Source organism: Anopheles cruzii, chromosome X, assembly GCF_943734635.1.
Source record: "Anopheles cruzii chromosome X, idAnoCruzAS_RS32_06, whole genome shotgun sequence".
Classification (NCBI taxonomy): Eukaryota; Metazoa; Arthropoda; class Insecta; order Diptera; family Culicidae; genus Anopheles; species Anopheles cruzii.
Window position 1 is genome coordinate 5,254,951 of NC_069143.1, and position 141,828 is coordinate 5,396,778.

At 41.9% G+C, this 141,828-nt stretch overlaps 12 protein-coding genes across 29 annotated transcripts in view; 5 read left to right on the forward strand and 7 right to left on the reverse strand.

The window, feature by feature from the left end:
• Positions 1-22,971: 22,971 nt before the first annotated feature.
• Positions 22,972-25,638, reverse strand: LOC128277952 (patj homolog). The gene is made up of 2 exons (XM_053016569.1): positions 24,094-25,638; positions 22,972-23,940 (listed from the first exon to the last, which is right to left on the reverse strand). Exons 1-2 carry the CDS (start codon positions 25,636-25,638, stop codon positions 22,972-22,974), a joined length of 2,514 nt encoding a protein of 837 aa, XP_052872529.1.
• A 20,254-nt stretch (positions 25,639-45,892) lies between these two features.
• LOC128270183 (doublesex- and mab-3-related transcription factor A2) lies at positions 45,893-60,456 on the reverse strand. The gene is made up of 7 exons (XM_053007592.1): positions 60,310-60,456; positions 59,461-59,562; positions 59,138-59,381; positions 58,979-59,053; positions 46,557-46,953; positions 46,350-46,469; positions 45,893-46,175 (listed from the first exon to the last, which is right to left on the reverse strand). Exons 1-7 carry the CDS (start codon positions 60,454-60,456, stop codon positions 45,893-45,895), a joined length of 1,368 nt encoding a protein of 455 aa, XP_052863552.1.
• Positions 60,457-69,895: 9,439 nt separating this feature from the next.
• Positions 69,896-79,500, reverse strand: LOC128267564 (phosphatidylglycerophosphatase and protein-tyrosine phosphatase 1). Of its 5 annotated transcripts, none has more exons than XM_053004466.1 (3): positions 79,492-79,500; positions 70,264-70,725; positions 69,896-70,179 (listed from the first exon to the last, which is right to left on the reverse strand). In XM_053004466.1, exons 1-3 carry the CDS (start codon positions 79,498-79,500, stop codon positions 70,033-70,035), a joined length of 618 nt encoding a protein of 205 aa, XP_052860426.1. In that variant the 3' UTR covers positions 69,896-70,032. The 5 variants fall into 5 exon arrangements, with proteins under 5 accessions (XP_052860426.1, XP_052860410.1, XP_052860401.1 ...); XM_053004450.1 differs by lacking the exon at positions 79,492-79,500 and adding an exon at positions 72,045-72,249; XM_053004441.1 differs by lacking the exon at positions 79,492-79,500 and adding an exon at positions 71,026-71,103.
• Positions 71,985-74,099, forward strand: LOC128267553 (26S proteasome regulatory subunit 6A-B). Its single transcript, XM_053004422.1, has one exon. The coding sequence runs from the start codon at positions 72,770-72,772 to the stop codon at positions 74,054-74,056; it is 1,287 nt and encodes a 428-aa protein (XP_052860382.1). The 5' UTR covers positions 71,985-72,769; the 3' UTR covers positions 74,057-74,099.
• LOC128267491 (protein sel-1 homolog 1) lies at positions 74,724-78,046 on the reverse strand. The gene is made up of 4 exons (XM_053004337.1): positions 76,388-78,046; positions 75,772-76,255; positions 75,469-75,673; positions 74,724-75,341 (listed from the first exon to the last, which is right to left on the reverse strand). The coding sequence occupies exons 1-4, from the start codon at positions 77,802-77,804 to the stop codon at positions 75,090-75,092; spliced, it is 2,358 nt and encodes a 785-aa protein (XP_052860297.1). The 5' UTR covers positions 77,805-78,046; the 3' UTR covers positions 74,724-75,089.
• A 21-nt stretch (positions 79,501-79,521) lies between the features above and the next one.
• LOC128267500 (activating signal cointegrator 1 complex subunit 2) lies at positions 79,522-83,332 on the forward strand. 2 transcript variants are annotated; one of them, XM_053004357.1, is made up of 6 exons: positions 79,522-79,705; positions 79,828-79,869; positions 79,948-80,025; positions 80,765-80,931; positions 81,292-81,676; positions 81,776-83,332. In XM_053004357.1, the coding sequence occupies exons 2-6, from the start codon at positions 79,855-79,857 to the stop codon at positions 83,198-83,200; spliced, it is 2,070 nt and encodes a 689-aa protein (XP_052860317.1). In that variant the 5' UTR covers positions 79,522-79,705; positions 79,828-79,854; the 3' UTR covers positions 83,201-83,332. The 2 variants fall into 2 exon arrangements, with proteins under 2 accessions (XP_052860317.1, XP_052860309.1); XM_053004349.1 differs by having other exon boundaries at positions 79,522-79,869.
• On the reverse strand, positions 83,332-85,989 carry LOC128267526 (5'-3' exonuclease PLD3-like). Its single transcript, XM_053004380.1, has 3 exons — positions 84,994-85,989; positions 84,787-84,926; positions 83,332-84,714 (listed from the first exon to the last, which is right to left on the reverse strand). The coding sequence occupies exons 1-3, from the start codon at positions 85,987-85,989 to the stop codon at positions 84,303-84,305; spliced, it is 1,548 nt and encodes a 515-aa protein (XP_052860340.1). The 3' UTR covers positions 83,332-84,302.
• A 1,851-nt stretch (positions 85,990-87,840) lies between these two features.
• On the reverse strand, positions 87,841-90,910 carry LOC128267515 (synaptotagmin-16). Its single transcript, XM_053004368.1, has 7 exons — positions 90,613-90,910; positions 90,194-90,355; positions 89,486-90,120; positions 88,905-89,408; positions 88,691-88,831; positions 88,461-88,625; positions 87,841-88,390 (listed from the first exon to the last, which is right to left on the reverse strand). Exons 1-7 carry the CDS (start codon positions 90,620-90,622, stop codon positions 88,187-88,189), a joined length of 1,821 nt encoding a protein of 606 aa, XP_052860328.1. The 5' UTR covers positions 90,623-90,910; the 3' UTR covers positions 87,841-88,186.
• A 1,985-nt stretch (positions 90,911-92,895) lies between these two features.
• On the reverse strand, positions 92,896-97,120 carry LOC128267534 (regulatory protein zeste-like). 3 transcript variants are annotated; one of them, XM_053004393.1, is made up of 6 exons: positions 96,895-97,120; positions 94,924-95,089; positions 94,630-94,827; positions 94,236-94,537; positions 94,131-94,171; positions 92,896-94,052 (listed from the first exon to the last, which is right to left on the reverse strand). In XM_053004393.1, exons 3-6 carry the CDS (start codon positions 94,713-94,715, stop codon positions 93,186-93,188), a joined length of 1,296 nt encoding a protein of 431 aa, XP_052860353.1. In that variant the 5' UTR covers positions 94,716-94,827; positions 94,924-95,089; positions 96,895-97,120; the 3' UTR covers positions 92,896-93,185. The 3 variants fall into 3 exon arrangements, with proteins under 3 accessions (XP_052860353.1, XP_052860361.1, XP_052860369.1); XM_053004401.1 differs by having other exon boundaries at positions 94,924-95,097; XM_053004409.1 differs by having other exon boundaries at positions 97,022-97,114.
• A 6,051-nt stretch (positions 97,121-103,171) lies between these two features.
• Positions 103,172-111,489, forward strand: LOC128268806 (ras-related protein Rab-10). 11 transcript variants are annotated; one of them, XM_053006047.1, is made up of 6 exons: positions 103,319-103,528; positions 103,630-103,713; positions 104,907-105,555; positions 107,352-107,551; positions 107,676-107,765; positions 108,891-111,489. In XM_053006047.1, exons 3-6 carry the CDS (start codon positions 105,429-105,431, stop codon positions 109,086-109,088), a joined length of 615 nt encoding a protein of 204 aa, XP_052862007.1. In that variant the 5' UTR covers positions 103,319-103,528; positions 103,630-103,713; positions 104,907-105,428; the 3' UTR covers positions 109,089-111,489. The 11 variants fall into 11 exon arrangements, with proteins under 11 accessions (XP_052862061.1, XP_052862041.1, XP_052862078.1 ...); XM_053006101.1 differs by lacking the exons at positions 103,319-103,528; positions 103,630-103,713 and adding an exon at positions 103,172-103,303 and having other exon boundaries at positions 105,243-105,555; XM_053006081.1 differs by lacking the exons at positions 103,319-103,528; positions 103,630-103,713 and adding an exon at positions 103,174-103,303 and having other exon boundaries at positions 105,132-105,555.
• Positions 111,490-122,028: 10,539 nt separating this feature from the next.
• LOC128277961 (phosphatidylinositol 4,5-bisphosphate 3-kinase catalytic subunit beta isoform) lies at positions 122,029-136,261 on the forward strand. Its single transcript, XM_053016581.1, has 4 exons — positions 122,029-122,346; positions 129,914-132,760; positions 132,844-132,963; positions 133,057-136,261. The coding sequence occupies exons 1-4, from the start codon at positions 122,029-122,031 to the stop codon at positions 133,183-133,185; spliced, it is 3,414 nt and encodes a 1,137-aa protein (XP_052872541.1). The 3' UTR covers positions 133,186-136,261.
• Positions 136,262-138,123: 1,862 nt separating this feature from the next.
• Positions 138,124-141,828, forward strand: part of LOC128271401 (protein tweety) — a 5,007-nt gene continuing 1,302 nt past the window's right edge. The window contains exons 1-4 of the mRNA XM_053008900.1: positions 138,124-138,331; positions 139,273-139,490; positions 141,214-141,699; positions 141,780-141,828. The exon at positions 141,780-141,828 is cut by the window's right edge and continues 334 nt beyond it. Of these exons, the coding sequence (XP_052864860.1) occupies positions 139,344-139,490; positions 141,214-141,699; positions 141,780-141,828 (682 nt within the window). The 5' untranslated portion in view covers positions 138,124-138,331; positions 139,273-139,343. The remainder of the gene's footprint in view (positions 138,332-139,272; positions 139,491-141,213; positions 141,700-141,779) is intronic.

Genomic DNA, 141,828 nt, shown 5'->3' on the forward strand with positions numbered 1-141,828 from the left:
TCAGCCCCGTTCTTGGGTCCGCTCAGGGGGAAAACTTTATGATACTATTCAATTCCTGCTCTCATTCTACGATCCTATTCTACCTTCTTCTTTTATTCTGAGCGATAATAGTTGAGTTGGCTTTGCCACTCACGTCCGAAAGTCGTCAACAGGTTGGAACACGATGTCTTAGGCTTCTTTTGGTATATTACGGCAAACATTTGCAATTGGGTATTTTAAGCTTTTGAACGATCCTAAGATACTAGCTGCTGCACGAAACTTTCTTCCACTACCACTGTATGTGTCAGCCCTTGCATAGTTGCTTAAACTTCCAAATCATAATTTCTACAACTATTCTACAATAGCACTATACTATATCGGTTTACTGTACTGTAGTGGACATTCCAGTCAACCTTTTGCTCGGCATGGCCATATGCGATATACAGATCCAATGTCGATTGTGTCTACTAGGAACATTTCTCACCCCTTCAGCGGAGCAAACAATCACACGGCCTGATGTATAAATTAGAATTAAATGGTGTTGGTTGGCAGGGCGAGGTATGGGGCCCGAAAAAGGAGCTGGTGAACACTCACGACTCACGCACAACTAAAACTGAAACTTTCGTCGTTCTGCAAAATCTTTTAATTTTGATCTTTGAAACAGAAATGATTGTTGCCTAAAGCTACGGCACTCCAAATCGTCGACACTTTCTAGCAAGCAAGTCCTGCTCCGGATTTCGGACTTCGTACCGATGACTGACTAGCTTATTTTTGCACCGAAACCTTTTTCCTTCGTTACGCACGTCTTTGTAGGGCTGGAACATCTCGCGTCGACGACGACGTGAGCCATCTCTTTCCATTTAGTATCGCGCTCGTGAGTGTTTTAGTGTCGACGATACGCGTGATACGATTGGTGGTGGTAGTGGTCACATTTTTGATCGAATGTCGGGACTCGGGATGTGCACCCTGTCGATAATCGCGCCTTACCATCGCCGTCGCGCTCCAAAATGAATTGAGCACCAACACACACAGAGACACACCCCACAAGCGGATTCGCGGATTCACACAACAGGGTACAGGGCAATCGCACCAACCGCTAGTACCTCCTCAAACCCCCCCCCCCCCCCCCTCCTCCTTACCAACAACCACACTGTTTACCAAAATAATTAAATTGCAAAGTAAGTTAATAGCTCGTTCGGGTTCGGGTGTGTCAATTGAAATTTCCTTATAATGTGCATGCTGCTCTCCCGCATGCTCTGGTCTCCTGGACGCTTTACTTCAGAGGAAACATGACAAGTGGCGCACAAGTGGGTTACTAGAAGAGTAAATTCACACATAATACACACGCACGCTCTCGGGTGTAGGGCAAGAATGTTAGGGGAAAGGGACAAAAAAACATGCCCAGCATAGTTGTAATGAGTGGTAGCAGGCAGCTGGTTGTGTTTAGCTGTGGTTTGTGGAACGGAATGGAAAGTCCAAATGCGAGCACGTGTTGTAGTTAACTAAAGAGCCCGGGAGACATTAAAACAACCTGGTGCCGGAGGTTCGGAATTACCCGGTATCCGAAGATGTGGCTCCTGGAGGTGGTGGTGTCCCGAATCAGAACGGTGCGAGGAGTATTCGACCAGCGGGAACAAGCGCGCGCAGAAGGATGCCACTGACAATAACGGATGACATGCAGAGCGCAGGCCCGCGAAAGGTCGACTGCTAGTCAATGCTCGGCCGAACCCGACCCAGTGTCGCTCGCACTCCCGCTCCCGCAAATCAGCGCGCAAGCGCGTAAGCGAACATGTGTGTTTGTGCATACGCACGCGATGTATGTTTTTCTGCTCAGATTTTGGCTTGTTTTGACCTGAGGTTCGTCAGTATCCTCTTGCTTCACTTCGTTCACTTCGAGCGCCGAGCATGCGCCGAGCATAGCGTTTGCTGTAACTAGCGGTCGGTGATATGGGCAGCCGGTAACGGGGTAAACGTTGTGGAACAAACACACACTTGTCTGCTGGCGTTATGCTCACGCCGACTGGTCCCGACGGTTGGGAGAACGCATCATGACGAAACTGGAATACGCAATCCGGTCCCTGGTAACCGCGATAAACGGTTTCCGTTTATCCCACTTGCAGCGCGGTGAAAACAGCGTACCGAAACTTTGCGCTACTTCCGCATTAACCCGTTTGGGAATTTGGCTTCGGCCACCGATAAACTTGTACGGCGAGGTGGCTCGGCCAAGTGTATTTCATGTTGATCACTAGCAGGACGACCGCACTGTGAAGAGAGGCTCATGCCACAGAACTCGGTTGTGCCTCTATTTTCTCTTCCAACTGGTTCGCTTTCGTCACCACGAGAGATAGGGCTACGGCCATCAAGTGTTCTTTTCGCGCTGTACACACGAATTCAGCCGATTCGTTCGGCACGACCATCTCTGACTCTCCGACAATTTCGTATTGCCGTGACGTTTGACACCTTTTTTTTACGCGATTCATTGGTCGTGCGTGTGCCCGGAAAAACCCGTCCGCCTGATTGCAACCGCTGTATTCCTAATGAATTCCACGTAAGAAAAAGTGTTACCTAAAATGCATGGTGTTGCGAGGGAGCGTAGTTCTACTCTCTTTTCACTCTATTTACAGCGCGAAACGACAACGCAGACCATGTTCGGCCATGCCCCGACTGGCGTGGGAGAAAAGGCGAGGATTTTCCGAGTGCAGGCTTTCTGCTACAGACGTTATTTCTTTGGGAATCCGTAGCAGAAGCAGAACAAATAAGTAAACAACCATCCAGTACTTTTAAAGTGTTTTAATTACTTTTAAAGTGTGGATCACCGGATCGATGAACACGAAAAATCATCGAAATGGCGTATGCTGATCTAACATTCATGTCCTGTCGAGGCGTATGGCGAAATAAAACGCGCATGCATGCTCGCCGTTAGGTGTGCAAGTGTGGAACCGGGAATTTCTAGCTGTCACCGATTGCTCTAGCTGTCAATTTAACCGTCATCGTAGTGCTTCATTGACAACACTGCCTTGTTTTGACAGTTAGCAAAGGATTTCAACTTAAAACGAAACAAGCATTAGTGTGCAGCTTTGATTGAGGAGGAGGATTGAACGTGTGAAAACTTTGAACACCTACAGTTTTCACAGTTTTCACAGTTGAACGATTGCTTTCAACATACAGCGCTACAATTTCAGCCCATTGTTTTGAAGTGAACTGATCCATAACTAAAATTACAGAGGCTGGCGTTTTAGAATCTGGCTGATTTTTCAAAATCGACTTAAAAATGGCGGAGTTATTTGACATGAGAATATGTCCTGTAACTATGGCGCACCCTGTATAAGTAAATACAGGGTGTTCCATTAACGATACATGATTTCATTTGGTTATAAAACAAAAACGGCTTAATATTTTTCGATGCTTGAACTTTTATTTGAAAGGTTAATTCTTCAATTTTTTTTATGAAAAACAATTTTGGTCAAATATCCACCACGATTGGTTTGGCAGTAGCCCCGTTCGGTCGTCCTATTTTTGAGTACATTTTCGATTGTATCTGGCCCTATTCCGGCAACAGCAACATGAATTTGGGTCTTGAGGTTGCCTATCGTTGCTGATTTGTTCGCATAACATAAGTATCGATTGTGGCTGTCACTGTATGGCTCGTAACGCCTTCCTGTTGAAACCAAATGCCGTCCAAGTTCTCGGCTTCAATTTCACCGAAGAACCAAACAGCCAACATCCGCACCAAACAGTCACTCGTTGTGGGTGCATTGGCTTCTCTTTCACGATTTGTGGGTTTTCCGAACCACAATATTGCTTATTAAAACAGCCACCAAGGTGGAAATGAGCTTCAATGAAATGTGGTTTTGACGAATGAGTTGACGACCTACCACTTAAAAAATAATTTTTTCATATTTCCCAATTTTCTGCAACCAAAATTATATTTTATACATAAATGTCATGAATTAACCTTTCAAATAAATGTACAACCATTAGAAAATATTCACCCGTTTTTTTGTTATATCCAAATGAAATCATGTATCGATAATGAAACACCCTGTACTAGGTTGTTCATTATATTCGCAGCCTCGATAACAAGTTACGCTGCTATGAGTCTTTTTGTTTTGTTATAGTGGTACACTCTTCAAATGAACGTATGTGAAGTTTAATTTCAATTGGCCACTTAATTTTTTATTTACAAGCCATTTACTATCAACATGTCACAGTATTTTTTGCAATGCACAAAATCAAGTATCGTGCAGTGGCTTTTTTTTAAGATTTAAAAGCAAAAGAAAATTATGAACGAATGATCTCACGGCTCACGGATCTCACGGCTGGTATCATTGTCCGCCGTTACCAGTGAGCCGAGGTAGACAAACTCGTCGAGTACCTCGAACTCATCGCCGTCGATCCCAATACTGCTGCCTAGGCGTTGTCGGTCGGCTTCGGTTCCGCCGGCTAGCATGTACTTAGTTTTGGCCGCATTTATCCTCAATCCAATCCTCGCTGCTTCCCGTTTCAGTCTGGTGAACTGTTCTGCCACCACCGCAGTTGTTCTGCCGACAATATCCATGTCATCGGCGAAGCAGACGAATTGGCTGGATTTGGTGAAAATCGTGCCCCGCGACTCATCTCATCTATTTTGTATGATTCGCAAACATCATCGATTACCAGAGTGTTGTTGCTTCTCTGATGGATCTGCCAGACAGCATCCGGACCCTCCACTTAACCGATAAATTATCTAGATTGGATAGATTGTAATGCAATGCGTGCGTAACAATAGGATTGTAAACCCGGCAATTGTGCGTGCGTTGCTGGGTATCGAAATTATTTTGTATTTTACAAATAAATAAATAATAAAAAAACATGTTACTGGTATTTTTGCTATAATAGTTTTGATTATTTCACATGAGCTCTAACTGTCAACAAAGCTTTATAGCAAATGCCATAAAATGAGCTTTCTGACAATTGTCCGTAGAACGAAAGACCGTCCGTGGGTACGGTACAACGGACGGGCGGCGAACGGTACGACGAACGGCAAAGCTAGAACGGTTCTTCGAGTGTACGGCGAACGGTTCGACGGACGGTAAAACGTACATAGTTGCTCCTTCGGTAAGGAGTGGTGGGATCCTGGTTCTTTGGCTCTGAAATTAGTTCGTGTCCAGAAGTCACCCAAAAAGGTGTTTTTGGAATGCGAATCAGCAGTTTTTGGAATGCGAATGGAATTTTGTTAGCGGATTACTTGCAAACTGGTAGAACAATAAATTTCGATTATTAACTTTTTACTACCTTTTATTAACGTAACTTTTTAGACCAGATGGAAGAGAAAATTAGTGATAGATGATAGTTCGGTACTGGAATTGAGTGCGAACGAACTGGATGTCACTGTCGGTCTTCTCGGTGGTAAAGTGCACGGTTCGTTGGCTCGTGCTGGAAAAGTTAAAGGCCAAACACCTAAAGTGGAGAAGAAGGAAAAGAAAAAAAAAGACAGGACGTGCCAAGCGACGCATCCAGTACAACCGTCGTTTCTCTTCAGTGGTGCAAACCTACGGCAGACGGCGTGGACCAAACGTCAATTCGGCATAAGAACCTTTCTACTCCTCCCTCCGATTTTTTGTTTTTTTCTGTAGAAATTTACTAAATCTGGCACACCTATCTTTATTTTTTTCTTTCTTTACTTCCTAAAAAGTTTTATACTATTTTTATTTTTTATTGGTATTTTACATTCGTTTGCATCAGCACAGAACAAGTCAAACAAGGGATCTATTGCCTTGACGATTTTGCAAAATAAATCAACAATAAAACAAACATAACAAAATCAAATTAGATTAGCAGCAGTGCCCTATGTTATTGAACGCGCTGGTACACGCCGCAAATGAACTCGAACTACACTGCTTTCCATAATGATAGCCTCACCCGTTTTTTCAGGCTAAGGCTACTGAGGCTAATATAAAATGCTGAACCTATTTCTCGTAATTAATTTACAATCAATTACATACAATGACTACTGGAAAACCAATAGAGGATATCAATGAACAAATACTGATAATGTTTATAGGGAGACCAACAGGTTTGCTTCATATTCGCCTGCGGATGAAATTTGAATTTCTTAGAAGGTGGTCCATCCTCAACGCGTGCTGCATACTCGCTTTTTTGCACTTATCTAACGCTTCCTCACGCATTATGTCGCATTCTGTTTCTTTTTCTTTCATTTATTCATCCTTTCATCTTCGAACACGTGTGTTGTGGGATAATTTATTGTGAGGATTCACACATTCCAAACTGTCGTTTTATTGTGCCATGTTTACTCGTAACATTATGACTACCGCTCCGCGGTTAATGGTCCTCTTTTCACGATAATATGCCCGTATTTTGGATAGTAACTATCAAAATATTGTGTCTAATGTTAATTTTTGTAATATGCTTAGCAATATTTTTACTAAAATTAAGTTCCTGCGATAGTGCAATAAACTTTGCTTCTTAACCTGAAGGTAGCAGCAGACTGCAGCTGAGTTTCAATTTCTGATATTTTCTCGTCGTCTTATTTTTCTATACTGTAATGCATGCAAATGCATTTTTCTATACCGTAATTTCTATACATGTAAGAAACTAGCTAACAGGAAGTGGTCTTTGTTTTGAAAAATTGGACTATATACATTAGAACATTTGTTTGTAATTTGTGAAAATAATGGAAATATGTTTTTAAGTAAGCTTTTTCTAGGTTATCAGAGTTTGTGATGTCTTTCTATGCCGTGGCGAATGTTTAGTATTTCTGGTGTTTAGTTGAGCTTCTTACTTGGTTGAGATCATTTGGATGGCTGGTTTATAATTCGCGGCAAGGTCCTTTGTTACCCATGTAAACAGGCAAAATACGAGAATGTCACAAGATCCACAAGGTAACATTATGAATAATTTTGTTCTTGAAAAAAAATATGGAAAGAGTAATGTCTGTCGTCGTCAGCCTCCATAATAGTAAATGGGCATAATATAGGAAACCGTTCGTCTTTAAAAATCACAGTTAAATAATTAGTGGAACAACGAACCAAAATCCAAAATCAGTTGGTAAGTTTCTGAAGTAGCTACGAGGGCAGGCTGATAAGTAATGGTTGGTTTTAGAAGACGAACAAAACCAAATCGGTGGATTTGGTGAAAAAGAAGCTGAAATACAAATCTTATCCTTCAATGTCAAGTTTTTATTTATCAACATAGTTACCGTGAACCACTACAATGTTCTCGCCACGTGTTACAAGTTTTTTTTCGTTCCGTCGCTGAACGATTGTTCCAAATTTTCTCGAACCCAGGACTACGCCTAGGGTCTCACTTGAGTAGAGGAAAAAACTTACAATTCACAAGTTTGGGTGAGAAAGCAGGGTATGGATTCGATTTTAATTTCAGGTTTCCCAGAGCGTCTTCAGTCGTGTGTGTGGATGAACGTTGTAGAGTTGCAAGATTATTTTTCAACAACGAAGCGTCCCAACACGATATTTGAATTTGGTTTGTGAAACGCTGTTTAGTACTTGGGCGGTCTTTTTTGAAACATTTATCGACAAGTTTGCGATGATTATCTTATTTGACTTTGACTGGGCTCTGATTGGACGCCCGCTTTGTGTTTTGTCAACAAATAAGGCTTTTCCAGGTCGGCAACCACAAAATGCCTATCTATTCAAAATAGACCTATGTTCACAGTTTAGTGTGTATTTGCAATATTGTGTGAGAGCAACGGCTTCAAACTTCACTGGCGTGTTGAGAATAAATAAAACTTATACCTCATACCACCAAGCATCTGAAGCTTACTTAGTTCGTCTTTTACAAGCTTTACTTGTCAGCCTTTCCTCGTATATAAAAGGTGGTCCATATAGCGTTTGTTTTTCAAACTACCGATAGCTTGATGTTTGAGACGTTAAACTTCATTCAGGAAATTTTGAGCATTCAGTATAAACTTAGAAAATTACGAAATGGAACGCTTTACGCTTGAAGAAAGTTGAAAAATATTGAAAAATTGTTTCAAAAATGGTGAGTCTTCAACTCAAACTGTACTAAATTTGAAAAGTTCATTTCACTTAAGCTCATTTCCACCTCGGTGGCTATGTTAATAAGCAAAATTGTCGTATTTGGGGCTCGGAAAATCCACACGTCGTGCAAGAGAAGCCAATGAACCTACAACGAGTGAATGGTGCAGATTTCGGTGGGGCGGCATCATCGGCCGCCGTATTAATGAATGAAGAAGCGATCATCGATGGCGTACTCTACCGAGCGATGTTGGCTGATTGGTGCTTCGGCGAAATTGAAGCTGAGAACTTAGTAGACATTTGGTTTCAACAGGACGGCGCTACATACCATACAACGGTTTTCTTATAAACAAATGAAAAAAATAACGCTAGAGTGCGCACCCTGTACTTGCTACGAGTGTTCTGGATGTTTTTGTGTGCTTTACTGCGATTATTAATCCATAAGTCCTCATGCGTAGCTTCTTCTAATTTCTTTTTTTGTGAATACCAGAAGCGCGGTCTTTTGAGTTTCTTTGTCTTATTTTATCTCATTTTTTAATTTTATTTCGTGTTTCAAGTCATGCATCAACGTTTATTATTATTATTGTTTATTAGCATTAAAACGGGTAGAGCCGTATTAAGCACCAACTTAATCTTTTGAACTCAATGGTGCACTGTAAGGCTTCGTCTGTCGCTTAGAAACCGATTTCTCGGTGCAGCGAGATGGATCATCTATGGAAAAGCCACGTGCATCACCGCTATCTGTCATAGTTTTTTATGCTTTTTTATAGTTACCGTTTTGTAGCTTTATTCCATTGCCCTGGCATGTTCCAATCGCTAGGCCATCCCTCAAAAGGGTATAAGAAAGCAAAACAGAACATTCGATCCTATAATGGCTTCCAGTTTACAGAATAAATATTTCCATTGTGAGCAATATTTCCAAAATAATTTTTTCCAGCGGGCAGATTGTTCCATTTCGTTGCGAGTACCTACACGTTTCAGGAACTGTTGATCAAACATCAAATACCGTATGTGTCTTAATGTTTGTACTTTCATAAAAGACTCTTGTACAAAACTTGAGATTGTCCTGTATAAATAATATACGCTTTTAGCGATATGTCTGTATGGCTCAACCCATATCACAATACACTGCCAACAAAGGAAAGAAAGGAAAGGAGTAGTATGAAGCTAGTATGACACAGAAGAAACAGGATGATAGTAGTCTTACAAAACTAAAGACAGTCAAAGACTCACATTCGAAACCTTTCCTATTATCAAAAACATGACTCATTTGCGGTGCTGCGGTATGGTAGTAAGAAACAAATCAAATGCAAGGTTAAGTCACAAAACACACATGATAATTAACCGCAACCTGGAGCAGCGAGTAGCAAATTCTTCCAAACGAAAAAAATCAGTATATTAGTGTGTTCCATAAGTTTGTTGCATTGATAACACAGGGCGCTGCTACGAGCCTAATTTTTTTTTTGTGGCCTTTTTCTTTTTTGAAAGGTTTAAAAGCAAAAGAAAATTATGAACGAATGTTGAAAGTGTATAAGGACTCTTCACCTTTAATTAGGCGGTTAAAAGGGGGGTTTCAAAAAACAGACACAACGCATGAAATCGTAAAAAAATACCGGATGTCGTATTGGAAAGTCGTCGAATCACTTAAAGAGATTTAGTATAAGGCCTACCCATCTCATTGAGCAGTATAACCAATATTTTAACTGAACTTTTGGATTCCTGAAAGCTGTTTGAAGCTGAGCCGCATTCGTTAAAAACGCATTCGAATGCATCTTTCTTGACAAAATTCAGCGCTTTTTCGATAGGATAAAGTGGATTTTGTGCGATGAATCATTGAGGCTTGAGCCTATCACTATGATCCTGAATCAAAACAAGAGGCTAAAGAGTGGTGTGATCCTTGTTCATTGCTGATAGATGATATTACATTCTAGACCTACTGAAAGTGAAAATTCGTTAAAAAAGGTCCGGTTTAAAGAAGAAAAAAGTCCTCTTTAATCAGGGCAATGGACCCTGTCACAAGAGCATTTTGAAAATGGCAAAAATGCATTAATTAAAGTTCGAATTGTTAGCGACTTCCATCTGTTTTCAAACCAAAGAAAATCATGCGTCGAAAGCGTTTTTCATCAAATCAAATAACAAATGCGGAAGCGTTTTTCGAAGCCCTTCCTGATTATCACTTCAGGGATGGAATTCATAAATTGGAGTCTCATTGAATCAAGTGCATTGATGTTCAAGGAGGCTATACTGAATAATAAAGTGAATTTCAACCCATAAAAATGTATGTTTCTTGGATCGTATCTTGAATCGAGGCCAATTACTTATTAAACAGCCTAGTATAACCGAGGATTCCGCGACGTTCAGTTAAAACTAGTGTACCGAACAGATCATTTTTCCAGTTAGGAACGTATGAAGCCCTCTGCTCAAAGTCTTTATAATGACATAACAACAACAACTTTTCCAGTTTTTAATGGCATAATGTTGGCTTTAAACGGTCACAAAATGGACCATTCGTTTCGATGGTAATGTAAGTTATCACCATTATCCGTGAGTTATAGTGCAGTGTGGACTAATTGTAATTTAACAAGACAGATCCCTAATCCTCACACTATGTTCCGTTCCATTGAAATGAATTAATTTGTGAATGAATGTGGTGCGACTTGGCCTTGGAATAGGCCTTGACCATCAAGGCCTATTCTGCTTGACACCCAAGTACAACAAGCCAAAGGCAAATACTGACAATTATTAGGGAGCAACTGGATGAGGACTTTACCTTCACTACCTTCAGTCAAATCCGGAAGGGTAGCGAAGTTTTATTCCATCCAAATAGAAATTCAATCAAACAAAAATTAAGCGTTATGAATTATATACTGCAAAAAAATAAAAGTTTGTACCGGAAAACCTCAGAGTTTTTATAGTAAATAATTAAGTGTTGAAAACGTTATCATGCATACGATAATTGTCTCCTTACCAGCCATTTGTTTTACATATTGAATTATTTTCTAGTGTCGACCATTGCCCTGTTGTTGAGTGATTTTGGTCACAATTTAGATCGACTATAGATAGCTGCAACTTTCAAGTTAATCGATGATTTCCTTCATTATTACCGTCTCTTTTTTTAATCATTTTACCTATTTAACCTATAATCTTAGATACCAGTGAGCTTACTTACCTTTACAGAAGTTTTATATTTTCCTACTTGATTGTGTAGTTCCTCACAGTACTCTTCGTAGATTACCGAGAACTAGGTTAGGTATGTTAGTATTTTCGGTACATTTGTTCAGTCCTCTAGACAGATTAGGCAACAAAGCTATATTCCTCAATTTTTATGTTAGAAAGTTTTTAGACTAAGCAATGTTCTTTCATTGGTTGATTAAAACTTTATCAATCTTCTTACTTACCCTTAACTAAAAATGCACCGATTTGTATGTAATCCTACATATATGATCCCAACGACATTTTTATGATAATTTAAGATCGGGTTTGTATACGATCTTTCCAGATACTAACACCTTTCCCACAAAGAGAAGAGGATAATTTAACGTTACTTTTCAGAAAATCAGAGATAAAGTGTGTACATTATCTAATCCTTACTTTATTTTTTTATTCTAAAATTACAGCCACAATTCTAGAATTCTATTCTATTCTAATATTTGCTTTTTCTAATCCGTTTTAACAAGGGTTCCTAACCCTCTCTAAATGAATTAATCAAATAATTCAAGTACATTATTAACATTCCTATAGGTGACGACGTACTAAAGGGTGTCTCTGTCCAAAATTGGTCAACTTCAAATTGACGCATATTTTTTCATAGTGCATCAAAAAATCCTGTACACCTCTTATTTTAAAGATGTTTTTGTGTAGAATCATACATATTACTCGATTTTGACATTTGCCCTTCATTTATGGAAATGGCGTCGAAACAAGAGGAGCATCGTCTCAAAATTTTGCACCGTCAGAGCGAAAATCCGACTACTCGCGCGCCAAGTTAGCGAAATTGTTGAATGTGGCCAAATCAACGGTCACCAATGTATTAAAAATATTCGAAGAACGTTTGACGACAGTCAGAAAGACTAGATCAGGTGGAAGTCGGAACCAGAAGTTGCATGATCAGTTGTTTCAAGCGGAATCCCAAACTCTCCGTCCGAGATGTCGCAAGCAAGCTGGCAGTATCGTCTACAACCGTGCATCAAGCTAAGTAACTAACTGGTGTAGCGTTCTACAAGAAAGTAGTGACTCCAAATCGTGACGACTAGCAAAACATGTCGGCCAGAAAACGATCGATGAATCTGTGCATAGAGATGTTCACGAAATTTTCTACCTAGTGCAGGATGATGAAACCTATAACAAGGCAAACTTTAAACAGCTTCCTGGACAGGAGTGCTATACGGCAACTGAAAGAGGAAAGGTAGGAGAGATTTGCAAAAACATAAAGCTGTCGAAATTCGCAAAGAAATATCTCGTATGGCAGGCTATCTGTTCCTATGTTTTAAAAAGGGGCATTTACATCGCGATCGGGACCATCAACCAGGAAATTTATTTTTAGGAAAGGCCATGGAGTGGTATGCCGCAAAGAACGTCCAGGTGGTGCCCAAAGACATGAACCCCCCGCAACACGTCAGAGCTTCGCCCAATCGAAAAATATTGGGCCATCGTCAACCGGAACCTGAAGAACACTCGACTCGGGCCGGTCAACAGTTGTCAGTGAGATGGAATTTAAAGAAAAACTGGCGTTCTGCAGCGAAGAAAGCGACCAAGAGAACGGTGCAAGAGTTGATGAAAGGAGTAAAACGAAAGCTCCGGCAATTCGCATTCCTCAAAACGGAGGATTGAATGATATTTTTTCACATATTCTGTATAAAATGAGCTTTCAAAAGAAACATCACTTGATTTTTTAATAAAATGTTTGGCAGAATTACAAGATTTTTTGTTTGACCAATTTTGGACAGAGACACCCTTTAGTAATCATCCAACTATGCTACTATAAACATATACTCACGAAACTCAATGATTTTCACACACAAATGAAATCACGTAAATTTTAGATATGGTGGTTGGAGGAAATGGGGAACCACAGCTGCTTTGATCTTTATTTCTTGCTTTTGTAAACATGAGTGGCAAATTTTTTAAGTACAAATACTGTTTTACATGGGATCAGGAGATGTTTTGTGTGTGCACTACAGTAAGCGCAAATCACGTAGTGTTTGTATTTATCAAGCCTGAATCTAAGTGCATTCGTTTTCTGTTTCCGACTACCTCATAAGCACGCTATCAATGTACGTTTTATTCTTGTCGGTTTTGGCTTCAACTTTCATCATCTAACTCCACGGGTTGAATCCGAGAAATCAACGCAGTGGATCAATCAACGGAGCGGAACAACGGATCAAATCAATTATCTTTTGAAACTGTTGATTTTCGTGGCTTTGGACTTTAGGGTTGAGATTATTGGTTTTTCAGAATATTTTGGGTAACCGAAAGATGCTAAAAAGATGAATCACACATATGCATGGAACAAGCTAGTGGACTGTAGACCGGCGCGATATTCAAACACAGGATCACGTATTTATTTAAAGAGACGAATGTTAGGCTATTACAGCTCAAAGTCTCTATAATACAAAAGAAAAAAAAACGTATTTATTTAGATACTAAGTGTAAGGCATTCTCGTACTTCAGGTGTACAACAATCGATAGATTAATTAAATGAAATTAACACTACAGTTACAATGAACTTCAAAATAAACCAATCAAGTTAGGGCAAGCTAATCAAGAAGCGGAGTAAGCTAATAAGGCCGCGCTTGAATAAGGCGCGCTGAAGGAAATGCCTCTTCGCGGACAGCTCCTTCGCCCCATCTCTTCCGCAGCACTTTCTTTGAGTTTATCTTTTTCGGCTAGAGAAAACTTTATAGGCTGGTTCGTTATCCGCTATTCTCATAACCTAATCAGCCCAAAGTAGCCTAGATAGTAATAGCCGGCAGCTCTCGGCAATCGAACCCAGGGCCAGCTGCGTGAAAACGACGAACGTTACCATTTGCTATCAACGGGGGCATCGAATGATGCCTACGATCAATCAGTACATGATCCATTTGACAGGAAGTAGCTCCGTCCGCGGACACCAGCGTGGCTTTGTGGATTTCGTGCAAATTTGATGATTCCAATCACCAGGATCGTTGTGGATGCAAAATTGATCAATCTGCAACCATTATCCTTACTCTTTTCGTGTGTACTGTGAAGGCCGGTTTATGGGCAATAAGTCAGCTCCCTACCGACGTTAGCGTAGAAGTCCGGCACAATGATTTTTAGGTTGTATTTGTGGCATCTGTCAAGCGCTTTCCGAAGGATGTCATACACTCTGTCAACTTTCTATAGCCGAACCCACGTTTTTAAAAGTATCTTCCAAAGCGTCTTTTCGATTAAACTTCTGGTTTTGGGACTTTTTTAATTAGGCAAAACCGTCGGGCCCATCCAAATTAAACATTGCAAACATGGCGAAGTGCGTAAAACTTGGGTTCTTTCTTCTTCAATTTCAAGAACTTAGTTCTTTCTTCATCAATTTTGTCTTCGGAAGGGACGCGAACGTTTCGTATACTAGTCTCATAGAATTTACGTGACTGACGTTAGGTGCATAGCCTTTCGTTTGATACCATAGCCAAACTAAAATTGTATGAGACCATGACTAGTTTCGGAATACTTGCCTTACTTACCAGACTTATTAGAATGACAATGACCAACGTTACGAACCAGCTGAAAGTAATAACTGCGGAGACTCGCGCTAGGGTTCTAACAACCAACAGTCGGAGAGAAAGATGCTCAGATTGATATTTGGTCCCGTATGTGTAGCTGTACGCACTGTGCGACGACCAGTGTCGCGTAGCGCGTACGCTTTGCCAAGCTGAGGTGGGCCGGTCATGTCATGAGAATGGCGAACAATGAACCAACCCTCAAAATCTCCTTAGACCTCCGAGATGGACAGAGCGGACGAGGGGACAGATAAAGACCGCTCGATAGTCATAGTTCCAGGATAAGTATCTAAGGCATAATAAGGTCTTGAAATTGATGAAGAAGTGGTAAGTGTTCTTACAAAACCCCAAAATTGTTTTCGAGGATCTGCCACATTGTTACGGTCTGATCATTAGCTGACTTTCCTCTTCGGAACCCTTCCTTAACGGAAAGTTAACAAATATCTAAATAAGATATGTGACAAGTCGTTTTTGTAAAACAAGGGCAAAGATTATGTAGGTGATATTCAACGCCGTTATACCGCCATAGTTACTTCCCCCATAGTTGATTGACACTTTTAAACCTTGATATGGAAACCTGAAATGGTGACCGTTTGGGCATAAGAAAAGTGAAGTGATGTTTTTGCATCACATTTTCGTGATCATCCACTTGAGAGATTTTCTCGGACATGGACAAAGATACTCGAACCAACGTTACGAAGGAGTATGAGAAGACGTTGCGAAAATGACAACTTTGCAACGCTGTCTTTTCCCTGAATTTTCTTTTGCTCACTTCTGGTTGGTAGAGTTTTAGTGTATACCCCTTTCTCGCCTTACGTGTGACGTAATTATTTGGCTTGACTAGTTCGGTTACGGGTGCACACTAGTGTGACGGCCTAGACACTCTGAATTGGTATGCTTTGCGTTAAGATACATTAGCAGCAGGTGCCGTCCTTTATGTTTGATTTTAATTTCTTCTTATTATGCGGCTACATCCCCCGAGCGGTTGTTAAAGAGATAATGTTAATCCTTGTTTCTTTCTGTAACGTTGTACTTTAACGGGTGAGGACATTGGTCCCGAACCAACCACCCTGTCACACCGGTCTCGCGAATCGAACCCATGGCCATCTGCGTGACAACCGGTCCCGGGATTTGAACTGTGTGAGCCAGCTGTGTGATAAGACGTGCGTTACCGACTACTCTATCACCAGGATCAAATTTTCACTTACTATGGATTTATTACTTACATGCGCGGGAGCGATGAACGCATCTTGTCTGGGGCAACTGATTGACTCTAAAACCCGGTGAAACGTTATGCTGCTTACGCTGCCGTATAGTGCTGTCTCAAACTTGTACTTATTTGACGCATCGTAAAACATAAATTTGCTGGTGGCTGGTTTTGTTATTCCCAGATCACTAGGAGGATCAAGGTATCTTAGCTAACGTAGAAGTTTATAGTGTTACTGAAACTACGTAACGGGGGCAAATTATGTTTCCTCCATGATAACGACGAGGACAGAATCATGTTCGAGACGTGCTAAAGTACGTACAAGTTTGCTTTATTCTTTAACTGTCCGTGTATTAAGTGGTTGAATAATTCTTTCGGTTTTACAATGAATGGTATTAGTACAGGGGGGTCAAAAAGCGTTCTCTTTTTCATTTGGTTATAAAACAAAAACGGCTTAATATTTTTCGATCCATGAACATTTATTTGAAAGGCGATTCACCATATTTATGTATAAAATACAATTTTGGTAGCTGAAAATTGGAAAATATGAAAACCTTATTTCCAAAGAGGTAGGTCTTTAACTCAAACGATACGATGAACTAATTTCCACCTCGGTGGCTATGTTAATAAACAGTTAATGCTGTTTTTGGTGTTCAGAAAACCCACACGTCGTGCAAGAGAAGCCAATGCACCCAAAACGAGTGACTGTTTGGGGCAGATTTTGGTCTGGCAGCATCATCGGGCGCCGTACGAATGAACAAAGAAGGAGTCCCCGGCACCGTCGAAGGCGTATGCTACTGAGCAACGTTGGCTGATTGGTTCTTTGGCAAAATTGAATCTGAGAACTTAGCCGACATTTGGTTTCAACAGGACGGTACTACGTGCCATACAGCGACAGCCACAATCAATATTTTGCTTCCCATCTTCGGAAATCAATCAATCAGCAGAAATGGTTTTGTGAATTGACCTCCAAGAAGCGGTGATTTGACACCATTTGATTATTATCTTTGGGCTGCGGTGAAACATAAATGTTATGCGAACGAACCAACAACTATTGACGACCTCAAGACCGAAATTCCAGTTTCCATTGCTGAGATAAGCCCACAGACAGTCAAGAATGTACTCAAAAATAGGTCAATCGTATGGACTACTGCTAAGCCAGCCGTGGTTGACATTTTACCAAAATTGTTTTTCATTAAAAAACTGAAGAATTAACCTTTCAAATAAATGTTCAAGCAAGGAAAAATATTGAGCCGTTTTTTAAAAACCATATGAAAAAAAAAATCCATAAGGACTACTCTGGACCACCCTGTAGTATCTCGAATTCCCATATCAGCGGATAAACCAATTGAATTTAAACGTTTGCACTTTCCAGTGAGACTCGCTTTTACGATGACAATAAACAAGGCGCAGTGACAATTGTTACAAGTATGAGTATAATGATAATGTTTGCGTAAGTATGTGGATTTAACCTAGATTCTCCACAGTCAATTATATAAGGCTGGCTAAAAAGTAATCCATTATTTTTGGGTGAGATTCAAAACATTATTTAAGATACTTCCGAAGGTCCGATTTACGTCAAATATGTACCGTTTTGTTGGAAAATTTGTTGTCTTTGCAAAGGTAGGCTGGTAATGCCTCTTTTGTAAAAGGCTTAGTCGTTATTGACAAAAAACTGGAGTAATCCATTTTCACAACCCTTTTTTGATCTCAGTTTTTCATCACTCAAGAAATTTTGTAATGCGGGAAAAATGTGTCATTCGTTTAGTGCAAAGTCCGGACTATACGGTGGATGCATTAAAACATCCCAAACAAAATCTCGGACTTTCTGGTGAATCCCTAAAGCCGTGCGTAACATTTCGTTGACCTGGTGGAACACAAAACAACTTCCGTTGACCGATTCTGGTCGTTTCTGGTCAATTGCTAGCTTCGAACGGTGCAGTAATTGACAGTAGAGATCTGAATTTGGTTTTTGACCACACGGAAGCCACTCACAATAAACGATTCCATTCAAGTCCCACCATATACCCAGTCGAACCTTCCTAGCCGTTATTTCTGGTTTGGCCACAGGTTAACTTGCTTCACCACGCTTAGACCACGACCGATTTTACACAATATTGTCGTAAGTGACCCATTTCCCATCCCCAGTACCCATCCGTTTAAGAAATGGTTCGATTTCATTCCGTTGGGCCAAAACTGTGCCGATGGCCATCATGTTTTTTTATGTAAATAGGGTAGCGCCCAAACATCGAGCTTCTTTGTGATTACAGCTTTGCGCAAATGACTTAAAACTCTTCGATGATTGATCTTTAGCTCCTGGCCGATGCTCTGATTACTATAATGCCGATCTACTTTGATTATTTCTGTGATTTTATCGACATTTTCAATGACGTGTCTGCCTAGGCTTTAACATCAAAATTGACTGAAACGAGTCAACGAAACCAAAATTTCACCCAGCTAGCTGTTAGAGTATCGGCACCATGAACACCATGCGAAATTTCAGTGGCCTAGCTTGTGTTTTCGCCTTTATCGGACAAAAAATGAAAAATGTACCGAATTTTTTCCGCGTTGACCTCCATTGTTAACACCCTGTAACTCACAAACGAATAGAACAAACAAAGAACAATGAAGCATTTTTTTAAGTGTAAAGTATCAGCTTTAAAACGAGCCTAAATTTGAAACTGTACGATAAATACTTCACAAGATATCGATCACTAAAGGCATCTACCGAAAAAATAATGGATTACTTTTTAGCCAACCTGATATGTGGGCTGCTCACGAGTTGTAAAACCGTCAGATACGTGTATGTATGCACCTGGAGGAAAAATTAAAAATATAATATACCCGGCAGTACTTCAATAAATACTTCAACGTATATATCTGTATGATTTGCTCAGTAAACTTCCATGTTGAATGGATCCAAAAGAAAATACTCACATTGGGCGAAACGCAATTCGCCGGGTCGGTTAATAGAAAATAAAATAACTCTTGTCTTGCCATATAAACAGCCACAGGTTTGGTTTGCTTCACCTCTCCCGAGGAACAAACATAACTCGCATCATGCATACTATGCTTCATATTAGTGCCATCCGATTTCTACCAATGAGTCGCACATAAGACGGTTCTAAAATATTAATAAATAATGATAAATTGGTCCCAAAAATTTGCTCAATGTCGACCATTGCGTGTGCGCGAAATTTAAGTCAAACGCTTTGCGCTAATGTGGCCGCAATAACCATATATTCCTTACATCTGTCTTTCCGAATCTTTTTCTTATTTCCTTGACTTATTGATATTATTTTCTTTTGTTTTTAATTGTTTCGATTGTCTTCTATCCAGTACTCAATTTGGTTTCCGCAAAGGCAAGAGTACTAATGACAACTTAGCGCTCTTTATTTCGGAGATTGAGTTAGCTTACAGTCTCAAAGAGATGATGGCCTCGGTCTTGTTGGACGTACGTACAGGGGGCTTTCGATTCAGTTTCTATCGATAAACTAGGTCAAAAGCGAGAAACGGTGTACCTCAGCTTAAAGATTAATGATTTTTTATTCAATTTGAATACTTTGAAAAACAGGTAATATATTTCAATCACGGTTCCCATGAACTACGAACCAGCTATTTCGGACTACCACAAGAATCCTGCTTGCGTCCTCTTTTGCACAATTTTTATGTGAAGGACATTAGGCAACTGACGACGGTGTTGTTTCAGTCACCAACAGCAACATCGCCGACATCCAACGTCCGTTGCAAACCACCCTCGATAATCTCGTAGAGTGCTCAAGGAACCTAGGTATCGAGTTTGCGCCAACATAAACTGAGACTGAGGTAATCTTCTCCTTTTCCAGCGATACACATAATAATCTATTGAAAGGATTATACAATCCCGAAATCGATCTATTCCTCTACAGGGTGAGAATCCAAATTACCGATTCTTGTAGGTACATAGGGGCTGATTCGGCAGACGGATTAACTGGAAACCCCGCTCGTGATGCAGAAATGCACCAGAAGAATCTACTTTCTCAGAACGGTGAGAGTATACGCTAATACGGTAGCTTTTGCTAGACAAACTAGAATGGTTACAGTATCGCTACCTGAGAATCGCATTGGGCAGTATGATATCAACGCATAAAATGTCCCTTGAAATGATGGTCACAGTGATGTCGCTAAAACTTCGTTTTGAGCAACTTACACCTCGCATCCGTTCCCTTTAGTGATCGATAACTTCGACGCCTTGACAAGGACACGATCTAAATCCAAAAACCTAAAAGTATATAAGGATTTTGTAACCCTTGAAGTTTACCCTAGTACTCTTTCTGCTACTATCATCAGCGTCCCTGAGTCCTACAGTTCATTTTTCAACACCGACACCTACTTCGACACGACTTCGCCAGACGGCGATTGCTGGCATGTTAACGAAAAAGTTAAAAAGCTTAGTAAAAAAACAGCAATTGAAACTTGTTCTAAACTGGAACAGTCTACTCAACTTACTTCACAGAGTTGGATGTTATTGTTCACGCGCTAGTGTTAATCAGCGTCGCCCCCGTTGATAGAGCAGTCGGTAACACTCGTTGTTGTCACGCAGCCGGCCTTGGTTTCGATTCCCGATATCGGCGTGGCAGGGGGGTTGGCACGTGACCAACAACCTTGCCCGTAAAAACAAACCGTTACAGAAAGCAACAGAGATTAACATTGTCTCTGGTGTAGGCTAAGACCGCTCAGCGGTTGTTGTCTAATAAGAAGAAGAAGAGAAGATCTTATAGAGATTTCTCACTATCCGCGAGATACAGAGCAGTGTTGGTCTGTATTCTAAGCTATTTGTCTCATGCACGACTTGGTTGCACATCGTTTGTCACGCTTGAAGAAACATGTTAGGTGTTACGCGCCAGAGGTTTGTGGTGTCCTGACGTAACAAAATGCTAGTTTACGAAAGAAAAAAACTATGAGAAGGGTATTAAGAGTACGCCTTAACTTTCACCAACTCCATGGCGGTAAGCTGACTGCTATTTGATACACTCATGGTAGGATTAAAAATAAGCGCTTACACCGAAACCCGAACGATGCTCTTTAAATTGTAATATAACCGTGAGCAAAGCAACGAGTCCCGATGGCTTGGTTGGTTCCGCTTGACGCATGTTTTTGGTAAGAACAGTGACTAAATATGTGAAAAAATATTTCCAAATCTGTACGAGATATGATGAGCTAACGGGGACACTTCGAATGATGGACGAAAACATCGTCTAGCAATCATGCACACCTAGTCCAAAGGTTCAACGCACCACCATACAAGTTAAGAGACGCAGTGGATTAAGTATACGTTCCAGATCGGTACCCCTCAGTAGCGGCAACCTGATAACCGAACCATTAGCTTGCCAGCTCACATTTCCTTCGGAAAACTCGTTGGCTACAAAGAACAGCGAATAAGTATTACAAGTAATGAACGTAACGAATGTATAATGGCGGATTAGAAACGCTAAAACGCTTGTGTCAGGTTTAAAATCAGATTGAATTTAAACGGAAGTGAGCTTTTTATGTTTGGAGCACTTGTTTTACTATCAGGTAACTTTCGGCAGAAACCACCTGTGTTAATACTATCTACCAGCTTCGAGTTTCGATTCTATCTACCAGCTGATAATCTTAAGGCTTGTCTTTAAACATCACTTGTATGGTAAAACGCGCAGAACTTGACGTGACAACGAACATGCGTGTACAATGGCTTAACTATGAATCCGCCGTGCATTTTGGTCAACAATTAATGGAAGTTGGATTTTTAAAATTTCTGTAATTTCACATCGTCTCCCAATGAATTAATTCAGAGCGATTTTTAAAATAGCATACAAAATTAATAAATGATTAGTGAGGGGGCTGTATAAGTAGAAAAAAACAAGCGGCGTCTATGCTATTAATTCTAACATCCTAAGTAAAACACCTGGTACCGACATTACTTACAAATCCATTTATATTGTAAACAATAAAGTAATAAAGTTTAAAATAATAAATAATAAAGAATAAATAATAAACTTTATATTGTGAAAATTATCCAACACAGTTGAATTGTCAAGATGTATGTTGTGTACGAAAATGCCCATGAATGAAACAGGGTTTGAGTAGCGTAATAACCTACAGGAAACAAATAAGGATGGCTCGAAAGATTCAATGTCCTACATAATTCTCTCATTCTTACTTAACTCGCACCGACTGTGTTTGCACTGTCTGTAGAATGTCCAAATTGTGAATATCAATCGCTTGAATCTCTCATTTATTTATTCTCTCCTGCGTGAACTCGACTGTTCTCTTTGTGTTACTTCTGTGAAGCAATAACTTGAGAGGACATCAGGCTAAGTGGAATGAAACTTTCGAAGCAATGGACTACGGTAGCTAGAACTGCATATTCACACGCTAGCAGCAATCGAAAGCACGAAATCTGTTGTGTTTTTACCTATGTCATTCCTTCATTACTACTTCGTCTTGGTACTTTCGATGCAGTGCAAGAATCTCTACACACATGTCACACATCTTTCGCCATGAAGGCGTACACCGTTTATAGAAAATCTTTTGTTTAGCTATGGCTAGGAGAGAGAGGCGGCATGGTAGATGGTAGGCACCGTCTGAGATGGCAAAATTACATCGACGTCGATGTGCAAGCGGCCGAAATAGTAATACATTAATGGACCAAAAGCGAGCGATCGCGAGCGTTGGAGGGATGCTCCACTGCACGGTCGTTTCGATGCCAGATAAGAAGTCGTTTAAGTCATTTAAGATAATGTCCTTTAAGCAAATCGGCTCAGCGTAAGATTTCGGGTGAGAGTGCTCCCAATGCTCACAATGCAGTAGCACAGTTTGATTTGTATCGGCACAACCGCTAGAATTTCAGTGTCTGTGAATGACCGAATCAGTACCTGCGACAGAACATCAAGCTAACATCTGATCGCAGCGTAAGTAACAGTAGCTCGAAATCAGTGGCAACTCGGACAGAGTGGAAACCGACTGTGAATGTTTAATTGACTACTCAGAACTTTTACCAGCAAACGAACACAGTGTCACGTCACACTGTTGGCAGCTAGGCGGTGGGCGTTTCTGGCGCAGAGGAAAGATTGTTGTCGGAAGTCGAGAGCGGCCGGGACAATCCAATACACGCTGTTCCGAGTGGTATACCCTTCAGAATACTTACCGCCTGGTCCAAGCTGGCGCTTTGCAGACTGTGCCCGTTGACGGATACGAGTCGATCGCCGGGAAAGATGAAGTTGGTTGCCTCGGCCGAACCACCCGGAATAAGGCCACGTACTACGATCACCGTGCCGTCAGTGTCGAGCGGGTCCTGGTAGTCGAGAATGGAGAACCCGAACCCACGCTCGGTTTTTTCGATGTCACAGTACAGTACGTCGCTAGTCCAAAGCGCCAGCCCGGACACCTGTTCCATCGACTTCGATCGCTGCTGGTCGGTAAGGGTTGCTGTGCTAGAGGTGTAGAGCGAGCTCTCGGACTGTGCCTTCGTGAGGATGCCCTGAATGTACTGGAGGCTCTGAAGCCCACCGGCCAACAGGCTCCGTGCCTCAAATGCCTCCGCGTTGCGCGACGTATTGATGACCGTCGGTGGTGAACTGCCGCGCGCGCAAATCACCCGAACCTGCGCCGGCAGCTCCTTCAAGATCTTGACCACCTCGATGTGCCGTAGACCCTGCAGCCGGTGCTCGTTCACCTGCAACAGTTCGTCGCCCGGCTTGAGTGAACCGTTGCGCCCGACCGGCCCATCCTCCAGTATCGAGCGGATGTAGTGATGGGGCCGCAGCTCCACGCCGCACTCCACCTCAACCGTTCCCTCAAGACTGATGCCGAGACCGGCCAGCTTACGAATGTCAGCCATCACGATCTGACTGTGTGGGATTTCACGAGTCCACCGCTCCAGCACCACCAGGTCGTCATCGGTGTCATCACCACTGGTCATCCTGCGGTTTGCCGCTCTCGTCGTCGTCGGCGTACCACAGCTACCGCTACTGTCCCCATTCGTTGGAGGTGGTTGGAGTGGAGACTGTGCGACAGGACCAACGTGCGTCAATGTACTCGATGGTGTCACTACCACCACACCATTTTGAAGCAGTGCCTCTCGCCCCCCCTCAGTGTCTGGGCTGGGATACTCCTCGCCGTTTAGCCGTGACTTACTGTCATTGCCGCCACCGTTAACGCCGCCGCTCCCGCCGAACGACAATTCACTACCGTTTTCGAGCACAAACACACTGGAGTCAAAGGTCGAGCCCGATTCCAGCTCGGGTTCGACGCCGCACTCCGTCACTACCGAGTCGGCGTCGGAGCGAGCGGGACAGATGGAGAGAGTCGTCACCGAAGGGGACTGCATGATCGAGCAGCGTAACGAGGTGCACTGTGACAGGTAATGCGAAAGTGAGTGCTGCGAATGGGACAGCTCCGTGATGTGGGCGACGGTGGACTCTGTGGCCTGGTCGTTACCACCGTCACCGTCGTCAGCGTCACCGCCGTTTAGTATGCAGCCGCGTTCGACCATCGGTTGACAGGATACCGGAGGCAGGATGATTTTGTTCCGCTCCGTGGCGAGACACGGTTTCGACGAGGGGTCGATAAGCGCCACTTGCAGATGCTCATACTTACGGCCGCGCAAAAACCGCTCCAGCATAAGCCGAACGATGATGCCAGTGTTACGCAGCAGCTCCACCGCCTGATGATTGGTGACCCCGGCCAACGAGCGTCCGTCTACCGCCACGATCCGGTCGTTAATTGCTATCCTCCCGCTCACTTCCGCAGCGCTACCCTCGATGATACTCTTCACGAAGATACCGGACAGGTCTTCCTCCTCGCATACGTACCCTGCCACCGTGATACCAAGCCCGTATACGTTCTTGTGCAGCTCCACCTCGTATGTCTCCGTTTCCGGTGACTCGGGGGACATTTTCGTTTCCCCTAGTCCTTCGTCGGTGCATTCGTGCTGTAATTCTTTATTGACACTGCCAGCCGACACTCCCGGCAAAGTCCCGGCTGCGCTGCCACCGCAACATTCCAACATTTCGGCCGCTGCGCTGCGCATCGACTGGCTCAAAACCGACTTCGACTCGCCACCTCCTCCAGCACCGTCATGGATGTTAGTCGAAGACTGATGATGTGCCACTACTCCGTTGCCTGCTGACACCAGCGATGCGGTTCTTCCGTTTCGCACTAACGCCACCGTCTCGAGGCAACTGGCGGCTTCGAACGCTCTGTGGTTAACTGCTACGACTTCAATGTGCGTTGGGCAGATAGCAGTAGTACGGTTGTCGAGGGCAAAGGCAGACCCAATGGAAGCGGAGGACTGCAGGAACACCCCGGGTGTGTAACCGGCCGTCTGAAGTAGTGTCCGGTCCAGCTCGTCGGGGTCGGTTAGCATCTTGGTCGGGATGATCGGCGCGTGGCTGGCGAGTGCCTTATAGTCCGGCGAGGTCGGCTCTACCGGCCGCGCCACGATCAGTCGCACTTGTTGGCCGGACTGGCGCAGCACGGTGGCCACCTGCTCCGAGTTAAAGCCCCGCAAATTGACTTCTCCGATCTGCAGCACATGGTCACCGCTCTGTAAACGGCCATCCCGCTCTGCCACCGAGCCCGGTATGAGAGCCTTGATCACTACGCCCGTGCTGCGGCCGCCGACCAGCATGAAACCAAGTCCGTTACCATCGTTGATCAAATCGATTATCTCAACCTGAGACCACTCAGTGCTTAGCACCATCGCTTAGCACAGAATGCAACTACGCTTAGTGACTCTTCGTTTCGGGGGCTGAGTGACTAGTCGATGGTTGGTCCAGTCTTACTATTCGATAGCTGGCTGCGTTTCAGATGAATTGTACTTTCAGCCTGCACCAGCTGCTGACACCATTCGAGGAACATCGTAGGAATGGTGATAATCGCAAACCTGGTCAGCAGACACCGTCACTGGTTAGTATATCTCAAACACACAGACACCGCATTATTCCGCAAATTATCCCTAATACAACACAGTCATCTCGATTGCGATCGTGAACGAGAATTGTACAGAACGGCGATGCTGCTGTTGGATAACCATGAATTTGCCACATTCGTTTACTATCTTGTTATCTATCTCGGTAAACCTCCAGCAATGAAAATATTTTCTTTACAATACTGCTGAAGTAGGTTGCATAATGCTATGATCCTCGGTATCATTTAACAAGCAGGAGAAGCAGTCTACTATGTACAGGGTCTTTGATTAATTCTGACTTATGTTAAAGTTGAATAAAAAAATACTGTGCAATACATAGTATGAAATGTCCCATTCGATCACCGTGTCCGACACGGACACGCACGAATCCGACTGATCCAATGGTCGTTCGCCTAATTTCAGTTGAATCTGAGTGACGGATAAAGGTTATGTTTGCCGGTTTATCGTCATAAAGCCGTTATTTCAAGAGGTGAATGGTGCAACCTATGATTTCAAGAGCGATAAATTCGTGCGACTTCAACGATAAATTTAAAAAAAATACAAACAAGGAGATAAATGTTGTAGACTTGCACCGATTGCTTAGTAGTACAACTAGCCATGATCGATGGTTTGGTAACTGTAAATAAACAATATATGTTGCCTACAGAGAGTCATTCTTTCAGTGCCAATGTGAAGCGATCCTAGACCAAACATAAGTAACATAATTGTTCGTCGTGGAATAGTGTCGAATTTTTGTTTGTTTGATCAAAAGTTTGAAAATAGCTCCTTCTTCGTTAACATTGTTGCATTGTTTCTAAGTTTATTTCAAAATTGAAAACAAAATTCAGCCTGCTACCACATCCTTAGCATCTTAACGTAATCACTACGCTTTTGCTTAGAGATGACACAACTAATATTTATAAAGTCTGGTTGTAAAAAATATTTGGACGGTACGCAACCAATCAGGACGTAAAACGACCGGATGTTCTGATTGAACGTGTAATAACTTTCAAAGCATATACCATGGCGCAACAGTTTGAAACGAATCTTCTACCTCCTACAATCCAAATCTGATCTCTAACGTCAAACGTATGCAATGAATGCCGGAAGGTAATGGCAATCTTACATGAATCCTACATTAGCAATATGATGAATTTTCCAACCGACTAACGGCATATTACCGTGGCTAGGCTATGGTACAAAATGGCCTGTATACCATAAAATTAGATTACAAGATACACAAATCGTCAGCGACTTTACTAAGCCAACAACCGAACAAAATCCAACAACTGTTGGACGGTCTGCCCATTTTCACGGACATCTTACAATTTATTGACAGCTATCAAGCCAACAAGTGTACCGCACAAATCTACGGTGTGCACATTTCTATAAATATTGCTTCCGTACGATCCTGCGTTCGTCGATCGCTATCAGAGAAGACGTGCTATAAAAATAAGCGAGCCCATGACATTTGTAGGTTTCCTTGACAGTTATTTAGTAGCAAACTATGTTTCCTACCTGCTTTGTTGAATGTTTGTGCCGCAATTGGTTTCTGGGAGTCGCCACTGGTTCACCTCTAGTAGAGCGACTATCAAATCTTCCTGTTTCCACGATACTTTAGGTATCGCGTAAACTGTTGTAGATTTTGCTGGTTCTCTTTTCGAGAAAGATGGTCGTCTGATGAAGGTGTAAATTGTGGTAAATTTCTAAATTCTGATATATTTGTTCCATTCTGTTACTTCCAGAACTTGTTTAACTCCCTTTTCAATTTATGATTATGAGTATTTATATGCGGCACTTTAAACACAACCATTACATGCTAACACTCTCACGCCCGTTCACTAGCACAATGCAGTTTTTTGTGACACTTCTACTCTCACGTCATTGATAGAGGGTCCGCATGCCGCCGACAGATCGAGCTTATTGAATTTGCTAAAACAGTTCTGTAATAAACGTGGACTCTTTATCGGCTTCGATAGTAGATGGTGGGCAATGATTCCGGCATCCAAACTAATAGATTCGTTCATAAAACTCCCTGGCTTAAAGTATACTTTCTCCACCTTCATCGACAAACGAACTATCAGGAAACTAGGAATCAATGCCACCCTCATTTTAACATTGTAAAACATTAAACGTATTCGAGTCCTGCTGATTGATGAAATCCTTTTTTATCATTCGTAGTTTGAGTTTTGATTGTGCGTTCAATTCAGTGTACCATTGAATTAAATTCAGTGCACCATTAAATGTACCATTCAGTCAAAAACACGTTTAGTTTGTCTCAGTTGATAGTCGCACCTAGAACAAATAGTTGATCAAAATAGACTACATAAAATACGTTCCACAATACCGAAACAAGGTTGAAACAGTAGTTCCGGAAAGAATCGGAAATGTTAAATCGAGTATTGTAACTTAGCTGGTGGGGTCTAAAAGGAAAACCCAACATAGTCTCCTATGATTTCCTCACCTTGTTATAAACAAATAAAAAACAAACATGCTACATACTGGATGGTACCAACACTTGCAAAACACGTTCCCATCAAGCAAGTAGCAGTAGCGGGCACGAATCAGTTCTTATTTATGTCTGGATGTTGCCATGCGCTGTACCATATTTTCTCCATTCATATGTCGAAGTTTTGTCGTTTACCGAAAGCTCGTAACACGGCACCGGACTGCTCGTACGGGTTATAAATATTATTCGATCGGAAAAGCTTAACGCTTTTCATATTATACCCCCGAGACAACGATTTTCCATATTTCGATTCACAAATAACCAAGTACAACTGTTCGTACGCATACCACTTTTTTGGCGGCTGGCATATTTGCCTTTTGTATAGCGTATATGCTTTTTATGTAAACACATTCAAAGAACGGTGTCCTTTTTGTTGCCGAGATACAATACTTGCGACTTCCCACTTAACCGTAGTATTTTGCATAACCATTCGCATCTACAAAGCAAACACTGCTAGTCACACACAGTCTTGTTTTGTAGTATTTTTTCTGACCATGCTTAGATAAGTTTATACGTATACACAATCGCGATGGATATTTTGACAGCTTTTATTTTACACAAACCCCAATTACCAGCTCCAACTGGATCTCAACTAGTCCAGCGAAAAAGGCACGTACGCCAGATTCCCCTAGAACCACTACTACTACCAGATGGACGTAACGCAAGCAATAGAACAGCACAGCTGAAAAGCTAGCTGTGATCTAACAGACAACTTTATGTTTTCTGCTGTACGCGTTGTATATAATATTTTCACCAATCGTAAGCCTTTGAAAGGCATCAGATTTTACTGTCTCGGGTGTGGTAGTATCAACCGGGTACCAGCAGGTGCCATAAACGATGTTCTAGAGGATGGTCATTCATGCTAAAGACCGTGGAACAAGGACTGGCAGTTTGAACCAAAATTGTTGTGTTCTTGTTCTTCTCATATTTATCTTCACGAACACAGCTGCATAATGACGGCAGAAGCTGCTGTCAAAACTTCTCCTTCTTATCCGGCAACTACAACCGCCGACCGGTGTTGGCCTGCAACAGAGACGGTTTTTATCGCTGTTGCTTATTGCAACTTTGTGTTTCTAGAGGCGGTGTTGTTGCCCCCTTGCCAAACCCCTGTCACGCCGATCTTTGAACGCAGGCTAGCTGCATAACAGCGACTACTCCGTCAAGGGGGAGCTGTCAAAACTTGTATCCTTCTTATTGAGCTTACGTGTTAAAACACTAAATATTCAGTCGAGAAAATCAAAACTATACTATAATTTTTGCTCTTTTACTATACTTTTTGTAACATACTAGTTTCATCTACTGAAAATACGAAATACATATACGATGGTAATTTTACCTGTCCATTCACCTAATTTTACCACCTCATCGGTTAACCTTAGCTAGCATACAGAATAACAAGTTGTAGTTGTATGATAATCTGAAACATTTATTCAATTAGTTTCAATCCTGTATTCGACAGTCCTGGTTCCTCTGTCTTTAATTCAGGCTATCCGTCAACGGCGATGAGTAGTCCGTGAAGCGCGAGCATGCGCGTGATAAGCCTTCATCCTTCCCTATAGTATTTTCAATCGGTTGTAGATACGTTCTTTCAAAGCGATTTCCTTCTACAAAACGATAAGAACAGTGCAGTACAGGACAAACGTTAGGCGATACCGAACACTCGGAACTACCAACGACAACCCTGTAGGAGACATGCTTTGTTTTGCGTGTCGAATAGAACAACGTGTATCATTCTAATTTTTTCATCTCATTGTTCGAATTAGATTTACGATACGAATTACGAGTTGTAAAACTGAGCTATGAATGAATACAACATTCAAATCATTGATAACTTTTTATCCAATAGAGAAATTTCGAAAGAAAACACGAAGCGCTGCGAAGCGAAACACATGCGCTGAAAAGTGTCGGACCTAAAACATAGATGGCGCTAGTCTTATTGCATTCAACGCTTTTTCAGTTGCTACTAACCTTCAAAAGAAAGCTGTTAAAATTTCATGATATTCTACTCATAAGTTTGCGAGTCATTGTGGTAAGAGTGATACCACTTTTTGAATTTTCGATACAACTTAATGTAAGTACATGTAATGTATTATCAAATGTATCAATATACTAATCAATAAATTCAACGTTTTTCAGATGTTCTTCGGTTTGCTGAAGAAGTCAACAACACTACGTCCTTTTCCCAGCCGGAAACAGAAACAAACGGAAAATGCGTATTGAACCCGTCGTTGCACTATCATTGCAAGGCGAACCCGTTATTGCAAACGTTGTCAATGCCAACGATGGAGAGGTGAAGCAATTGGTGCAATTGGTGGTGAAGGTGAAGGGTGAAAAAAGGTGAAGGAGAAGGTGAAGGTGCCATCGGACCATCGAAAGTATCTTAAATAATGTTTTGAATTTCACCCAAAAATAATGGATGACTTTTTCCCCAGCCTTATATATAAAAATGGATGTTTGTCTGTCTGTCTATGGGTACCGCATTTTCTCCAAAACTACTGAACCAATCCGCGAGGATCCGGATTGTGAATAGGAAAGTTTGACCCTCCCACACCTCCGGGGAGGGAGGGCTCCCATACAAACGTAACGTACCGTAACGTCCCATACGTAACGCCCATACGTAACGTCCCGTACGTAACGTCCCATACAAACGTTTTCGAGCAAATCGAACCAAATTCGGCAGATGGCAATTTTGGGGAACGGAAAATGTTCTGGTGAATGTTTGAAACCCCTCCCCTCTTTACAAAGGGGGGTTCCCATACAAAATCTGGGTTAATGCCAGCAAAGCTCGGATAATTTTCAAGCAATTTAAGTCAAACTCAAGCGGTGCGAGTTTTGACATGTATCCAAAGGGAAGCCGATCGGATACGTAACCGGGAAACGCAAGAGTAACGGGAGGCGGGAAGGGAAATTGAACGAATACGTCACCGGGAAGCCCGATCGTTCGAAAGGTAGGAGTAACGGGAAGCGAAAAGGGAAGCTGATCGGATACGCCACCAAAAAGTCCTCTGAAACGCCTCCCAATCGAGAAATAAGGATGAAACGAGGCGCTGCGACGCGCGCCGGTAACTGCTAGTCTTAAATAAAGTAAAGTAAGTTTTAAAGTACACGCAAAAATACTAGGTGTGTGCGTTGAGAAACGAACTTTTTTAACACACAATAAAATGTCTATAAAATTTTTATGCAAATTTCTATTTTATTCGAAGTATGTGCCATCGCTAGCTATACATTTCTCCTATCTCTCTGCTAAATCATGGATTCCAAGACGAAAGAATACTTCGACTTATTAAGTAAATTAATTAGTCATCCCTTTTCGACTTCCTCGTAGAAAAACGAAGGGCTGCTCAGCCAATACGTGTCCCATCGATGAAAATGAATGATATTCGGAAAGAACCAAGTCTGGTGAATAACGCGGGGAGGGATAGCAGCTCCCATCCAAGTGATTTGATAGTATCCTGAAACAGTTTTGTTTTTTGGGGCGCCTGGTGCTTGATTCCACGGTCCACCAGGCGCCCCCATTGGAACCCACTATAATTGCAATTTGGTCGTTTTTCGATCAATGCATGGTTCAAATTGACCATTTGTTGTCAGTAGCAATCGGAATTAACGTTTCCATCAGGTTTTAGGAGCTTGTAAAACACCACACCTTTCTGTCCCATCAGAAAGTCCGTTTTTTGGAGTCCTTCGACGCTTCTTTTTTGTAAAGTCAAAATCGCCATTATGGAATTTTTTAAACCACTTAAAGCACTGCGATCTTCCAAATACAAGTCTCGACAAGCATTTGGTGCGATTCCGAAGTAGTTTTCTTCAACAGGGGCAGAAAAATAATAATCCCCGCAGAACTTCATTTTCAGGCACAAAAGTTGACATAGTTTAATCCTTTCAAAGATGGGTTGCAAAACGAAATATTTTTTTTTCGACCTGAAATCCATTACATGATGTCAAAACAAGGTAATGATGAATGAACCGCTAAACTGGGAAGTCCCAATCGGCAGGTACAGCCATCTTTTTAAAAGTTCGTTTCTCAACGCACACACCTAGTAATGGATGACTTTTTAGACTAGCTTATATATGAAACAAAAATCTCACGTAGGAACTTACGCACAGCTCACCAGAGTTATTAAGTTAAAAGATCCTGTTTGAAGGATCTCACAGTACAATATTGCGGTATAACAGTGCCAAAAAATTCTTATATCACAAAACGGGCATAGTGAGATCGGGCGTCTCATAAGGCGAGATCTGCGGCTAAAGAAATGAAAAATTGAATGCTATTTGTGTGCGGGTAGGTTTACCCTCACGGTAGTGTGCGTGTGTCCGGTAGGGCCGTTCTCGCCAAGGATTCGGTTTGTTTACAAAAATAAATGTCAATCTGCCGTGGGCATCGTCCGCGTATCATCACTCGCAAAATATAGCAATTCAATGCAATAAAATATAACACACAAATGCCGGGAGAATTGGTAGAAAGCAATAGTAGCACAAGTTTGAACAGTCTTTGGCGCTCAACTACCTCTCTAGCGACATGGAATACGGTGAACTCCAGGTGCTCCAGGTGCGTGTACAACTTCGGATCCGTATCCGTAAGTTTGGTCGAACGATGCACATTTTGAGCAGGACTGTTTTCTCTATGTTTCAGTCAGAGGTCCGACTTTGTATGAAAAAAACCCCTACTACTTGGTGAAACTGGATGAAACTTAGGGTCTGGGCTTGCATAGGTGTGTGCAAAGGGTATGCAATAGAAAGGAATAGAGATGCCAATACGATGTGTACACGTGTACATCAGCTACAATGGGTGCGTAGACGCAGAAAAAGGACGAAAAAGCGCACGCACACACACGCACACCCTCCAGTAACAGAAGGAAGTGTGCGTGAGTTGGCCCGTTTTCGCCGCTAGGAGTCGCTCGGAAGGATTCGGTTTGTTTACAAAAATAAAGTGTCAAACTATGGTGAACATCGTTAGCGCATCATTTAAAATCGCAAAATGTTCCGATGTTTTCCTGCTTTCTGTCCGCACAAATGTCGGAAGAATTTGCAGAAAGCTTTATTCGACGAGTTTGGAAAGTTTTTGACCGTCGGCAATATCAGTGAGCAATCTTTCCCTAGCGACGTGAAATACGATTCAATCCAGGTTCCGGTTACTGGCGAAATTTTCGCATCCACATCTGTAAGTTTGTTGGAACGATGCAAATTTTGAGCCGGATTGTTTTCTGTATGTTTCAGCTTCAAAACATCTTACCACCTGTATTTGTCGCATAATCGTTGACAATGATAACCTGACGGTCGTGTTCGCAGCAAGCAGTTGGCAAGCCTAAGTGATGGCTCGTCTGACAACATCAATCACCGGGTTTATACGACGCACAAGGATTGCCGTAATGATCGTGATCAAGGATGATCAAAATGCTTGTGTTCAAGCTTGTCTTTGATTTGAAGGTTGCCTTTGAACCAGTGCTCAAGTTTCTGTGACGTGAGGATACGAGTAACCCGCACGCTGCGATCCGGCATTTGGTCCACTTTGTGGCCATCCACAACAGTAACAACATTTGGCCATCCAGTCAGTAGCAACCCCTTCCAACACATGCGCTTAGTCCAGGTTCGGTCATTTTATTAGCTGATGCTGTGATAATGCGAAGCGCATTGCGAATGTGCAATACAGGTAGCTATGCGTGCAACAATGCTAACATTTCACAGTGTTTACTAAGCAAGTGTTCTGCACCAAAGCATTGTGCATTGTATACACAAGCTTAAATTTTCGGAAAACATGATACCACACCGGAAGGCGTGGACAATATGTAGGAAGATTAGGAATAGGAAATCGTATAAGGTCTTTCAAGAAGTGTCAAAAAGCGGCTTGAATAACAAATTCCTTTTGCCGCAAACTAGTGTTCGAACCATAGACACTTGAGGAAATTGTGTGATATATAAATGTGAAATAACATATTTAAAGCATGTCAACTTCGGATTAATATTTGGTTGTCTGAATTTTGTTCCTTAAATAAACATACACAGTATATTCGATAACGATAACGAGCCGATTGATCACTGCCTCCATAACATCAATAAAACACACTAGATCTTGGCTCAACAACTGACGTTTGATAGATGGGGAGCTGTTTGTTTATCAGTTGGTGGTGAGTGGCAAGCAAGTTAGCAAGTTTCAACCGTTTTTCATCATAATTCATGACGTTCGGAAAGTGTTTTCCCATAGCGAAAGAGATAACATTATATCGCGCGGCTGAAACGGAGGAGCAACGGGAAGCGAGAAGAGAAGCCTATCGGATACGCCAGTGGGAAGCCCCATCCACTGAAACGGAGGAGCAACGGGAAACGTGAAGAGAATCCAAACGGATATGTCAGCGGGAAGCCCGATCGTCTGAAAAGTAGGAGTAACGGGAAATGCAAAGGGAAGCTGATCGGATACGTCACCAGGATATCCTTTGAAACGCCGGATAATCGAGAAATGAGGATGAAATGAGGCGTGGCGACGCACACCGGGAACAACTAGTTCACTATATATTCACTGAAGTGAATAGTTCACCGGAATGGAAAAACTATTCACTTGTTTTAATGTGATCTTTGATGTGATCTTGTGATCCTTAACATTCCAAACATATAATTTTTAAGTTGCCTTTCATACGTTGCCATACGAGGTGTGTTCAAAAAGTTCTAATAATTTTGTTTTTACGCGGGCCACGTATGTTCGATTTTCGATTTTTTATGGCGTTATGTTGCTACTCATATCACTCACTTCCGGTGACAAGTTCGGCTATTTTGAGTAGTCAGTCAATTTTGCGATAGCTCTTTTGCTTCTTCTTTTTTTTTTTTTGCCGCTACCACCGCTGAGCAGTCTTGGCCTGGCACCAGAGACAATGCTAATCTCTGATGCTCTTCTGTAACATTTAATTTTTACGGACGGGATTGTTAGCCCCGCTCCAACCCCCCTGTCACGCCGGTATCGGGAATCGAAACCATGGCCGGTTGAGTGACAACCGATCCCGGGATTCGAAACCCAGGCCAGCTGCGTGACAGCGAAGAGCACTACCGACTGCTCTATCAGCTCTTTTGCTTATACGTGTTTTAACTCATCGTCGATTTTTCTCTATTCCGAAAAAAAGGATGGTAAAGAATCTGTATCAAATTTTGTGTGAAAAACGAAATTAAAAGCGGGAACTCATTCGAAATGTTGACTGTGACTTATGGTGAAGCTATTATGACCCAAAACAGCCCTTATCGGTGGTGCAAACTTTTCTCACAGGGCCAAGAAGACGTGAACGATGAAGAGCCAAGTTCGGTCGAATGTGAAGGTTTTGCTTACAGTTTTCTTCGATTGAAGGGTCGTGGTGCATCATGAGTTGTTGCCAAAGGGTAGAATAAAGAATATTACCTAAATTGCCTTTTGCGCCACTGCTCAGACATCGTGGTTTCTGCGCGAATTTTTGAACACACCTCGTATATACAACCTGAGGACCTGAGTGAGTTGAGGCTGATATCGGCTAAAAACCCCGATAAACATATTTTATGAAAGTACACATTTATAAATAATGCAAACGCATTTTGAATACGATAAACGTGAGAAGTAACTTGCACACCTACCTTTAAAATGTATATTTATTGACGTAGATTACGTTGTCGTCGATTTGCAGTCCAACAACAATGTTTGGTCAGTTGATCCATGTTCATCGTACGTTATAAATAGTAAACATGTAAATTGTACTGGAAATTGTTTTGTTCATAAATTCAACTGCGACCCGAACTAAGTTTCGAGATTTGCTATGTTCGGAAAAAAGGGCTAATTGCGTCCAGCCGTTGACAAATTAATGTGATTTTGACAGTCACATCTTGGTACTGTATCAGATCTATAGATAACAGTTAATTACGGTCAAAGAACCCGTTCGTATACAACGATGCTCGTCAAATCATCTTACTAGCGGGACTGGGATGGGGGCTCTGTTTTAATGTTAGATAAAAGAATAACTGTTGCTTGTAATGAACGTTTACTTACACCTACAAAAATCTGCTTTTGGTAGAACGAAGTTTGGGTTATTTACATGACATGATATTACATTAGATTTTTATGATTTTTTGTTTTATAATTTTGATATATCTTAAACAGACAAAAAACATTGATGTGCCCATACACGCGTTTCGATAACACGAAACAAAATGGATTCAGTAGGTAGGTTCAGTAGAACGTTAAACAATTGCAATACAACAATGTGCCATCGAAAGCCGTAGGCGTGGCTATGTTTCCGCAGTATGTCGCGAATATGTTTTCTTGTTTACAGTATATATATTTGAAATTTGAAAGGAGTTAGTAAGTTTAAAAGAATTAAAAAAAGTATTTTGAATGTGAGAAGTTATATGGAGATACATGGTCGATAATGACACAACAACCAAAACTGTCGAGAAGTGAAGCGCAATGGTCACGATATTTAAGAGAAGACCCATCTGTGCGGAAACTTCCCTTTGCAGGCATTTAGCGGAGTATCTTGAATATCAATTGTTGCGATTGTAGCTATGTGAAAGATATTTTCTCATGAGAGCATATGAGTATATGATATTCATATTTTCTACGTATTCCCGCCATTTTTTACAGAAACGACACTAGCATTGAGAGGACAACCATTGATACAGACTGTAACCTGCGGTATTGTACTCCGTGTATATTTTATATGTTCCAGCCTGTTTTATGTGCGTCTCAATTGCTTACTAGTTTTGTTTGCAGCTGCTTACAGTTGCCTGTGCAATGAAGTGTTTCATGGATTTCTTCTTTTCCTTGTGTTCATACTAATCTTCGAGCGACATATTAAAAAAAATGGTACAGAAAACAGAACCCTAATATTGCTTTCAGCACAACTTCAGCAACTTAAAAACAATTTATTGAAGATAATCCATAAATAATATCTAACGAAAATGGTTGAAAAAAATATCCCTTGCAAAATAGTTGTCAATACTTGTTATGCATCATCCGCGTCTCAAAGAAGTTATCAACGCAATCATTTTCGCTGCATGAATGTTTTATAATGCATGTACTTATACAACATTAACCTCAGATTAAAAGTAAGCTGAAACTGGTACATTTCTCTGTGCAGCAGGGGCTTGAAAAGTGAAACTCCCTTCTTGGTGAAAACTCCCATCTTGGTCGTCTGGATTCCAGAACGGCGTAAACATTATCAACGCCACAAATAATTTAAGTATAATGACGAAAACAAACACTGTGAACCCGTTATCAATTATGTTAAACAATGAGGTAAACTCAAAAAGTCTATTCAACATTAAAACCAACTACTACTGCTACTAGTGAGCCTGGTCATCTGCAGTTAATGTGACAGCCCTGCCATGAGGCAGCCCGTCCCTCATAAACAAGCCCACTAAACATACAATATATACAACGATTCAATGGAATTAAGCACTGTGATTATAACATATGTGCTAAAAAGTCCCGAGCCTAACACATAAATGGTGCTAGTCTTATTACACTGTTTCAATTAGTGCTAACCCTAAAACAAAACTTTTAAAATTTCATGATATTCGATATTCATAAGTTTGCGAGTTATGGTGCTAAGAGTGGTGCTACTTTTGTTATTTTCAAAACAATGGATCAGACACAATTTTGTGTTCCAATTTTACACTGCTTCTTGATGCGAAAAATACCGTTTAAACAAAGCAATAGCTTGTAAAGTGTTATAAGGACTCCGCTCCATCAGAAACAACAATAAAAAATTTGGTTTGCTGACCTCAAACGTAAAGGCCGGTCCACACGTAACGATGCATCGTTTCAGATCCGCTATCGCTACGATGCACACATGTCCATCCACACGCACACGCATGTATGGAAATTGGTCCGAAATTAATGCTCGACGCATTAAATTTTTTTGATCTGAAACGATGCATCGTTACGTGTGGACCAGCCTTAAAGACACCGATGATGCAGGACACAGTACACGTCCACATGAGGTGGTAGTACCAGAAAACATTTCAAAAATCCCCAAAATCGTTTTGAATGATCGAAAAGTGAAGTTGCGTGCATTGCGTGCTGACATTGTAACGATATCATGTTGTTGGCTTTATGAGCATTTGACTATGAGAATGCTTCGTTAAAAGAGGATGCCGGATTGGCTCACTGTTGAGCAAATACAAGAACGTGTTGATGATTGTGATAAGGTGCGTTTGGCAATGATTAAACATAAACAAATCGGACCTTTGCCTCGATAGATGTGACAATAGATGAAACATCGAACCATCACTTAACTCCGGAATCAAAACGATCGTCATCTGAGTGGAGTGCAACTGGTGAACCTCGTCCAAAGCGCTCGAAAGCACAACAATCGACTGGAAAGGTTATGGCCTCGGTATTTTGGGATGTGCGTGGTGTAACACTCATTGAATATCTTGAGAAGCGAAGTACTATCAACAGTGAATATTAAATAACGTTATTGAAGCGTTAAGCGGGGGCTACACGAAGCGTAAAACGAGCGTAAAAGAAATAATTAATGCCAAATCGTTTGCGCTTCGTGTAGCAGGCTTAACATATAAAAAAGCTTTTGGTAACAGTGTTTACTCTCGGTTTTACGTCTCATTTACGTTTTTTTCTTTTAAAGAACGGACTGGGTCGTATTTATAACTACTAACTATTCGCGGATCTAAAAAAAATCTCATCGGTAATATATTTCGCTCGAATGAACAGGGTTATGGTTGAAACTGAGGTCTTTTTTGAGGTAACAGATAAATCGTTGAGGCAAAAGATAAATCGCCAAATCACAAAAGTGGTATTGAAATGTTAGAGCGGCGCTGTAATGATTGTATGGCTCTTGATGGAGATTGCGTTGATGAATAAAGCCAATTTTGAACATAAAAAAGTACAGCCGTTAATGCCTATAAAATACGTTTTGAAAATGGCACTAGGGCGAAGAGCTTACTCATTATTCGCGGAGCGAGAAAGAGACTGGTGTCTGATAATTGAACGTTGTTTAGTAAATATAAACTTATAACGCATGATACCTATCACCGCAAAAGACCCACAGGGCTCTTGTGGCAGCAGCGGCTTCGGTCTGCGGCGATAAAACATCTTTCGACACGTAGACTGGGACTGCCACGCTGCAGAGAGGCTGACAAGGCCTTCTCCCACCAGCAAGGCAGAAAAGCCGTTGATCCACAGTAATCAAACTTTTTCTGTTCAGCCATTGTTTCCTGACAAGGTTTTCTGTACATTTCTTGTTTTTCTTCGTTTTAGTTTTCGAAATCCGTTTTCGTTGGTTTCCTATTCTTTTTTTTCAGTTGAGGGCAATTCATTCGTTCGCGCAGAATGCACACAGAATGGCAAGGGCAGGGGCAAGATAGAAGTGAACATAGTAAAAAAAAACATTGAATAATAAAGTAATTATAAAGGAATAAACCTTCTTTTCAGTCAGCCACCACAAGCATGTCACACAAGCATGGAGCCAATAGTTTCGAGGGGCCGAGTCCCTTTTAGAGTGGCTCAAGCAAATGTTGTTTTTATTGTTCCTATACAACCCAAAAACGCACGGCCGCATGTCCTTTTTCAGGTCTTTCGGCACACAAACGTGCAATACAGAATACACAAAGATGATGAAATGCGATACCACATAATGGATATAATGGGAACAATCAAGAAAATAATTATAACGATTTCTTTCGGTTTTTAGTGCTGCTACCCCTTCGCAGAAGAAGCCGTGTGTACTTTATTTATGTCAACATCAATAACACTATTGTTTGAACGAGCATATGGTCGCGGAAGTAGTGATTCAAGTGGAAACTACTGTAATCGCAGTTTCATTGTTTAGTTTCAACGGTAGGACAACGTATTTAGCATCCATTGAACACACAATACCTGCTGGGTATAAATATACCAAACGAACCAACGAACCAAGCACAAACACACAAAACGAACTATCTTATTGTTGTTGTTTTTTATCTTATAGCAACGGATTTATAACTATCTGATGTGTCAAATTAAAAAAAAAGGATCTTCTAGTTCATAGTCCACGCAATATATTTTATATAAGCACATGCATTTGGCCGACATTTGGCAAACAACAAATCGAACCACATGTAACTTAACATGAACTGAATCAATAAATAAACAAAGTTTTACCCTTTTCAAATTAACGTTTATACAAAGGTTGCGCAAAGCGCATTGGAACACCGTAGGAGTTGTATAATCTAGGTTTACTCTAGCCTCTCAAATGGCATATTTTCTATGTTTGGTTTTTAGACTCGAAGCCATACTCGCGAATGTTTATTCTACCGAACAACGAAATGCGAATAGGTTGAAGTACGATGGTATATTATGAATGTAAGTTGTGTAAAATTTTAGCTAACAAAGTTGTCATGGAGTAGCTTAAAGTAGTCCGTACCGAAAATTTGATTGAAGCTTTGGTTTATAACTCGCATTCCATTCGAATTTCACTGTCATTTCAATCTTTTAGAATCGCAATTTAGATGAGAGAATCAGAGAATGTACCATAAGAAAGAACGAAACATTAAATACATTACTAATAAAATCTACGTAACTATAACATTACAGTAACAAACAATGCACTTCAACGTAAACAAAAATAACAATGCGCCCTGGATTCGAAATGTTTTTATTGTGTTTAGTTAATTCGCAGCACGCATGCTCTCAGCACGATTGACGGCTAGCCCATCGGCTAAGCATCGGATTGTCTTCACACATGCTTGCATATATGTGACTCACTGCGCATTGCATCTAAAGACATCACATAATCAAGATAATGTGCATGTGCATCGTTTATCTAGTAGATCGACTATGATGCGGGTACTGTGCGGGGGAAATGTTGTCCAAAGCGTGAACCATTTTTCTTGCTTAAGAATATCCGCTGGTTACGGATCGACATCTCGGAGATTGCAAAATGGTATCAAAATGCCCCCGGCACCTGGGTTTGCTTTCCTGGTGAGGTGGTACTCTGTTATTCACTTCAATTGTGAGGCTACTTAAGTTTGCTTTTTTCATTCAGTGTTTGAGCAAGGGAAGAGGAAAACTAATCTATACTCCGTCAATGATAGCCTGGACGTATGAACGGTGTAAATAAGCCATGAAAGGAAACAATAATTCTCCCAAAAAACTATCGATCATGAATGTCCTTCCACCAAATACAATAATCGATCTTTGAAGGTAATGCATAGATTCACGTGACTCGTTACCGTTGCCCGAACATTCGAGCACCGAAGAGTGAATCGAAAAGCGAACAATTAATGAATCAATTTTACTACTAAGATATTAGGTTGGCTAAACAGAAATCAATTATTTCCTCGGTAGATGGCTGTAGTGATCGATAACTCGTAAAGTATCCGATCATACAGTTTCAAGTTCATGATCATTTTCAAGCTGATATTTCACACATAAAAAAATGTTTTCACTGTTTTTTATTTATTTCATTCGTTTGTGAATTGTAAGGTCTGGAATAATGGAACTAAGAGAAAATTCGATACATTTTACAGTTTTTCTTTGATAAAGGCGAAAACTCAAGCTAGGCCGCTGAAATTGTGCATGGTGTTTATGGTGACGATACTGTAACGGTACTAGCTACAGATCCATCCACTTCATTGTGTTTATTGGTATGGCACCCAAACATCGAGCTTTTTTGTGAATCCAATCGCGCAAATGGCTTAAAACTGTTTGATGGGTAATCTTTAGCTCCTGGCCTACCAACGACCAACCATGTACCGAATTTATTCTCTTCCTTTTCCCTACATAGTCGACACCCTGTAGCTCACAAACGAATGGAACAACCAAAAAACAATGAACGCTTCTTTTTTAAGTGTAAATTATCACCTTTAAAACGAGCCTTGAGACTGTACGATCGATACTTCACGAGATATCGATGACTGAAAGCATCTATCGTGAAAAACGTCGATTTCTTTTCAGCAAACTCAATATAAAAATGAATGTTTGTCCTCGTGTATGTACAGCATTTTCTCCAAAACTACTGAACCAATCCGGCTGACGATTCATCAAGAATACTAACTATGAGGATCAAAATAAAAAAGGCAAGTTTTTTTTCCACACACCGATAGTACATCCTAGTATTTCTTTTTGATCAATCCGTCGAGTCGAGATTACCGCATTATGTTGTTTCCAAAGAAAATCCGCGAGGGACACGCCTTTGCGAACTGTTTGTTCACATTTACGAAATACGAGAAGCGACGCGATACTGCAGCGTGGTTCTACTAGCGCGAAATGTTAATTTAATTGCCGCCTGCTAGATGAACTCTGTCAAGTGCTAAGCAACAATGTGCGAATGTATGTGCTAGTTTGAGGGCATATAGATTATGCTAGGCAAGAAGAACACTTCGTGCTCCCTTTTAGGGAAATACTTATCACTCTCTGCATGACACGGTACCAATCAATGTGGGTGACGTTAAAAAAGTGTTCCAGCAGCCAGAAGGAAAAGAGGAAGCGGGCAGTATGTGCGGTGCAAGGAAACAAATACCCTCTTTTGTAATGATGGCACAGGGAGATTATGTAAGAGAAGTAAAAGGAAGACATGCATTTGAAGGCACGAATCACCCACACCGCTATTGCTTTAATCAACTACGCTTTGCGTATAATAAACGCCGAATTCAGGCAGCTTCCTCAGCGCCTCCTCACGCGTGTCTGCGTTTTTACGCTCCGAAAGGCTTGTCACACCCTTCACTCTCGCCCCTGCTTTCCTTTATCTTTCTATACGGGTGAATCGTTCAGTATTATTGGCTTATTGATTGTAGATTACCCATATTTTAACGCTAGATCATCTTTATTTGTCATCGTCCTTGCGTGGGCCTGTGCGTGGGCAGGGACGAAACGGGGTGGATAGGTTAGAGTGGCAAGGCTGAATAATTTTAGCGAGCACCCCTGCTCGGTTTCTGATATATGATTCTGTTCGTGTATTATTCACCATAACCGGAATGAAATTAATCTCATTCCATGGTAGGTTGACAATGGTAACGACAATTGTTTCCAAACTGATCAGGACAGAGGGTGCCCGTAACTCATAACTTCAGCGATCACGACCCCTGCTACCTGGGCCACTAAACGCAATCAGCCAAACGCCGTCCGCACGCGTTCCTGTCGAACTTTTGCAGGATATGGTCGCGGTAGCTGCCATGGCAATAACCACCCGCCAACCGTGGCGTGGCTTTTGTTCTAGGAAGAGTGAATCTCACAATCCCCAACCAGAAAAAATCCCTTTAGATGCAATGTTTCCACGCGGGTTGTAGGATAGAAGTTTATTTCCTGCGAGTGACAGTTGCAACACTCTTCTTTACTTCACGAAAGGGGTTGGGTGGTTCGAAGGACATCGCAAACAAGTTAAGAAAAACGATTCCAGGCGAATATAGAATGTAAAAAAAAACCAACCAGAGGGAAGACTTCAAACGTTTCGAAGAAGGTGATAAAATACATAATAACTGCTGCCAGCAGCTTGGTCCAGGCCATCCTTTCCATTAGCCCGTTCCAGAATGGTAGGGGAGAGATATCGGAGATGGGACTAGCACTGCTCAGAGAAGGCGAGAGGGAGAAAACGAATGTTTGTTTGTGGTTTTCTTGCCGATTGTAATCTGTAATCGGTAGCTTTGCGCCCATCCCAACAAGCAATTTTGACACGCATGGTCCAACAGCATGTCAACCACGGATGACGTTAGATTGCCTCCGCCACCATCGTGGGAAAATGAAGATATAAAGTTTTCTGTTCTTACTTTAATTCTTTTAGCAATCACAATTGTTTTGCCAAAACAGACATTAGCACTCTTTTGGGCAGAACTTTTCATGACGGCCTTTTCATACTTCAACTTTTCAACTTTTCATACACATCTTCATTACGGAAGAAATATTTTATAACTTACTTTAAACCCTCGCAGGTCATACAATGCTAGCCTATAACTGTTACATGTAACCTATCATCCGAAAAAAAAACTCATGAAAGCGACGATTTCGAGCTGCACATAAATATAAATTAAAATTACAAATACATGTACTATAATTATGCGTAATATGCGTAATAAACCAAATCTTCGCCAAGCGGAGGCTAGGTGTATGGCAGCCGTATGATTAAGTGCTGTTTTATAACAACATCGACAAGGAAATATAAGGTTATGTTTTAATAATAATTTCCCAACATAAAAATATACACAAATAAACTTGGAACTGTATACCCAGGGTAAGATAATGCATGGGCTAAAAAGTCTCGGTCTAAGTAAGAAAACGTGTTTTTTCGTTCAAATTGCCCCTATAGGATACTTTGAAGATTTACTTGATTGGATGCGACTTGCAAGTGTTTCATGGCATTCGAGTAACACATTACGAGTCCTGAGATCCAACGGAAGCCGACGGGGGTTTCTTTCGGAGGCGTGAGACAAACGTGAGACGTGGGTTCGGCTTTTCTTTATGTCATTTATTGAAATCATCGGCGTCAGTAATTTATACATTTTAATTAGTTACCATATTTTGTGCGCTTGGCCTACAACTCTCTGAGTGTTGCTGCGTGCCAGAGGCAGTTATTTATCAGATGAGTAATCGATATAGATAATGTGCGATGCGCCGGTGTCCGTGTTTGCTGGGTGCATAACTAATTTGCCCTACTATCCTTTTTTCCACTAATGCTTGGCAATTCGGGGCTTCTTCACTAATCATAATGAATTAATTTTCTTTTTGGATTCTTTACTACAGGGATTCGCAGCGATTTGCTCCTCACCGAACGATCGAAGGAAGTCGTAGGAAAGCAATATAAAAAGCTAATACTGAGTGTTCCGAATCTGTTTATGTTCCGAGGCAGGCCAATTTGTTAGGGATATTTTGCTTTTCAATTAGAGAATGTTGCTTCACCGTCCTCATTGCTGTCGGGTGCGAGTAACTGAACGCGCGTTAGAAATCAAAAACGCGTAACTGTACAAACTAGCGGAACCAACGCAGTCGCAATAGGGAATGTTAATTGTCAAGGATAATAATAATAATTTTGAAAAAAATCTAAATGGTCGTTTACTGTTTCCTAGAGATTCCTGGAGCGATTGAGAAATCTAATCTCGGGCGGATGGTATAGAACCGGATCTCCCGTACTCTCTCGTTTCCTTCTATTCCTCCTAATTTCTATTTTTGCGGCTGCCTTTACGTTTACATTTCTCTTCCTCTCTCGCTCCACGTCCTCTGCATTTCTCTCAGACTCACACGTACACTATTCTGCGGACAGCAGGACATTCCTAAGAAAACCGATGACTTTGTTTCGGTTACCGCATTCAACAAGGAGTTGGAGACAACGAACTTGTGATAAGAATGGGAGCAGGGTGTAGCAAAGCACAGGGTTTTTGGCTAGTTTGCGGAAGCAGCATTGTATGGTAGGTGCGCCGTATTACAATAGGCCAATGCTGTCCCAGGCGGTTAGGGCTCCACAACTGCCCGGATCAGCAAATTTTCACTCTACTGCGTACTCGCAAATGCTTTGAAATAGAGATTGGAGTTTCATCGTATACTATGTACACAACTACACCATCGTGACCCCACATCCAGCCGCCATTATGGTCAGAGGAGTCCACCTAGTCGGAGTTATCCAGGGGTCCAACTTCTGCCGATACAGTCGTCGGTTCTGGCTGTTGCTGTTGCTGCTGCTGTTGTGCGTGCTCCGGGTCCTGCAGTATGGTGGGAAGATAACCTGTACCAGAGTACGGTGCCGATAGAAACCGCTTAGTGTGCTGCGCCTGTTGCTGTTGGTGCTGCAGGAAAGAGTACCGTACCGTCGGACTAGTGAATGGTGTTCCGGAAGGCATCAGTGGTGAGAATGCTGACTTCACTGCAAAAGACGGTGAAGGTGTTGGAACACTTTTCACACGAAAGTGTATCGGAACGGTGCTGGTTAAGCGAGCTGTAGCAGTGAGTTGGTGTCATTCTTGATTGATATCAGAGGGTAGGCGGTTTGTCGCTTAGGACCTAACGGGACGTGCCGTATTTATGACTAATATGTTATTGAGAAGAGCAAATAGAACGATCAGTTACCTGATTGGCGTGTGCAGTGCATCCTCGCGGCATAGCATCGCCTCCATGGCCTGCACCACGTCACCCCGGAAACGTTGCAGCAGTAACTCCACCTCGTTCCGCCGTCGGTTGGGGAACACTCTGCAATGAAGACGATCAGATGGAGGATGGCAGATGTGAGGTGCGCTCTGCTCAACTTCAAGTTCAGAGCTGATCGATTACGCTTACCGCAGTAGCACGTCCACCGGCGAGCGTTGCGCAGACGTACCGCCGACGCCGAGGCTCGTCTGATACGGCGAGCAGGGCGACGATCGCTGGCTGTAAGGCAGAAAACCGGCGCCAGGGCTGTGACTGTGCCCATTCGACATCGTCACCAGGGAGGGTGGCTTCGTGTACACGCGCTCTTTCTTGAGGCTCAGATTTTCCGGCGCGACCGAGTCGTCGGGCGTGGAGTCTACGTCCAGGTCGGACTCCGGGGAACTCGGAGGGCCATTGGTGCGGTTCAGCGACTGGCGATCACCGGACAAACCGTCAAACAGCGACAGTCGGTGGCGTGGACTGCTTGGTGAAGATTCCGATTCCGTGTCGTGATCCGTTTCCGTTGATATACGCTGCCGTTTGGGACCTGCCGAATATTACGTCGCCAACGGAAGCGAACAATGGTAAACACTAAAGTGAGCGCCCGCTTAAGTATATGTTGTTGTTGTGTTATTACAGAGAGTTTGAGCTCGGGGCTTCTTTCGTCTCTTCCTCTTAAGTATAGTATCGGTACTAAAGCATGGTCCACAAAGAATCGGGAAAAGTTGTATGTTTTCTAGGAGCGCCTCTGGTGGTCGGATTTCAAATGTTTTGACAGCTATGTCTTTAGTAAACATTCGGCTTTCAGTGCTGAAAGTTTCATCTTGCTACGCGGCGTTTTTAGCAAGTTGTGCTTAATGGAACTGGAAAGAAGAAAAATAATTCTGCACACTCACGTCGAGAACCCCACGTGGTCTGCTTTAAACATCGCAAAAACACTAAAATTCGCAAAATCAACTGTATATGCTGTGCTCCACCGTTTTCGGGAACGCAATACCGTAGACCGAAAGATTCAGAGTAGTTATCGTAGTGGAACATACGACCGGCAGCTGAACAGAAACGATTTGAGATCAATCAAGGCAAATCCTGGACTTTCGTTTCGGGATATTGCAAAAAAAAAGGTGCCAGCAGAAGTACTGTCCGGAGGATCTGTCTACGAAGTGACTACTGTTCTTTCCTTGCATCTAAGCATCCAAACAGGACACTTAAGCAAAACCTAGTCGCTAAAACACGCGCTAGAAAGTTGTACGAGAAGGTGCTGACGAAGTACAAAGAATGCTTGCTTATGGACGACGAAACATACGTGAAAATGGATTTAGGACAGCTTCCTGGACGAAAATTTTATCTTGTCACGGCACGTGGGGATGTCCCCTCCAAGTTTAAATTTGCATTAGTCAATAAATTTGCACGGCAACTGATGATCTGGCAAGGAATTTGCACCTGTGGACGGAAAACCAAGGTTTTCATCACAAACACGACGATGAACTCAACGTTGTACGAGGAAGAATGCCTCAAATACACGCATTTTGAGGCACTCTTCCTTGTACAACGTTCCTTCGTTCCGTTTGTTAAGTCACACAAAGGTCCGGTTAAGTTTTGGCCTGATTTGGCAAGCTGCCACTACAGCAGGGAGGTAGTTCAGTGGTACCTTGACAATAAGGTGGATTTCATCGCAAAGGATATCAACCCACCAAATCGCCTGAATTCCGTCCAATCGAAAATTATTGGGCAAAAATTAAAAGGAAGTTGAAAAAGACTGGAAAGGTGATGCGTGATGCTGCAGAGATGGCGAGAAATTGGATTAAATTAGCCGCTGAGGTGGACCAGATGACTGTGCAGAAAATGATGGCGCGCATTCCAAAGAAAGTTCACGATTTCATCCGACGACCAACAAAATAAATTTATAAGATTTTTCTCTTCAAGTACAATAAAATACCTTCATTTTGACACCTTCACATGTTTCCTAAAACAAACCAACCCCGAGATAGAGCTAATTCAATGGTTCCCGATTCTTTGTGGACCATGCTTCATACAACAAGATAAAGTGTCTGCTGAACGCACCCACTCTCAGTGTGTTGTGCAATATGCAGAGCTACAGGCTTCACAACTATCAGGTGCTGATCAGAGACACTGACCCAAAAAATACCTCACAACAACTGCTCAACTGTTTCTAACATGCACGTGCGCTGCATTTCAGCCAAGAAAGTAAAACAACTAACGATTGCGTTTTTGTAGATTGTCACAAAATTACTGTTAACGGTGGAAGGTGAAGGCGTATAAAACTATTCCCGCAACGAAACTGACACCGTGATCCTGCCCATCACCCTCATCCACGCACCTGTAAACCTTGGCCAAAAAACAACAAAACTCCGTTGCTTCTGGTCGTTCAAAATTGATTTGCTTCTTTTTCTCTGTTTAGCTTTCGGTTTCGAATCACTGACGATCGCAACCGTAAACCTATCGGTCGCAGATCTCGAAACCTGTGTAGACGAAGAAAAATAAACAAAAAACTGTCTTTTTTAATGTTTAAACAAATATTAACATTATTCACTGAAGCCCAAGCCCAAGGGCCCAAAATTAAGTTTTTCCACGAAACAATGGAGTGTAGTATCAATATTTGACAGAGTAGGCTATTTGTGTGTTAAAATCGGATGTTCCTCACAGGCGGAGCAACCACACACCTGCTTCACCACCAACAGGGTCAGTCAACACATAGCAACTGTCGGTTTGTTGCAGATAGCCGCGTTAGGAATGGCCCATTTGAGCGATCGTCGAGCGAACCGTTAGGTCCTTAGGTGATAGCTGCAACAGTAAACACTCGAGTGAAGGAATGTAAGTGGACGTTTCCTGAAGCTAGAGCCTCAAGTGCCCGGTCAAAAATGACAGGGCGAATGGAAAAGAAAACATAATTAATGCGCTGCCACCGGATGCTGTCGTCTTCACCGAAAAGATTGATCTCTCTCTCTCTCCATCTTTCTCTCGTTTTCCATTCCGTCTCTTTCTTCCTCTATCGATCTCCATTTTTCTCTCTTTCACTCACAGCTTCACTCGTTGCACAGGATTTGGTGACGTTCTAGGGATGCATGCTTTACTAGACAGCTTCACTATCCGCTAAAGTAGGTTATCTGTATTTTGAAGTCATCTAACTCATGTACTGTAAACTATTTTGATTGACTTTTTAGCTAGCTAATCAATCAAATAGTTACTTATAAATCTAAGTATAAATCCGCTCATCAAACTAGTTATGTCATACAAACTAGTTATGGCCTTGTTCGATCCAACTGTGCTTGTAGCCATTTTGGAAAATTTCAAACAATACAGAAGAATTACCATTTCATGAGATTCCGTGGCATAAAACTTATTTATTCGTAAATGCGTACAAAAACCAACACCAGCAGACTATTATTTTCTCAGAACCGTAGTTCAAAACAGAACCGCAGATTCCTTCAAAATGAAAAGCTGGACGATGTTCTGAGCTCCCATAAATGTTCAAATTGTTCAATAAATACTCATGTTACTGTTATTAACATTAGGCATAGATATTATGTACACCGTGGACCATACGAAGAACGAGGACGAGGTGAAACTCTCTAATCTCTTCGCTACCACAAAGGGATTGCGCTAATAAGACTAATACGTAACCGAAGGTGTGAAGTCGTCTTGAGTTTAACCTATCGATGGTCAAAGTTTCGAGCCAGCAAAGACATAACAGTGGCGATCCGCAAAACCGTGCGATTTGCTTGAGCATGTCCAAACTTAAATCCATAAAAGGTGGCATTTTTCAATGGCATGTTTTAAACAGTTCAATTATCTCACCCCGTAGCAAATGATCGAGAGGATGTGGCATTGTATTGTAACCGTCCACACAAAAGACGTTACACATGATCTGTTTGAATGTTGATCCCATCCGACACATCCAGGGGGATGCTGTGCGTCAAACCGATAGCTAGCAGCTTTCGGCAGTGCCATCGGCGACTAATTTATTGAATCGCCTATTTATCGCTTCACGACCGAGGGTAACGGGTGACGTACTCACTGTGTAATTAGCCGGTGGTTGAAGCTATACATTTATTTGACATACTCTGTGTCGACGGGTACGTGGCATTGACATATAACCCGAACCGGATCGGAAGCCGGCGGCACCACACCACACCCTCCTCTTCAGAAGCCACAGCCCCTTTTGAGTGCGCGGTCTAAAGTGAAAAACACAAAGCATATTGCACGAATCATTTTAATTTAGTCGGTTGTTTCGGCTCTGCGTTTTCGACATGCGACGACACCAGGGGGGGAAGTGCTGAAAGAACACCGCAACATGTGGAAAGAGGGTCCCGTCCCGCCTCGGACTAGCCCCTCGGAGGTGTGCTGACGATAATTACTTTCCATCAAATCATCGCCATAAAATTGCGCGCTCGCGCGCACGCTACATTAAGTCGCCAAGAGGGACGCAAGAGAGTTTAGCAAGATGCCACAAACGCCGGCCAAACACCCAGGCATCAAGGGACGAGCAGGGGGAAAGGGACGAGCACGCTGTGCCGCCGAGTGCAGAGCAGCAAACAGCGCTCCGCCAGAAAGGACACCCCTTTTCCGAGCAGAGTCTCCGTCATGCGGTCAATCGGTCGCACGAAGAGAGTGCGAAGAGGAAATATTTGCGTTTAACAATCGATCCTAGAGAGGGTCCAGGGTGCAAGAGCAGGATGCACCCCTCGTCCCTTACTACACGGCCGAATTTAATTGGAAGTTATACGCGCACACACAGAGAGCGAAAATGGGGAAAAGCTAGCTATGAAATAGTCCTTCTTTGCTGCGGCGGGGCCAGCGTCCACCTACCAGCGGACATCGGTATTTCAATTTCGAGCACCGACCGAAACCGAGAAGGATAAAGCGGGGAATATTTTTACCACGTTCAACCACGGTGGTGGTGAAGGAGGGAGATCCGAGCAGCATCTGCTTACGCAACATAAAGAGGGCTTACAGTTCAAATTGAAAACATATTTTCCATTGTGTGAGCACCCGTAAATCGAACAAACACACCGCACAACAAGGGAGAAGGCCAGAAGGGGGCACCAGAAGTCAGCAAAGCAAAAGCGGAAGAGCTCATCATCAGCATCATCATCCCCGGGGTCGGAGTCGCTCTCGACATATCCTAATAAGATCGATGCTTTGTTGATTGAGTTTCGAGTGGAAATTAAAGTGTATCCCATTTACTGCACGCTCCCGGCGGCCCGGCGGAGGAAAGAAAGGTGCTCCTAACCCCTTCAGAGATACACCGCAGCAGTAGGGTTGTTCAAGGGGTAAGGGAGCAAGCGGGGGACGGTCGTTTGGACTTAAAAGCGAAACACGGAACAAACCCCCCCCTGCGGTCTCACAGGAGCAGATATTTCGAATTAAGATAAACTGTCTTTTGACGGCGAAGTCTGATCTTGAGCTCTTTCTGCCGACCAACTCTCGTGCAGCAATCTCGAGCAAAACGGAACGAAGAAAAACGCAAGCAGTACTTGATATACCCACACACATGCCTCATGCCCTCGCCCCACACCCTGGCTACCGAGCATTTAGCCAGGCTCCGCATGTGTCCGACGGAGCAATATAATGCCGCTTGAAGGGCTATTATGTGAAAACCAAAGGAATATAAACATGCACATTAAAGAAAAGTTGAAGAAGTGTTGTTGAAATAGATACAGAGGACTACATAGAGATTGAAAATAATAATGTCTCTTTCCTTTTCTCTCTCTCTTTTTTTATCCGTCCCAGAAGGCCAGGATTCGTTTTGCCTAATGCATATTTTCTGCCCGTTTCGAAACCAGAATGCTAAAACTCGGCTACAGTGATACTAGTACACAGCTATGGTTATAGTTCAGTCTCTGTCCTTTACCGCTGCCGGTCCAAAACAAGGAAGCTTGACTAGCGGATTTCTGACAGAACTGTTTGAAACGAACGACGCCAAACCAAACCAAGTAACTCCAACAGCCTTTAGACAGAGTGTCTGATCTGCTGGTCGGTTGGTGGTAAAGCTAATCTGAGCATTTTAAGACAATTACTATTTAAGATGAATTTAAATATTTAAATCGTATAACGATAGAGATGATTGATATCGTTATTCGATACACAAATCAAAACGCTGAGAAGATACCATATTCACGTGGTATATTCCCTCCAGGCCGGATAAATACGGTATCAAAGTATTTATGATGGGTTTGCGACGCGAAAACTTAGGCATTGGTAATAAAATATAACTGACAGCGTTCATGAAAAACTGCAGGGAGAGAAAGTTATACAACAATCAGCAGCACATTTCAATGGAAGGGGCCTAAATATTACGATGGAAAATTTCTTCACTTCACTAAATCACCCTAAACACTTACTATCTTTGAAATTTACAATTAGCGCTACTTTGACGAAAAACAAACCATATACTCCCAAAGAAAGTTGTTGCCAATAAATCTAGAATAGTACTCGTGGTCTATGTACGATATCTAGAGTATTATACGTAGTCGGTAACGCTCGTCGTTGTCACGCAGCCGAGACTGGCGCGGGGCCAACAACATTGCCCGTAAAAATATAGCGTTACAGTAAGCTACAGAGATTAACATCATCTCCGTTGCAGGCCAAGACGGTTGGCGGTTATAATGGCAGGATAAGACGAAGATTCACTTATCAGGAACGAGGGCCAAAAAAGAAGTATTCGGTAGACTTTGCTTTTACGTCCCAAAAGAGAAAATAAAAACACTTCTTACTTTCTGCAGGGTGCTTATTCACGATAGGGGATATTTAAATGTTGGATAACTCCGCCGTTTTCCAGTCAATTTTGGCAAATGAACTAGATTTTTTTAGGGTATAGAATGTCGTTTATTGATAATTCACTCCGAGTACTCAAAAGACCGCCTCCATGACGTCAAAAGCGGGCATTTTGCATTCTGTTTGACAACATTTCGGGCATAATAGCAGCAATTTCCGCTGTGATGTTAGCTTTCAGTTCTTCAGTGGTCTTCGGTTGGCTGGCATAAACCTTACTCTTCAAATAGCCCCACAGAAAGAATTAAGAAGAAATTCGACAGCAATAAGCACGCACAGTTTTCACAGTTTAAACAGTTGAACGATTATTTTCAATGTAAAGTGCTACAATTTCGACCCGCTGTTTTGTCGTAAATTGATCCATGATCCGGCATATCTGATCCGGTTGGATAACTGATCCATGATTAATTATCTAACATTGAAATATCCTCTGTCGTGAATACGCACGCTGTACACTACATTGCGACACTGCTGTAAACAACTATGTGAAGAAAAAACTGCGATCAACTGATCGAACATTATAATAAATATAATATTGTCGAAACGATATACCACGCACAGACTCAGAGGTGGCCTCTTGCATTAATTTAACATTATTGATGTCTGTTCTGAAAAAATACATAAAATGTTCTTAAGGAGAAAATAAAAACCAAAGAAAAAAAAAATGAGCATCATATTTTCTTGCGTCAATCGAGCGACGAACTATATTGAGGTTCGTTCTTTGAACATTCAAATCACGTATAGAGCTCAAACCAACGCAACTCAATAGCTTGCCCCTATAAGCAAAAACCTGACATCTCAAATATGGTAACAGATTCTGGTAAAGTTCAACTGTTCTTATAATAATCGATTGTGGAAAGGTTTTTGGAATGCTCTTCAAGCTTATTAAGTATAATTTTCACTCTATACTTCATTTATGTCTTGAAATCAACTCTGGAACCACAGAAAAAATCAAAACGCATCAAAAAATCTAGCTCGAAAGTATTTACTCTTACTACTGGTGCCCCTTAAGACAGTCCTTTCACTAACCGTTTTCAATCCGCTTCCTATCCGACCTCCCCAAGATGAAAAACTGCTCCGAATTTTCAATGAAATCGTAATTAAAATCAAGCCTCAAAACCACATTCAAAGTACTATTAAAGCTGCCTAATTGAAATATTCCAAACCCAAAAACCCCGTTGATAGAGTAGTCGGTAACACTTGATAACATATGCATCACCAGTTTGGAAAAACTGTGCCTTATCACACAGCAAGAAACTTCAAATTTTTCAAAACACATGCGGCAAAATCAATGACAAACATGCTTCTCTGTAACAATACAGCGAAGTGAAACTAGCTAAACTGAAACTACTAAGCTTACACCTTTCCAAATTATGTTTGCGTTAAAATGAACGTTTGATTATTGCTATTGTTTGCACCGGTTGATCGGTTTCTGTGCGGCATTGCATCAACTTTATGTTGGTATTTATTACGGCTCTGCCAGTTCTCATAATAATAAATACGTAAATATTTAACGAACATGATTCAAACAAACCTTAGTGGAAGATAGATTAGTGTGTACAACTAGAACGGTACTGAATACCGCCTACAAGAACATTTCCATCGACTAGTCACATACGTTGATGCAACAGTTAGTAACTATCAGGAAGGATTTCGAAGAGGAAAGTCTACCTCTGATCAGATTTTCATCATACGGCAGAAAAAGAAATTGAGAAATTGAGCTTAAAAAGAAGATTGAATATAGTCAGAACATTGACCACCTGTTCATCGACTTCAAGGCCGCGTATTAAAGCATAAGCAGAGTATAATTATATGAGAACATGGCTAGTTTCGGCCAAACTACCAGACTAGAGAGAATGACCATGACCAACGTTACAAGCCAGGTGAAGGAAGATGGCAAGCCCTTCGCCACCACAACAAAGGGATCACACCAAGACGGCCTGGCCTGTTTCCTTCCCAATACCACTCACGAGTGGGTCATCCGAGACTCTGGAACCAAGTCCAATTTTTGGCCAATTCTGATAACATAGACATTATAGGTCGAAGGCTCCAATGTAGCTCAGGTTTATATAGGGATCGAGCATGCTGCGGATAATCTCGACCTGAAGATAAACGAAAACAAGACCAGGGAAACAAGTTCAAGGAGGCACCACCACCACCACCAGGCATACCAACAACATCGGCGAACATACGTGGGGGTGACGTACTAATTCGAGACAGAAAGTACGAAGTCGTCTCGAACTTAACCTTTTTAGTTTATGATAGCTGTGATATTTTTCCAGCCACAGGAATCAGTACATAATCTTAGAGGGTTATTCCAGTATTTCAGCGTGTAGAAGATACGAGAAAAAAATCGAATCTCACGACCAAGTACAAAATGCCAAATTGAAGTGACCGATAAACGAGCAAATAAAAGTTAGATCAGAGTTCATCAATACCATTATCATTGCGACCATGATCCTAGTTCTGCTTCCATAGCTTCGAATACCACACAACATGACGCTTTTATTTGTGCAGATTAATTTGTCGAAGACTACGGTTGAAAGATGCACATCAATGGCGTGCGACATCGACAGAGCAGCAACGGTGCGCGCCGCTGCTTGGGCGTCTTCTGTTACTTACTAAGTTTGATATTACTTGGTTCATTACTGTTTCAGCGTTTTGGAAATGCAACACCGGTATTGATTCCAATGGCTGTGAAACCCAGAATTGACCAAGGTTGAGGCGAACACAATACACCACGACTAGCACCCACCCTTCCCGGGCCGGGCTCCTTCCTGGCATAGATCTGCTACCGTCAACCCTCCGTTTGGCCTTTTGATCCGGCTCGCAAAACACAAAAAACCCACCACACAGTGGCTCGAAAAGATATGAAATTCAACCCACGAAAATAAAAAACAAACTTCCAGCAAATATGGTAGTTCCACAAACAGTAATATAATGCTCACACGCCGCGAATCACCGAAATGATACTATATTTGAGATTCAATTACGCTCGACGTTGATTTCCTAATCGATTCCTCTCGTCAGCGCAATATTGCGCCTTGTTCCCTTGTCCTGCGTCTTTCATCGTGTTGCGTATCGAATTTCCAAGGCACAACACCCAAAGTTGTGAGCATTGGAATTTCGTTTAGTTTGGTAGAATCTCGAGTGTGATCTCGAGTTAAAGCACTGCAGGACTCAAATGTCACGACATGGTGAAACCGTTCGGTTTAAGGTGTACACATTTAATTTGATACACATTTATCACGCAGGCCTGGTACCCTAGCAATCTAGCCCAATTCTATGGTGATCGAATTTCTGCACAGCACACAAAGCAAAGCAAGCACAAATTCTCCCGAACAATTGAATAAGACGCGATTGTATTTGGATGGTTGAATGCTTTCGCGGTGTTTTAATTTGCGTCTAGTCCAATCTTCAGCAATCAATCAATTGATACATTTCTTTCCTGCTTTCCTCCTCCTTTTCCTTTGGTTTAACCTATAGCGAACTGTTGAACACCGAGATGAAAAAGACCGGGCAACCTGTCATCTTCTATGGTCAAGTGCCAAACTTTATGCCGGCGAATGGTGAGGTCAGGGTGGTTCGCACCCGCGAATTGATAAGTTATTTCTTTTGATCTTTTGTTTTAGTTTTCACCGCTACACATATATTATGTAGCATGGCATACATCACTGGCAATATCTAAGATATTCCTACAAACCCCACATGGCTACCACACACCATAAGCGACGGAGTTGCTCCCGTCGGAACCAGTTGTAAATACTAGGCTGTGTATAAAGTTTTGCGTGTCGCTACCAGAGGGCGCTGCTACGGGCCGAATTTTTTTTTTGCTATATTGGTACACTCTTCATATGAACGTATGTGAAGTTTCATTTCAATCGGCCACTTTTTTTTTGACAAGCCATTTAGTATCGACAGTATATTTGTCACGTCACAGTATTTTTTACAACTGCTATGACGTCATCATTTGATGGAAAACGCTTTCCGCGCACGATTTTTTTAGGTCTGAAAACAGATGGAAGTCGCTAGGGGCCAAATCTGGTAAATAGGGTGGATACTCAAACAATTCGAACTTTATTTCGTGGATTTTTGCCATTTTCAAAATGTTCTTGTGACACGGTGCATTGCCCTGCGCGGTGCAAAACGCACAGCCTAGTAGATAATGTTACCCGTGAAGAATGTACGTGGTGTGATCAAAAATGTTCGCGACATTTGAATTTCCGCGGGTTACGTATATCCGATTTTCGATTTTTTGTGTGGCGTTAGGTTGCTACACATGTCAGTGACTTATGGTGAAAAGCTCGGTCATTTTGAGTAATCAGTCAATTTTTGACAGCTGTTTGGCTTGGGCAAGATTTGGCTCATCGTCGATTTTTGCCTCTTCCAAAAAATGGATGGCAAAGAATCTTTATCAAATATTGTGAGAAAAACGAAATTAAGAGCTCAGACGAAATCGAAATGTTGACTGCGGCTTATGGAGAAGCTACTAAGAACAAAAGCAGCGCTTTTCAGTGGTTCAAATTGTTTTCAAAGGGCCGAGAAGATGTGAACGTCGAAAAGCCAAGTTTGGTCGAATGTGAACAGTTTTGCTTGCAGTTTTCTTCGATTGCAGGGTCGTGGTGCATCATGATTTGTTGTCAAAGGACAGAACGGTCAATAAAGAATATTTCCTGCAAGTTTTACGCAATTCGCCCGAAGCAATCCGTCCGGATTGTCCGGATTTGTGGGAAACTCAAAATTGGCTGTCGCGCCCCATCGTAGTTTCTTCGCGAATTTTTGGCCAAAACAACACACTAATGATGCCAAAGCCACCGTATTCTCCAGATCTGCCCCCCTGTGACTTTTTCCTGTTATTTTTCTGTTTCTAAAACTCAAATTACCGCTTCGTGGTCAATTACTTTTGGAGTAGACAAAAATCGACGATGAGCCAAAACACGTCCAAGCAAAACAACTGCCAAAAATTGACCGATTACTCTAAATGGCCGAACTTTTCACCATAAGTCACTGATATGTGTAGCAACCTAACGCCACCAAAAAATCGAAAATTGGATATAGGTAGCCGTCGGAAATTCGAATGTCGCGAAAATTATTCATCACACCACGTATGGATATTGAACCGGAGTTTGCTAACCGATGACTGTAGTTAACTCTCATGATTATGACTGTTTTTTTTTTTAATAAATTATGCTATATTGAAAACATCACCAATTGTGGAATGAATCAATGCTAAGAGGAACGCATGAAAAAGGCACTCGAAGCTAAATCATTCTCAATGAACAGTTGTTGACGATTGGCTCTTTTTCGACGATCTTTTTCCAACTAAACTCATGATGTAGGGCAAAGAGTCCAAAGCAGAACGTGGTTTTTTTTCCCCTCCATAAGTGGTTGACCATCTAACTGTAATATATCGTTAACTCATAGACTAATCCGTCAAGATACACATCAGCAGAACCAGATTTTTGTGGTATTTCGCAAAAGGCTTTTACCGGCAGGTCAATGGTGTGAGAATAAAAACCAAATTAGTATTGGAGTACAAAACATCAATCTAAACGATCGCGGATGGGAGATTCTGCGACAAGTAATTGCTTATGTAAATATTGAATCCTGAACATTCAACAACTTCAAGACCATGTGATACAAGCATGGTAGGTTCCGTCTACAATTGGTCAGTTTTTGCGCGAAGGCAAACACCGAACGAACACCGCCACAACACATAATAAAAAAAATCCCTTGGAGGCCGATTCGCCATCGATTAACGCGTCAACACTACTACTTACCGGGACTGTCGGGATCACTATGGTTGGGCGAATATGCCGTATGCAGGTGCTCCACCCGTAATCGATGCATGTCTGCTTCCGCTGCCGGGGCAAGATAGTACGTAAACGAGTTTAGACTAGGAACGCCATTGCGCAGCAGCTCTTTTACCGCGCATGTACCTGGGTCTGCAGCTGGCATGTAGTTGTGGTGCGTGGTGCTCTCTACGTCGGTCGGCGGTGACGGAATACCACCGTGAAACTGGACCGAGACGACCGACTTGCCGGCCCCCGTCACCGTGACACCCGTGGCCGACGCTGTCGTGGGGGCAGTCGCCTGACCCACGGCCCCGCTGCCGGCACCGTACAGTAACCCCAAGTCTCGGACTTCGTTCTCCTCCTGAGCCTGCTGCCGTCTTAGTGCAACCTGAACCGGGGTGAAGAAACGTGTCAGGTTAAACCAGGTGATCCACTCCCCCCCCGGTTGCTCGACACTACGAACTTACCTGGGCAGCCATCACTCTCTGCCGCTCGGCGATCAAGGTGCACTTGGCGCACACACAGTCCCGCCAACGGCAGTAGCGCTTGTGACCCTTCAGAGCGCTCACCTGTTGGAGCCCCGTGGAAAGAAAATGGAAAACCGATCACCGATTAGGCTGCGCGCGTAATATCAACCCAAAATCGATCAGTTTCGGTGTTCTCCTGGTGATGGGTTTTTTTGGGGACAGGGACAGGTTTACAGACAAAGCATAACGTATGATGCCTGATTGTGGCAGTTGTTCGTTGCATGTACCTCGCGACCAGTGCGCCGGGGGGCTATTTGTGGGTTGATTGGTGGCCGCGCTAAAGCGGTGGCGTGCCGGTTCCCACCCCGGGCGAGCACCGGGGTGCGAATGAGAGGCGTACAACGAGGGCTTTCCGTTTCCGGGCGGCCGACAAGCTACTACTTGGTATTGGAACCTTTCCCTGCCTTGTACAGCAATCGATTTCGATCAACCGGCACCGGGGTTCTGTGAGATCAAGCTAATCCGTAGGTCCAATCTACTAGCTGTGCACGCTCCAAACACTTTATCGATGGAAAAAGCGACTACCGCTGAACCCTCAACGGTGGTCACCGGTGGAACACTCTGGGGTCTGAGGAGCTGACAGGAAACTGATTTTTTTTTTTTTTTTTTTTCACCCCGCGATCCGCGAGATGCGTCCGATGCTGGCAGCACCGTTCCAACACTCTGATACATCGCCTGAGCCAAGCTGGAAAGCTCTTGGCATTCATGCCGATGTCGGTAGAATATGGAATCGGTGCATAACTCCAGCATGTTCCAGTAACACCAGTAACGGTCCACTACTCCACTTACCACACCATGGTTGCGACATCGGGCACACTTGGGCGTACGCTGATAACGCTCCGAAGCGGCTCGTAAGAAAAAAGCCGGTGGCAACGCTCCAAGCACCGGGTGCTGTTGCATCAGATTCGACATATCAACGCCACTGGGTAAGCTCATGGCACTCGTGCTTTATGCTCCTATTGATCACTTTACTCCTTTACTCTCTGGCGTCACGTGCAGCACACTTCGTCATGAAACAAGTAGAGCAAAGGCGACACCCTCCAACTCCCAAACTGATTGACGGGTTCTGGGGAGACAGGGGAATGCAGAATTTCAGACAGAGGTTCAGATGTATGCCAGTGTTGCGTTTAACCTGAATCACACTGATCACTGACCGGGCGCGTCACGAAGGTACTATTTCGCGATACACTCACTTCAACTGTCAGATCGCGCGGTGGGATGGATAGAATAAATGTAGTAACCGGGCTCTTCCCGCTACCCTTCTATCACACCTGCATATAAACACACACACGCGCGCACACACACACGCGCGCACACACACACGCGCACACACACACTAGATCCCAAATGGGCTAAAGAGAGGATCGATTTGTCAGCAAGCACAAGTTGACAAACTGACGAACGCTAGTAGATAGCTGTGATAGTAGATCACCAGTGGTGTAGTTCGATATTGTTCGACTTGCTGCGATGTATCTTGCGCTGACTCTCTCGCTGTCCTCGAGCCCTGCAACACACACGCTACTGACAGCTCTGGCCAACGTTCCGCTCCGAACATTCAAAAGCTACTGATTCAAAAATGTTTCAACAATTGCCAGCTCCAGTATCTAAACGCTAATAGCCTAAAAATTGGATAAACAAACCATGCAGCGGATCAAGATGTGGGTGCGAGTGAAACCGACACTACCGACGACGACGGTAGGAGTAAGCGAGTCCGTCCGTGTGTGTGTGTGTGTGTGTGTTTGGGTGCGACCATGGGTGATAGGGACGAAAGCAAAGACAGGGGCGACCGAAGAAGAGAGAGGGCTGTCAAGATCAACAAAAAGGCAGCCCAATAAAAAAGGGGAAGAAGAAAAAGAAGATGATGAAGAAGAAAACGGCAAAAATAAATAAATTGCATTAAAATGATGCCGGTACCAAAACAGGGCGACACGACGCCGGCGAGCAAAGGACGATCGGAACGGCCTCGCGTGGATAACCACCACACAGTAGTAGCCAAGAGCGCGCCATAGCGGCGAGAACCAACCGGAAGCTACGTGCGCGCGAAAGAGAAGCCCGATGCTGGACCGGACGCACGGCGGACGGACGGCCCCTGCCTTTCTGAGCACCGCAGTACAGCGATATATAAACGAAATACAATTGTACACGACCAACCAAGTTACACAGAACTTTCAACCCCCCCCACACACCCCGGCCGGGGGGGGAGGGCACGCACAGAGTCAACAGACATTACCCCACCCCCCAGAGACAAGTGACGGTTACCGGCGAAGATAAATCGTTTATCCCAACCCGGGGATACCGGCAACAATTGAACTTCCTTGCACGCTCCCCACTTCACTCTCTCTCTCTCTCTCTTTCTTTTTCTTTTACTCTTTCTCTCGCTTTCTCTATTTGGTGCTCTCTCTCTCTCTCTCTTTCTGGCTCGTTTTTGCTGGCTATAGTTGTCTTTCGCCGAGCGATTCGTATCTGTTTCACGATGCGATGCGTGCGTTCGTGTGGCATAATGTCTCTAGTGATGTATCTTGTATCTACAGAATGTGAATAATGCTTTGTGGTTGGTGATTCGAGCGCTACTGAACCTCCCCGATTGCCCCGTTTGTTTGAAACCAGAGAGAAAGAGAGAGGGAAAGTGTGTGTGTGTGAGAGAGAGAGAGAGAGTGAGAGCGAGCGAGAGAGAGAGCAAATGCAGTAGCAACTATGGCGAGATCATAACCGTTATCCGGATGCGGTTGTTACCGCTTTTATGTATCTGGTCGCTTGCGTCAGATGCTTCGTTGTTACATAGGATGTGTTTAGTTATTATCAGTGAGGTGCCTCGTGCCGTTGCATGGTGGCATTTCGGACTCTGCAGTCGGACGAGAGTCATTGCAAATTACATCGAACCGAAAATATGCTCTCGATGTTGTTGCATAAACCAACATTCTGCAGCAATGGTGTCCCAATCGCTTTGGTTTGGCTGGTAAAACTCGAAACTGTACCACGCGCCGTGCTACAGTTTTTTTGGTAATGCACATCATAGAAGTAATCACATATTAATTACAACTAGCATATGCCACCACATTTGCCAGATAAACGGAAAAGCATTACGCTGCCACGCTGGGCAACACTGTATGTATACATCTAGATATTTAGCATAAACCGATGCCAGGGAAAGCTAGATCAGCGCAGCTGTGAAAGACAAGTGAGCTTCCCGAACGCGCGCCACCTTGGCCACCGATACATTATGTGGAGTAATTTTTAGGAGTGGCATTGGCAGTTTGATTGCACGAACTGCGACATAAGACGGTAAGTGCCACCCCCTTCCAGCCTCTGCATTGCAGACTTTGGAAGCCTGGTCGCAGCAGCAGAACCCTCCACGCAGATCCCCGACTAAGTCTAAGTGTACAAAATTGTAGCACAGTCCTTGCACAGTGGCATGCGGGTCGGATATGGTCCCCACCAGAGGAATGGGAAGCGTAAACACCAGTTTATTGGCGTTCATTTCATTTAATCGATCGGTCTGCAACTGGGCAATTGGTCTGAAGCTGGGTTTCCCCTTTTAATGTTTAATTTTTGTTTCATTTTTAAGGCTAAACGACACCCAGTTGAAGCTGGACGAGTTGACCATATTTTTCTTTTATTTTCTGTGGTATTGTTTACATTGTGGTATTGTTGCACATTTGCATTCTCTGCTCACTAATACTTGTAAGGCCGATCGAGACAAAGCCTAAATAGAGAGTTTACCTGTACTGGATTACACAAAACTTAGAAATCTGGCTTAACTGGTTGAACAAAGGCGTCGCCCGCGGCAATGGCAAAATGTTGTGTAACTGAGTGGAATTGTGTGGCTAAGGTAAGGATAACTTTGCTGCTGCTCCTGCGGAAAGAACAGAACTTCTTCGGGTGCCATGCGAGTGAGCGAGTCGGCTCGTGGTTCGGTGTCGGATGCACATACAAAACGCCAAATGCTGCGCACACGACCCGCGTGGTTGATTTCACGAAAAGTAGGCGGAGCTACGGGAATATAAACAGCAAGAGGGAATGCTTCAAACTGTCTTCTATCGGCAACAGTAATCTACATCCCGGAAGTCCAGCAAGGATCTGTTGTCGACACTGTATATTATATGGCATACGTACCGTGTGTTGTTTCTCTAGCTGTTGATATTTTTCTTTGCGCTACAGCCTTTTTTTACTTCCAGAATTTACGGCCACGCCGTACGGTAGTTTCCATGATTACACACTTTTTGCAGTTATTTCGAGGGCATCTTGAAAGCATGTAGCTGTTTATGCGAGCCGCGTGATGCGAACGGATCGGCGAAAGTTCACTATTTTGCAGCTACAATTTGCGGTTGCAAACTTTTCTACATAATCTCTACGGTTGTCTTACTTCGCCAACAACAGGCTGTGCTCCGTAGACGCTATATGTAAATGTGAACAATCTTTTTGTACGTGCTATATACGCGAATTATGCTAAAGGAGCACATTATCTGATACAGCGTTTCTTTTTTTTACCGAAATGTCAATCACTAAAAAGTGTTCTGCTTTACTCACATGATTCTCGGCAGGCTTCGTTTAGATTGGCTTTAAAATAAACGCACACACACACACATGCTACACATGCTAGAACAAGGAAAAACTTTTTGTAACAATTTCTGTTTTAAGGTGTGAACGAAAAAAGTTACCAAACAAAGAGCACGCTTTTAACAACAACATTCATGAATCAACAACAAGAGGTATTTAGATATTTAGAACATCTAACCATCGCAGAAGTTACATACACTAGCAACGCCTGGAATAATGCACCCCTCTCGACCACCATCATCTATTGGTAATAAAAACAGAAATCAGAAAAACAATACCAAAACAAACTCGGTAGCAATAACAAAAATACAACATATTTGATACTACAGCCAACAAACCATCAACATCTCAAAGCCGAGTTAGCCCGGAATAAATTTATCTAATCAATACGGCCCGGTCCGTTCTTCTAAGATTAAAAAAAAAAGTCTAGTAGTGGAGGAAATTCCACGTGCATCGTACATACATGTATACCAGGTGTATTCCAGGTCTAAATGTCGAAAATGAGATTGTGTAAACAGATGGCTCCGGCCGTCGGTTTGGTCCTCCTCATTTTGCTTTTTTGGCAACATTACCTGGTTTTGATATCTGGCAAAGGGTTTCAACTTTTAAACGAAACTTGTTTTAGTCGGCAACTTACAGCAACTTACGGCGTTTGAACATACCCACATTTGTGCCCGAAAAGCACGAAATGCGGATATCATTGATTTTCTGCAACATGCTCAAGAAAACTGCAACAGAATTGCATCAAACACTTATCGACGCCTATCGTCTTAATGCGTCATCTCCAAACGCCGTTAAAACCGTTTAAACAGATCGCTACCGACAACAAATGGTCAATTTGAATCATGCATTGGTCGAAAAAAGACCGGAATGGGACAGAAAACACGGTAAGGTAATTTTGCTCCATGACAATGCACCTGCACACAAAGTAACACTGTTTTAAGATACAATCCAAGCACTTGGCTGGGACCTGCAACTCCACCCGCCGTATTGACCAGACTTAGTGCCTTCCGATTATCATTTATTTTCATCGATCTGGGCGGCCAGACGAAGCGTAAAAATCGATTTGACATTTGATCTTTAACGTCAAATCGTTTATGAGTCCGCGAATTCATGTACGATTTGACAATTTTACGGCACGGATTTACGCTTCGTCTGGCCCCCCAGGATGGGACATGCATTGATTGAGCAGCACTTTGATTCGTCGTCCAAGAACAGGCATAACACCTAAAATCGTGCAAAATACAGGATATCGTATTGAAAAATTGCAGAGTGACTGAAAGAGGTTTAGTAAAAACCCTGGGCATCTCATCCCATTCGGCAAAGTAAGCAATATTTTGATTGAAGTATTGGGTTTGAGAAAAGTGCCAGCAATCTGTATCGCGGCCAACCGATGGACTCGATTGAGGATCCCCAGATTCCGCTTTGACGACAATGCCTCCGTCCAGGCAGGACCTGCGTATTGCAGTACCTAGGTGACGACACTCGCGAGCAACCGTTTTTTGGTGCTGCTGAGGCCCCCGGTCCCGCGCATCTTGCCAGACAAGGCATCAAGCGTCCTCATCGCCTTGCTGGAACCTTGCTCAGTCCCCACGTAGAACCCAATCATACATCATGTGCCAGAGCATTAGACCCTAGAACAGACCCCTGGGGAACGCCAGCCGTAAGCTGGAGCTTCTTGTGGACCTGAGTCGGTGTCGTAAAGCACGACCCGGTCATCGAGGTAGCTCCCCAGTATACGACACAAGTAGTCGGGAACCCTCATACTGTGCAGTAACAGCAGCTACCGCTGTTCATGGCATTCTTGACGTCAATCGTGACAATCGCACATACCCGTTTCCCCCCCCCCCCCCCCCCACGGTTTTTGGCTTTTGGCCATGCTAGCGGTATCGACCGCCATAGACACCGCATTAACCGTAGACTTCCCCTTCCGGAAACTGAACTATCTACCGGAGAGACATTGTGCGCCCCCCGTGCACCCAGTCAACATGTTGAGGATCAACCGTTCCAAGAATTTGCCCATGAGATCGGCCTGTAGGACGAAGCGTGTCCTGGGGTTTGGCCAGCCCTTCGCATCGCAGGCCCTTGCCATTGCTGTCGTAAGCTTGTCGGCACTGAGTGTTTCGTCGCGGTAGTTCCCCTACAGGACTTCCACGAACCGTCTCTCGTTGACGCAGGCCGTTTTCCACTGGCTGCTTCATCCTCCGCCAGAAACGAAGCTTGCCGATCAGCAGATGCTTACTTTCCGCCCACGCTAGAGTATAGGTATCATACATAGTGACCGCTATCACTATACGTGAACTCCTCGCTCACTCTCCACTTCAAGCCCTCACTCAACGAGGGGCAACACAACGTCACGTCGATAACCAACTCACGCCCGTTTTTGCTGAATGTTCTAGTAGTGCCTTGGTTTTCGAGTACCAAGTCCAGCCGGGCAATTGCCTTCAAAAGACGCACCCCTCGAGCGTTGGTCATCCTACTGCCCAATGTAGCTGACCATGCGTTGAAGTCTCCAGCAACGAGGAACGGGCTGCAATGGTCCACCACGTCTACCATCTCGTCCAGCATGCGGTCGAATTGGGCGGCAGTCCAACTCGGACGGCGTAGCAGCTATATACAGGGTGTCCAAACTAACGTTCTTTTGTTCATTTGGCTATAGAACAAAACCGGCTTAATATTTTTCGTTGCTTGAACATTTATTTGAATGTTTGATTCTTCAATTTTTTGTATGAAAAACAATTTTGGTCAAATGTCCACCACGATTGGTTTGGCAGTAGCCCACTCGGTCGACCTATTTTTGAGTACATTTTCGATTGTATCTGGTCCTGTTTCGCCAATAGCTACTTGAATTTGGGTCTTGAGGTTGTCTATAGTTGCTGATTTGTTCGCATAACTTAAATATCGATTGTGGCTGTCACTGTATGGCACGTAACGCCTTCCTGTTGAAACCAAATGCCGTCCAAGTTCTCGGCTTTAATTTCGCGGAAGAACCAATCAGCCAACATCCGCATCAAACAGTCACTCGTTATGGGTGCATTGGCTTCTCTTGCACGATATGTGGGTTTTCCGAACCACAATACTGCTTATTAAGATAGCCGCCGAGTTGGAAATGAGCTCCAATGAAATGTGCTTTTGACGAATGAATTGACGACTTACTACTTTGTAGATAAATTTTGCATATTTCCCAATATACTGCAACCAAAATTGTATTTTTTACATAAATTTCAAGAATCTATCTTTCAAATAAAAGTTCGAGTATCCAAAAATATTAAGCCGTTTTGTTTTTATAGCCAAATGAAAAAAGAACGTTAGTTTGGACACCCTGTATTAGGTTGCGGAAAAAGTAATCCATTATTTTCTTGGTAGATGAATTTAGTGATCGATATCTTGTGCAGTATCGTTCTAACAGTTTCAAGTTTAGGCTCGTTTTAAAGCTGATACTTTACACTTTAAAAAATGCTTTCACTGTTAATTATTTGTTCTATTCGTTTGTCGTCACACGTCACAGACAGACAAGTCATCGAAAATGTCGATAAAATCACAGAAATAATGAAAGTTGATAGGCATGTTAGTGATCAGAGCATAGACCAGGAGCTAAAGATAAACCATCAGACAGTTTTAAGTCATTTGCGAAAAGCTGGATTCACAAGGAAGCTCGATGTTTGTGGGTCACCATATTTACACCAAAATACATGATGGCTTGAATTTCCATCTGCGCAATTTTGGCCAAACGGAATGAAATCGACCTATTTCTTAAGTGGATGGGTACTGGGGATGAGAAATGAGGTACATACGACAATACTGTCTGAAAATGATCGTGGTCTAAGCGTGTTGAAGCGGATTAGCCGGTGGGCAAACCAGGACACATGGCCAGGAACGTTCAACTGGGTATATGGTGGGACTTGAAAGGAACCGTTTATTATGAGTCCACCGTCAAGCCATCATGTATTTTGGTGTAAATATGGTGACCCCCAAACATCAAGCTTCATTGTGAATCAACCTTTCGCAAATGGCTTTAAGCTGTTCGATGATTGATCTTTAGCTATTGGCCGATGTTCTGATTAGTAACATGCCGATCAACTTTGATTGTTTCTGTGATTTAATCGACATTTTCGATGACGTGTATGTCTAGGCTTTCACATCAAAAATAACTGAAACGGGTCAACGAAACCAAAATTTCTCGTAACTAGCAGTTAGAGTATCGGCACCATAAACATCATGCACAATTTCAAAGCCCTAGCTCGAATTTTCGCCTTTTTCGGACAAAAACTGTAAAATGTACCAAATTTTCTCGTTGGCGACTTCCATTGTTTATACCCTATAACGCACAAACGAATGGAATAAACAAAAAACAGCGAAATCATTTTTTTACAGTGTGAAGTGTCAGCTTTAAAACGAGCCTAAACTCGAAATTGTACGAACGATACTGCACGAGATATCGATCACTAAAGGCATCTACCTTGAAAATAATGGATTTCTTTTTAGACCACCTATACACATATATATACACAAACAGCTATCACTGACATGTGTAGCAACCTAACAAAACTCATTCAATGGCAACAACTTTTAGCATGAAACAACGGACCCGAATTAAAACATGGAGTGTTTTGATCCTAGCACAGATGGGTAAGCCCGGCGTATGCAGCTCAAGATTCTGGGCTCCAGGAGTCCCTTTATATGGTATTCATTGATTATCAAAGTATTAATTGGTATTCATTGATTCATTGATTGAAAGCTTCGATCGGCTGAATCACGAAAATCTCTGGAACTTAGACGCAAAGGAGTTCCGGAGAAGATAGTCGACCTCGTATCAGCGCAGTATGAGGCTTTTGCGTGTAGAGTTCTGCACAACGGAGTCTTGTCGGACCCAATCCGGGTCGAAATTGGTATGAGACAAAGATGTTTACTATCCCCGCTACTGTTCCTCATCGTCATCGTCATCGACAAGATTATGTTGGCGCAATTGACCGGGAGCCAAAGCATGGGGCGCTTTGGGAACTCATCCGGATGGAGCACCTCAACGACTTTGCTTTCGTTGATGACATTGCACTGTTATCGACACGGCGCTCTGATATGCAGAGCAACACGTTCATGCCTTCCGGGTTCACAGTAGTTGGGCAAGCAGTTGAGACGGTTGAAAGCTATCAGTACCTTGGTAGCCAGATAGTTTCTGATGGTGGAACCAGTGCCGACATTTGCGCACGCATCATGAAGGCGAGGGCTGCCTTTGCGAGTTTGAGAAGGACATGGAGGTCAAACCAGATCAGTCACCGCACCAAAATCAGGATCTTTAACTCCAGCGTGAAATCTGTGCTGCTTTACGCAAGCGAGACATGGGGCGGCTCAACAGAGAACACGCAGAAACTAAAGGCGTTTTTCTTATATATAAATCGATGCCTGAGATATAGATATAGTCTGGTGGGCCGGAGGACCACCACTGGGACCACCCTGTTCAGCGTCAGAATTCCTCCGCGAAATCCGACTACCGTCGCGTACTTGGTAGCGGGAATGAGAGCGGGAAATGCGACAATTCGAAGCAGGCACCTTTAAGGCGACGCAGGCACCGCAGGCTGGAAATGCATCGATTTGCCGCAGCAGATGCCACTACTGCGGCAGTGACTGGACAACGCAAGTTAGCGACGATCGCTAACAACCAGATCGGTAACCTTCCTTAGCAACCGCAACACAGGGCTCGACACCCAGCGGCCAGCTGGGCCACTTTGAAAACTTTGGTTAACGAAGGCGAACCAATGAGAATCTAATCTATCGACCAGAGTTCATTTAATTATTGAAAATATTATTTACTGTGCTAAATAATAATTATTATTTTATTAACCGTTGAGGGACGTGTATTTTTCCTTTACCAATCGTATGATGAATGATAAAAAAACTTTCATTTATATCTGACACACTGTACATTAACAGAAGGTATTAGCAAAGCAATAATCCGCACTATTCCTCAATCCAATTTTTTCGGGTTGAAGTACATTTTGTTTGATGAAATAAGCGCAAGGCATCCCATTGTTTACTTCTAAGCAAGATGTGAGGACGGCAAACGCGCATGTGACCAACTGCTTCTTCGGGGGTCCATCCGTATTTCTGGAAGCGATATAAAAAATGATATTCTTGCATTAATCTCTTCAGCTTATCTGTCGTAAATGTCAGCTTTGTACAGAAACGTACCATAACTAAGTAACACCCCACGAGCGTCGCACTTCTTGTTCTACCCGCCTTGCAATGTATGTAAACAGATCCAGGTTCATCGGAAGGTTGATTTGTGAGTGATAATTCTGGTATTTTTTCAGTTTCAGGTAGAAATCGATTGATAAAGTTTACACCCTGCCATAATTTGTCTTGGCAAGGTGTTTCAAAAATATCAGTTGTTTCAAGTTGCAGAAATTTTACTCCTAGCTTAGCCCATTTGGCTTTATTATTTGAAAATGCCCACAGTTCGTAATCTTCATTCATGGACACAACCGCTTTTATATTCTCTTTGCGTATAAGGTCTTGTGCCACCGAACGGAAAGGCAGGGCACCCAGTATGACGTGTTCGTCGATTCGATCATACCAATTCCGTGATGTTACTTTCTCCATCAACACGTTGTACAACAGGGAAGGATAGAAAGTAACTCTCGCAAACATTGCCTTGAAAAGAAATACACGAAAATAAACAGACACATAAGGATTTTAAATAAAAACAAAAATCGTCACATTGAACAAATAATCTACCTGACTGGGGCGTTCCTGAAACAAATATGTAAAATGTGTTAAATAAACAAAACGCTGATATATATAATTCGCAAACAAAAGTATGACACACATAAACAATAAACAAATTCACATCCAACAAACATAAAATCAACAAAAGCTGACAATCACTTTAGATAGTTAGCATAATTTTTTGCAACAACCTTATATTACTATAATCATGCAATTTTACGGTACCGTCATCTTGAATGAATAGATATTTTTCCAACAGAGGCAGTTCTTGAAGCTTTATGCATGTATAATCACCACTTGTTATGCACAAAATGACAATAGACTTCAGATTCATGGTATTGATTGGTTGACGTATTCAGACAAACTTCCCTATAACATCGAACTGTCGAAAACGATACGATTTCTAGATTGGACATTTTCTTTATAGAGTTAGTTCATACAAAAATATGTTTATGCTGTCGAAATTTTATTTGACAAATGCAGTTTGGAAGTTGCTTTTGTATCGCTCGATGGTTCGCGCGTATGTTTAACACAGCTGGTTTAGGGCAAGCTTACTTTCATAACGGGTTATACCGTTACTGGAGGGCCAGACGAACCGTAACCGAGCGTAAAAATGTCAAATCGATCCTGCTTATGTCAAATAATATATGAATCCGTAGCTTATAGCCGTAGCGATCTGACGTCCTCACCAACACAACTACGTGGTGTGTTGCACACGCGCTGTCATTTATTCCAGCGCTTATTGCAAAAATTGAGAGATAGTTATATGTGTAGGTTGAATACTATACCCATTTATTACGACCTGTTCATTACTCAGATGTGACATAATCATTATTGTCGGATTTCATTTAATTAATAACGAACGTATTATCTTTTTCATAGCTTTTTCTGGTCGAATGTTTATTAAGCAGTTTTCAACCCACGCGAAACAACGGAGAGCACCAAATTGACAACAATTGCCATGAAATAATGTTGTTGATAGCGGAAGATTAATGCAATAATGTTCACTTGAAATGTGCCGACAGGAAACAGGCAGTATTGTTCCAGAAAGCAGTTTGTGCTCCGGTACCTGAAACCCATCTACCCCTGGTGCAAAATATTTGCTTAATTTTTATCATTCAGTGTTGGGTGTGTTCACGGATCGCAGCGTGCGAGTTACTCGCCCCTTGGCTTGGCTCAGCAAAGCACTAACGTTGAGGTGGAAAAAACCGTGCTGAAAATGTGAATCGTTCCATAACACTTACCGATAGGAATTGGAACTTGCACTACACACCGGCATTGCGCCTGGTGTTCCCTGTTTTCACATCGCTAGTACGGTGATTAACGGACAAAGACTGCCCAAACTCGTTTTCGAATGCTTTCTGGTTTTTATCTGGCAGTTTTGCAAAGAGATAGCAAAAACAACTCGTAACATTTCGCGAGTTAAGATGATGCGCGGACGATGGTCACGATGTGTTATTTTTTTGTAAACAAACAGCCCGAAAGAGCGACGCATATGGCGATAAAGTGTGCGTGCCTACGCACGCACACTGTCGTGAAGATAGATATTGTACACTCGCATGTGTGCGTTTTGTTTTCCGTTTCCTGCTGCTACACACGCATCCACACTCTGTGTAACTAAAGTATGCGCGAACACTCGTCTTTACGTATATGCTTCTCTTTTACTCCAGATCGCGTATTCATGCCCGTCCACGCCAGCAGAAGCCTCCAGTCGAAGTTTCAGCCAGTGGTGGGGATAAATCCGATAGAAAACCGATTTCCGAAGGCAATTGGGGTTGCTGTCTAGTTCATCCAGCCAAACATTTTCATTTTTTGCACTTCATTTTCCAGTTCTTTTACAGTTGTGTGTAGTTGATTGGAGTTTGCGCTGACAGCGTTTCAAGAATTTCATAGTCATCTTCGGTTGCAGTGTTGAAAGGTGGTTTTTAGTTGCGCTTGGCATAGTTTTGTGAAGAAACGCTGTCCAAAAATGGCTGGAACTTTGGAAGACAGAGAAATCTGGAATGAATCCGAGGCACCACTTGGCGAAGAAGTTTTGAGAATGCCTACTGAAGAACTCATGAGCCGTATCCGTTTAATGGACAATGAGATCAAAATTATGAAGAGCGAAGTAGTTCGTATTAACCACGAACTGCAAAATCAAAATGAAAAAATTAAGGATAACACAGAAAAAATTAAAGTGAATAAAACACTCCCATACTTAGTTTCGAACGTTATTGAATTACTGGATGTCGATCCTCAGGAAGAGGAAGACGATGGTGCGGTTGTTGTGCTCGACTCACAACGGAAAGGCAAGTGTGCCGTTATTAAAACGTCTACCCGGCAGACATATTTCCTGCCAGTTATTGGTCTTGTTGACGCCGACAAACTGAAGCCCGGAGATCTTGTGGGCGTTAATAAGGACTCCTATTTGATACTGGAAATGTTACCGGCTGAGTACGATGCACGCGTTAAAGCAATGGAGGTGGATGAAAGACCGACGGAGCAATATTCCGATATTGGTGGACTCGATAAACAGATACAGGAGTTGATCGAGGCCGTCGTTTTACCGATGACACACAAGGAAAAATTTAAGAGTCTGGGCATCCATCCACCTAAAGGCGTACTGCTTTACGGACCTCCTGGGACTGGTAAAACGTTACTTGCCAGAGCATGTGCTGCTCAAACCAAATCCACCTTTCTCAAGTTGGCGGGGCCCCAGCTCGTTCAGATGTTCATCGGAGATGGTGCAAAACTCGTGCGTGATGCGTTTGCCCTAGCGAAGGAGAAATGCCCTGCAATTATTTTTATTGATGAGCTCGACGCTATTGGAACGAAGCGATTCGATTCGGAAAAGGCAGGCGACCGTGAAGTGCAGCGTACGATGCTTGAGTTGCTCAATCAGCTGGATGGTTTCAGTTCGACGGCGGATATCAAAGTAATTGCGGCAACCAATCGAGTCGATATTTTGGATCCAGCACTATTGCGCTCAGGACGGTTGGACAGAAAAATAGAATTTCCTCATCCGAACGAAGAGGCGAGAGCACGTATTATGCAGATCCATTCCCGTAAAATGAATGTAAGCCCAGATGTCAATTTCGAAGAGCTGGCTCGTTCGACAGACGATTTTAATGGGGCACAGTGCAAGGCTGTGTGCGTCGAAGCAGGCATGATCGCTTTGCGTCGTTCCGCTATATCCGTCACTCACGAAGACTTCATGGATGCAATTATGGAGGTGCAGTCAAAAAAAAAGGCAAATTTAAACTATTTTGCTTGAGCCAGTCGCAGAACACTGCAGGAGCGTGGAACGGCGTCCTTATGCTCGTATATTGAATATTGTAAATCGAAAATTATACAATAAATAACAAAATACCCTTGCGATGTGCAGTCTCTGTACTCTGTAATAACAAGAAATATGCATGGTTATTTTTGGCTTAGAATCGCAAGGGTTAATTTGCTGAAGCAAGTATATTACCCTGGATTCTTTTGAATATTTCTAAAACCTACCAAGGATCCATATCATCTGTGGCTAGCTCATAACCTTGATTCTATCCTTCGTAGCCTTGATCTTGACTCATGAACGAAGTGTTTCTCTATTGCCTTTTCTAGCTGGATTGTTTTGCCGTAGACTTACCTTCTGATAAAATTAATATCTCATATTGCATCGTCCTACGTAGTGCAAAGTAAACATCATATCCGGAAGTTTGAAACAGATTAACTTATGTGTTCTCCAAGACTGGTTCATTTCACTCTCCTTCAACTCTCTCCGGAATATGTACATAGTTTTTATAAGCATGCATGGTCAAAGCTATGCGCAGGTTTTCGTAACGTCCCTAAATTCTTTTCTGCTAACCATATTTTAGCAGTTATATTAGTCTATGCCAATTATCTATTGCTCAGTCTAATTGAACACACGCAAGAAGAGGTAACTACTTTGATAAATAGATAATCACATTTATTTACAATTTTTTTTCTTGTTTTGCAACATTCCTAATCATTACCTTTTCATACATTTATCATATCTCGATCGATACATGCTAAAATGTTTCCTTGAAAGCCAGCTCACCCATTGACGGATTGTATTTTCTTTTTGTAGGTTGTTTGCCCAAATATGCTTTACATTACAGAAAAACAAATCTACAAATTTCCAAAAAAGACATACAAGATTGGAGAATCACAACTGCGGTACCGATGGCATAACCGATATTCAAACCAAGGTTTCACGAAGTACTGAAATTTTTTGAGTAACACGAGACAGAATAAAAAGTATTAACTTTGGGCACTAGTCTCCATACTTTCTATTCCATATTTCAATTAATTGGTGGATCAATATTGTGTAAATCGTTGTTTTGATCACGACGGTCGTCAGTTTCTCCTTCGTTCATGTTGTTATGGTTATATGCGACAGGATTATTAGTTTCTGCGCGCTGAACGCCTGTAACCGTAACCGGCCTTCTAAAATATAATGCTGCACCAAAGAGTATTGTTATTGCGGTAATCAGGTATAAATCCCAATTGGAAGCGATGTTTTCATCCAGGTCAAACATTATTTTCAGCGGAGTCTGTAAAGAAAATGGTCTTTAAGTATAATAGAACAAGATATTTTGAATTAACATAAATGATTATGTTATTGGACCGAAACGTAGCGTTGGTGCTTAAAAATTTGTTTTAATGAAAAATGGTTCAAACCTCTTTCAGCGATTCAAGTTTAAACAGCAACTGCAGTTTGATCAGCGCAAGAGTAACAGGTACTTTAGCGTCCACGCTAGAATCAGCGGCTAAATCGTAACAGCGTTTCGCGAGATGAATGTCTTTTTTCATTCCCAAACCTTGCTCGTGCATGTACCCTAGGTTGAACATAGCTTGGGCATTATTTTGCTGTTCAGAAGCCATCCTATGAAATAAAAAATCAATTAGCTAACCATATTGAAAATAATTAGCCAAACCTGTAACAAAACCCTCTCCTACAACCCTGTAACAAAACATACAAACCTGTAGTGTGAAGCTGCCATTTCATAATCAATCAAAGTACCCATCCCATAATAATGGTAGTCGCCGAGTTTTACTTGAGCAGCAGAGTAGCCTTGAGCGGCTGCTCTTCCCCAGTACTGCAAAGCTCTCAAAAGCTCTTCTCCTCGGTTTTTGAACAAATTCACTTCCTCCCGATCAAGCAGAAATCCAGCGTTGCTTTGTGCAACCTCGTAACCCATTTCGGAGAGTAATGCATATTGCATGAAAGCCTCTTCAAAGCGATAAGATCGGTAATCCTGGTATCCTGACATTAAACGGTTGGTCCATTTACCCCGTTCGGCTACATTTTTGAACAATTCAACGGCGGTCGGACATGAACGCATCATGCCTAACCCTACGGCATGCATTTGACCCAAATTGTAAAATGCTAAGACATGTCCAGATTGTGAAGCCAAGCTAAAGTATTTGATCGCTAGCTTAAAATCGCGTTGTACACCGATTCCACCTGACGAATAAAAAGAGTAAACACAAGAACATATTAACAGAATGTACACGATATAAAGATTTTAAAACTATACGCGTGTGATCAAGATTGATCAGCGATGCATTTTAAATTAATTTATGAATAGCAACTTACTGTAGTACATATTGCCTAGTTGCAATTGACCGTCTACCCAGCCTTGATCAGCAGCCTTGGCAAAATATTTCAAAGCTTTTAACGTATCTTTACGAACACCTTTACCATGTAGATACATTATTCCTAAACCACTCTGCCCGACGGGATTACCCAGGTCTGCAGCTTTTTTGAAGAATTTGAATGCTGTCTCGTTATTGGCCTTGATGTTATCACTACCTTCCAAATATAATTTCCCCAAAAAAGCCATAGCCACCGCGTTCCCAGAGTTGGCTGCTTGACTGAAATATTGTAATGCCCTTTGGTGATCTAGGGGAATGCCTCGTCCTCCTTGGTAATGTAGCTGTCCTAACCCGACCTGTGCCTGTACATCTCCTTTGTCAGCTAGCAATTGATAATAGTCGATTAAATCGTTGTCCAAAATACCAGAACTGGGCCCTGAATTATCTACTTCATCTTGCAGACGAATCCTGTGCACAGCAGAGCCACCGGAAAAGGTAACCTCAGATGCTACTTTTGTCGCCACTTTTCTATAGTAGTCTAGCGCCGTTTCGCAGCTATTAGGCACACCTACGCCTGCCCAATAACGATAGCCCAAAGCCATTTGTGCCCATGAATTTTCTCCAGCAGCAGCCATTGTATAATGCAACATTGCCTTTGCTTGACTTACATTAAATCCTATACCGGATGCATACATAAATCCTAATCCCATATGCGCAGCTGGCAAACCTTCTTCAGCAAGTTCTTGAAACGATGTCCTAGCTGTCTCGATATCTAGAGATACGGGATTTCCGAGTAATTGCCCCCATGCCACATGGCTCCTAGCAATTGAATGGCCTTTCCCAGCAGCTTCAACCATTAGCTTATGCCCTAGTACGCGATCTACTTTGGTTTTATTAAGAACCATCATTGCACGCTCATAAATTTGATGTGCGTCATTTACTTCTAGTTTCGGTGGCATTTCATTTTCTATACTTCCAACTGAATGCTTGCTGCTATCGATTTCTTCGATTTCTTTCGCTATTTTCTGTATCATTCGTTTTTGATTTTCAAGAATATCGAAGAGCATGTCGGGAACTTTTTTACCATCCTTTTCCTTGCTGAAATCGGCAACAACCAATTTGATTGTATCAAATTCGATTTTCCCTACAGGATTTTCGAGACCAACTTTGTTAACACTGTTCTGAACCCTCTCTTGAGCTTCCGCCAATTCCTTTGCTGGCTTCCGTTGTTTGCCAATATTTTTAGGTTGTGCGTGTGGTTTTTCCTCTTTCGTTTGAGCAGATTCAGTTGGTTGATGCAATTGATGTTGCGGGTCGGTGTTTGGTTCTCGGTATGCGGCACCAGTTTTATATGGTATTATAATTAATGTCAATGCTATCAAAAGGTTCCATCGACAGCACATGGTATACACTTTCATGGTTTTTGTGTTTGTAGGTCTATTTTAAACTTTGTTGAACTGTGTTGAACTACGACTTTCAATATCACACGATGGGCGATTTATAAACACAATGGACAAGGAACTGAACACAGATTGCTTCATAAAATGCAAATTTGTTTATGTATTGCTCAATGCTATTGCCACAAATTATTATATTAGTTTCAATTGGAATGTTCAATGAAATCGCTTGAAGAGTATGATAGCGTTTTCTTCGTGATTGACGCTTCACTGTTATGAAAAATGACGTGTCCTTGTTGACGCTACAGCAAATAAACAACGATGTGTGATCTACGTACCAAGTTTCTTCGGTGGAAATGAGTGATGGAAGGGCTGATCAAAAAGTTTCGCGGAGTTGCCGTCACATCGGTGATGCCGTCTTTATTTCTAAATCGTATCGTAGCGTCGTCCATTCATGGCCTCCTTCAGTTTCCGGAATAAGAAAAAGTCACAGGGGGACAGATCTAAAGAATACGGTAGCTTTGGCATCATTAGTGTGTTGCTTTGGCCAAAAATTCGCTTAGTAACCATGATGTGTAAGAAGGGCGCAACAGACAATTTTGGTTTTTTCACAAAACCGGGCATTTGTGACGGATTGCTTCGGGCGAATAATTTTCAGGAAATATTCTTTATTGACCGTTCTATCCTTCGGCAACAACTCACGATGCACCATGACCTTGCAATCGAAGAAAACTGTAAGCAAAACTATTCACATTCGACCAAACTTGGCTTTCCGACATTCACATCTTCTCGGCCCTCTGAAAACAATTTCGGCCCTCTCAAACAACAAACGCTGCTTTTGGTCTTAGTAGCTTCACCATAAGCCACAGTCAACATTTTGATTGCATCCGCGCTCCTAATTTCTTTTTCACACAAAATTTTATAGCGATTCCTTGCCATCAATTTTTTTGAAGAGACAACCATCGGCGATGAGCCAAAACACGTTCAAGCAAAACAGCTGTCAAAAATTTAACGATTACTCAAAATGGCCGAACATTTTATCATAAGTCACTGACATGTGTAGCAACCTAACGCCACAAAAGAATCGAAAATCGGATATACGTAGCCTGCGGAAATTCCAATGTCGCAAAACTTTTTGATCAGTCCTCGCACATCATGAGACGGACGTTTAAAAGACAGTTGCCCGCCTGCAGCAACACACCATGGCTTGAGAAAGGCCTATGGTCAGTGTTCTTTTCTAAACAGAGTAGAGACAATCCAAAAATCTTTGCAGCTTACTGGAGGGCCAGACGAAGCGCAAAACCTCGATTTGGCATTTCAGAATAATATCAAATCGTTTATAACTCAGCGGATTGTACGATTTGACATAAGCGGGATCGATTTGACATTTTTACGCTCCGTTTTTCGCTTCGTGTCGCCCTCCAGTATGATCGAAAAAGGTGTTTATATATATTTAGGATGAATTATTCATTGCTTGCATGTGACGAAACCATTATTTTCAGTTAACATTTATCTATTTTTAATTTTTTTTTATTTACCCGCACCCGTTCCGGTTCACCCGGAGATCCGGCCTAAAGCCCGGTCCACACGTAACGATGCATCGTAACGTGTGGACCGGGCTTAAGATTTATCCCGTTGTGTGGGTAAATCCCATAGAAACGTTTGAAGCTTTTTTTGTTGGCTGGGATATCTGTTGAGCAATTGTCACTGATGACATTTCGAGTCGTCACAAACTCAATAGAAAAGTAAAAGCAACATCTTCCGATTTGAGGATTTAGGGACTTTAAAGTATTTAAATACGCAATAATTGGAATTGTTTGGTATATTAAACACAAAGAAGTAAGCACAACACAATAGTGAAGACCATTGATAGTTAATCAATGTAAAGTCTTCTAGACTAGCCTTCTCACGTACCATCGTGAGTAAGTTCAAGTTCAAGTGCAAATTCAGCATACTTTTGTGCTTCATTTTAATTTAATTGTTATATATCCCTAACGTCGTACCAACGAAACTGTGCATTCGTTTATGTAATCTAATTACAAAGATAGAACATAAAAAGATTACCTTCGCTATGGCACAAAAACAGGTACGCGTCAAATAGTCGGTTTTGCTATTATGGTTAGTGTTGATACGCTTATATAAAAACATACTTATTTCTTTTAAGGACGATGAGTTCATTCCATTAAATAAACGTTGTATCAGTCATTCCGTACAAGGCAATCAAAACGTTGTTGCAGCATTGGTAAGTACGACAACAAAAAGTATTGTTTCTGTATATTGTGGTACATATTTTAAAGTCGTTTGCTAGCACCGAGCCTACAGTAAAGTTTGGGCAATTATTACTCGGTGGTGGAACACGACCGTTTACTTTCTTGTTCCGCAGATGATTGGTCCTGCACCTTCTTCTTGTTCTTTTGTATTATAAAAACTTTGAGCTGCAATAGCCTAACATTCGTCTCTTTAGTTCGTCACCTTACTTTACGAGCAATCCTGAGTTGAACTTTCTGTCGAGCGAATCTTTGAAGCGAACCCGTCAGACCTATTAACGTGTATTCCGCGGAATTGCCGCAGGTCCCTGAGATTTGACTGCTTGAATTGTTTCTCCAGAACTGCTTGAATACCGCCAAATTTTATCACCGACTTACATGACCATGCGGTAAGCATGAAAAATCGCTTCATCCTTTATCTCGGACATGTTGGCAAGGATTCGTTTGAATCCCGGAACCGGTTGTCAAGCAGCCGGTTATGATTTCGATTCCTGATACCGGCGTGACAGGGGGGTTGGCGCGGGGCCAACCCCCCCCCACCCCTGGAAAAACGAACCTCTACAGAGCGCATCAGTGATTGGCATAGTCTCTTGTTGCCGGATAAGAAGAAGAAGAAGAATCATGTTACCTTTTGGCCATATTGTTTAACATCATTGTATTAATGGCGAACATCTCTGTATTAATTAAAAATTGTATTTATGTCCTCCTTTACAGAATATCATTTGGGCAGATAATCGCTGCTTTACGAAGTACACAAGTTTTAAAAGCAATTTAGAGCCGGATTCTTCCAATGAAAATCATAGTGCAATGCAGATATGGTGCAATGAAACAGAATGGTTTATAAGAGATTTGAAACATTTATTACAATTAGAACACCACCGGTACGTATCTTGTAATTTATAATGTCTCGGTTGACACAATTATGTTTAGTTTTTATGTTTGTTTGTTGCACAATTGTGTTTTGTTTAGTTGTTACTGGTGCCCAACGAAGCGTAAAAATACGATTTGACATTAATCTTTAACGTCAAATCGTTTATGAGTCCGCGAATTCATACTGGAGGGTCAGACGAACCGTAACTCTGAGCATAAAAATGTCAAATCGTATGCGCTTATGTCAAAACATTTATGCCTTTTTGACATAAGCGCATACTACTTGGCATTTTTACGCTCAGATTCACGCTTCGTCTCAATATCGCAATATCTTTTGTTATTTTTTATTATAATGTCATTTTTGTTTTCAGATATTGGTCTACGATTGTATATAATGGATCCGCCATGGAGAGCATTGATTCATTCATGCAGAATGCATTACCGTCCTATTTGATATCCACGATAAACGGAAGCGATAAAAAAGTTGTAGCTTTATACAAGGTTGCCCATACTTATGTGTTCAAAGTTATTTGTCGCTTAACCATGCAGAAGGAAAGCCCTGTTCATTGGATTGAAACTGATTACTTCTTTGATATGCTTTATGAACGTTTTATCATTACTATACCATTTGTTTTCGATTTACTATCAATTTATGGGCGAGATAATAAGGAAGTGTCGTTTATAATTGAGTCAGCAATCAAATTTCAGCCAAAATATGTTAAAGACCTCAAACATGGACTTACATTTTTATTGAATGTATGTATGAAACCATTAAAACCAGTTTTCCTCATATATTAATATTACATTTCATTATCATCACATTAATATTATTCCTTATTTTATTCTCACCAACAGGCCCTTACAACCGTCCAAGAGCAGTTAGAATGTGGATTGAACGCTTCGGATTTATCAAAAAAAGTGCTTAATGAATTAGTGTTCTATTCTCGAGATTGCAGTTTTATCTTGTGTTTGCTTGTTGAAATATCTCCTTCAATAAGTATTATGTGTTGCGAACAAAATATGGAGTATGCGATTAGTAACTTTTACGATAACGTTCTTGTAGCTCTTTATGAATATGTTCAGCATTTGAATGGTGACTCGAACTATTTGGCACTACTTAACGATGCAAGAATTGATATACTACAAGCATTTCGGTCTATAATGTGTCTTAGATTAAAAGAAATACTGCAAAATCCTGTAAACAGTATACTTTCGGCAGATAAAATTATATGTATACTTACGGAATGTTTGTCCAACAGTATGTTCGTGAATGATTATAAGAATCAGTATCAAATCGATGTAGATTTAGAAATAGTCAAGCAGGCGTACGATTCCATAGATGAATTTAAATTTGATTATATTCGGCAAGCATATACGATATCTGACGGACCTACAAAACAGGCTTCGTTTGGATTCGCCAACGAGGATGATTTGTCGCTTAATTTCGATACCAATGACACAAAAGATGAAGAGAGAGGAAATGCTGAACAAATTGAGAAAAACGTGGATTATGTGTTGGATATTCTACCCCATTTAAGTCCTGATTATGTACGAGAAGTTGTTAGTCGTTGCAACAACTTAGAACAGATAGTGATTGATTTACTTGAAAGCAATCCTGCAAATAATGCAGATCACATTAGCGTTCCATTAGACCCACTCGATGAGTTTTTCGCGCAAACAGGCATCGATAGGCTTAATATCTACGATGGCGATGAGTTCGATGTAATGGTTAACAGTAGTGTTGCGGGAGTTATAAAAAAAGGTAAAGGCATGCCTGGTGAACCAAAAACCTTAAACGAGTTGCTGGATGACAAAAGTCATGTAAACCAAATGCGTCATTTGTATCAGCGTTTCGATCATATATCCGAGAACGAAGATAATGAGGAAATGGCTGAAAGAGAATCACGTCATGTAACGGTGGTTCGGGAAATTAAAAATATTGTTGATAACGACATGGATAACGAAAGTGAAGTTGATGATCAGTACAGTGATACTGAAATTGATACGAAAAAACCAGCTCCACTGTCGTTCTGTTTAAATCCTGAAGTTGCTAGAAAAAGATATGAAGAAAAACTTAATTCAAAAATGGTTAGGCGTCATGGCACATCTCAAGCACCACAAGGTGCAAATGAAGTTCGTGGAAACCCGGAAAAACAAGGTCAAAATTCAACAGTTCTTCAGAACAGGAAAACCAAAAACAAAAATAAAGCATCACGGGCCAATCACAACAGAAAGCAGGGAGCTAATTATAAACGAAGCCGTGGCATGATGCCATCATAAAATGTCATTTGTAGGCCTACCTGTTCGAGGTATATCTTTAACATTAGGAATACATTAAGAATAGTAAATATAATTGCGACCTCAAAGATAAATAGTAAATAATGTCAGGTTTTCTGGAAAAATGTGTTTAATGAAATCATTTACTTACAAACAATTCTTTTAAAACTTTTTATCGTTTTTGGGAGAACTGTCAATATTTTTAGATAAATCCATGGAGCCGAAAAAGGTATTCGTGCTTTCCAGTTCGTTTTTTTCCAGTGGGAAAAAAAATCCTGAAAAAGGACGAAAACTTAAGGGCCGTGTTTTAACCCGCTCCGAGCGTCTATGCTCGCCGGGGCTCATATGGCCCAATGTTCGAGCCGGGGCGAACAAGTTTTCCGTTTATTGCCAACCGTGGGTTATGATTGGAAGATTCAATGCGCAAGACGTTAATATGTTTAAGACGCGAATCAAATTATTTCTTCTCGTCTGCTCTTTCATTATTGTGTGCGGGACCGAGGACTGACCGCTGACATCTGCCATTCCCCTTTGGTATGTTTATGCGGCGCTGCCGGTGATGTTGCTATCGTGGTTGAAGAACTGCTTACGACCGTACGATATAATAAATTTTCACAGCCGACTGACTAGTATCGTTGCGTTGCCTGGTTTGTCCAACTATAATCGGCTGTGTAGACTGTGCGGGGTTGTGGTAACTTCTCGCTGCATGTGTAGGGCTGCATGCACATATAACAGTCAACAGCCACAGGAAATGAAAACAGACCGACCGAAATCTAACCTGGTTCTAGATCAAGACGAAATCTGGAAATCGCCATCAGTCTTGCGCATCGGCTCTATACAGCACAGGTACAGGTGCTCAGGGCTCGTAACTAACTATAAATTGGCCAGAAAGTTTTCAATTGTTTCGGAAGAAGCGCATCTTCATTCTACGTTCAACTAGTTGGGGCATTTTCGCCGCGTAACATGCGATGCGATGCATTGCGGTAAATTTTGTCGCCACTGTCACCGCATAGGTTTATCTTATATACTTGAACCTGAGCGTATATGTTTCGAACATCGACAGTAAGTACGCCGGAGTACAATAGCTACAGTATGAATTAGAAACCTACGTTGTGGCATACTTGCTGTTCCAATCGCGCTCAAAAAGATCTTGCAATTCACTAATAATGGTTTTCTCTGTATCAAACGACGACAACACCATCCCTACACCGGCCGTATTAATAAAATAATCTCCTGACCAGTTGGAGGTACCGATATATGCCGTGTTATCCGTTACCATGTACTTATTGTGGTTAACGCGCCCGTACGGAATCTTGCGTTGGTCTTCGGTCGCTGGCACGGTGAATCGTCGGATCTGGATATCGACGCCATCGAGTGAGTTAGAGAGGGCTTCCAACGATTTTAAAAAATAATCTTCTGAAGGACGCGAGTGATCCCATAACGAGATAAGCAAGCGAATTGATACCTTACGCTCGATTGCTGCTTTCCGCAATGCATCATCAATCACGGGCCAGTATCTGAAAGATTGTAATATGGAGAAGGCAATTCTTTAACGCCTTTCACAGCATTCATTCGTAGATGCTACTCACCGCGTAAAGCGTGTATAAATTGTCAGAGGAAAATAATCCATAACAGACACGTGTACGAAACGATTCGCTGCACTAATGATTTTTAGAATTGCGTCACAATCATCAGTTCGCGTTGCCGGTGACATCGGCGGTGGTGAGTTCTACAAAGTAAACAATGATAGTAATATGAATATAACGATGACCACTATTGTCACCTTTTCTACTTACGGAAAAGTAGGTCTGGAGCGTATATGCACCGTTAAACTGCACACGAGCAGGCGTGGTATCGTTGAAGTTTGCCTCATATTCCTTCGGCCACCGACTTGGTATATATGCATTGGGTGCTCCCATGTCCCAGTAGATTTTAAAAATCTTGTCTAAATCGTGTGCTAGGCAGGAGCAGTTTGTCCCCAACACACCAAGTTCCTTTACTTGCGTCAGTGAACGCCAATCCATATTCGCGCTACCCAGGTAAAAATGCTGGTTGTCGATGATCCAGAGCTTGGTGTGAAGAACGCCGCCACCAAGCAATCGGGAAAAGTCGACTGAGCGAACGGAGGCTGCGCCCTGTTTTGCCAGCATCTCTGTATCGAGACTAGGAGTGGCTGACGTTGGGGCACTCTGTACGATACTGACTTGTAACCCGCGTTCAATTCCAGCTTGGCGCAACTGATGAAAAATTGCTTCGCCCTCCTTCGCCGATGAATGGTTGTACACATCAGTGCCTTTCAACGTCCAATAGAATGAAGCAATCTTAATTGTGGTGTTGGCCATCGCGAGCAACGCGCTCCACGCATCGTACGTTGTTTGGAACGTTGGACTATTTGGGGGGAAAGTTAATCCTTCTGGTAAACTTTCCACCAGCGCAATCTGGCACCGATCGGGACACATCTGTACTTGTTCCTTAGATACCAATCGGTATGCCGGATACGATGAACCCGAGGCCCGCTCGCTGGGATCGTCTATCAATGGCAGCAACACAACCAGCACAATTAACAGCAAAATGATGGTTATCGGAATGCACGACGACCAGCCGGTCAGAGTCCAGCGGCTATTACGGCTTGCCACTTTGTTCTGGTCCCAAAGCTCGAAGTCATCCTCAGGTTCGGTGACTTTCGCTTTCTCGTATGCTCCCAAACCTCCTCTCAAAGTTTCAACCTTCTTATATCCTACTTTTCCAGGAGTCGTATCTTGGCTACGATCAAGCTGGATTTGGATGTTCATCTTTTCACAGTTCGTACCAGAATGAAGCCAAACGTTCGTTAAAATTGTTAGTACGCCAACTTAAGGATAAACAAAAAATGACACACAACAGTTTGCATGTGCATAAACATATGGAAAATTGTTTGAGCAAGGAGCTTTCAAGTACTGTCAAATATTTGACCATCTGGCACAGCCAGGATTGTTTAGAAACATGCCACGTTATAATACATGTGCTGAAAAGTCGCAAGCCTAATACATAAATGGCGCTAGTCTTATTACATTCACTACTTTTTCAGTTATCAAAAGCCGTTAAATGAAATCTGTAGAAAAAATTCATGATATTCTCTCACAACCTTGTGAGTTATGTGCTGTGAGGGACACTACTTTTGTTATGTTCAAAACAGTGGATCGAAAACTATTTCGTTTTTTTATTTTTCACTGTTTCTTGATGGGGGAAAATTCCGGGAAAGCGAATATAGCAGACTTTAAAGGCGTTGTAGGCAGTAACACCAGGAAACAAACTAAAAATACACCAAATCCTTTTGAATTAGTGAAAAGTGAAGTTGCGTGAGTTAACTGGCATTGTAAAGATATTCAAACGGGGTTGGCACACGAAGCGAAAAAAACGACTTGACATTAATCTTCACCGTCAGATCGTTTATAAGTCCACGGATTTATATACGATTTGACATAAGCGCGATCGATTTGACATTTTTACGCTCAGATTTACGGTTCGTCTGGCCCTCCAGTAACGATTAAACGTAATAAACAGAAATTTTTGCATCGGTTTTAAGTCGATATGATATGTTTCTTTCTGAGGCCCGCGACTTTTTAGCCCATGTGTTTCAAACACTATTTTCGTAACAGATTGGTGTTTTTGTTGTCACAAGTCAAAGGGTATTCGAACAGCTGTTGCTGTTGTTAGTATCATTTGAGCGATTTTGAAATTCATGCTTCTTCCAAGGGGTGGGTTTTTTTTATAGGACATTTATTTTACTTCATAATTTAATGACTAGAAGAATAATAAAATCCAACCCAGCCCATATTATTCCTCCCCTGTATTCACGCCGTTGGGCTATCCAGAGGGAGGAACGGGTATCGTTCACAGATTGTGATCGCACTGATCATGGTGATCATAGCACCAATGCTTCTACAGAAATCTATATGGGATTTGCCGCAACCACAGGCTGAAACATCTACTGGAGCACTCGCGTGCACAGTTTCAGGCGACAATCAATACAAACCGCGGACAAAGAGATGTCTCGAGTTATAAAAGTTATAGAGAAAGCATTGAACAATCATATTCTCTCATCCTGTTCCCGTACTCCAAAATCCACGATTGATACAATTTTAAAACGAACAGATCACCGTGCGGATTGCATTCACGCCTTAATTACCCTTTAAACCCAAACTAACGGTCGGAAAGGTCATTAGTACCTTCCTTGTACATTAATAGTCTTGCTAGGATTACCCTTGCCAAAGATTACTCAAAGATTCTAGTAGTGGGAATTACTCACAGAGTTACCGGAAAGATGAAGGATCTCCTGGAGGCTTCCCTTCCCAGAGAAGGGTTTGGCAGCATAAGTAGCTTCTGGCGTTTTCAGCAACTAGGTAATATTCCGCTTCCGGTTCAGAGCAGTTATTTCAGGTTATTTGGAAATGATCGTCGCAACAATTCCGGACAACAACGCACGGTATGTATCTTCCTCAGCCAGCAGCTTCACCTTCACTTGCACCCTCTCCCAGCGGCTGTCTGTGATAGACTAGTTCGCTCACAAAAATCATTGGTTGACATGTTAAATGGATGATTAGTAGATTTGTTTTAAAATAGAGAATGCAGTTTATTGACGAATTTTCAAAACGTGTCGCGAATTGTGGAAGTAGTCACATATTATCCATTTGAAATTCTTTTTTGGATGTCTTTGTGTTTGTATTAAAAGGGTAAAATCCAATTTGGGTTTATCAGTACTATTTTGCATTGTATGTTTTGTTGCCATCATTATCAAATTTAATTTATATGTTCCTAAACAATTTTTCCACCAAAAAGAACTGTGCTTTCTGGGAATGGTACATCAATACTTGAACTCTACGTTTAGAGACAAGAAAGAAATGTAATACCTGCTTCAACATTTCTTATCAAATTATTTAAATTAACAATAGTTTTGATGTGACTCGAGACCATTTATCAATATTTTGGCTCATGCATGCAAATTTAAAATCAAGAATCGACCAGAACGTGCCACCTCGTTATCATCTCAGATCGCGAACAACTTTCTCGAACTTCATTCCAATGAGTCATCTCTTCAGGCCCACTTGAGTTTAGGCCCATACTAAACCAGCCGACCATTTCGTTGCGCTTCATATTCCGCTTTGCGTACACAGATACTATCAATGTTACATCGTTCAGCTGAAATAGAGCCACCTAAACACAAAAGAAAACATTTAAATGTAACAAACTGTTGGTATATAAGGAATTGTTGCTCTTGTAATACCTGAAAAATGAACGTTTCTTTGAACAAAGGATTTGGCTGACCTCGACGTGTCGATGATTTAGCGCGTGCTATTTCGTGTCCCATGCTGCTAACCAAGCACAACTTTACGTATGTATCAGGAACCTTCGACAGGTAATGGTTTCTAAAATGACTTCCTTTGACAATCTAAAAATATACCATTCTGCGTTCAGTAGCATGCCCTAGATTGTTGCTCTAGGAAAATGTCTTACTTCAACCGTTAATCTGCCCGTTATACCGTTGTACCCTAACCCGAGCAATAGTTCTGGAACACCGCCATGCTGCATTGAAGTGGTTGATCCCGCGCTGTCAGATCTAGTAATGCTTAATAAGTCACTCGTCGATGTTGTGTCCTAAAAGAAAACAAGTGACATGAAATAGGATTTATTTGCAATTAATTAGTAGGCGATACGAAGAAAAACCTACTATGCTAGAGCCACGTGGTTCCAATTGAAGCCATAAGTTAGTTTCAAGCTCTAGATCTATGTGTGCGAAGCTGACGATGGTTTCGCCGATAAGCCTTTCTCTTCGCATACGTTCGCAGCCATAAACCCGTATCCTAAGTCCCATTGAGTTGACCTCCTCCGGGTTCACTCGATGTAATAGGAAGCTTTCCATAAACTGGGGATTTTCGCCAGATCGAATTTTGGTCTTGTGCTTCTGTCTTTTGGCCGGCAGCATTAGAAGCCGTACTTGCGTGTGTGTTAATTGATTTTTTTCACTGCGGCTTGCAATTCCTCGAGCTTGCATCACATGAACGGTCATCTTGCGCATTGGTGCGTCGTAAAGTAGGGAAATTTCCAAGCTTCCATTTGAACTAGCTGTGGTTACCAGACCTTCAGGGACATTGGTTGTAGTATCGACATCCGACTTTAATGACTTCAGGTCGCTAGTATCGTACAGCGGTTCTTGCGAAAATACAAGAATACACTGTATGATTGAAGTAAGTGAGATAAAAAAACATTGGTCACTCGTTGAAATCTGAATTATATACGTCTTTCTCTTACATCGTTGTTAACGCGGTTAACACCATCTAAGTCGTCTTGTTGTACCAACGGTTCTTGTTCACAAATAAACGGTGCCTTTATAGCTGTTCCAGTCTCTGTAAAATTATTTCCTTTTCTTGCTGTTTTTTCCAGCAATAAATCATTATCAACAGCATTGTTGTCATTACCAAATGAATTATTTTTTTTATGTACCCCGACGGCACGCTCATCGCTTTCCTTAGTCAATTCAGGAAGGAGCATTTCACCTTTAATCGTATCTATAGAGTCATTGTCGTTAGCTTTGCTGAATGGTGTTAAAGCAAAATAAGACAACTGAGTTTTTGTGGCTTCTGTGGACAGTTTAGTACTGCTGTCCAGGTTCATAAACTCGGAAGAACTGGATTCGTTGCTAGAATGGAGCATTCCTACTTTACCACCTTCGGCTATAGCCAGCGGGTCTCGTGAAGAGTTAGCATTTTTGCATGACAGTATTTTGTTCAAGCCGTTAAAATGGGAAATATGATCAAAAGTGTTTTCACTCGTCTGAAAATACGATGTATTGCTGTAACTGTCGGTGCACGGCTCCAGCCTGAGACGTCGTATTGTTTCATCTTCCGAATCGGAACTATTATGCCCATCGTAGGCAAAACGGTTTCCTGTATATGAATGTCGGATCACTAGCGTTAGGTTGAGGAAAAGTACATTCAAACATTAAACTAGTGCACTTACGAATGCGATGAAAGGTTTTTTCAGAAATGAGATGCTCGTCGAATGAGAGAAAAGGCGGAGACGTGCTAAAACACCTTATCTTGTTGATGTACAGAAACAAGACCAATATCAAAGCCACAATACCAAGTGCAATGCCCAAAAATGTCGTAACTTCTATTGGCGCTACAAAGATGAAAAGAAAAAACAAAACGAAAAAGTTCAGTTGTTGTACTCATGATTTTTTTTTTTCAAATGTTGGTCATACATGTATATCATACTATATTTCGATTATGTATATCATTATATATTTTTGAGCTGTTGCAAAGCGAATGTAAGCATACATGAGCAAATAAACAATTGGAGATGGAGAATTGTAGGAGTACTCGAGATAAGAAATTTGAAATCTTTAAAACCACTGTCTATAAAGGATTTCTACTTACTTGTAGTCATTTCTGAATCGTATAGGTTTTCAGCATAACCGGTATCCTTACTTTGCTACGAGTTGTGACTAAAGTTGTGTTTCAAAGGGCTATTATCACAATGCTTTTGTGCGCATTTAGAGATGTATCAACTGTTTGCTGTAATAACCTTTCACACTTTCACTTGTTTATAGTAGTGTTTAGTTTATACATATTCAATCGTTTCCAACAATATAGGAATTTCCAACACCAAATATAGTTTGATTTTAATATGCATGGTTTTATCTGCAGCTTAGATATCCGTTCCTACGCCAAGAGATGTTTTCTGACACACGGAAATCAATCTTTTAGTATTGTCGTAACACTATCGTGTTTTGCGTATTTTCAAAGGATGGGATTGTCAGCACATGCGCGAACGCCGCGTGAGGAAACTGTGCTACGCTATATTTCTAGCACTTTTATAGAATCGTTCACTCTATATCACAATACCTATAACTTCTATAAAAGCGTTTACCACAATCATTGATCCAAACACAGGTCATAAGTTCAATTTCTATTTAATTTTCATAATAATTCAATGCATTTTCACTGTTTTTTTGATAGTAGACTTAGGACGATCAATTTATTTGAAGTAGGTTAGAGCATTCGAAAAGTTAACATGGAGCATGGAGCAAATATTCTATTGTTTTACTTCATCTTAAAAAAATACTAAATCGTACACCTCTGCGCATTCAAATAGAAAAAAAACATTTATTACAATTTAGTAATATAAGAAAATATACGTGATCAAACATTTTCGTTTGGTCGAATGTGAACGGTTTTGCCTACAGTTTTCTTCGACTGCAGCGTCGTGATGCATCATGAGTTGTTGCCAAAGGATAGAATGAAAAATAAAGAATATTTCCTGCAAGTTATGCGCAATTCACCCGAAGGAATCCATCACAAATGCTCAGATTTGTGGGAAACCCAAAATTGACTATCGCGCTCCTGCTAACACATCGTGGTTTCTACGCGAACTTTTGCCCAAAACAACACACTAATGATGCCAAAGCTACCGTATTCGACAGATCTGGTCCCTTGTGACTTTTTCTTGTTCCAGAAACTGTAGGAGGCCATGAAAGGACGACGCTACGATGCAATTTAGAAGATGACGACGCCATCGCCGATGAGCCAAATCTTGCCCAAGCAAAACAGCTGTCAAAAATTGACTGATTACTCAAAATGACCGAGCTTTTCACCATAAGTCAGTGACATGTGTTGTGTAGCAACCTAACGCCACACAAAAAAACGAAAATCGGATATACGTAACCCGCGGAAATTCAAATGTCGCGAACATTTTTGATCACACCACGTAAAAACTACCAAAAGTAAGATTAGAACTTGGTTTTGCGATTAGTTTGGGCATTACGAACCGCCAAAGAAGCAAACCATGTCCGAATATCCGAATGTCCGGCTCTCCATGCGGCTAGAAATAAATTCAACGGTCAGCTGTTGACGAGCTTTTTGTAGTGATAGAGCCATTGGTTACCAAACGGCCCGCAGTGGTTTATCGGTTTCGCTGGGCCAGCGAACGGTCTTTAACGTAAGTATACTGGGCTATGTTTAACTTTGTTGCTCTGCTTTACATCCACAGCTTTAGTCTCCGACGCCGTATTTCGATTCCATTGTCTCTGTACCTATATGGCTCCCACGCAATGCTTTCGAATCTGACTGTCAACTATCCATCTGATTCTGCGAATGCCCTGCCCATGGATGTGGAGCAAGGTGGAAGGAGGATCGGGTAGTATTCGGTTCGTCGTATGTTGAGGTGAATACAAGGCCAGACATCTGCGTTAGCACGACGTTATTATGCATGTTATAAAGATATCAAACCCGACTAACCAAGACTGGGCAGAAGCGAAACGAGTATTGAGAAAATAGAAACCAAAAACCTTCATATTCACTTGGGTGATGCAGTAGAAAATCTGGATTACTTCGCCGATGCCTACTGGGCCGGCAATGAGGGTGACAGACAATCCATCTCTGGATTTCTCGTTAAGTACGGTGGAGCGAACCAATCACCTGGCGAACAAGAAAGCAAACGTGCGTGTCCCTATAATCCACAGTGGCCGAGTTCGCTGCATTATTGGAATGCTGTCAACAAACATTGCGTCTGAAGAAGCTAATAGACTACCTCGGTGAAATTGATCACATTGCCCAGGCCCATCTACATCAAGATAGTATACATACAGGTTGATCTGAAGCAATACTGTTGACTGTTATTTTCGGCATAAAATAACTTTTGTGAATGAACGAACATTCATGTAAAGTATGTAATTTATTTTTCAGGTAAAGACTTGAGTTTGTGATTAAAATGGTAGAAAAACAACAGATTTCATAAACACCTGAAGGCGCTTTTTGTTCACGATTCTTTAAGTGCTTATGTGAGAGGATATGATTGCTGCGAATGTCTGAGATATAAATGATCCTTTCACTGGCTGTATTTTTCGCTCTCACTCTAACTGTATTACTACAACTACCTACCCCGTCCTTCTCCTGTCGCCGCCACGTCTCTTTCCCTAACTAACTATCCATTATCTTCATAAGCAATTCATCTACTGCTCCTCAGGATAATGAATCTGACCAAGGTCTCGGCACAGATTGTTGTTCGCGAAAGTAGAGTTATAGTTAAATGAACCATACCCAGAAGCCGTCGTATACTGCGTGTAGGCAGCAGTAGGAAAAATCAGTTCCGTATTGGCAGCCGCTGTAAACTGGTCGGAATTTTGCAAAAAGGCCGAGTAGTTGGAAGAGCAAGCCGCCAGGTGTGGATTAAGATGGACGGCGGTTTCTGCCGATTCAGCCGAGCTATATGCTCCGTCGTAAGCAGCAGAAGCGAAATTTTGATGCTGGTTCTGGGTGATGTTGTTGTTCATATCACTCAGAAACTCCATCGATTGCGTTAGTGTGGGCGTCTCAGCTGGAGCCGTTCGTTTCACCACCGTACTTGTCACTGCCACCAAATCACCAATGATAATTTTTTCATACGCCGCTTTTACGTCACTCGGTTGTTGATGTACTTGATGTTGGATCTGTTGCTGCTGTTGCTGATGTTTCCGAGAACTACTGTCGTCCTCGACGATAACACCTGCTGAAATAGGTTCATCTGTGCGGTGATATTTAGTAGATTTCTCACCCCCACTACCAGCAGCTATCATAAACAAGGCACTATCACGCGTTCGTAATGGACTGTGTATTAAAGTGCCAGTCGCGCTACGACCTCCACTGCGTGAGCTACCGAAACTGCTGCTAGGTTGCTGTTGCTGATCAGGACTATCGTCCTGCGTCATTGTTAGAGAACTAACAAAGTCTACACCACCGCTAAACAAATCGTGACTTTTATCCTGCTGGGGGTCTTGACTGGGCGTAGCTTGCTTAATGCCAACATCGTGAAGCAGTCCTTCCGATAATTCCTTAACATCCTACACAAAAAGAAAATTGATCAGAAATAAACTACGAACCAAAAGAAACAACCTACTAAAACAACATTGTCTGCATACCTTGTCGCGCTTAATGCAGCTTAACATTGTAGCTTTTTGGTCTATGTAACGAAAAATATTGAACATGAAAATTATAGAAATTTTTTACGTTTAAAAATTGCTAACCTGGATCTTCTTTAATGCGACGTCTTTTGGAGTTCGATCCGGACAAGGGTTTTTGTGACAGCCCGAGTAGCCCACTAATGCTGTATGATTGTGAAGCAACATTTTCAGCTTGTTGATGCTGCGGCGACTTCATCGATTCCTGGTCTCCTTGCATTTGCTGGCTTAAACATTCCTGTTGCTGTTGTTGTTGATTATGTTGGTGCTGATTGTTTCGCGAAAGGATCCGTGGACTTTCAAGACTAGTGTTGTCAGAGCGTTGTGAACTATATTTAGCTTTTTCTGCTGCCTTGTTCCGCACAATGCTATTAGCAAAATATACAAAAAATATATACAAAAAACCAACGTGTATCCATCCAAAATTATAAATTTTTGTAAAAATGTTTCTATGACAAACCGATTGATGGAAGACACGCTCGGTACATTGTCATGGACGCATATCCCGTCCGCAAGCAGTTTGTCCCGAATTTCCCACGCAAACATAGTTGGATTCTGCAACTTGTAGGCCGCGATCGCGTCCACAACCGGAGGTGTTGCGACCTTAGGTTTTGAGCCACCGATGACGCCAGCTTTGAAGCTGCCAGTTTCGTAATACCTACGGAAAAATAGGGATAAAATAAGTGGTAACAAACAAAATAACATTCGCAGATCACCAAACGTAAAAATACACGAAGGGGTTCTTTTTTCTCACCTGGACAGGATCTTAGAAACGCAACCATGACTAACACGTAGTTGACGTGAAATATCACACGGTCGAATGCCATTGTGCGCCAACTCCACAATACGCTGTCTAACAAGATCAGGCAACGGGCGACCGTTCACGAAAACACCTCCTAACTGGTTGACACCTCCATGGCCTGCGATACTCAAGAGAGCACGGTTTGTTGTCGATGTCGGGGAGCGTTTGTGTTATGATAATGTTCACGTAAAATTGGCAAATTCGCCATGGTACGGAGCGGTGGCAGTGGTAGATGAAGGAAATTCAATAGTTTGTTTAGTAATAAACATAAACATACATTATAAACATCATGAATCAAACGTGAGAAAACAAAAACGAAATTAGATCATAACTATGTGAAAGGTTTCCTATTGAATGAATATCGTACTTATGTTCCACCTTGTTTACCAGGCATAGGTCCTATCAATAGTAACAATTCTTAGCCTAAAAGTAAAAACCCCTATTTGCCTAAAACAATCAAAGGCCAAGCGAGCTAAATTATAAATATCATACTAAGGTATAAATATCATAGGTAACAGTGTGCAAAACATTACAGAACCATTGTAATTAACACGTTTCGCATCATCATCTCTTTAAACCAAACTCAGTACACATTGTTGTACAGCATTGTTGGGAAGTAATAATTTATATTTAGTTTAGTTTGTTTCACCCAATAGACAAAATGCGTGTTTCAAAGTGGGGCTAGTTATTTGTATAGGGAAAGGTTTACATGTAAGAAAAGACTGGCAGTATATAATACAAGCAATAGACAATGTTCGTTTAAGATAACATCACCGATACCGACTTGCAGTAACGGAACAACATACATTGTAAGATCATCGAAACGGTGAGCGATGAAAGATCGATTGCTCATGCAGACATGTAGCAACATACAATCGGTGACGACATTTCCATTACGGTGATGGCGGAAACATTCATTAATAGTATTTGAATGAATGAGCAGCCCATGCAAACAATTTTTAGACTTGCTCTGGCAAAGATCAACCAACTTTTGTATAAACTAGACACAGTCGACCTACACCGCCTTTATTCAATGACGAATTAATATGGATCCTCGGACTTTATCTGGGCGACGTACGGCGGTGCTAGTAGGCAACTTACTTTCATACAACTTAGCCAGCGTAATACAACACAGAATGCTGTGTTTGCCGTTATGCCATTATATTACTTTTTTTCTCAAATCAATTCAACCATGAAAAAACCACTTCCTCCTCATTCAGCCATAATCGAAAGCTACATGCAAGTAATTGTGATAACAACTACGACGAGAACATCGTTTCCCTTCGACGCTTTTCTAGAATGGCGTAAACAAAGCTACTTGTGCCTTCTTTTATGATAAAATGATGCCAAGGTTCGAGACACTTTTCGAAACATAGCATCGTTTTGATTGTTTTGGCTGTCAAGATGGCGGCTTTTGTCATGTCCTCTTACCACAATAATTTGAGCATCCAAACACTGTGAAATTAAGATGAGTAATAAAATAATTGAACACTGTATAAAAGGGTAAAAAAGAGTGGTAATGGAAATGGAATGTAAGAAGTTAGAAATGTAAGAAGAAGTCAACGCAATAACCTTTCTTTCTACCACTATCTCAGACCCATAACGCTGTCATTCCTACCAACGCTAAAACGCTGCTATGCTTTGTTAACAGATTAAGTCTCAGAATCGGTAGCAGCTCCATCGTGGTAAGCAATGAATGATTTCCTGTAATTGAGAAAGCTATTCATTCTTTCGAGTACAATGTGACAAAATATAACTGGTAATCGATCTTGACAACATGGGAGTATAAACTTTCGAGTACAAGCGTTGGCGTAGAAATGTTCAAATCCACGGAATGTTGCAAAATGAGGGTATATTATGACACTTGGGGTTTTATTCCAGAGAGACAATACACCAGCTTCGATTTTTTCCCATTGAACATACGTGATCTTCTTAGTGCATCTCACTATGTTAACCCGTTGGTCGGTTTCACAAAACTACACGATTATTGCAGCACTTGTTCTACAATTTTATGCATCGCACACACATAACTTTCCATCGCAATTCGTACAGCGTTTTCCATTAGGTGTAAATACCACTTTGGTTGGGTCTTGTAGGCAAATAAAACCTATAACTGTGTATGAAGCAACACAAACGACATGCGTTCTCGTCAAAAGCCTATAGGCAACAGGTATTCGGGAAACCAATTAGGGGTAACGCAGCTATACTTGACTGCAGGTACACTGATACACTCAAAGCATACGACCGCGATCGGTAGGAAACACAAAAAGAGGACGAGACGACTGCAGGTTGCCCATTGACGGCATTGTCCTCCAGCGTGCGAGAGCAGGTCAGTTATAGTCTGGAACGACTTGAGAAGCAGCCAGGGGAACGATCTTGCGAACTGAAAAAATGCGTCTGTATATGCACCACGAAATGATTCCGAGGAGGCGTGAGACTCGTGGATTTCTTGGCGCGACTTAAGCAAACATGTATGTTTCTACCGACCTCCGATAAAGACTGATAAGAACTTTTCGAAGTCCGTTTTTTCGCCTGTTGTCACCACTAAGTAACGGACGAATTGAGCAAGAATTAATAGAACAGAAAAGTACCGCAAGCAAGGGGGAAATATAATATTCAAAATGGAATAACAATAGACTAAAGACTTTCCGTACAGGTGTAATACTCCAAAATATTCTGTTTGCAATTAAACGAATTGTAATGCATCTTATTAGGCTAGTTGTCGAAAAAGAGAAGGAAGAAAATAATAGAAGGAATTTGATTATTACACTAAATGAACACTTTTGATCGATAGTTTTTTCTCAAGTATCGGTTTGTTTCGTATTCATCGATACATGGTTGAACCAGAGTGAATTTATCGTTTACTCAACGATTAGAATATTTATGTTTCGGAAAACCATATTTTACCACAAACAAGTAAACCAAAGTAATTGGATATTTCGATATCAACCCTTACCAAGCTAGCTATTGAACATATGTGTGAAAGCAAGGTGATAGATTTATTTATTATTATTAGAACGGGCAGAGCCGCACCACCTGAAGATTCTTCTACACGAAGTGTTGCTGCACGAGCAGAACGGGCGCGACAAACAATAAACACACTTCCGTCCTAAGATAAACAGCCAATAAGGCCAATACAATATACTATTGACGATTTCGATGGCATGAAGGTGGAATATGTCAATAAAGCCAACCTTATTACAAAGCAATTAAGGACCATTATAGCATAACGCCTACCTCATTCGCTGTCATTTTGCGGTTCATCATATTTTAGTGCTTGATACCAGGTGTGGTTGGTTTGTTGGTACTGATAAAGTCAGTTGCTAACTGATACCGTCCTATCTTGCCTTCCAGGCAATACCTCATTTGTTTTAATATTGCTCTCGGCACGGGAAAATCTCCCGATTTCCCCTGATGCACGGCTTCGAATGCGCTGCATCCGCGACTGCAGGTTGGTCGCTTGACGATGACGCGTCGCGGCCACCTGCTGCCGCTCAGTACGTTCCGCGAGCGTAAGCGCCCTTCGCTTCCTATGCTGCGCCCGTGGGCAATCCCTCCGGTGTGGGTAGTACCACTTTCTTCGCACCATCGCGATGATGCATCGTGTGCTACACTTCCCGTGTAGATACTCTCGAAAAAATCCACCGGAAGTCCACGTCTCATCACTCGGTGTGTTGTGCACGCGCTGTCAACTTGCCGAGCTTAATGTTTTTAATAAATTGATATTGACAGGCAGCAGTTATGTTAATGATGGCAAAGGCATCGTTTGTTAGAATGCACGACTAGCTGTTACCTAGTCCATGTCTCAATGTTGGCAAGGCATCTCACGTCACGCACTTATGATCGTGATGGCAAAGGTTAGTTACGAACGGACTAGCACGCATTCCTTATAACTAATTTTATTTTACTTTATCCGGCCAATACAACCACTAAGGGTCTTGGCCTGCAATAAAGACTCCCTTCACCGCTCGCTGTCGAGCGCCTTCGTGTACGAGCTTGTTACACCCGCCGTTCTAGCATCGCTGTTGACGGTCTAAGCAAATTTTCCAGGTTCGCAGGTTCGTTGCCCGCCTTGCTCATGGCAGTGGCTCCTCCATGGATAAAAGTCAATCCGAGCATCATCCTCCCGGCGCGGCTATTCGTCAGTTTTGGACCCAGTTCATGCCTCAGATGCGTAAGTACTGGGATTATGAAAGTTCTGTATAATCCCAGCCTCGACCGTCTTGATACGAGATGTGACTGAAATAATGTCTTCTTCACAATGACCTGGTACCAGCTGCCAGCACCCTAGTGCGAATCTCCTCAGTTATGACGTTGTTAGTTATGACGCACTAAAAAAAGTTAGACTCAAAAGAGCCAAAGACTTGCTACGGTTGGCCGAATGTGGTGAACTGCCGAATTTGGTTTTCTCCGATGAGAAACCGTTCGTTATTCAGCAGTTCGTAAACAAACAAAATGATCGCGTTTACTTGCCAGAGAGGTCAACTGAAAATTTACACCTTCGGTTGGTCACCAGAACTCAAGCGCCGGCCATGGTGATGGTGTGGGCCACCATAACAGCCGAATATGCATCCATTGCATCCTTGAGCACGCAAACAATTCGGCCGCAGACCTTGGACATCCCAACAGGACTCAGCAGCCTCGCACTCAGCACGCGCCACCGAAGAATGGTTAAAAAATGAAGTTCCTCGCTTCATTTCCACCGCACAATGGCCACCAAAATCTCCGGATGCCACTCCGTTGGACTATTGTGCCTGGGGTATTTTGGAAAGGGGCACCTCAAGCAAGCGCTTCGCCGGGAATGGGACAAAATACCGCAGAGGCTCTTTCGGGCAGCGTGTGACGATTTCATTGGCCGTTTGAAGGCCATAAATCGTGCCAAAGGTGACCAATTCGAACAAATCTAAATTTCTTCTAAAATTTAATGTTGTTTCCGACATTTTTTGCTTTCATTCAATAAAATTCTAACAAAAATGAAAAAATATGGCGTTTTACTTTGATGCAGTTTTTTCATCTCACCCTGTATACGCCGCCGATGTTGTTGGTAGGGCTGCTAATGGTGGTACTACCATGAATTTTGTCTTGTTCTAGCTGATTTGTAGACCGAGATTTCCTGCATCTTGCTCAATCTCTAAACGAGCTTGAGCTATATCGGAGATTCTTCAACCTATAAAGGCTGTGTCATCAGCATAGGTCAAACATGAAGCAGATAGTCCCTAAGGTCTCCACTCCAGATTCCCAGACGGCCCGTTTCAGCGCGATGTTGAAAAGGCGGAAAGCTAGGCCGTCCCCATGTCGCAGTCCTTTTGTGGTAGCGAAGGAATTAGAGCGCTTGCACCCACCTTCACCTGGCGTGTAGTTATAGTCATTCGAACAAGTCTGGTAATATTGCGAAACTAACCATGGTCTCGTACAGTTTTATTCTGGCTATTCTGGGTGACATATGCGGCCTTGAAATCGACGAAAAGTGGTAAGTGTCTTAACCGCATGGTGAAATTTAATCGATGGCATACTTTCGTTTTCGAAATCATATCAGAGAGGACCAATTATTTCATCAACGCATGGAACTAGTTGTTCCTGCAGAAGATTATGTAGGCGGTATTCAGCAACGTTATACCATTTTAGCTGGTACATGGAAGCCAATCTGCCGTTTGTATAGTGTAGATGATGCTAAAAATCCTGTCACAAGGTATCGCTATGCTATCCCATACCTTAGCAAGAATTTGATGAACTTCGTGTTCAACTTTCTCTCTGCTCCATTTTTCACAAGCTTGGCTGCAATCCCGGCGATGCATGGTGCTTTGTTATTCTTTAGTCGACGAGATTCATGATTTACTCTGTGCAAAAGTACGATTCACGCCTAATAAATGTTTCTTTTCGATGTACATAGTTTTTTCTATGCTGTACATACTTACTTTCTTTATGCCGTTAGACATTCCGCCATGTTCAGTGATGCATTTTTCTGTTGTAAAGTATTTTTACCACAAAATACTGTAGCCATAAAACCCCAATAAGTATAACCCCTCATTGTATTAAGAAAAGCTAACTCATAACTATATATTAAAAATTGGGCCTACTTACCACACGTAGTTTTTTGATGATTTTATCCGAAAATAAAAACAAACCGCCGTATTCATTCATTAGCATTTCCCTATATTAAATGATTAATGAGTAATTTCCAAACATATAACAACATGGCGAATTTGATTATTTGCAAATTTGAATTTGTATAATTCAAATTAATACCATTCAAGCGATAGCGAATCTAAAACTAAAGTAATTTCCTGTGTGTAGAATATCTTCATTGAGGAATTCGCATTTTTCGCAGCTTTAAGAAATCTTGTATTTGACAGGCGCGTGCGGTCGTCATTCAACCGTAACACGTGCTTCCTACCGTTGTACGGGTTGCTGATTGTTACGATATTTGTTCCCTTATTGTAAAAATATTCCCTAAATACCGCACAGCCCTACCGGCCCTACTCAGAGTTTTGCTAGAATGAATAACTTGTTTTGTTGAATTTCAGATTACATTGATAAACAATAAACACCCCACCATGGACGCACAAACATTGAAGGTTCCAAAACATTTCAGCACCCTTGTTACTTTGTTGCCTTGCAATACCTTATCGTTGACGACGGCTTGTTTTAACTGCGTTAGTCAGTTATTTGCCTTCAAAACGATTATGCAGCTTATGCTTGAAGCTACAGCTACACTTTTGGCGTTTCTAACTCGCTGTTTTGCTTACACGAAACACTATTGCTGAGCGTTACTCGCACTACTTTAATCGAATACCTACAGTGTTCGACCTATTACGTTTACAAGCGCAACCCACCATCATTGTTCAGAGTTCAGATATTTAGAACAAAACGAGCATATTCTAAATACAGTGTTCGTTCTCTATAGCTTCATTGGAATTACAGTATATAGAATGTTTCAAATAATGTTACGGGATATCTGAATCAGCTGATAGCTTGATGCTTATCATTGGTTTCAAAAAGGTTATCATATCTTAATCGAGGAGAACAGTTATTAAATATTTTGTATGAGATATTAACAATGTACCTACTGTACATGTTACTGTAAAGCTTCTATTTAATAACTAAAGTCAATTGCCTACTGTAACAACCACACCTTGCGTACATAAAATGCGGGAGTACCTCGCAGTGGCTCCTTTTTTTGTAAGAACGCGTAAAGTACGTAAACAGCACGACACAACCTCACTCGTTGTGTTGTAATGCGAAGTTTGGCGTGTTCTTATGCGAGAGAGAAGCAGCGGCGGATGGCTGAAGCCGTGTCTGGTGAAGCTGTAGCCGAACAGCGAACGGTGTGATGGAGGCCGCCGCGCACAGGAGACGGATAGTTGCAGCCATAAAACTGAGGCCACACGAAGCGTAAAAACTCGATTTGACATTAATCTGTAATGTCAAATCGTTTGCGCTTATGTCAAAAAGTTTATACGTCCGCGAAGACACAAACGATCTGACGTTACAGAGTAATGTCAAATCGTTTATTTTCGCTTCGTGTGGCCCTCCAGTAATAGCGACGTTTGATAGAGCTTCTACCTGATTTTTCAAATTAAGGCAATTTTCAGATTGTTCAATGCTTTACAGTATTTAAGAATGGATTCAAGAAATTCGAAAGATAGAGAATAATCCCGCAGCCGCCCATGGTTTCGATTCCGACTCTGGATACCGGTGTGAAAGGGTGGTTGGCGCGGGATCAACAACCCCGCCCGTAAAATGCACCGTTACAGAGAGCATCAGAGATTACCACTGTCTCTGGTGCGCAGCCCAAGACCGCTCAGCGGTTGTTGTCAAATACGAAGATATTCCTAACTAAGCGCTATAAACGCTCCCAAAATGAAAGCGCGTGTACAAACACACACCCAACGAACCTGCCCCACGCCAAAAATCTATCGGCATCTCGGAGTAGAGTGTATTTTACGTCGCTTTTGAGGTGTGAGATTGACTGTACAAAGTCGTTCACTAGTGCTTTTCACTAATTCTTCTGGCAGTTGTAACATGAAGCAGGGAACAGCGCAGAATTTTGCGAATTCAAATTTAACGCGGACTGTTGTCACGAAGAATTGACGTTTTGGTTTTGTAAACAAACCGAGCCCACAGAGCGAGACACGCACACTACTGTGAGAGTACATACTTTACCCATATTCTGCGCATTTTCTTCCCCGTTTTCTTCGTCGACACACCCAAACTACCGTCAGTGATGCAAATGTCCGTTCACTTTGCGTATCCGCTTCTCTTTCAATTTGTATCGCGCACTCATTCTCGTCTACGCGAGTTCAGGCCTCCGGCCAAAGTTTCAGTCAGTGGGGTGGGTAATTCATCTACAAAACCCAACCTGGGAAGATTATTTGGTTGTTTGGAAGCTACTTGTCAAACTAACACTCGTTACTCTGTCTCCGGTGGATTTCGTCACAACCTCAGTGAAAACTCAAATTACAGTGGAAAACTAACAGAAAAAGTTTTGATGTTTAGCAAAAAGTGCAAGTGAAGTCAGAGTGCCATGAATTGATTGATTGATAGACTTAAATTACTCGTCCGTATTATGTGTATCAACCTAGCAAGTGAACTAGCATACGTCATAATTAGATTGTCTCGCAAATCTTATGTGATTCACGCTATTCTCTTCCGTGACAGAGGAATCGGAATGCGAAGTGTACTACGGCTTTCTAGATTTCATGTGATTTCATGTTAATGGCTTGCTAAAGATACAAACACAGTGTAAGCACACAGCTTAATCTATAGACAGTGCACACGATAGCCAAGAGGAAAAGTTTCTTGTTGTTGATTTGCTGTTCACGTGCAACCCGTGTCATTCTACATAAAAGTTTATTGTTGAAATACGCCTGCAGCTCCAAGCGTTCACAGTTCCATCAACACGACAGCAACATAGTACTGGCATGCTATATTCTAATTGTGATTTGAATGTGTGAATCTCAGAAATATTAAATTTATCGTACAAACTAAAGTCAGTCGCTTCTACCAGCACTTCGCCTATTTAAAGTCAGAGCAATAGCTCTTTGTGGCAGGTGAAGCAATTATAACTAATTAAAGATGTAAACATCGTCGTTCGGCTTCATCAACATCGATGGTGATGGATGTCAGCATCAAATCTATATGAAATACTTGGCTCTGCAAAATGATTGTGCTTGTACAACACACCGAGTGAGATTACTTTATGTTGTTTACATCCCTAATTACTTCTTATAACTGGATAATATATTATATATATATAAATATATATACATATATTTACTTATAATTGGTTCAGCTGCCCTGAAGAGCTATTGCTATATCTTGACTTAAATATGCGAAGTGCTGCTAGAAACAACTTACCTCAGTATACACTGCTGCGATTTGTTTTTATTAGAACGGAAGACTTTAAATCAGTGCTCACAGAAGATTTGCTCTTATAGTTAAAGCAAGAGACGAATGTAGCTTAATTGGTTAAAGGCTTTATGATTCATAAGCAAGCACAGTTAAAGGATCAAACAGTGACAAAGCATGCTAAGTATGGTGAGATTCACAACATGTAAAGCTACACAGCATTGTGCGAAACAGAAACACTTTTGGAGAGTTTTTTTTAATAAGCCTTGCAGCAAAATCGTACCAAAAAATTGTAGCCTCTTGACGAGGCTACATATATTCTGAGGGTTTTACAGACATTACTATTGGTGATTGCTGCGCCCTGAGTTATTCATTACACTACACGTGAAGGGGGTCCGTTTACTGCGTGTCATTCTGTCTTACAGTTTACGTAGATTAAGGTGTACGTATGTGTACGAAAACGGAAATGTGTTCAGTGGTAGCTGGGTGAAGGAATGAGTCAGAAGTCATGGCAAAGAGAAAAAGATATTATCAATGCAATAACGTTTTGTTATATTCATTCTTCTGTCTATATACATGTGTGTAAGCTGCTTTTTTGTTGTTGTTGTATTGTTGTGATTTGTGATGAGAATAAATTTAGTTTTCCGTTATTCCACACATTCTGTACTGCTATTACCAGCCAGATTCTACAAATTTTGTTTTAAATCTCAATCGTTCAACATACATTCCTGCGTGGAGTAGTCAATACGGAACGGCACCTAACGCAGCGACCTTAATCAAATTCCCAACTTTCCAACATAATGATTTAATAGTTTTGAACAACGGACGCAGTTCATCACTTGTGTTACAATACGCTTAAACACTCACTAAAAACTCACGCGAGTATATCTGCACCAAACATACGTTGCTGGTCGTTATTTTAGTTTCACTGTTTCGAGGATCGCCTTGGAAGCAACGCTTCCAAGTAATAAATACGCCAACGAATACCAAACCGTTTCCGAATTGGTTCGACCATAATCAACGTTACAAAACAAGGATCAGTGAAGGATTTTTGCACGTTCCAAGGACGCTTTAACAACAGTCCGGGAAGCAACAGGCTACTACACGCTATGGCGAAAAAGACGTACGATCTGCTATTCAAGCTGCTCCTAATCGGCGACTCCGGTGTCGGTAAAACCTGCATATTGTTTCGTTTCTCCGACGATGCTTTCACCTCAACCTTCATTTCAACCATTGGTACGACTTTTAGAAGATTTTTTTACATGTTTTAGGGAAAGATCTACACTCTTTCCGCGATAGCTCAAAACAATCCCACCTATGGTAATGACATCCTGGAATAACAAGTTTTTACTTTTTCGATGCTTCTGACTTTCATAGCCGCGGAAAGGCTGTAGTAACTTTATGTATGACTCCAACAAATTTGTAGTAAGACAAACTTTTGCTTTTACACATTGACTTTAATTATTGAAGTAGTTCCTTCAATCCCATCCTTATAGGGTTATAGTTATAGGCAAGTAATAGTAAAGTGTATCCGACTGGCTTCTTCTGATGTATTTTTTTTTCTTATGATGTCACAATGCCGAGATTCCTGTATGTCACCGTTTATTCATATAATATTTGTTCCTTTTCCAAAGTATTCCTTCCAAAATGAATAATCGTAACCTTCTCAGCAGACGTTTGTGTCTCTTGCAATATGAAATAATAAATACGCTCTCTTAATATATTCTCAAGATGTAGATTATCGTCTGTGGTTAATGTATATTAATATACAATCTACATCGATTATTTTGTGGGCGGTTTGCGATTAAGAAACTAGACAATTTGATGTTGGCAAATGCTAAATGAAAATTAGGTTAATTGGGAATGCAGACAAAACAACAAAATTGTAAACCGGAACTAGGAAAGCAATGGGTATCAATTCAAAGCATTAAGTTAAGCATCGGGCTTGATTGGTTAAATGCTGCTGCGTTTCAATAGTGCGTCATGAAAGGTTGAAATAACTTTCTGTATTGCATATATTATTTTTATATCGAGATAAGCCTGTATTGAATACTGAAAATGTGTTTGCCCGTTGTCGGTCTTGTGAACTGTAATTTTCTTGCAGGTTTTGGAATCAACTCAAAGTAAATTATCTATGAGAAAAATGTCCTTTTTGTATGTCTTTTGATTGCCAAGACTTGCTCACTACTCGAACATGCAAACATAAATAAATCTTTTCGGCATTCTGAGAACATTTCGTACCACCCATTACGGCTGCTTCGGTCCAAGGAGCAACTCTTAAGTTGTGCCACAGTTACATTTGAAATGCTCCCGAGTATTTAATTCCGTTTTTCACACAAAATACGTGGTATAGCCATACTTCTTTTCACGTTATAAGGAGATATCTCCAACACATAGGGTACATTTTATTACATTATCTGGTTATAAAATAGAAATAATTTCAAGTAATCAGGATTTTAAAGAGACGAATGTTAGGCTATTACAGCTCAAAGTCTCTATAATACAAAAGAAAAAAAAAAGAATCAGGACGCCGGAATTTTCCCATGACGACACCAGATATCGTCAGAAGACGGCAACAGTCGACCAATTAGATATATGAGACTGACGGTTTGATTCAACTAATCAAGTCATAACATTTTCGATTAAATGGCAGTCTATGTAGGTTTTTTATCTGTTAGAGCATACAAGGCCTCATTAAATCCAACTTTTGCATTGAAATTCGAAATGGATTCGAATTGATTCCTGCTGCAAATTGCCAAGATACATACATCCGTAGGATGTATACGAATGGCCTGATACTGTTGAAACGTATCTTTATAGTTTAAATGATGTTTTGAAAACTTAGACGAACGGATTGTGCCATATTTATATAGTTCTAAAGTTGTTATCTCATTTTCTACTGCCTTTGCTTCATTTAATTTGTATAATGTTTCTAATTTTGCAAAGTTATAGAAAACATACATAAGTGAACATAATTTTAGATATAGGTGGACGTAGACTATATTTAATAGTTTTGGTATTGTTCGTTTTAGGTATCGACTTTAAAATAAAAACAATTGAATTGCGAGGAAAAAAGATAAAGCTACAAATATGGGATACTGCAGGACAGGAGCGTTTTCATACAATCACAACTTCTTACTATCGTGGAGCGATGGGTATTATGCTAGTTTATGACATAACAAACGAGAAGAGCTTCGACAACATTGTAAAATGGCTACGAAATATAGACGAGGTAAAGAAAATTAAAATCTCCTGTGTCCAAACTGCAAATTTATACACATTTTGTGTTAATAGATCGATAAATACCCGGAATCTGTTTAATCTTTAATTTTTTATTTTGATCGCCATCATCGCAGCATGCTAACGAAGATGTGGAAAAGATGATTCTTGGTAATAAATGTGACATGTCGGATAAACGTACAGTGCGTAAGGAACGAGGTGAAAATGTAAGTAACGTATAAATAAAGCGTATATTAAGTATCATTTCAATTTCATTTTTTTTCTTTTAAAATCGAAAAAAAACTATTACCGAAATACCGTATAATAATAGATTCGTAGGTGATATTTTTGCTTTGTAACGTTTTTTGGTTTGTTTTTTCTAGATGATCACTGTTATCATTCATTTAATGAAATGTGGCGCCGATCGCAGTTGAAGACACGAAGAAATGTTGAATTTCAAAACTGTATTTTTGATGTTGCGATTTGCATCAAATATGCACGGTTTTGTTGGAATTTTTTTTGCCTTTTCAAAAATAGGTTCATAATGCCTCTCTTACAGAAGTCTTGGTCGCTATAAGCGAAAATCTCTAGCAATCTATTTTTACAATTCTTTCTTGATCTCAATTTCTGATCACTCAAACGGGTCGACGAAACCAAAATTTCTCACAATTAGCTATTACAGTATCGACATCATAAACACCATGAACAATTGCAGCGGCCTAGGTTGATCCGAACCGAACTCGTATGGACCGAATTTTCTCTTTGTTGACTTCCATTGTAAACAACCAGCATAAACTTGAAGCTGTACGATCGATACTTCACGAGATTTCGATAGCTAAAGCCATCTATCAAGAAAATAATGGATTGCTTTTTAACCAGCCTTATATATGAATTTCTGTCATCAGATCCTGAAATTAAGCAATCAATATTGCACCTGAGACAATGTGAATCTCTGTTCACCACCGAGGAGGAAATGAGCTTAAATGAAATGAGCATTTCAAATATCACACCGTTTGAATTGAAACTACCACTTGAACCGTTAACTTAACCGTTTGAAAGACCTACCACTTTGGAAATAAGTTTTTCATATTTCCCTATTTTCTGCAACCAAAATTGTATTTTATACATAAATTTGATTAATCAACCTTTCAAATGAAAGTTCAAGCTTAAAAAAATATTAAGTCGTTTTTTTACAACCAAACGGGAAAAAGAGTCTTTCGTGGCTCACTCTGTAGTTTAAGTTATCTATTACTTCCATGATTCTCAATTTCATTATTAGTGTTTTGAACAATGTCACAAAACATGTAAAAAAATTAATTCAGGCGTCATTCCATTTACTGGTAATTTTATAGATTGCTCGAGAGCACGACATACGTTTTATGGAGACATCAGCAAAGGCGAACACTAATATCGAGCGGGCATTTCGTGAGCTGGCCGAGGCGATTCTGGATAAGACCGCTGGAAAGGAAACAACCGACAACCCGGATCGTGTGATCGTGAATCGGGGTACGGGCGAACGACCACCAGCCTATAAGTCATGTTGTGCGTAGTGTACTCGATTATCACAAACACCCAGTTATAGTAATACCTAAAGAATTTTAAACCAATAATGGCAAACTGAACCCAAATTGTTGTGTTCTTGTTTTTTTCTCTTCACTAAACAATCACAAAATGAAGCCTATTGATGCTGTCACAACTTGGATCCTACTTATCACGCTTACCGGACATAACACACCACAATAAATATTCAGTCGGAAAACGGAAAACAAGTAGTAAAACTTGTTTTGATGTGCTGGAAATATGAACATACTTTTACCATGCATTTTCCTCATCAGACCATTAAAAAGAATACTAGTAATTAATTACAGATAATACTTTAGAGTTTAGCATGTACATATAACCGCATCAAGGCAGGGTGCAATAACGACTGTGAAATGAACAAACCCAACCTAACTTTAGAGCAATCCAGCACGTGTACAACAATTTCAAATAGTTTTCGCAAATAATAAAAAATGCTCTTTGCCATTCTTTGTTTAAAATTCTTTAGTAGTACACAAGAAGCACCAATAACCTCGCTTAGTCTTAGCGGGTGTCGCTATCGCCTAATCGTACCTTTGTTTTAACGTTGATCAGCAAGAAAATATGCACATTTCGCGGGAATGCCATCGTTAAGCGTGACATTATATTAAATCTGTGTTAACATATACGAATAGGGAGATCAGTAGGCTTAAGAGGTATGAATATTTTATGTTCAAAAGATTAATTTTATTTTTCACAATTTTTGTTCAACATGATTATATCTCATTGATTTTTATATTTACAGAGATGTACCTATTATCATTTATTATCTTCGATTTTCAAATTGAGCTCAAACCATGTCGGTCTTATCCTGCACCAGAGACAATGTTAATCTCTGGTGCTTCCTGTAACGGTTCGTTTTTACGGGCGGGGTTGTTGGTCCCGCGCCAACTCCTCTGTCACGCTGGTATTGGAAATCGAAACCAAGGCCGGCTGCGTGACAACCGGTCCGGGGATTCGACCCCAGGCCAGCTACGTGACAGCGACGAGCATTACCGACTGCTCTATCAGCGGTGGCTAAATTTCATCAATCTTAATATTACGTAATTGATGAAATACCCATGCTTATATCCCTGCATCATGTATGTGCCCTGGCCTACAACAGGGCCATTACTACTTGTTTTTTAGTGATGTCTGCAGTTTAAGTTCTGCCAATACAAAAGATGGACTCATTAGAAAGGTAACCATTTAAATCAAAAAGGTGAAAAAAGTTCCGACACATTTCTTAAGCTTTTGGTGTCCGTATTGTGAGTGAATAAAAATGTACTAAGCTGTTTGGTTTTGCATTAAAATGTTCACCGATGGAGTTTCAGTGATATGCATGCAAGCTAATCAGGAGATAGCAAATATTTTATTTGTCATCCTTGTGATACTTTGGAATTCTTAAAAAAATATGTTTAAACAATGAGCTTGTGTTAAGTTGCCACATGAACTGAAAAAACTATGTTTATAACAACCTCATAATAAAAACATTTCACAACGCACAAAACATTAATGAACTTGAACGGATAATTGACAATGCATTTACTACACAGTCTGGCTATAACTAGTTTTCACTGCGGCAGAATGAGTTCGATAGACGAAATTGGTCCACAAAACGTGTTCGGAAAATTAAATGAACTTCGTTTTGCCGAAAAACACAACAGTGCAACTACGAAGAAGTTATGAAAGTATGAAGTGGAAGAAGGGTATGATAAGTTTGATAAACAATTAATTGATTTTAATAAATTTTCATTCAACATCTTTCAAAACAAGATTGCAATGCGGGGATATTAAATCAACATCATCCGGCAACCACAGCCGACAAATGGCCCGTCAACAGGGCCATTCGACAGGCCATTGCTGGAAAGAAACAGCTAGTCAGCGCAATCATGCCAAACATTCTATTTTGCCTCCATTTTCGTTAGCGAGCACTCGCTCGAGCATTCTGCGCGTGCACACGCAAATTCTGGCTGGAGGGCCACACGAAGCGAAAAACGGAGCGTAAAAATGTCAAATCGATCCCGCTTATGTCAAATTGTATATGAATCCGCGTACTTATAACCGATCTGACGTTACACAGAATGTCAAATCGTTTATTTTCGCTTCGCGTGTCACCCCCTCCACCCCAAGTGACGATTTGCTGACAGCCCACTGTTACTGTGTGGTGAAAGCCCGAGCTGCCAAACGATTTGTTTACGCTGCTGCGTACAAGCGCGGCGGTTTCGCTCTGTTGTGGTTTTCGGCGACTTTTCTGTTTGCTCCTGCAAACAGATCGGATAAAATGACTACAAATGCGGTTAACAATCGAATGTAGCGGCCCGTGCATCGCGAGGCCACAACGATTGTACGACACACACAACTTTGTAAGAAACAAAATGTGTAGAAATAAATCAGCATCAATTGTATACTTGTATTGGGCATATCTAGTGTTTTAATCATAGTAAAGGCTCGAGATTGGTCCTCAAAGGCTTTCTCTGCCGATCCGAAAGATCGAGGTGCTCAGCTCTCCTTTTGCGACACAAGCTATCGAAATGCGAGAAGCAACTAGCGGAGAGGTAATACAGAGCCAGAATTGTATACGTTTCCGTCGGGTAGAATCCCTTATTTTGGTAGTTGCTTGGATGACCTAGCAAGCTAGAAGGTCTTTCTTTCGTGGGGACCAGCGAGGTGTCCAACTACAGAGAATACGCCGATGACCAGCGCACTAGGCCTACTGGTCAATAATGTTGTATTGTACGTGAATGGCGATCGAGAACGAAGACGACTGGAGCTTAGTGCCCGAGAAGCAAGGAGGACAAAGACAAAAAAAGAGAGTGATAGAGAAATCCACTCACTTTTTTTTGTCTAATCGTTGCTCGAGAAATTGGTTATGGCTGCATATGAAATCTACAATGTCTTGCATGCCCTATACAATTCGCGTGACAGTCTAGTCTGTTAAAACTAACGCCGATATACCGTGGTTGTTCCCAAACTCTCAAACAAAATGTCTACACGGGTTCTGACACACACCCATACTACCCTAACAGTAGCTAATGTGACCGTGTGTGTTCACCTTTGCGTATCTGATTCTCTTTTACCCTATCCATTCCCGTTCAAACATTCGGTTCAGCCATTCGGCGAAGTGCTCGCGTGTGGTGGTGGTAAATACCACAGAAAAATGAAGCTAGAAGAGAAACACAGAATGTGAAGTGTTTGCAGTGCCACAATACACATTTTTTTCTCAAATAGTAAACAAACCCCAAGCGTCTCAATTCTCAAATCCAAGAAAAATAGTCCGGCCATGACGACGCATCATTTTATCACTCGAGTGCGGACGGGTCTTTAGCTCATTTAAGTGTTTCTGTGAACAATTCTGAGATCGAAACGAACGTCGTTGCTGAGATAGGGCGTGCGAAATTAATACCCACTTATTAACATTGTGGGTACGTGGATTGTGTTCTCTGGATTTTCCTGTGAATTAACTCTGTGAAGTGAAGTGACATAGGAATCTGAACTGCAGTTGTACTTTGATCTTTGTACTGCAGTTGTTTTCCATAAGCCACAGCTACGCGATAGCTATTTGTTCGACAATTTTGTGTAAACTGTAGTTAGATAATTTCATAGAGCTTGTGCCGCTGGTAGACGTGTAGCATTAACAGAACCAATAAAAAGCGAAGCGAAAGCGAGAAATGAACACAACAAAGCGAATGTCATAAATACGGCCTGGTTCGTTCTTTTAAGATTAAAACGAAAAACGAAAAAAACGTCGGCAGCAACCATGAAACTGATACGAATCGTATAATCGGCTCACATTCCGAACTCTTAATGCAGAATTGCTCTTGGTGCAGAATCGCTAGTATCAAATTAAATGAAAATTTCCGTTGGTTACTCGACGAAAAAAACGCACTATTGTTTTGTTTGTACATTGTGTGTGTTTTTAAGGCTTGCGTAGAAGGCTTGCTTGCGAGGAAGCGAATAGAGATTTCAGTATGTTACCTCTATTATTATTTTTACGATGGTGGTAAGGTAAGGCTGTAAGGTACGTATCTGAGTGGACGACAGACCATTTCGCTCCTCCATTATAATTCTCTCATTTTAACGTCGAGTTGAGCATCTGTGTTAAATTTGTACTAAGATTATTTTAATATACAGGTTATATCAAAAGTCGGTTGGCTTGGGCCAAGCTCGTTAAAATACCAATAACTAATTTCAAGAACTGCGTCGAGATGTAAACAAATGTTTCGGTCATCACCAACACTACAGCATAGCCGTGGCAGTAAATATTTTGGTCTCCGTGGTTTGAGTAGATTGAAATCTATTTTAATAATTATTCGGCTGGAAAATCTGAAAATAATGACTATGTTACATCTGAGCAAGGATTAAGCCGTAACAAAAGGGGATTGAATTCAACCTACATATATAACCGCCTTTTTCTAACTTATATCCCATTGGCTCCCCAAAATGACAGCGCGTATACAACACACCAAGCAGTTATGTTGGTGAGGACAAAAACAGTTTCGTGGCATTTTGCCAACGATTCTGACTCAAGCTTCAAGGCTCTTAGTATATTACAACTAGAGGTTACTGGCGCGCGTCGCTGCGCCTCATTTCATCCTTATTTCTCGATTGGAAGGCGTTTTAGAGGTCTTCTTGATGACGTATCCGATCAGCTTCCCTTTTCGCTTCCCGTTACTCCTACTTTTCAAACGATCGGGCTTCCCGGTGACGTATTCGTTCAATTTCCCTTCCCGCCACCTGTTACTCCACCGTTTCCAGGTGACGTATCCGACCGGCTTCCCTTTTCGCTTCCCGTTGGATACATGTCAAAACTCGAACCACCTGAGTTTGGCTCAAATTGCTTGAAAATTATTCGAGCTTTACTGACATTAACCCAGATTTTGTATGGGAGACCCCCTTTGTAAAGAGGGGGGAGGGTTTCAAACATTCACCAGAACATTTCCTCTTCCCCAAAACTCCCATCTGCCGAATTTGGTTCGATTTGCTCGAAAACGTTTGGACGTTACGAAAGGGCGTTACGTATGGGACGTTACGTATAGGACGTTACGGTACGTTACGTTTGTCAAAACCAAACTTTCCTATTCAGGGCCAAACTTTCCTATTCACAATCCGGGGTCACAAAACTACGCTGTGCAAAATTTCACGCGGAATGGTTCAGTAGTTTTGGAGAAAATGCGGCACACACAGACAAAAAACCATTTTTATATACAGGGTGAGCAAATTAGTGTGCATTTTTTCATTTGGCTATAAAATAAAAACGGCTGAATATTTTTTGATGCTTGAACTTTTATTTGAAAGGTTGATTCTTAACATTTATGTATAAAATACAATTTTGGTTGTAGAAAATTTGGAAATATGAAAAAATATTTCCAAAAAGGTAGAACGTCAAATCATTCGTCAAAAACACATTTCATTGATGATCATTTCCACCTCTGTGACTATGTTAATAAGCACTATTGTGGTTCGGAAAACCCACATATCGTGCAAGAGAAGCCAATACACCCACAACGAGTGACTGTTTGGTGCGGATTTTGGCTGTTTGGGTTTTCGGCGAAATTGACGCTGAGAACTTGGACGGCGTTTGGTTTGAACAGGACGGCGCTACGTGCCATTCAGTGTAAGCCACAATCATTATTTATGTTATGCGAACATACCAGCAGCTATTGACAACCTTAAGACCTAAATTCAAGTTGCTATTGAGGAAATAGGACCACATACAATCGAAAATGTACTCAAAAATTGGTCGACCAAAAAAGCTACTGTCCAGCCAATCGTGGTAAACATTTTACCAAAATTGTTTTACATAAATAAATGTTAGGAATCAACCTTTCAAATAAAAGTTTAAGCATCGAAAAATATTCAGCCGTTTTTGTTTTATAGCCAAATGAAAAAATGCACACTAATTTGCTCACCCTGTATATAGATATAAAAGAAGAAGAAGAAGAAGACATAGATAAGCGTAGTGTGTACCACCTCTTAATATTCGTTTAGTACCAAAACTGACCACGATGAAGCACTGCAACCCAGATCTTGGTGACTACAAAGTGCTCGAATTGCGCTCGATTATCCATCCCAAGGAGCAACTATCAGCCCTATTATAGGTAATTCTCTAATTGAGTACTCGAGCGGTCATTTGAGTTCATTTTGCTATCGGCGCACCGCCCAGTGAACAAAATTGAGTGCTCGAGCCGAAAGTCCACGGTTACGTCGACGGTTCGGTGACAGTCCTATACATATTTTCTTCGGCCAATTACTTCGGACTGCCACCGAACCGTCAAAAGGCGCAAAGGCCGACCGTCGACCAAAATTCTCTCGAGCGTGCCCCTTGTCTCTCTCCCTCTCTTCTATGTGTCCCCTCTCTTTCTTCGTATTCTCCCATTTTCTTTCTCTTCTTTCCCGACCCCAAATAAAATAGTTCGTGTTTGGTCGGTTTCGAATCGGTATATTTTTTCTCTCTTTTTTTGGATCACTCTTCACTATCGGTCGCCGTGGTGCTGCGTATTATGCCTGATGACGATTCCGACACTTGTTGTTGCATGTTTTGTGTGAGAATCCCATCCATAGTTTAGTTGGACATCTGAAACGAGCAAAGTGAAAACTTTTCAACATTATTTGAACATTACTGAACACTGTCCAATAAACTTACCTGTATTATTTTATCAGGATCACACATGATGGTTGAACTTGGTAGAAACTTGCAACTTAGTGAACGCACTTACACTATAGAAAATAGACAGAGTTCGTCTTCGTCCCGTCCCGAAATTCCTCCAATTCCGGCCATGGAGAGAGAAAATATTCAACTGCCGGGTCCGTGTGTGCCGCTCGGGTCTGTGTGTCGCTCTGTCTCTTTTTTTCTATTCCTATCCCTTTCCCTCATTCGTTCGTCTTCCACTTGCTCGCGTTCGCATCGCCTCTCGGCTCTAGCACCCGTCCCTCTCCGGGTAATTCAAACCCACAAGCTCGCGCGTAGAACTCCCTCCTCTCGTGGTTTCCTCCGCTCTTTTCCGCCGCTGCCTACGAGCGGACCCTCACGAGCCGGCCCCCTTGCTCCTTCTCGGCCTCGTCGCAGGCAGCGGGGGTTCGGTTTCAGCCTTCCTCAAGCCGAGGGGTACCCGAACAAAATAGTCGCTCAGTTTCTCCATACTGAGAAGAAATTTTTGAGAGACAATTCTTTTCTCACCAAAAGCCAGAAAGAAAACGCGACAGCGAGCAGTATTTTCTCTCTCTGTCACGCTAATATAGCGTCCAGTCCGGCACTCAAACTGTTAGAAAAATTTTCAACAGTTAGGCCGAATCGTAGAATAAGATACGACGCTAAAGAATTGAAGACGCATCATCGACGTGAAAATAGTGTTTAATAGTTAATTTTAAGCTGTTGCTTATTTCGGTAAGTAAATTTAAGCATCGGGAAGCATTTCTCGATAAGTATTTACTTCTAAATCGTGAAAGTGCACCGCATCTGTTTACATTTTTAGCCGACCAGTCATCCTGCCATTGAATGCCAGAGACGCAGCGACGCAGCGAAGCCAGCGAACGATGCAATGACGATACAGCGGATACGTGAAATGCTGTGGCGTAGTGCTAAACATACACATAGAGCGTAGTGAAAAGTGCATGGTGGAAACAAAAAAGTTAAACAAGTGCAGAAATATTGTTAATATTATACTGAATAAATGAAACATTTTGTTTACAACAGCGAACGATTTGACAGTTCAATGTGTGGGAGAGGAGAGAAAGAAAGAAAACATAGAAATATGTAGGGGAAAATCGCTCACGGGCTCTCAAATCTTTTTGCGTTAAGAGCAGCGTTTTTACGTTAAGAGGTGAGTTCTCAGTATGGGGATTACGTTAAGAGGTGTAGATCTCAGTCTCTTAACGCAATCCTGGCCATAGTGAGAGGGACTCTCAAAAGTTGAAATTCTGCGATTAAAAAAATGAAAAATTGAGTGATTTTTTCGTTCGGGTAGCTCGGGCACTCAATTTTGTTCATTGGGAAGAATCGCACGCGCATCTGAACTGCTACCTGTGTATGTGTATCTGTGTGTACAATGTTTACAAAAATGCACCAGAAATGACAGTTCGTACTCAAAGAGCTTGATAAGCTTTCACATTTAAGCTTTTTAGCACATTTTAGCACATTTAGCACTCGGAGCTTCTCTAATTGAAAACCGTGATCCCGACACTTGAGTTTGCCATTTGAGATTGACAACTCAAGTAATTGAAAACCTTAATGGGGGGGGGTATGTCCGTTTCAGTGTCCGTTAGACAGTACAATGGACAGTCCAAAACAGTGTCAGTGGACGGTCCAGCGGACACTAAAAAGCTCTTATGGCGTTTATAGCATTTGCTATGAAGCTGTGTTGAAAATTATAGCGCATGCTAAATATTCAAAACTATTATAGCAAACCAGTAAAATAATTTTTTGATTTTTGTTTATTTGTTTATTTGTAAAATACAAAATCGGTTAATCTATCGGTTAAGTGGTGGGTCCGGATGCTATATGGAGATTGATCAGAGAAGCATCAACACTCTGGCCCTCGGCGATGTTTGCGAATCCGATGAAATAGATTAGTTTGATGGTGGTATCACAAGCGATTTGCACTCCGTTGGTATTCTGCGCTCTTCGGCAAATTTCACCACCCAGTTCGGTTGACGTATTCGTTGAGAGTGGAAAATACCACATTCCACATTCACAATGTTTTTCCATCTGCCCTCTGCCGATTCTGCACTCCTCGCCCACCTTCCTCTATATATCCCTTCGCGCTCCCTGCGCCACCGTGATTTTTGTTTTGTTTTTCATGTATTATAGAGACTTTGAGCTCAATGCTTGACATTCGGCTCTTTCTATGTACTAACTTAGCTATAATTATTTCTAGTTATTTAATATTCTATTCTGTTTTAATTTCATATAATATGATATGATATGATCTAATATATAATAAGATGTGATATGATAATATGATAGAGATATGAAAATTAAAAATATGTATGCTACAGTAATTCTAAAAATAATACTTAAATTTCAGGTTTTCCATTCCAATTTAGCTACATTGGAATTTCTTTATTTATAATTTATTCTCTTCAATTTGGTTGCTCGGTCGTTCTCCGGTAGAATTTCTGGGCGTCTTTCCCAGGTCCCCTTGAAGATTATAACCGGCAAAGAAATTGAAGTGTGGTTTACTTTACCCTTTACTATTGTGTGGTTTTGAGATGGTAAGCTATGATTTGATGATTTTTAAGTTGTCAGAACTGAATTGAAATGGAAACGATCTGAAAAACTAGCTTAGTCTAATTTAATATAGTATCAATTTAGGTAAATTACTTCAATATAATATTATATAGTAAATTCCGATTTAAATCAATATAGTATAATGTAATGTAGCATATGTAGTATAAATTGATATGATAATATAATAATAAGATAAAAAGAATATACTGAAGTGTGATATACCAGGTCTGTCCCAAAGCATACAGGACTTTTTCAACAGGGCCATTCCTGGTGGCGCCACCTTGATGTGGCTAAAGGTTCAAATTAATTTAATTTCGCTGAGTTGAATTCGACTGACCTGAGTTGAATTTAATTTTACTAACTAATAACTAACTAACTAATTTAAATAACTATGATGTGAAGCAATATATTGCGATGGACAACCAACATAGCGATGAATGATACTTAGCTTATATTGATGGTACTGTGGTAATGGAGGGGTGATGTGATGGTACAATTTCGTATTTGGGTCTCTATTCACTGTTCCGCCTTTTCCTCCTGTTGGTACATTTCCCTGGGCACCTCTACACTTACAAACCATTCTCTTCGACAGGTGTGTGACAACACACCTACGCTGCACTCAACTGTCAAAATTATTCTATGCTTCCGGGTATTGACATACTTCTGTGTCTATTTCGGTAGCCCACTGATGAAATGCTTCATCATATATAGGCGGGACGTCCCTTTGAGGTAACCTGGCGAAAAAATACAGCGTCCGGCACTTCAACTTCGCATCTGCCTAGTAGGGAAACTACGCTGTCTTGGTCCTTGTTGCTAGAGAGAGAGAGAGCCACTTTACGCCACATGTTTTATCGAGACTCACCACGCAAAATTCCCTCAGAAATCTACATTTGCACCAGAGTCACTTTTGGCACTCCAAACCAGTCACTCATATTGTCTATCGCTGACCACAAACATTGCCGCCGTGACTGTTTCCTCATTCCCTGTCGCCGAACGCTTTTTGGCTCTTTGGACCCCTGGCTCCGTTGTCTCCGTTCCTTCAATAACTCCTACTGTTACTTTGACTTGCACCTTCCTCTAGCGTCCTTCAGACATGCACTCTTCCAAACCCTCCACGCAGACTAAGTGTTTTAAACTACCTAACAAAAGAGACTCGCTCGACTTTGTTGTCCGTTTTGCTTTCCTTTCCCTCTACTATTTCCTCTCCTCTCCTTACATTTGTAAGTCTCATCTGTATAGCTTTAAGCAACCAGATCTAATAAATATTATTATTATTAAATATATTTACTTCAACTTCGATATTACGTGCATTGGCGGACGTTGGTTCCGAATTTCCTCCATTCAAAGAGTTCTTGCCGCAAGACAACCTTGCGATTATTAACCATACCCGTAAAAGATTTTGCGAAGCGTTCTTTGTTTCTTGGATCAACCACTTGTTCCCTGGCAGCTGCGCCCATCGTCCACATTAAATTCCAAGCCATCCAGCACTTTGTCAATGTCTACTATCAATGTCAATGTCAATGTCTACTGTGGTAAGTTAAAACGGGTGCAGCCCGGTTATTCGTCGATATTGCAGTGATTCATACGGGACACGTTATAAACCGACACAACCTGTAGTCTGTTCTGTACTTTTACAAATGACACTGAACATCTTCCAGGCTGAACAATAAGCGACCAACGAACTAAACGAAACAAACTGAACTGACCCCCCGTTTCGCCGTCTACTGCGTAGAATGCTTGGCAAACACACGTAACACTCATAATACACATACACACCGGTACACCGTTCTAATGTAAACAAATAAATCGCATCTATCAGTTTGTTTGCCATAAAATAAATTTTTTGACAAAACACTGAGCATTGATGTGTCCTTTTTGCCGACGATACGGACTCTAGTCGTCGTTAGAGTGTCCCTTTTGCCGACGACCGGACTGCTTTCGTCACTTTAACGACGACTAGTGTCCGTTTTGGTGTCAGTGTCGTCGGCGCGCCGACGATTCGAAAGCTCGTGGCTCCTTGATATTACTCTTACTATATCGTCAACGGTGTGATCCGCTATTGAATTTTAACGGCTTTTCTTGTCATATGATTATAATAATTTCTGTTTGATTTTTTCAGATATCCAATTTTTGAACTGCCTGGCAGAAGGCAAGCTGTTTGACCTTGGCAAGGCTTGGCACCTATTTAACATAATAATATCCATGAAAGACTGAAGTGTAAAAAATAAAATTTGAAATAAGTAAGCCTAAGTGATGAACCACGTATGAAAATTCTTACAGTAAGGACGATAACAGATTGTACTACGAAACAGTAGTGCAAGTGTGAGTCTTAAACAAGACAGCGACGAAGTAAGTTAATAAATAATAAGGAGCGCCCGATGCAAGGTCATTTTTTTAATGCAGAGATTTTATCTTAAACCAATTAAAAATCGTCGGAGCATAAAGTTCAATCCACAAACTTAAGTGATGTTTATTAGTTGGTGTTGTGCAGCTTGATGTGTAAGTTGTAAATAGCCTCTGGATGAAAATTTCACGGGTTTATTGGTGAAATAAACGCAGGCTAAGGAAAGAAGCACCAACAACCCCGTCTGTAAAAACAAATTGTTACAGAGAGCATCAGAGATTTACATTGTCTCTGGTGCAGGATAAGACCGCTCAGCGGTTGTTCCCGAAGAGCGAAAATAACGCAGGCTACGCAAATATCTTCTAAGCTAGGTGGGTAAGCTACGAACTTTTAGGTGTGTAAATTAATTAGTTCGGTTTCACCATGGATGGCATTACTCACTAAATGTCACCATTTAACAAAATGACAACCTATTTTGTCAAAACCTATCTTGGAAATGTCGGGTTGGAACTGTAAACACTATTCACCAGATGTTGCTCTTTCGGTCTAGCATTTGTTCCGTTGCCTGAGTAACGATTTGGCAGCACAGCGGTTCACTTTTTAAGAAAGTATTGAAAAATGGGTCCCTGAGTGGATCGCTACTATAGATAAGCAGTTCTATCGACACGGAATCGAGGCACTACCTAAAAGAGGGGAGAAAGTAGTAGCTAACCACGGACAATACTTTCATTAAGGTAGTCATACGTTTTGTTGTTGTAGTTAGGTCACAAACAGAACTAATTAATTCACACACCTAATAGTTCAATTGGTAACTAAAAGTAATAGTCCATATTACTTCTTGGTAGGTTGAGGACCATGGAACGTAGATAGAGTAATCGGTGACGATCGTCTTTTTCACGCAGCTACCCTGGGTTCGATTCCCTAGACCCGGCGTGACGGGGCGTCGGCGCTGGACCAACAACCCCGCCCGTAAAAACACCTTGTTACAGTAAGCAATTGCTGCATAAGAAGAAGAAGCATCACTTCCCACGGCAGACGACCAAAGAAGAAAAGGCTAAGAGCCTATACCTCCGTACGGATTTTTGTGATAGTAAAAACACTACAAAAAACCTAAAACCAAACCCGTCGTAAGACCCCGTCGGGGGTTGGCGCGGGGCTAACAACCCCGCCCGTAAAAAGGAACCGTTACAGAAAGCATATCCCGAGATTAACATTGTCTCTGGACAGGATAAGACCGCTCAGCGATTGTTCCCGAAGAAGAAGAAAAACACTAAAACCGGAAGCAAGGAGCTGAAGAGAAAACCTGGTTTTGTCAATAATTGACAATGTTTTGAATCGGAGCACAGAAAAACTAAAAGAAATGGTTCAACCCATTCCAACCGGTGAAGGCCGTAAGGAAGGCCAAATGAGAGTAACCCAAGGGGGGATATCCGCCGGAGTCTCCCCTCATGCGCAAATGTTAATACCGCGTTCAAAAGTATCAACCTTCGGTCGTGTGAAAAGCAAAGACCCTCTGCAGGATATGCAGGATGCCAAGTTTACGGAGTCGGTGCAGTTCCTCTATGAGTTTTGGAAGGAGCCAAATGAGGTAACTAACCTCTGTTTTTTTATGCCAAATGGGGTGTTGATCGATATGCGTGACCAGTCTATCTACACGACCCTGGAAGATCTGAAAACGGTAAGTTAACACTAACACATAAATTTTTGTGGTATTTAATGAAATGCAAGTCAATAAATTTTCACTCTCGTATCTTTTCTGTAATTCACTTGTATTTATTTGCATTTCTTTTCTTTTCGCAACCTGGACGCTAGTGGCTTAACAAATTCAAGCTTACATACTAAGTTCTTAAATACTAGGGGAGGTGAAAGCGAAAAGGCGGGAGCGGAAGGAGGAGACGGGGAGGTGGAAGTCGAACAGGGGGCTTGCGGCATTGAAGGACCCGATTGCGCGCAGGAATGGGTCATGGGATCCGAAGCGTGATCGGTGGGGAGGAATGAGGAACGGGGGTCTGTCGCGGAGGCGGTGAGATGGGGCGTAGAAAGGAAGTGACGAGAGTAGGGAGGGAGCATCCGTCTTATGGAGCAGGAGGATGGCGATGAAGAGGGATTGGACAAACGAGTGGCGGGACACTATTGAGGGTAACCCCAACATGCGACAGCGAGTGTCGTATGGGGGCATGGCGGGAGCAGAGGCACCCAGGAGCCTGCGAATGGCCAGCCTGGTAAACCGTCGTTGTACCTTCTCAAGCCTATCCATAGAGGAAGGCGACGAGGCGGACCAGACAACACAGGCATACTCGAGGACAGGCCGAACCCAGCAGCAGAAAAGAGCCTCCAGGCACCACGGGTCGTGAATGTCGGGGGACAAGCGAGCGATGAAGCCGAGGGTCTTATTGGCCTTAGCCACAGTAGCCTCGATCTGTGGCGTAAACGTTAGTGCATAAATATAAATTTCTTAACTTATAAATATAATATAAATTTCTTAACTTTACACTGTGCGGTATGCGCAGAGATCAACCTCTCGCATCCGCGTTTAGATTCAGATTGATTTTAGCTCTGATCCAATAAGAGCTTGCTGCGACCTAACTGTGGTGGCCTACGTGACCCTTTTCGCTGAACTCAACATAATCGATCGTCGCCCGAGTGGCGTGATGTTGATTATGCTGAGTCCGATGTTTGCCTAAACTGCCGCTGAGCGCGTTTCACCCAGAAGATGCATTCGGGAGGTCCCTGTGGTTATTTGCTCATTGTTTGCCTAAACGCGATTCTTTGCCAAGAATAGCGATTGGGCTGCTACAATGTTGAAGCTTAAGAGTCGAGCGCATGGGTTATGGGAACGTATGGCACGTTCGGCATGGTTCCACCACATTAAAATCAACATTCAAAGTACAGGGTGGTCCATTGAAAGTTTGTGGTCTGAGTTTGGAAAATCAATGTTTTTCCCATGGTCAATTATACTAGGTTGTTCATTATATTCGGAGCCTCGATAACAGATGGCGTTACGCTACGCTTGCTACGAGTCATCATTTGATGAAAAACGCTTTCCGCGCAGGATTTTTTTTAGGTTTGAAAACAGATGGAAGTCACTGGGGGCCAAATCTGAGGAATAGGGTGAATACTAAAAGGTTTGAACTTTAAATCATGGATTTTCGCCATTTCGAAAATGCTCTTGTGACCTGGTGCATTGTTCCATTTTTAGGGAATGCGGCGCCCATTTTGCAAACAGCGTTTAGGAACCCAAAACTTCAGTCAAAATATTACTTATACTGCTCAATAAGATGGCTTGGCATTATACTAAATCTCATTCAGTGATTCGACGATTTTCCAATATTACATCCGGTATTTTTTGTTACGATTTTAGAAGTTGTGTCTGTTTTGGTTTTTGGTTTTGGTCATAGATCGTCTTGAAAGCTACTATGACCATATTTAAACTCAGAAACCCTCATTTAACCCCCTAATTAAAGGTGAAGAGTTCGTTCAACGTATACGTTCAACATTCGTTCATAATTTTCCTTTGCTTTTAAACCTTGGAAAAATAAAAATTAAATTACTGCACGATACTTAATTTTTCCCATCGAAAAAAATACTGTGACATGTCGATACTAAATTGCTTGTAAAAAAAAAGTAAGTGACCGATTGAAATGAAACTTCGCATACATTCGTTCGAGTGTACCAATATCACACACAAAAATCAGGCTAGTAGCACCGCTCCTTGATATCGAGGCTCCGAATATAATGAACAACCTAGTATGTGGCATGTTCACGGGTTGAATGACTATCTGCGTCTGTTTGTTCTTACGCCTGATAATAGAACAAAAAACACACATAAGGTGCTTAACTGAAGAAAAAGAAAGACTAAACAAGCCTATTAAATAATCGTTACAATACTAGATTTTTTTATTTATCCTAATCTTAATTTTAAAAAAAATGAACTAGATAAAATCCAAAATTGACTATGGGGCGGAACAAAGTTCGCCGGGTCTGCTAGTTATGCATAAAATACAATTTTAGTTCGGAAAATTCGGAAATTCGGAAAAATAAAAAACCATATTTCCAAAGTGGTAGGTCTTCAACTCAAACGGTAACATATTTGAAAAGCACATTTCATTTAAGCTTATTTCCACCTCGATGGCTATGTTAATATGCAGAATTGTCGTTTTTGAGGTTCGGAAAACCGACACGTCGTGCAAGAGATGCCAATGCACATCATCGGCCCATTTTCTTCCCAAATGAAGAAGGAGCCGCCGTAACCGTTGACACCATACGCTACCGAGACTGGTTCTTCGACGAAATTGAAGCTGAAAATTTGGACGACATGTGATTTCAACGGACGGCACTACCTGCCATACAGCGACAGCCATAATCGATATTTTGCGTCCCATCAACCTTTCAAACATAAATACGGCCCGGTCCGTTCTTCTAAGACTAAAAAAAAAAATTCAAATAAATGGTCAAACATCGAAAACTATTGAACCGTTTTTTTTAAACCAGATGAAACAAAATCTTCCATATGCAGAGACCAAGGCCTGCATAAGCCACGAATTCTACCCAGCAATGCCAAGATAACACGCTAGCACTATTTGACCCACATCGGACTCCTAAAACTCGAGACCCTGCAGCCAACAAACAACGTGTTTACACCTAAAACCTCATGGCCGGAACATGATAACAAAGTTGCTCAAAACTTGGCCTACTCTACAGAAGAACGCCTAAAGTAAATACACATCACATCATCACAAACATCTTGTTCTTGAAAAATGGCATCAAATAACATGATTGCATGAACGCCCGAGAAGTCAGACGAGACCAAGCGATAAATGCGGCGCACCTAACAAATGCAGCGGTTTGTAATCCAATCACATGCAACGATATGAAATCGACCTGCCCAAGAAAAATCTATTGAGGCAAATGAATCACAAGGTAAATAGGACTCAACAAGGAACACGATAGATGTTTGCGCCCAAACCAGGGAGAAGGCCGAAGGATGGCAAAAAGGACGAAGGGATAAAAGGTTCGCAGTAAAAAGGAAACGTGAAAATGGAATACGCAAGAAGCATGAGGCAAATGCTGGATTAGAGTTCGTTGGTATGTGTGAGCCGCGGAATCGGCATCTCATAATGCCTCTCTTGTAGAAGGCTTAGCCGTTACTTACGAAAAACTCGAGCAATCCATTTTGACAATCCTTTTTTGATCTCAGTTTTTTATCATTCAGGAAATTTTGTAATGCACGAAAAATGTGTCAATCGCTTGTGCAAGGTCCGGACTATACGCTGGATGGATTAAAATTGCCCCCCCCCCCCCTCCCGTAGGTTTAACCACCGGTTAAAATGCTTCACGCCTCCATTGTTAACACCCTGTAACTCACAAACGAATGAAACAAACAAAAAACAACGAAAGCATTTTTTTAAGTTTAAAGTATCAGCTTTAAAACGAGCCTAAATTTGAAACTGTACGATCGATACTTCACGAGATATCGAACACTAAAGGCATTTATGGTGAAAAACGTCCATGACTTTTTAGACAGCCTTATATATACTAGCAGTTCCCGGCGCGCGTCGCTGCGCCTCATTGCATCCTTATTTCTCGATTGGGAGGCGTTTCAGAGGACTTCTTGGTGACGTATACGATCAGCTTCCCTTTTCGCTTCCCGTTACTCCTACTTTTCAAACGATCGGACTTCCCGGTGACGTAGTTGTTCTATTTCCCTTCCCGCCTCCCGTTACTTCTTCGTTAATCCGATCGGTTTCCCGTTGGGTACATGTCAAAACTCGCACCACCTGAGTTTGGCTCAAATTGCTTGAAAATTATCCGAGCTTTGCTGACATTAACCCAGATTTTGTATGGGAGCCCCCTTTTGTAAAGAGGGAGGGGTTTCAAACATTCACCAGAACATTTCCCCTTCCCCAAAACTCCCATCTGCCGAATTTGGTTCGATTTGCTCGAAAACGTTTGTATGGACGTACGTTATGTTGACGTTACGTTACGTTACGTATGGGATGTTACGGTACGTTACGTTTGTATGGGAGCCCCCCCTCCCCGGAGGTGTGGGAGGGTCAAACTTTCCTATTCACAATCCGGGGCCACAAAACTACGCTGTGCAAAATTTCACGCGGATTGGTTCAGTAGTTTTGGAGAAAATGCGGTACGCACAGACAGACAAACAACCATTTTTATATATATAGATGTGTGAATTAATTCGTGCCGTTGTACAATAGATGGCGTTATTCACTAAATATAACAAATATTTTTTTTACGAAATATGTGTTTGATAGCTACTGTCATTACGCATCTAACGCAGTGTAGATTGTTTGGTCAAAGTGTATATTAGTAGTAGTAACAGTAGTAGTATATTTTGCATGTTTGATTTGGTGGTTTACATAGTAGTTTGCCAATTGGCGCTTAATGGGTACAGTTTTCTTCTCCTCATTATTTGGTCAAAGTGTAAACAACACCTGGTTTAAGCATTTGAACATGTCAAGTTTTGTTGCTGATAAAGTGTTTTTGCGCAATTCTGCTTGAACGGCAGAAAACAAGGGTTCTTGTACCGAATCGTCAGTGATGATGAAACGGGGAGTTGTTACAATAACCCTAGACGCAAACGCAGTTTACTCGGTCTTCGACTTCCGCATGTCTACAGCCGCTTTTAAGGATCGACTCCGGTACTCTTCAATGTAAATGTTTGGTGTTTAATGTTTAACGTTTAATGTTTGCCGACAATGACAATGTTTAATATCCCGACTCATGTAGCCAACCATGGCCGATGAGTGTTTTTTACAAATATACAAAAAGCCATGGATGGATACAGCCTGGTGAACTAGGTCCATCGCAACCAAAGCATTCACTTTGCAACGGTTATGCTGTGCATATGGTGGGATATGAAAGGTGTGGTGTAGTGTGAGCTTTTAAAACGTAGTGAAATTCTTGAAAAACAATCCCATCAACAACAATTAATGCATTTGAAGCAAAGCTTTGGCCATAAAACGATGACAATGGGATAAAAGACATGATAAGCTGATTTTTCAAAATGACATCACTCGACCATAAATCGTAAAACCGGTCAAAACCTATCTTGGAAATGTCGGGTTGGAACTGTAAACACTATTCACCAGATGTTGCTCTTTCGGTCTAGCATTTGTTCCGTTGCCTGAGTAACGATTTGGCAGCACAGCGGTTCACTTTTTAAGAAAGTATTGAAAAATGGGTCCCTGAGTGGATCGCTCCTATAGATAAGCAGTTCTATCGACACGGAATCGAGGCACTACCTAAAAGATGGCACAAAGTAGTAGCTAACCACGAACAATACTTTCATTAAGGTAGTCATAGGTTTTGTTGTTGTAGTTAGGTCACAAATGTTGAATAAAAACGGCACGAACTAATTCACACTTGCAATAAGATACGGAAAATAAACGCGAGGAGATTGATTTTTGGAAGAGCATGATAGAAACGAACGTTGAAGTGTGAACATTGTTTTATTCTCGAGGTTCTCTAGTCCGCCTGGAGCAATATCAGCTCCAGGCGGGATTTTAACGACTCATATCGAGTCCGGTGACAGCTGAAGCCATTTCGGACTGGAGGACCAGTGAATTATCGAGAATTATTTTGGACGGTGGTTGCGACCTCGAGGTTTAACACGTGGTCTAACATACATTCTTGAGAAGCTGAAGGACGAATCGGAATGGGCCCGAGAACAAAATCATGTTTTGTGATCTCATTCAGTTCCTTCTTCGATGCCGGTTTTATCTGCTCAATCATAACGTAGCGCCGTTCTCTCATGGGGCCCTTCAGTTTCCGCAACAAGAAAAAGTCAGGGGCCAGACCTGGGGAATACGGTTGCTGTGACATTGTCTCATACAATTTTACTCTGGCTATGCTATCCTATACGGCCGGAAGTCAAAGAAGAGATGATATGTGTTCTTGTGAGACTCAATCATCTTTTCAAGGATCTGTCGTATTATAAAAATCTTATTCCTCCCCGTCGGAATCCTGATCAAATATCTTATCAACGTCCCATTCGAGATCCTGCAGAACAAGGGAGAAGGTCCTATAGACGGTCTTCAGCACTGTTATACCCCTATGTCGCGGGTGTGGCAGCTATCTGCTACCACGCCTATTCCTACACGACTTAGGACCCTGATGGGACCACGCTGTCGATGTCCACCGACTCCAAACTCAGCCATATTCACCATCCGCCCAAGGGTTTGCGGAGCCAGTTTACCAATTTTATTATTTTTATTATATATTTATATATTTATATATTTATTTTATATATTTATATATTTATTTTATATATATTTTTTTTTTATTTTATATATTTTATATATTTATTTTATTTATTTATTGATTTTGTTATTAAAATTGTGGCTCAACGAGCAATGAAGCCTAACTGAGCTCCATAACTAACATAGGACGACATTGTAACACGCATTAGTAGTCAACGGGGACGAACAAAATCAATACGATCGCGAAACACAGTTAGCGTAATGCCAAAGTCACACAAGTCACAAAGTCACAAAGTCACACGATGCTGCCAAATTCGAGTATGGGCCGAACGATGGCGCAGTACACTGCCTTTAAGCACATAGGGTCGTCGAAGTCGCTGGACATCCTCATCAAGGAAAATATGTTGAAGTTTTATACGATGAGGCCGTGTTTAGGAAGAGCAGGGGAGGACAGGCTCTGGTATCCTTCGAGCCCCATATCTTACCCCATTACAGAACTCCAGAACAGCCAGTCAAATAAGTTTGTTGAAATTGTGGGTGGCTTTCTTGCCGTGCTGTCGCTGTCGCTGTGAAGTTCTCCTCGGATAGTCTGGTGTGGTTGAGCTAGCTGACTGATGATAAAGAAGTGACTGTACGTTTACGTATAGGAGTGATTCTAATGGCAAAATTTCGAGTAAAATATCCGAAGTGAGTGTGATAGATGGGTGTCGGTGTGTTAATTTTTTTTGCTTTCCTTTTTCCTTCCTTTTTTTTTGCTAGATGTACATTTATGGAAGAGCTTGGTTAACTGGGCAACAGCTAGAAATTTCAGATTAAAATTAATATTTCTTGATGGTCTGCGCACCTCAGCACCCGGTTGAGTTATTTTTGTTGTTTCTGCGGAGTATTTGTTTATGTTTTTGAAAATGTAACTAACCGTTCTTTCGTTTTCTCTCCTAAATTATTAATGTTAATCCTCCGTCCGGATACTACTGCATTGAACCGATTTCTGCCGACCAATAATTTATGGCTGATCAATTTACATAGTATGTGTGGGAGGAAGCAGAACGCTACCCCCTTTATGGTCACTTAGGCGATAAGAGCACCTACTACTTCAGCACGCTTCCGGCCGCAACGAGTAGCATCTTCGAACAACACGATGAATCAAAGCGTTTGATCGATGTGCAGCCGGTATTCGGGATATTCAACTTTGTTGAAAAGAAAGTCGTGTCAGTCAACAGCCAGCTAATGAGCAACATCAGTGCATTGCTCGGAACGACGCAATTAGATAAAACACGCAAAAATCCAGAAGTGAATGATTTTCGTACCAAGATGAGCCTCCTTGGTGAAGAGATCGGTTCCCAGCGAGCGGCCATGAGCCGAATGGACCGAATCTCCTACCAGTATCCTGTGAAGCTGGCTCGTTCAGTGCCGGATCATATCGCACAGCATACCGCGTTCTGTGTGGTGGCGATCAGTGTCGACATGCAGGTGACAGTTAAGGTGACATGCCAGGCTACACCCGACGAAGTGCTCAAACGTATCCTCGAGAAAAAGCAATTCTTGGCGAAGGCCCGCAACGACAACAGTGGGGATTACATACTAAAAGTGTGCGGCCACGAAGAGTATATATACGGTGCTCATTCGATCAATCGCTTCCAGTACGTGCAGGACTGTTTGTCACGCGACGAACCTCCGACATTCGTGCCGCGCCTGATCCGCACCGTCGAGGTATTCAAAAACGATATCTATGAAGCACGCGAAGATTTTTCGCATTGGTCGGGCAACACGAGCTCAATGGGTTCCGTTACATCCTTGACGACAGGCGTCACTAGTTGCGGTACAGTGAACATTCACAAGCAGCAATCACAACAGTCCCAACCGCCACACACTTTACGAAAAGTGAAATATATTACAAGCTGGGAGATTGATGCTAAACTGCAGTGCACAGTGCACGAGATACATGATCTCAACTGCGACTCGAACCGCAACGTCGAGGTTGGCGTCCAACTTGGTTTGTTTCATGGTGGTAAATCACTGTGTAAGACAGAACGGACGAGGCTGGTACCGCTGCACAAAGGTTCTGCTAGCTGGAATGAGACGATTCAGTTCGATATTCACGTCAGCAACGTGCCTCGCATGGCCCGCTTATGTCTTGTAATTTACGAGAACATCCGCACAGCTAAAGGGATGGGTATGCGGACGCGCCGAACCAAGGACGGCCTGATCAATCCGATTACCTGGGTCAATACCATGGTCTATGACTATAAGAACCAGCTGAAAACGGACTCGGCAACGCTCTACACGTGGACGTACGCCGAGGATGCGCAGTCGGACGACATACTCCACCCGCTAGGGACGGTTGAACCTAATCCACGACGCGATGAGTGCCCGTCGTTGCTGTTGAGTTTTGGTAATTACGCTCAGGAAAATAAAACAATACTATATCCGAGTGAAGATGAACTGCTGCTGCAAGCGTCCCGTAAGTGTACACGTAACGAGCATCTGAACCGAGAGAGTGCCGAAGATACACGATCGATTAAGGCGATCCTGTCGAATCACTACAACGATCGACTCAACGACATCGTCGAGCAAGAACGCAACGCTATCTGGGCAAAACGGCGCGAATGCATGAAGCAAATGCCACACGGACTACCCTGTCTTCTGTACTGCGTCGAATGGAACAATCGGGATGAGGTAGCGGAAATAGTGTCGCTGCTACAGGAATGGCCAAAACTGGTTATTGAGCGTGCCCTCGAGCTGCTAGATTACGCATACGCGGATAAATATGTCCGGCGGTATGCGGTGGATTGCTTGCGCACGATTGAGGACGACGAGCTTCTGCTATATCTTTTGCAACTCGTTCAGGCACTTAAACATGAATCGTACTTGAACTGCGATCTTGTATTTTTTCTACTACAGCGAGCGTTACACAATCAGCACATCGGACACTTCATCTTCTGGCACCTGCGTTCGGAGATTTCTGTCCCCTCAGTTCAAGTGCGCTTCCGGTTGATACTCGAGGCATACCTGAAAGGTAGCCCGGAACACGTGACAGTGCTACTGAGGCAAATGCAGTGCTTGAAACAACTGCAAGCGTGTTCCGACACGGTAAAGCGAGGCAGCAAGGAAAAAGGCCGCGCGCTGTTGATGGACAAGCTGTCTGAGCGCAGTGTAATGGATGCATTGAGCGACGTCATTAGTCCACTAAATCCCAGCTTCCGATGCCGCACCGTCCGAATCGATCGATGCAAAGTGATGGATTCGAAAATGCGGCCACTCTGGATCGTGTATGAAAACAGTGATCGAAGCGGCGACGATATCAATATGATTTTTAAGAATGGAGACGATCTGCGACAGGACATGTTGACTTTACAGATGTTGCGCATCATGGATCGGATTTGGAAAAGCGATGGTATGGATCTGCGCATGAACCCGTACAGTTGCATCAGCACTGACCGGCGGCTCGGTCTCATTGAAGTAGTGCTGAACGCGGAAACAATCGCCAACATCCAAAAGGAGCGTGGCATGTTCTCTGCCACTTCACCGTTCAAAAAAGGTTCTTTGCTTGCTTGGTTAAAGGAGCACAACAGCTCCGACGACCTGCTAGCGAAAGCTATTCAAGAGTTTACGCTCAGTTGTGCCGGATACTGTGTGGCGACATACGTACTTGGCGTGGCCGATCGTCACTCAGACAACATTATGGTGAAAAAGACGGGACAGCTATTTCACATTGATTTCGGTCATATACTAGGCCATTTCAAAGAGAAGTTTGGCTTCCGGCGAGAGCGCGTACCATTCGTGTTGACACACGACTTTGTGTACGTTATCAACAACGGGCGCACCGATCGTGAAGCACAGGAGTTCCGGTTTTTTCAGCAAAAATGTGAAGACGTAAGAAATCGAAAGCCACCTGCAAAACTCTCATATTTTCATCGTGCATTTCTTTTCCGTTCTCTTGTACCGTATCTTCGCAGGCATTCTTGAGCTTACGCCGTCACGGCTGCCTTATACTGTCTCTGTTTGCGATGATGATCTCGACCGGGTTGCCGGAACTATCGTCGGAGAAGGATCTCAACTATCTCCGTGATACGCTGGTAAGCAATTTACAACACTAAGGGTGGGAAATGCGTTAGATGTTGCCATGGGTATAGTATAATTGAAATAATGTTCGTTTGATATCCTTTCAGGTATTGGACAAAACCGAGGATGAGGCCCGCAGTCATTTTCGACAAAAATTTAGTGAAGCACTTGCTAATTCATGGAAAACGTCACTCAATTGGGCGTCACATAATTTCTCGAAAAATAATCGCCAGTGACAGTTTTCATTGCAGTTTCTTTAGATAGCAGTTTGCAATCACCAAAATATGTAATTGAGTAAATAGTGCATACTGGGTTGTTCAATAAGATTTACGGTTCAATAATATTGAGTTGGAGAAAAAGTAACCCATTATTTTCTCGGTAGATGGCTTTAGTGATCGATATCTCGTGAAGTATCGAAGTTATGTTTCTTTCGATGTGAAACGTAAGAACCCGTTGTTGGTGATGAGTGATGTTCTGATAGATGTCGAACCATGTCGGTACCTGTTGGTGTCGTGTGGTGTACCCGTTCGTGTTGACTCAAAGAACTGGACGCTTGCTGTATTGCCGTTATCAGCAAGTGTTCGTTATCGTCGCTATTGGTTTCGTTCTAAATGTTGCAGCACGCGTTAACTTTGAAAACTTGCCGTAACTTCGATCGTAAGGCTTCAATTTTAGGCTCGTTTTAAAGCTGATACTTTAGTTAACGATACGATACTTAACAAAATGCTTTCTTTGGCTTTTGTTTGTACCATTCGTTTGTGAGTTACAGGGTGTTAACAATGGAGGTTCAAGCCAGGCTGCTGAAATTTTGCATGGTTTTTATGATGCCGATACTCTTACAGCTAGCTACGTGTAATTTTGGTTTCGTTGACCCGTTCAATTTACTTTTGATGTCAAAGATGCACCTCGCACAGGCATACACGTCGTCGAAAACGTCGATAAAACCACAGAAATAATCAAAGTTCATCGGCATGTTAGAAGTTAGGGCATCGGTCAGATGCTGAAGATTAACTATCAAATACTAGGTGTATGCGTCAAAAATCGGGAACTTAAAAAGATGGCTGTACCTGCCGTTTGGGACTTCCCAGTTTTGCTGTTCATTCATCATTACCTTGTGTTCACATCAGGTAAATGATTTCAGGTAGAAAAAAAATTATTTCGGTTTGCAACCCATCATTCAAAGGGTTAGACCATGTCAACTTTTGTGCCTGTAAATGACGTTTTACGGGGATTTTTATTTTTCTGCTCCTTTTGAAGAAAACTGCTTCGGAATCGCACCAAATGCTTGTCGGGACTTGTGTTTAGAAGATCGCAGTGCTTTAAGTTGTTTAAAAAATTCCAAAATGGCGATTTTGACTTAACAAAAAAAAGCAGCGAAGGACTCCAAAAAACGAACTTTTTGATGGGACAGAACGACATGGTGTTTCACAAGCTCCTGAAACCTGATGGAAACGTTAATTCCGATCGCTACTGACAACAAATGGTCAATTTGAACCATGCATTGATCGAAAATCGACCAAAAAGCAATTCTAGTGGTTTACAATGGAGACGCCTAGTCCCTCATGGCCACAAGCAGTCCGATTAGCAATGTATAGACCTAGTAAATCCAGTTGAAAATGTCTGGGGAATATTGGTTAGACAAATTTATGCGGATAGGCAGCAATACTGGAGGGCCAGACGAACCGTAAACCGTAAACATTTTAACGTCAAATCGATCTGCTTGTGTCAAAAGGTTTGTACCTCAGCGGACCCCGTAACACGTAAAGCGTAAAACCGAGCGTTTGTTTACAAACAGAGAATAATGTAAGTTCTTATTTGTGATGTTTTTTTTTATTTTAACTTTAAACTATTCAGAAATCAACTTACCTCTTCGATTTCTATTTTCTCGGGTCAAAAACACGAATGTAAACACGTTTGACATTTCGGTGACCAATATTTTAAGGCTGCCACACTAACCATAAACGATTTGAAATTAAAAAATAATTTTACGCTCATATTTACGGTTCGTCTGGCCCCCCAGATACAGCTCTATTAATGAACTTTAGGCATCCATTTTGGAAGCTTGGGAACATATGGACTCAAAAATTTTGAAAAACCTGGTTGACAGTATGACAAACAGAGTTTTCCAAGTCATTCAGCGGTCAGGAAAGCCAACTGACTATTAAACCTCACAACAAATACAGAGACTTGAAAAAAATCTACACATATTGATAATTTTATTAGGTGCGGCTATAGAAACTTGACAGTGCGTATATCGCGCGGCGTATTTGGTCAAAAAAAGCTAAAAATCATAAAACATCAATCCAACTAAATGGTTTTTTTTCATAATTTTGCCTACTTAAAAGAGTCCCAAAACCAGATGTTGAATCAAAAAGACTGTTTGGAAGATACGTTAAAAACGTGGGTTGTTGACCGAGAAACTTGACAGAGTGTATAATCACAACATGGAAGTGTATTTTGCATCCCTTCCAGATTCTCACTTCAGGGATGGGGTTCATAAATTGGAATCTCGTTGGAACGAGTGTCTCGTTGTACAAGTGTTGTTCAGGGAGACTTTACTGAATAATGAAGTGTATTTCTTACCATAAAATTGTTTTTCTTTATCGAACCGCAAAACTTATTCAACATCCTGGTACTTTAAGTTTTTTGTCTGGACCTGCGATAAAATAGTGTCAGGAAGACTGCACTTAAATAGTTCACTTCTTCAATTTAGTTTACAAGCCATAGTCTCAATGCACCTAAGCATGCTGAAATATTGAAGATAGTTTATATACCGTTAAGAAATACCAACTAAGAAGCAGGTGATGAATTCATAACATTTTCTTCCACTTTTCTAGTTTTATACTTATAGTGTAAGTAGTCGTAAGCTAATAAGTACGTAGTCGCTTTAAATAATTCACTTTGATAGTTTTTTTAAGACGCAATACAGATTAATACATATAGATTAATGTCTATGAGTTTTGTTTTGCAAGACTTTTCTTGATTTTAGTTGCCCTTACCACACACAGCATTATTTTTTTACTATCATACTTTACCATTTTATTTACATTTAATATCATTACCTGTTGTAGAAAACTGCTACAGAATCGCATCAAACGCTTGTCGAAGCTTGTTTTTAGAAGATCGTAGTGATTTAAGCGGTTTAAAAAAAATTAAAATGGCTTCCAAACAAGTTCGAAGATGTTGAACTACAAGCACTTCGATTCCTGCGTCGAAAATTGGACGACTAATTGGTTTGCTTAAGAAGACGAAGAATTCTTTCGGCATAGCATCCACGATTTAGCAGAGAGATGGTAGAAATGTATAGCTAGCGATGGCACATACTTTGAATAAAATAGAGTTTGTCATTTCAATGCAATAAACATTTCATTTCTATGGAAAAAATTCGGTTTTCGAGTTTTAAACCTGGTAAATGTGCACCTGCTGGTCCACGCATCCTGCTGGATCCTGGCTCGACAAGATGGGACCGCATCTGGTAGCAACTAGCTTCGGAGCTGGTAGCGAGCGTGAATCCTCAGCCAGTAGCATGCAGGTGATTGATATTAGGCTCCGCTTCTCGCTAGTTGTGCCATTGTACAGTTCCTTATCTGCGTACGAAGTGTCCTGAGCACACGGGCAGCCTTGGACGCGGCATTTGGACATGCGACTTCCAGGAAAAGTGGTCTTTAAACATCTAGGTACCGAAACTCCTAGACCGTTTGTGGTCCCTCCTAGTCGTCGATACAACCAAGGCTGTGTCATCTACGCGCCCTCTGGAAGTTCGACTAAAAGAACATCATTGTACACAACGTTGCAGAGGGTGGGCTCAAGATTCCATTCCAAAGGGCGGGTGCTTTCGAGCATCGTCGAACCTGGGGCAATGCCCGGCGTTCCGTGGTCTACGTAGCACTCGCTGTCTTACTCAATGAGGACCCATACGGGGATCATTCCAGCAAGCACGCTACCGCCCGCCAGCGACATTGTTCGGAAGGCGCCTTTAACCCGTATCTCGGCCAAACGGTGGACTCGATTGAGAATGCCCAGATTTCGCTTCGACGACAGTGTGTCCACCCAGACAGGACACATTACCGAGGTGACGACACTTGCAAGCAACCGTTTGTTGGTGCTGCTGAAGCCCCCAGACTTGTGCAATATGCCAAAGACAGCATCAAGCGCCCTCATCGCCTTGCTGGAGCCCTGCTCACCGTGATTCAATCGCTTTCCGGGAACGAACCACGAGGTCGCCGATCGCGATCGACGCCTCTTGGACGGTCCTCAGATTCTTGACCCCTGCCACTTCGGTTTGGTGCCGCCCTGTCCCGTCGGTCTCGAGAAGTTCTAGCTTGGTTCGTTTGTTCTAGATCGCAGAAAATGGGAATTTGAAAGAGCGGCGGTTTGTTAGGAATCTACCATGTTCAGTTTCACCGCTCCTCACTGAGGAATGTTTTAGTGTGCGACAGAAAACAAGTGTACGTGCGAATGTGAACAAAAGAAAAAACGAAAAGAGACAATAGAACTGTAATTCCCAGAAAACCCAGAATTCCCAGAAAACAGTAGTCGGCTTCGTGGAACAGTAAGTCTTACTTCCTCTACTAACGCATGGTCGTATTGATATTGCAGCGTGAACGGTATTGGGACATCCGGAAGAGAGCGAGGCAAAGAGAGAATAGAGAGAGATACAGAGCTCCCGGGTCACTTTCTGTATAGCAGCGCCTTCTGACTTTCCGTCCTGTAACCATATTTATTGTTCGCCGAAGAGCGAACAATCGAACTCAATACAGTTCTATTGTCTCTTTTCGTTTTTTCTTTTGTTCACATTCGCACGTACACTCGTTTTCTGTCGCACACTAAAACATTCCTCAGTGACGAGCGCTGAAACTGCACATGGGAGATTCCTAACCGCCGCTCTTTCAAATTCCCATTCGCTCCCGGTAGCTGAGCCTGACGCTCCCAATCCTGCTGGATGGAAAGCCAGGAGTAGCCAATAGCAGCAGAGCTGCACCAGTAGAACAGGTTGCACAGGCAGCAGCGAGTTTTCACGCTTCGATCAATCGTTGATAGCGTTTGGTTGTGGAAGGACCGTCTAAAGGAACAATACAGGAGAAACTAGGGTGTGACCGAATCTTAATCTTCTAGGGAGCGGCAGTATCTAGCAGAAATCGCAGCGAAATCTCAAAGTTCAAGTTTACCCACATTGTCGATAGCTAGGATAGGATAGAGTTGCTGATTTCATGGGGTGCCTGCCCCCTAAGACTGCCCAAATAATGTTCACGTAGTTGACAATGCTTGCGGCCAGTGACAAACTGTGAATTTTTCTCGTAAATGTGTGCTAATGTGTATGGATGTGTACGTGATAACGTGACTGAACGGGAAACCGACGAGCTTCTCAACAACTATCCGTAGGTATAGTGTATTTCTTACATAGTACATTGTATTTGCCGCCGACCCCGCCTCGGAAGCTTTGCTTGAACCGTTCGTATTGCGGAGCTGACCTAATGAACATATTTATGTACAAAGTAAGGATGGTGGCAGCATTCAACACCAGTGCATCCCAGTGTGTGGAGCACTATGGTGATATGAAACAATAACATCAAAACACTATTTTAACAAAGTACCTAGTGACCGGCCTGTTTATAGTTATAAGAGCAAAATCTTCTGAGGTGCCAATGGTTGCAGCATAGGTTTGTTTAACAATGTCGCAAAACCAGACCAAACATTTGTGACAGTCGGATCGAGTGCGGAAGAAAGAAACACTTGTATACAGTTCTTGTACATTATCCTCTTGCTCGATGTGAGGTGCACCGGAAATTCCAGTCTTTGTGTATAATCGGCGTACATTACTTTTTCATCTCTGAATTTGCGAGTGGCCATCTTCTCTATCTCTCCTACTTCTTGTGCGCACGCGAGTGTGAGTGTTTCAAGAGAGAAGGAACGTACTCCTCGCGAGAACGCTAGGAGGAGCGAATGTGATAGTGTATCCTTGATAAGCAAAGTAAGAGAGCAAATCGTAGAAATTGATGAAAGTGGAAAACATACAGCATAAGTGAACGAGAAAGTTCGTACCGTGTTCTCGGGCCTTATACTACCTAATTCTGCTTCTGCGAGGTTCTCGTCAATGCTGTTATTACTGTGTCTCAAACAACGGCTGTGGTATTAGGTAATGCTGGTATTAGGACGCGTGTTGAACAACCATCATCGCTGCTGGCGCAGCTAGTCAGAATATAATTGACACTGACAACCCTGTTAAAATGGGCCCGCAGTATCTGGGATAATGATTCCTTATTTATTGTCTCAATTCCTTTCGTTGGGGTTTTTGCACGGCATCATATCGTTCCCGTCGATAGAGTCCCTCATCCACGCAGTAGCTGTTAAGGAAATTGCTCATTATCGTTCGACGTAAGCAGCCTCCAACATCATGGTTTACGGGACTTTAGCGACCGAGGACGACGATCAATATCGAGTGCCGCTGATAGCGAAACTGCTTCACGCTCTACCACACTATAACATTACCTTCCACCGGATCAACAACACGTTTCGCCCATCAAACGAAGTCTATCTCGAGGTGAGTGAACACTTTTGTTTCAGTCGGGGACGGACACAGTTTTCCCAGTTTGGCCACAATCACACCTGTAATCAAGCAATCAAAGTTTCGTAAGGATCTGGTTGTTAAATTAGCCTAGTATTTTTGCGGTTGTGACATCTTAAGTACACGCAAGAAACCAAGGGTTGGAATCAAGGACTTAAGGAATCAATCTTGACAACTGTCACTAGATAAAACTAGATTTGTCAAGAGCAGGAACAGAAGAGACATTGGTGAAAAACCAAATGCCTACTGAGCAATAAAGATAGTCGGCACATTTTAGGATATGTTTTCTTCATACAGAGAGAGAGAGAGCGCACTTTGAATGGAACAACCCCTTCCAGTTACAAATCATTCGATCCCCTTGTACATTTCTCTATTTTCCCTCTCTTCCGCAGAGTGAGAGACAGAGAGAGATGCTTCCCTTCAACACATTCTTGTCCAATTGCTCTTGTTTTTCTGATATTTCCCATTTTCTCTTCGTTCACAAGACGTGGTGAAAATGCAAGATTGAGCATGCGTTTTGGGAGGGGTAGTTTCGGTGAACGAAATTCAACTTTTCAAGAGTTGCCCCTTGTAGTGAGTTGAATCTCACGAATTTCGTGGAACTATCGCTCCAGACCAAGGGTCCTCTTTCTCTTTCTTCTCCACTTTCAAAAACTAGTAGTTCGTCTGTATTCATTATATTGAGAAACTGTATTTGAGCTGAGGGTCGCTTGGAAAATCCTTTGACACATTGAATGAACAGTGCAAGAAAACAATGTTACATGTTGATGTAAATATTGACAGTCGGATACTATGGTCTTGACTATTTGTTGAAATGTTACTTTTATGAAACATTACACTAGGCTATGAGGCCATCAAATATATTTTTGGCCATCATTTGGATTTGGGGATCATGCCAGACTTTTGGTTCCATTTATGACGCACGACGAACATGTGGTTGGAAGGGTGATCAACTGTATCAAAAAGTGTCAAAGGACTGCGCCGCTAATGAAATGTTTTAAAGGCAATTTAAGCAAGCGGGTAAGTGTTTTCCCCCTGGTAAATTGGCATGGCCGCCAGATCGCTGCTGGTGGTCAACATCCCCAATGCTCGACTCAAGTCTACATGTTTTATTTTATCTTCATTCTGATAATCTAGTGTACACTCAATTTCTTTCCACTCCGAAGCCCCTTTGGCAATTCGCGCATTTAACTCCTTTCCTCATAAAGTGTCTTTGAACATGGACCATTCTATTACGCCTTTGAAGGGAATACCACTCTCACCATTCTCATCGTCCCATGCACCACCGATAGCAGATCGTTCTCATCTCCTCCTTATCCGAATGGTTGTTGTTATCCTCCATTTTTTCTACACGGGGTCCTGTAAGTCCTTCTTGGTTGGGCGACGATTAGCTTAGTCGTCTTTCCTTAGCCGTCAGATTTAGGAACGTACGTGAGCTTTGAGCTTGGTATACGGCTGAGCTTGTAAACGAATACTTCAAAATAGGTCTGTTGGTCGCTATACGGATCGATGGATCAAGCGATAACTGCTATTCACAGTTCGAACAGACAAATAAATATAAACCACAGACCAGACAGTCAGTTAATTAGCTATTTTTTTATATTTACATAGTTATATATTTATACATAAATGAAGGATGTAAACAAATGCTTTCGAAATCACCGACTAACATGTGTAATTGCTTTTTCATTCACCACAGAGTCTTGGTATTCTTGGCTCGATACCAGCAGCTCTGCTAATTGTATCGCTGGTTGGGCTGTTACTATATCTGTTAACACGTTGCTGCGATCGCAAACCACGCCCGGCACATTCGATCACTAGTCTGAAGGTAACACTCTCGATTGTGACGGTTCTGTGCTGTGCGGCGATCGGGTTGGGTCTCTACGGAAATGACGATCTGCATAACGGGTTGCTCGAAGTACTGCAAGCTGGCCGCAAGGTAGATGGCGTCGTGTCGTCCGTCCGCAACCAGACTTTCATCCTCGAAAACACGCTCACAATGAAGATCCAGCAACAGCTAACTGAGCTCGAGGACATCTTTGAGCAGAACACGAACAATCAGACGGCAGTCGCTCAGCTCCAGCAGGCTTTACTAACTGCGAAAGGCAACATCACGATAGCGAAAAACGCGGCCGATGACATTCGCCGTCCTCTGGTCGGGCTCACAATCACAGACTTTCTTTCGGTAGGTGAACAATATCGAGAGCCGTACTAACGCTGCCGCCCAATTTGTAACTATTTTCATTTTTCGTTCATCGCCAATAGAAAGGAAACCAGTGGGAGCTAATACGCTGGCCGGGAACAGTTGCCATTC

Excerpts from the sequence above, each read along its gene's own strand:
- LOC128267564 (XM_053004433.1), bottom strand. The coding sequence starts at position 70,902 with ATGTGTGTCATACTTTTGTTTGCGAATTATATATATCAGCGTTTTGTT. Across the intron at positions 70,726-70,809 it reads TTCAGGAACGCCCCAGTCAG|GCAATGTTTGCGAGAGTTAC; the intron begins GTAGATTATTTG and ends TTTCTTTTCAAG. Across the intron at positions 70,180-70,263 it reads TGGGGTGTTACTTAGTTATG|AAATACGGATGGACCCCCGA; the intron begins GTACGTTTCTGT and ends TATCGCTTCCAG.
- LOC128277961 (XM_053016581.1), top strand. The coding sequence starts at position 122,029 with ATGGTTCAACCCATTCCAACCGGTGAAGGCCGTAAGGAAGGCCAAATG. Across the intron at positions 122,347-129,913 it reads CCCTGGAAGATCTGAAAACG|TATGTGTGGGAGGAAGCAGA; the intron begins GTAAGTTAACAC and ends CAATTTACATAG. Across the intron at positions 132,964-133,056 it reads ACTATCTCCGTGATACGCTG|GTATTGGACAAAACCGAGGA; the intron begins GTAAGCAATTTA and ends ATATCCTTTCAG.
- LOC128270183 (XM_053007592.1), bottom strand. The coding sequence starts at position 60,456 with ATGAGCTTACCCAGTGGCGTTGATATGTCGAATCTGATGCAACAGCAC. Across the intron at positions 59,563-60,309 it reads GATGTCGCAACCATGGTGTG|GTGAGCGCTCTGAAGGGTCA; the intron begins GTAAGTGGAGTA and ends GGGCTCCAACAG. Across the intron at positions 59,054-59,137 it reads CATGCCAGCTGCAGACCCAG|CAGACATGCATCGATTACGG; the intron begins GTACATGCGCGG and ends CGGCAGCGGAAG.
- LOC128267553 (XM_053004422.1), top strand. The coding sequence starts at position 72,770 with ATGGCTGGAACTTTGGAAGACAGAGAAATCTGGAATGAATCCGAGGCA.
- LOC128267515 (XM_053004368.1), bottom strand. Across the intron at positions 89,409-89,485 it reads TTAACCGCGTTAACAACGAT|TGTATTCTTGTATTTTCGCA; the intron begins GTAAGAGAAAGA and ends TCAATCATACAG. Across the intron at positions 88,832-88,904 it reads AACCACGTGGCTCTAGCATA|GACACAACATCGACGAGTGA; the intron begins GTAGGTTTTTCT and ends GTTTTCTTTTAG.
- LOC128267491 (XM_053004337.1), bottom strand. The coding sequence starts at position 77,804 with ATGAAAGTGTATACCATGTGCTGTCGATGGAACCTTTTGATAGCATTG. Across the intron at positions 76,256-76,387 it reads ACTAGGCAATATGTACTACA|GTGGAATCGGTGTACAACGC; the intron begins GTAAGTTGCTAT and ends TTTATTCGTCAG. Across the intron at positions 75,342-75,468 it reads AACTTGAATCGCTGAAAGAG|ACTCCGCTGAAAATAATGTT; the intron begins GTTTGAACCATT and ends TTTTCTTTACAG.
- LOC128267500 (XM_053004349.1), top strand. Across the intron at positions 80,026-80,764 it reads AAAACGTTGTTGCAGCATTG|AATATCATTTGGGCAGATAA; the intron begins GTAAGTACGACA and ends CCTCCTTTACAG. Across the intron at positions 80,932-81,291 it reads TTACAATTAGAACACCACCG|ATATTGGTCTACGATTGTAT; the intron begins GTACGTATCTTG and ends TTTTGTTTTCAG.
- LOC128267534 (XM_053004393.1), bottom strand. The coding sequence starts at position 94,715 with ATGTTTGCGTGGGAAATTCGGGACAAACTGCTTGCGGACGGGATATGC. Across the intron at positions 94,172-94,235 it reads TCGCATTAAAGAAGATCCAG|ACCAAAAAGCTACAATGTTA; the intron begins GTTAGCAATTTT and ends TTCGTTACATAG. Across the intron at positions 94,053-94,130 it reads GCTGCATTAAGCGCGACAAG|GATGTTAAGGAATTATCGGA; the intron begins GTATGCAGACAA and ends CTTTTTGTGTAG.
- LOC128268806 (XM_053006101.1), top strand. The coding sequence starts at position 105,429 with ATGGCGAAAAAGACGTACGATCTGCTATTCAAGCTGCTCCTAATCGGC. Across the intron at positions 105,556-107,351 it reads AACCTTCATTTCAACCATTG|GTATCGACTTTAAAATAAAA; the intron begins GTACGACTTTTA and ends TGTTCGTTTTAG. Across the intron at positions 107,766-108,890 it reads GTAAGGAACGAGGTGAAAAT|ATTGCTCGAGAGCACGACAT; the intron begins GTAAGTAACGTA and ends GTAATTTTATAG.
- LOC128267526 (XM_053004380.1), bottom strand. The coding sequence starts at position 85,989 with ATGAACATCCAAATCCAGCTTGATCGTAGCCAAGATACGACTCCTGGA. Across the intron at positions 84,927-84,993 it reads CGCTCCAGACCTACTTTTCC|AACTCACCACCGCCGATGTC; the intron begins GTAAGTAGAAAA and ends TTTACTTTGTAG. Across the intron at positions 84,715-84,786 it reads ATTTATACACGCTTTACGCG|ATACTGGCCCGTGATTGATG; the intron begins GTGAGTAGCATC and ends ACAATCTTTCAG.
- LOC128277952 (XM_053016569.1), bottom strand. The coding sequence starts at position 25,638 with ATGGTGCTAAGCACTGAGTGGTCTCAGGTTGAGATAATCGATTTGATC. Across the intron at positions 23,941-24,093 it reads CGTTCGGCGGGAGCGGCGGC|TCTCCACTCCAACCACCTCC; the intron begins GTTAACGGTGGC and ends CCTGTCGCACAG.